At 36.8% G+C, this 116,362-nt stretch overlaps 5 protein-coding genes and 1 pseudogene across 11 annotated transcripts; 4 read left to right on the top strand and 2 right to left on the bottom strand.

The window, feature by feature from the left end:
* The first annotated feature begins 7,887 nt into the window (after window positions 1-7,887).
* Window positions 7,888-28,536, top strand: LOC140139779 (2-Hydroxyacid oxidase 1-like). 2 transcript variants are annotated; one of them, XM_072161491.1, is made up of 9 exons: window positions 7,888-7,920; window positions 18,391-18,513; window positions 20,585-20,736; window positions 22,445-22,703; window positions 23,419-23,594; window positions 24,444-24,535; window positions 26,945-27,106; window positions 27,815-27,884; window positions 28,235-28,536. In XM_072161491.1, the coding sequence occupies exons 2-9, from the start codon at window positions 18,458-18,460 to the stop codon at window positions 28,303-28,305; spliced, it is 1,038 nt and encodes a 345-aa protein (XP_072017592.1). In that variant the 5' UTR covers window positions 7,888-7,920; window positions 18,391-18,457; the 3' UTR covers window positions 28,306-28,536. The 2 variants fall into 2 exon arrangements, with proteins under 2 accessions (XP_072017592.1, XP_072017593.1); XM_072161492.1 differs by lacking the exon at window positions 7,888-7,920 and having other exon boundaries at window positions 20,689-20,736.
* Window positions 28,537-36,267: 7,731 nt separating this feature from the next.
* Window positions 36,268-75,617, top strand: LOC140139777 (2-Hydroxyacid oxidase 1-like). 4 transcript variants are annotated; one of them, XM_072161486.1, is made up of 9 exons: window positions 36,268-36,390; window positions 39,163-39,285; window positions 39,434-39,585; window positions 43,395-43,662; window positions 44,675-44,850; window positions 45,712-45,803; window positions 69,889-70,050; window positions 74,032-74,101; window positions 74,986-75,617. In XM_072161486.1, exons 1-9 carry the CDS (start codon window positions 36,359-36,361, stop codon window positions 75,054-75,056), a joined length of 1,146 nt encoding a protein of 381 aa, XP_072017587.1. In that variant the 5' UTR covers window positions 36,268-36,358; the 3' UTR covers window positions 75,057-75,617. The 4 variants fall into 4 exon arrangements, with proteins under 4 accessions (XP_072017587.1, XP_072017589.1, XP_072017588.1 ...); XM_072161487.1 differs by lacking the exons at window positions 69,889-70,050; window positions 74,032-74,101; window positions 74,986-75,617 and adding exons at window positions 47,411-47,572; window positions 47,979-48,048; window positions 48,362-49,102 and having other exon boundaries at window positions 36,269-36,390; window positions 43,401-43,662; XM_072161485.1 differs by lacking the exons at window positions 69,889-70,050; window positions 74,032-74,101; window positions 74,986-75,617 and adding exons at window positions 47,411-47,572; window positions 47,979-48,048; window positions 48,362-49,101 and having other exon boundaries at window positions 36,269-36,390.
* Window positions 60,681-67,168, top strand: LOC140139780 (2-Hydroxyacid oxidase 1-like). The gene is made up of 5 exons (XM_072161493.1): window positions 60,681-61,017; window positions 63,248-63,370; window positions 63,508-63,659; window positions 65,290-65,547; window positions 67,102-67,168. Exons 1-4 carry the CDS (start codon window positions 60,983-60,985, stop codon window positions 65,520-65,522), a joined length of 543 nt encoding a protein of 180 aa, XP_072017594.1. The 5' UTR covers window positions 60,681-60,982; the 3' UTR covers window positions 65,523-65,547; window positions 67,102-67,168.
* A 12,632-nt stretch (window positions 75,618-88,249) lies between the features above and the next one.
* On the top strand, window positions 88,250-90,712 carry LOC140139776 (coelenterazine h 2-monooxygenase-like; annotated as a pseudogene).
* Window positions 90,713-95,169: 4,457 nt separating this feature from the next.
* On the bottom strand, window positions 95,170-106,831 carry LOC140139775 (uncharacterized). Its single transcript, XM_072161484.1, has 7 exons — window positions 105,571-106,831; window positions 103,769-104,180; window positions 101,051-101,113; window positions 99,486-99,641; window positions 98,952-99,095; window positions 98,110-98,164; window positions 95,170-97,290 (listed from the first exon to the last, which is right to left on the bottom strand). Exons 2-7 carry the CDS (start codon window positions 104,027-104,029, stop codon window positions 97,214-97,216), a joined length of 756 nt encoding a protein of 251 aa, XP_072017585.1. The 5' UTR covers window positions 104,030-104,180; window positions 105,571-106,831; the 3' UTR covers window positions 95,170-97,213.
* Window positions 106,832-108,746: 1,915 nt separating this feature from the next.
* LOC140139772 (uncharacterized) lies at window positions 108,747-115,421 on the bottom strand. 3 transcript variants are annotated; one of them, XM_072161481.1, is made up of 7 exons: window positions 115,145-115,421; window positions 113,576-113,926; window positions 113,067-113,129; window positions 112,687-112,830; window positions 111,393-111,542; window positions 110,463-110,523; window positions 108,747-109,349 (listed from the first exon to the last, which is right to left on the bottom strand). In XM_072161481.1, exons 2-7 carry the CDS (start codon window positions 113,810-113,812, stop codon window positions 109,117-109,119), a joined length of 888 nt encoding a protein of 295 aa, XP_072017582.1. In that variant the 5' UTR covers window positions 113,813-113,926; window positions 115,145-115,421; the 3' UTR covers window positions 108,747-109,116. The 3 variants fall into 3 exon arrangements, with proteins under 3 accessions (XP_072017582.1, XP_072017583.1, XP_072017581.1); XM_072161482.1 differs by lacking the exon at window positions 115,145-115,421 and adding an exon at window positions 114,160-114,264; XM_072161480.1 differs by lacking the exon at window positions 115,145-115,421 and having other exon boundaries at window positions 113,576-114,096.
* Window positions 115,422-116,362: the final 941 nt, after the last annotated feature.

The following is a 116,362-nucleotide window of genomic DNA, read 5'->3' as shown; positions in this document are numbered from 1 at the left end:
ACTGGCAAATAAAATGAAAGTTATGAAAAGTACAGAGAAGTAAAAACTTAAATAAAAACTGCTTTAAATAATGCTTCATTGAAGAAACCGTGTTGTCTCTTTTTTTCGCTAGATAGAATCTTTTTGCGCCTTGTATAGGCCAGTTGTCACTTTTAAAACGGGACCTTCGTCTATTCAATTGCTTGTAACTTTACTTCTTGAGGTCACATTGGATTCAATGTGGTGTCATAATGTGCAGGATTAGATCTATTAAAAAAACAAATTTACTTCAATATTGTTCAGTTTCGAAATTGTGATTATTTTTCCAAGTGTAAGGATACTTTATTGGTGCAGTATAATTATATTACATATCTATTAATTATTTACATTGCATTGTTTGTATTATTATGATATTTGGATAAAATACTTGATCATGTATATTACATATTTATTATAAAAAAAAGGGAAAAAAGGGGAAAAAAAGGAAAAAAAAGGGGGCAAAAAAAGGAAAAAAGGAAAAAAAAAGGAAAAAAAGGGGAAAAAAAAAGGGAAAAAAGGAAAAAAGGGGGAAAAAGGAAAGAAAGGAAAAAAATAGAGAAAAAAAGAAGAAAGAAAGAAAGAAAAATATATATATTAATTAAAGGAAGTAAAAAAGAAAAACAACTGAAACAGCAGGAAGAACTTAATTCTGACTTATTTATGCATGTTATCAATTATCCAGGCAGGGGATTGTCATCCCAATCCTGGGCCTCCAACATTCCCTTGCTTTATATGTGAAAAGGCATGCAAGTGGGGTCAAAAGGCCATCGCCTGTGACCAATGTGATCAGTGGTATCACATCCACTGCATAGGCATGCATTCTGTCATATATGACAATTTTGACAGTAAAGAATCTTGGTATTGCTGCCATTGCGGCATTCCCAACTTTGCCTCTTCTCTGTTCAACAGTGAGATTAGGCTGTCTGATTCTAGCACTTCATGTAGTACAGATTCAAACCTGGATACTAACACCTCCAGATTAGGCTCGGTAGGTTCTGAAGATTCTTTCGAATCTCCACTTGCCTCTTCATCACCTAATAAACCTAGTACCAAAAAGACTAGCAACCATATTAGCCCTTCAGATTTTTTGAAAGTCTTGGTTGTTAACTTTCAAAGTGTAGACCCTAAGAAAGCCGAGCTAGCTGTCTGCATTGAGATTGAACAACCGGATGTTATCATTGGCACCGAAACGTGGCTCAATGATTCGGTGTGTAATAGTTCGTTCCTTCCCAGTGGCTATACAGCGGTGAGGAAGGACCGTCCTATTAATCCAAGAACTGGAGTTGCTCATGGAGGTGTCATGATCGCATTTAAGGATAACCTGGTAGCCAGTCACAGGTGTGACCTCGATACAGAGAGCGAAATCGTTTGGCTCCAAGTAGACCTTATAGGCTCAAAACCACTCGTGATCGGTGCCTTTTACAGGCCACAGACCACAGGCGCTGCGTATCTTGACAAGCTGCGGGAATCTATCAACAAACTTGACATCCAGAAACATAGCAATATTTGGATCGGTGGAGATTTCAACCTCTCGGACATTAATTGGCCTGACCTATGCGTCATTGCAGGAGGTAAATTCTCTGGTCTTTGTCAGTCACTGATCGATATTGTTAATGATTTTGGACTTGAGCAGTTGGTATTGAAACCCACTAGACTTGAAAATATTCTTGATATTTTTATGACATCCAATCCCTCGCTTGTGGAAAAATGTACCTACATACCCGGCATGAGTGACCATGATGCCATTCCTGTGATCACCATCAACACCAGAGCCAAAAAGAACAAATGTAAACCACATAAAATTTTCCTTTATAAGAAAGCGGATGTTGAAGGTCTTCTGAAGGAGATCAAGGAGATGAGTAGTGATTTTGTGAAGAAAAACATCTGTGAGACCACTGAAAACCTCTGGGCTGAATTCAAGGAACGCGTTTTGCTGGCTGTCAACAACAACGTCCCTTCGAAGATGGTCTCTGGGAACAAACGTTCTCCGTGGATAAACCAGAATCTCAAGAGGAAATACAAGCAGAAGCAACGTGCTTTTAACTCCATGAGGAAAAATCCTACCCCTAAAACGGAAGCTGCCTTCAAGGAAATTAGAAGCGAGATCAAGAAAGAAACTAGGAAAAGGAAATTCATACAAGACACTACGTTAGAATCATCAAAGCAATTTTATAGTTACATCAAATCCATGAAAACTGACAACAGTGGTATTCAGGCCTTGAGAGATGGACATCAGCTAGTGTCGGACAACAAAGGGAAGGCACAATTGCTCAACACCTGTTTCCATTCTGTCTTCACCGAGGAACCGCCTGGTGTAGTACCGGAACCACCGTCCTTGGATCACGACATCCCAAGCATCCCTGAGATTGAGATTAAGGAGGAAGGTGTTCAGAAGCTACTAGAAGATCTCAACACCAACAAAGCAGCTGGAAATGATGGAATAACACCATGGATTCTTAAAACAACTGCCGAGGTCATAGCCCCTGCTCTCACCATAATCTTCAGATCATCTTTAGAAACAGGGAAGCTTCCTAAGGACTGGCTCCAGGCCAACATCAGCCCGATCTTCAAGAAAGGAGACAAATCTCATCCCTTGAATTATAGACCGGTTAGCCTTACATCCATATGTTGCAAACTCATGGAACATATCATACATTCTACAGTCATGAATCATCTTGATCACCATAATCTCCTCTGCCAGGAACAACATGGATTCCGGAAACGTCATTCTTGTGAATCACAGCTTATTAACACCATGCATGATTTGACTTCCGCTGCTGATACCAACAAGCAAACAGACATGATTATCATGGATTTCGAAAAAGCTTTCGATAAAGTCCCACATCAACGCCTACTTAATAAGATCTTCAAGTATGGAATTACAGGAAAGCTTTACACCTGGATCAAGTCATTCCTGACAGAGAGAGAACAAAGAGTCATTGTCAACGGAGAGAGTTCAGACTGGATTAAAGTAACATCTGGTGTACCCCAGGGTACTGTGACAGGCCCACTGTGGTTTTTAATTTTCATAAATGACATACCACACGGAATACAGTCATCTATACGTCTTTTCGCTGACGACTGTGTCGTTTATCGTACCATAACAGGACTTCAAGATGCCAATAAGTTACAGGAAGATCTCAACAAACTCACTGAGTGGCAAAATCGCTGGATGATGAGATTTAATGAGAAGAAATGCTATGTCATGAGGATTTCCCAGGCCAGATCACCACATCAGTTTGAGTACTCACTTAACGGCCATCAACTTCAACACACTTCTTGTCACAGCTACCTTGGAGTGGACATCTCTAGTGATCTAAAGTGAACTTGGATTTGTTCGTAGAAACTTGAAACCATGTAGCAGGCGCATTAAGCGATTAGCGTACATAACTCTTATTAGACCTATTCTTGAGTATGGAGCCGCTATATGGGATCCATATACTCAAATTCTCATTGATAAGCTCGAATCTATTCAGAGGAGAGCTGTTAGGTTTATTATGAATGATTATGGCCGTTACAGCAGTGTGACAGATATGATGTCCAATCTTGACATTGAACCCTTGGTTAACCGTAGAAAAATTGCTAGGCTCACTAATTTCCACAAGGCACGGGTGGGTCTCCTTGCAATCCCGGTACAAAAACTACTTCGCCCGGTCACCCGGTTCTCACGCCGCTCTAACATCAACAGCTATATCCCATTACAAGCCAATAAAGACTGTTTCCTGAACTCATTTATACCACTTACGACACGAGACTGGAACGCACTACCTCAACACATCACCAGCATCAACGACAGCAACCTCTTCAAGCAAGCACTAACAGACCTCTACCTCAAATAATTTTCTTCAAAGCGCACCACCTAACCCTACCCGCATTACCCCTTCACCAAGGGGAGTTGGGTAGTACAACTACAAGACAAGAAAGAAAGACAAGGGGGCATTTTCCCCCAAATATTTTTCTTACCCTCCCAGTTTGCCCCCCCCCTGTTTTGAGGCAAAACCCCCCCAAATTGCGTAAATTTCCGCTTTTTGCGGCAATTTTGCGCAAAATGTCGATTTTGCCCCCCCCCCGAAATTCACTTTGCCCCCCATGCCCCCGATAACAAAATTCCTGGTGCCCCCACTGGTCTCTGATCCCTTAGTTACACATGCAACCATTATTCACTCAAAACAACGATTATATTTGAAATGAATTTTGACATGAATAACGTTTTAATCAGTTCAAAATGAATTACTAGGAGAAAAAATTTGACCAAACGCGGTGAACATTTATACCTTTTAAAACAGGACCTTCGTCTATTCAATTGCTTGTAACTTTACTTCTTGAGGTCACATTGGATTCAATGTGGTGTCATAATGTGCAGGATTAGATCTATTAAAAAAACAAATTTACTTCAATATTGTTCAGTTTTGAAATTGTGATTATTTTTCCAAGTGTAAGGATACTTTATTGGTGCAGTATAATTATATTACATATCTATTAATTATTTACATTGCATTGTTTGTATTATTATGATATTTGGATAAAATACTTGATCATGTATATTACATATTTATTATAAAAAAAAGGGAAAAAAAGGAAAAAAAAAAAAGGGGAAAAAGGAAAAAAAAGGGGGAAAAAGGGAAAAAAAGGGGGAAAAAAGGACAAGAAAGGAAAAAAATAGAGAAAAAAAGAAGAAAGAAAGAAAGAAAAATATATATATTAATTAAAGGAAGTAAAAAAGAAAAACAACTGAAACAGCAGGAAGAAAGAAAGACAAGGGGGCATTTCCCCCAAATATTTTTCTTACCCTCCCAGTTCCCCCCCGTTTTGAGGCCCCCCCATGCCCCCCGAAACAAAATTCCTGGTGCCCCCACTGGTCTCTGATCCCTTAGTTACACATGCAACCATTATTCACTCAAAACAACGATTATATTTGAAATGAATTTTGACATGAATAACGTTTTTAATCAGTTCAAAATGAATTACTAGGGAGAAAAAATTTGACCAAACGCGGTGAACATTTATACCTGTAAATCATGTAATCATGGTAATGGGTATGCTGATCTTGATCTAAAGTAATGGCTTTTTTGCATGATATGGCCACATGATATTTTTTGCAGTTAAAAAATAAGAGGCTTGATGCTGACAATCCTACCTCTTAATTCAACCAATCTTCTTTGACTTGTACGCCTTTATCCAAAAGATCCGTCGCTCTAGACCGTAGCAACCATGGCAACTGTTCCAGTTTACAGTTTACCAGTGAATTTCATCACTCTTTGTCAACGAAGAACTAAGCATCACACTACAACCCCCAGTGGCGTAAAAAAGCGTCATTATGGGCACGCGGGCACGTGCCCCCCATCGACTGCAAAATTTAGAAAATCCCATAGGAAAATTGCCAAACAACGGCTTGTGCCCCCACCCCATCATGCCCTGATGATCGAACCACGCAAAGCCACTGCTACAACCATTAGTTTCTCCTCGTTTTGAAACACATGTCCAAATTCATATCAATGAATCTTTGCTTTATACTGCAAGATCGGACACCATAAAATTAAAGAAAACAAGCAACAATTAAATTAATTAAAACATTAATCACGTTGATATCAAGAACATATTTGTACATTATATGTATATGATTTTGAAAATTGCAACTTTTTCTGAAGCATCATTTTTGGAAAACGTGATTATTTTGGACCAAAGTAAAAGGAATCCCCCCCCCCGGTACTGAGTTTAAAGAACTTTGAGAGGGTATGGCAAAAATATTCCGTTATTCACAGGTTTTTACATTTTTCAAATCGACAAAGTATAGGTTTAGTAATGCGAAGAAATGAATTGTTATTTTAGGGGGGGGGTATTTTTTTAACCCTTTAGTACTTAAACATAGGTCCGTACACTGCAAACAAGTGGGTGTCCCTGTGAGCGAGATGATTAGCCATGATCATTATAATTAAATTAAAAGATATGCAATTGATTAATGATCAGAATATCACAAAATGGTGCATCTTCATGAACTTTGTCACAAAGTTGGGCACCCGAAACTAATCCGCGAGCTGGTGTGGTAAGCTATTAGACTATACCATAGTCGAATTTTGATAAAAATAAGTTATTATTATTATTTAATCATGATGAACGCATTCCGTTGAACTCAAAATTATACTGATGTTTATTAAACATGTTAAAATTAAAGCGTTCAATAGTAAAATTGTCATAAAGAGTTTATAATTTAGATGATTAGTGACAATAAAATAATCGAATTCAACATATCTTGCATAAATGGCTCACTTCAATACTAAACAATTCTGATTTTGGAATCTGCCAGTTTATTGATCGCGAAAGCCATAGTAAAAAAGAATCACTTGGGAAGCTAACAAACAGAGGTATTGGTTGGGCCTGTTGTCGTGGTTGGGCAGTATTATTTAAATCTCATACATATTCTGATCTTTGTATCTATCTTGGTTACAGTAATTAAGATGGGGTCTGGTGGACCATGTCTGTATGTTCGTTTTTCCCTTCCACCAGGCCCAAGTACAGGTGAATAAAAATGGAAAAAAAAAACAGAGGGAGAATGGTGACTGAAAATATCAGATGTGAAAATCTATCAATTGCACACAAATTGATACAAATCAGCGTTTTATGCTTAAATGTAATAGCCAGAGTATGCAAAATGGGCAAGTGGACTATCACTACGGAGCTGAGAAGTCTAGGTAAGCTATATGGTAAGGATCGAGGCATTCGTGCAAGCAGACGTGTGGCTCTGTTCAGGTGCCATTAGCTCAAAAGTTTGTCGTTACCTGTTTCAAAAAATCAACTTTTTATTAAACGTCATACTGATACTTTAAGAAATCCAATCGGAACTTTCAAACATTTTGTCACATGGGGTAGAAAAACAAACTTATATTGTACATTTTTATGTGTATTGCAATAGGACGTTTATTTAGTGGTGTGCGCGCTTGAGTTGATGGCTGGCTATGATAACCAGGTAAAGGTCAAGGTACTTCAATTCAATAACAACAAAAACAGCAATCAGTATTGTTATCGTTATTATGCCTAAATTTACTCATTTAGGGTAGGTGCAGGTAATATGGGACAGCAGGTAATATGGGACACCTGTTTTCATTTTAACAAAAAGTAGCTTAGAGAAGGTAAACACTTTAAGTTGATTTGTTAAGTGTTTAGAGACATCAATTGTGCTTCTAGAAATGCAGTTTTGGAGTCTGTGTATCAAACTCTTGGAAATCAATGCCAAAAAAGTGAAATTGCCCAAAAAATTATGTCGTTTTTTGGCCTGATATAAAATCAATGACGTCACATTTTATGATTGTGTATCCAAAAACTCTGGTACTGAGGGGCATTTGTCATTTTTGTGATCTTTAGGTGATGGGTTAAGCTTATCAGCAGGTAAAATTCCACTGACAAGTGGCACTTTCCTTTTATAAATGATTATTTTCTCTGATTTTCAACTGAATGGGTGCAGGTAATATGGGACACATAGGAAATTGTGTGCATTGTCAATGCGAAAAGCAAAACTATTTAGAAAATTGAATTTTCTTGTAGAAATTTGCATTTAACATTCAAAATCATGTAACAAAAATGTTTTTAGAACAAAAGAGTTATTTTCTGAACTTTTTGATTTTCACCATAGAGATAACACAGTGTCCCATATTACCTGCACATGCAGGTAATATGGGACACTTGACGATGACGTCACTTTGACGTCATAGCGTCCAAACAAACATAAAAACAAGGTAACATTGCCTGTTTTATTAATCTTAAAGGACAGGTTGTTCATCATAACAATCTCTTGTGGGCATATCTTCTTTAGTTTTTATGCAAATAAGCTAAACGTCCTTAATGGTCCCATATTACCTGCACCTACCCTACAATGACTACTACGAAAGAATTAGACGGTACTGCTCTGTAAGTATAACCATTTGTATTTGTCTTTGAGCTGAGGCAACCTGACAAGATGTAAAATTGTTAATATTTAGGCCTATATTCACTGTTGCTGCTACAGCTACAGTGCAGTCGCATAGACTACTAATAGGCCCTACTTTAATACCATAGCATAGCTCGTTCACGTAGCGGTTGCGTTGTCCCACTGGCCTACTACATTTATAAACGTAGATTGCCATCGAAGTGTTATCGTCAGAGCACCTCGGACTAACCATACCACTGCGTAATTATGACGTAATTTTGTTATTTATTAATTAATTTTTAGCAGAATTAATAACATAAAAATGGGCTGTGCCCGTTTCATGAAGAATAACGATCGATCTTACCCTTGATTTAACAGGCCTGTCAATTTCTTTGTATTGTTTGATATGAAAGGAGGGTATGATTGTTTTGTATTAGTTTAAGTATTTCCTAGCCTCTCTTAGCCATATGGTTGGCTACAAAAGACACAGAGTATACCTTAGGATAAACTGGCATGAGTGCGCCGACCCCAAGTTTTCAACATTTCAGGATTGTTTCTTGACGGAGGTCGGGTGAAAAACGAAATTACGTTTAGGCCAAGTAAAAATAAAAACGTGTTTCTCGTCCGGGTTTTTAAAAATTATGAGAATGAGGGGCTTTTTATTTTTTATTTTTTATTGGAAAACGACGCTAAATACCTGTATTTGGTACCATGTTTCGGGTATTCGACATACAGATTGATATCTGAGGAAAAACGAGGAGGTCCTTTTTATTTTATTGTTTTGAGAGGTAGACCCCTCTAGTGATCACAAAACTCTTCTTAAATGATGTATTATGTGTTTACAAAGCTGTAAAATAAGTTTCAACTTCTGAAGCATCTTTTTCTACAAGTTATAACTGAAAGTTTACAAAATAAAAAGAAATTTGAAAAAGCTTCAAAAAATGAGAAGGGCGCGGACGAGAAACATGTTTTTTTTTTACTCGGCCTTACATGACTTTGTCGAAATTCGTCGTGTGACAAGAATGAGTGTATAAATGACTAGGGGGAAGCTATCCTAGTATCTAGGAAATTCGACCCCTATCATAATCATTTTATAGATGTTATAAATGTAAATGACAATATAACCAGTAGCGTAGCCAGTGGGGGGGGGGGTCCCCCTGACAAAAAATGAAAGAAAAAAGTGCCCCTCTGACAAAAAATAAAAGAGAAAATCAGAGGGGCAAAAGAAAAGAAAAGGGGCAAGGAGCCCTTTTCTACCGAAATTCAGCCCCATCATGGGCCAAAATAGTGTGAAATGCTAAATTTTTGCGCGCACATTGTAAAGATAAGGCCCATTTCCATCCTGATAAGGCCGTATAAAATTAATATTTTGGTTCTCGTCCAGAGGATTTTCATGAATTGATGAGGGTGGGAGGTGGGTTGTTTTTTTTTCAGTGTAAAATCAGCATTGTCTGTAGTTTTCGGTCTTTTCCAATAGTGCTCTAGTAAACGATGAGGCATTTTTTTTCTCTAATAAACTTATTTATATGTATGAAAATTCATAAATCATTCCAAAGTCTAAAATAATTGAAAAATCTAAAAAAAAAAAAAAATCTGACAAATCCCAGAAATTGAGGAGGGAGGACGAGAACCAAAACATTAATTTTATACGGCCTAATGCACAAAAATAGTGTAAAATACAATATTTTTTTTGCTCTTTTCTCGCACATCGTCCATGTATTGTATGATGTAACTATCATTATTTCGTATGTGCCCAAAAAATTTTATTTTGCCCCCCCCCCCGACCAAAAAAGCTGGCTACGGCCCTGAATATAACGTCCAAATGAAAAATGTCATGGACTCTGGACTCACATAATGTGACTATTGTCTATTGTCTATTGTCACGTACGCTTATGGTGTTTTACACTATTGTAATGTACTTTAGTCAATAAAGATACTCTGCAAAAATCAAGACTTTAGGTGCTGTAGTTTTGTCTAAATCCGAGATTTTGAATACAACGATGGAACAGGCGTTTTATTATTACGATGGAAATATTAGTCGAAAACGTATGCACAGTACGTATACGGCATGCGGGATACACATACACACACACCCCGAGGATCGTACCGTATTACAACCGCGGGAGTAACATGCATGGGCGCTATAGTAGTAAATTCCAACTCGGCTTCGCATTGTTGTTTTACTTTAAAAAATAATGATGTCGCCCGTGTTATATGAGACGATAGGCCTAGATGTACTCCAGTGGCTAAAACCAATACCTTTATTCTCTATCTATAATGTATTACTATACCGGGATTACTCTAGGTCTAGGCCTATATGTAAAGCTTTAAGGGATGGGGTCATTTATTTTTAAATGGAGGAGAAATGGGAGGATTTTGGCATGTTTGCTGTGATTTTTTGCCTAGCAATATTGATCACAGGTACAATTGATGGTGCATATCAAGGACCAAACTCTATAGTTTTATATTTGAGCATGATCACTTCTGTAAGGTCATGGGAAATTATGTAAATCGGCTTTTATATTTGATGTTGCATATCGGCTCACGCACTTTTTTTTGTACCCAGTATTTCACAAAGTCCCTGTACTCTGATGACCCTATGACTTTTTGCTGGTATGTTGAGCACTTTAAACAAATAATTATAGTACTTACCTCCTACTTTAGGAACATGCATATGCCTTAATGTATGTCGACCATGTCAACAACCCAGTGTAGTTTTACATGGTTGGAAAAGTCTATTTCCTTTCGCTATTTTGCCAATCATAATTCATAAATTGTCCAACTTTTTTGACAAAAAAAGAGTTCTGCAACTAAACTATTCCGCCAGCAAGGAAACACAAATTTATGTGTATCCAGTGCGTCCTTTGCGTTTAAATAGTTCAGTTTATCGTCAAGTTGTGCTTCTATACGCCATATTTACGGAATTGATGATACGAGCTGATACGGAATTTTTGAACCCAAATTTCTTGAAATATACATTACCTTTTCAACTTCTCGCCACGAAATTGGATTCATAAGAAGGTCAAATACAAGCCTTCCACTATGGCTGGTATCATCATCTCGATTGGTGTCTTGTGTTAGTATTATTCCATATTTTGCTGGTAGAAGTTCAATGAAACGCTCCATAATTCACGACTACTGTCACTTGTGTTATAAACTCGATGTGTTTACTATATTGTCGCTCGGGTCCGCGACTAATCGCAGGGACCGGTCTATCATTAGCTATTCTATACACTTTTCAATAGCCTTATTGTGATGTGCGGGCGTTTTAAAAGCCGAGCCATGAACAAAATATAATGCGAGCACCCGGGGGCATCAACTTTAGAGGTGACGGTATGTGCCTGTCAATATATGCCCCTCTTTTGAAGCCGACTATACCCGATGACCATGCACCTTCAGTTTTCAAAATATTATACCCAATGACCCCTTTTTCATTTTGATTGTACATAATCACCCTTTTTTTATATAAAAAAACCCCAATGTTTTGTACTGATATGCCCCTACTTCGCGACGCTTGTAGGCACATATACCCATCAATTCTAAAGTTGAGTGCCCCGGGGCGAGCGCATACTGCGGGCCAATGAACAATGAGATAGTGGCTTTTCTGATATCGCTTTGAGGAACTGTTGAAGTATAAATCAGCCAACGAGTAGGAGGAGCAACAAAACAACAGCTAAAAATCATATTCCAGCAGCATGTAATTTTTTTTGAGTTTTTTAATGACGAGTTATTATATGGTAGAATAGGAGTTAGAGCAGAGTGAGGTCTTTGGGATATGGGGAAATGTTTGAAGTCGACATGGTCGATGGCGTGTGGATTTGTGGATGTGGGTGCTACGCGGTGTGTGAGGTGTGGGGTGTGTGTGGGGGGGTGTATTAAGGGTTGCGGGGTGAGGAGTTAGAAGTGGGAGTTAGGATTCAGAGAGTCATGGGTTAAGGTCTGGGGTTATAGGGCTAAGTTTAGGTTTATGATTAAAGCTTAGGTTATAAGTTAGTGAAGTTTAGGGTATAGAACAAAATTACTGGGTTTTGGACTAATGACCTCAAGAATATCGGCGTGTAACCCATAACTTACTGACACTGTCTTGAATATTAATTAAGTTTTATCATAATTGTGAACAAAAAGAAAGACCTTCATATTGCATGAATGTTTAATTCACTGAAACATTTAACCTCAATGACTTTATGAAAATAATTCCACCAGTTAAGGGCAAAAATCATGAAAATGTACATTATTTGGAAGGCATAAAGTGACGACGTTTGAACGTGAAATTTTAACGTTGATATTTCCCAAACCTTTTTTTTTTACATATTTGTGAATTTTACACATGCCCCATGGCACCTTATTGGACTCAAATAAATTTGCTGTTTTTATAGAGGATAACGGATGAATTTTATTTATTTATTTATTTATTTATTTATTTATTTATTTATTTATTTATTTATTTATTTATTTATTATTTATTTATTAATATTAATTAATTAATTAATTAATTATTTTGTTTATTTATTTATTTATTTATTTATTTATTTATTTATTTATTTCATTTACCTCATCATTTCGGCTTTAAATGTTATTACGTATATTATTTCATCATCTTTCAAGATTCAAATTTGACAAGAATTTCACATTATGGTGTTAAATGTTGTACATTCCTGTTATAAATAACTATCATGTGGAAGACCAGTAAATTAAGGTGAAACTGTTTCTGCTATACGTGTCTGTCTATTAGAAAATTAATAATAAATGAAATGTAAGTCCTCAACTTCGCACAGGTGCTATCACACAAAGCACACATCACACCGAACATTTTAAGCCGAAATGATGAGGTAACCACATCCTAACACAAGCCCCCACCCATACATGCATCATCATGTTACGTCTATATAAACTCTGCAAAACTCTGCAAACTAACTCACAACTCCCCAATAAATGATTTCCCAAAATGCAGATTAATGCTGTCCGGTCACTCATGTGTGTCCAAATTGCACATCTTGAATTGAGACCAAGACATGCTGTTATTTCAATTGTTATACCGTTGCGGTTGGTTTATTACCTACCATTGCCTACGAGATGCAGTTCTAAGATGACAGAGGGACAGGTCTGCAATTCGATTCATACCTTTCATCTGTTTTATTGTATTATCGTGCGAATTGCTCCGTGGTACCTTACGGGTACCTGAATTTTATTTGAATGAAGATGACTCTGTCATGCTCGACTTCATATTGCATAATTTCTATACAGTATATGCAATAAACCAAATAGAACAATATAACAATTGAAATAATAGGCAGTTCTAAGATAGGTTCAGTTAGCAACCTGGACAACCGATTCTTTTGTTATGCAAGGCTCACTCAGTCATTTAATGAGGCAATACAAACGATCGAATTTGGTGTTGAAATGAGGTAAATTTTGAGTTACACCTTTTCAATGTAAAATTAATTTTCTCGGCCAAATAAAAAGCAATCATTTTAATTTTTTCAGTAAATGTCAGGTCAAATTGTAGTGCTTGATGCTGTATTTTTTTTTTTCGAATCCTACTGTTAAACTTAGGCGTGAAATTCAGTCATTTCGTGTAAGATTTTCGATTTTGATAGGCTTAAACTCTGCCCGCGAGCTTTTTTTGGATCAACCTTTTAGCTTGTCAAAGTAATGTAGTTCGCTAATGAAGGATTTTTCCCAACTTTCTAACGCACATCACCGTGAGCGATATATCATAGTTTTGTCAGAATTTCCGTTTTGATTTCACCAATTTTTACTCCCGCCTGAAAATTTTTCAAAATCAACGCGTGAAATCTAAGGCTAATACTAGCATTGTGGATCGATATCCCTGGGTTTAACAGGAATACCGCCATGGCAACAGTGTTGCCAGAACTTCAATATAGCAACGAAATTCTCAGGCCTAATAGCGTTCCTACTGATCACAGCGGCGTAGCTGGGATTTTTTCCAAGGGGGGCAAGCCTGTATGGGGCGGGCCCAAATCCACCAAATTCCTCTGCACTTGGGGGGGGGGCCAGGCGTATTGAATATAATCGTATGGTATTGCATATCGTATGGATTCTCCATCTCTCTGCCCGTCTTCTCCCTCTCTCCCCTCTCTCTCCTCTCTTTTTTCTTCTTTCTCCCTCCTTTTTCCTCTTTTTTCCTTGCACTAGGGAGCGGGGCCCAAATAGCCAAATAGGCAAAAATTGCCCCCTGCCCCCCGGCAGCTACGCTACTGACTGATCATGTTTATAGCACGATGAGGATCTTTCATCATCACCGTGATCATCGGACCAATGTGTTGAAATTTGCTTCTCCTCAAAACAACTTTGCCCGACAATCTTACATGCAATTGGGCAATATTTTAAACAAAACTTTCTTTTACAAAACATAATATTACGCTGTATGTTTCATGATCAAGCAAACTGTTTGGAACACACTTCCAAATAACCTTCGTAACTCCCCCAGACTTTCGTTATTTAAACGCCAGCTTAAAACCAATCTTTATAAATTGATTGTGTTTATGTTTGTTTGTAAATTTCGTGCTTTACGCGCTTTGAGTTCCTCATCAGAGATTGTGCCTTATAAGAACCATTCATTATCATTGTTAACTTAAACAGGTTTTTATTTTTAAACAAAAACCTGTTCAATCAATTATTCAAAATTGCTTGCCTAAAAACAGAATAACTTGGATGTTAATACTTGACGTAGTGTTTCAACTGTCACGAAGGTGACTAGGTATGGTGCCTATTGTTTGTGTTTGTTTGAAACTGCTTTTGGAAACCCACCGAAAGTCATAGGCCCTAATGAAGCAGCCAAAACAATACCAGGTTAAACATGGAAGTTTATAAAAACCTATTAAATAACCTTAAGGAAAAAAACATTTGTGGCAACAATAAGGCTTGCATTGGAAGTCATGGTTAAAGTGTGTTGAGTACCACCCCAAAGTTTCCCTACATACACCCCCACTACCCACCTCACACACCTCTGCACCCACCCCACCCCATATAGGCCTACATGTACATGATATTACATAATAATATATAGCATAGCTATACATTCAGGTATACGCCTACATGTCAAATTAAAAACAAACCCGAACACAAGTCTGGAGGGTGTAATGAAAATGGCAACCCGCGATGTGTGGGGGGGGGTAGGTCATACAAAATTCACCTGGAGATAGGAGGGACAGAAGATTAAAATCCCGTATAATAACACGCTAATTTTTCTAGGTTTGGACCGTGGATTTTCCCATGGACCTCAAGCGTGCGTCTCTTAATACGGACTAACCTAGGTAAACCAAACAAACAGACAGACAAAATGGTTTACATAATCATGGAATCCATATAAATTGAAATTGCAGGCTATCACCTCATTTACCAGAAAACCCAATTGGGGATTTGGGCTACTAAATCGCTGGTCGGGCAATATTTGCTTTTCAACATGTTCAATGGAAAATTGCCCTGGATGACAACAATGAAAATATCGACTATTTCTGCTGGTTGCTCACGAGATAAAAGTACTGAGTTTGACATTTTCGGAGCATGAAGGAAAAAGGGTAAAATAAAAACGGAAATTCTGACAAAACTATAATATATAGACCCACACGATGTGCCTTACACAGGTGGGAAATATCTTTCTTTAGCAAACTATATTAGTTTGAGACGCTAAAAATGAATTCCGTAAAAAAGCTCGCGGGCGAACTCAAGGCCTATAAAAATCAAAAATATCACACTAAAAGACACAATTTGATGCTTAATTTTAACACCAGGATTTAAAAAAAATGTATATCCAAGCACCAAGTTTTTAACTGACATTACTGAAGAAAAAAAAATATTGCTTTATATTTGACCGAGAAAATTAATTTCATAGCAAAAGGTGTATCTCTGAATTGTGCTGATTTTAACATGTATCGATCGACTTTTAGCGCGACTAAGCATTTCTAAAGAATCGGTTGTCCAGGTGGCTGACTGGGTTAAGAAGAATATAACGTCACAATTCTGTATTATTATCCAAGGTTGTAACGTGTGTCTATGCTGTCATGTAGGCCTACCTGGCAACAGACACGCCCCGGTACAAACAGATGAAATTTGTAGAAAAGCGTGATTATGACAAAAACATTAAAAATGATACTTTAAGGTATTGTTTTTTAATTTTTTGTATGGCAGATCATACATACACATGTGCTGAGGTCAAAAAGGTAAAAATTTAGTTTTTGACCCCTGACTCACCTGTCATTCCAAACAACCCCTTAAGCTCGTATACATAGACAGCACAATTCAGTCATCACAATGTGATGGTACAGTCATCTGTTGCCGCATGCCGGGCCGTTTTAGCCGAACATTTTTTTTAAATTTCTTTAAAGAACATTTCTTAAAAGAACTTTAGAAGTGTTTTAATACCTAGTAGCAGTTTCATACAAAATGTCATGGAGATTATCTTTTCAATTTCACCCAAATTTAATTTAATTAACAAGTAATATACAAGGCCAAACACACAAATACCCTTGGGGAAAATGACGTGATACCATACGCGGGAAGTAAAAGAAAAACCGTGATCCCGGGACCGTGATACCCGTGAATATGCGCCATGCGGGAAGTAACCTTTAACATCAATTGTCTAGGCCTAGGTGATTCAGAAATACAAAATGTTTGATTTTTTTAATATCATGAAATTTAGATAAACTTTAGATGGCTGGGTGCGCCCAGAGGTTGATTCAATGTAATCCCAGCATGCAGTATGATATTATGTGCAATGTAATAAAGGAACCATTTCAACACCATTTCACATTCAAATTTGTGTACATAATAAGAACCAGTATTGCAGTATAGTTTTGATGGAATATTCATCGCGACTTTTACGTTTTGAATTGATAATTGGGTACGGGTAATGTTTGTGGATACATTGCTACATACCAAGAAAGTTAAAAAGTCATGAAGTCTCGTGTTTTTAAAACAATTTTGGATATTTTAAATGTTTGGGAAAAGAAGGTGGAACCAGCAAAGTTTTCTTGCGCATGCATGCATGCAGACGCATAGCTTATCTTGTTGTATAACAACCTTGACCATGCACAGCAGGAGCCCAGTGTGATGTTTTCTGAAAATAACCATGTGTTTCTCAAACATGCTGTCAGTGGCTGCAATGTATTCTGGGCTTACATTTAAACAACCTCTGGGGTGCGCCGGGTTTTGAAGTTTTGTGTATGAAGTATGTGTATGAGGATTTTTTTGTCATTTCCCTCAACCACCAGAAAGTAATAATATCAACTTATTCAATTATGCCATACAACAGTTAGCATGTAGTCTTGGATACATTCATAAAAATGTAAAACAAATATGCAAGACAAATTAAATAAACATACATGTATTGTCAAGTGGAGACAATTCAAACTTTATCACAATTGTTTCAACGGGTGGGAAACAATAGACAGCACAGCCAAAATATTTGGCCAGTCCTCTTCTAGTATAATTAGGATAGCTATAATTACATTATGAATGATGTAAATATTCGTCAAGATCATGAAGATACACAGATAATGGACCTGTCAATCAAAGTAACCAGTGATTTCACAAAAATTAATCCTGCACATTTCAGAAATTTGCCCCTTGCTCCAAAGTTTGAATGACTTACCCACCCCAACTTACACTTTAGAGCAAGACTGATCCAAATGTCACTCATATAAGATAAGAGCTTGCAAATAAGACCATGCTGTCTACGTTTTGTCAGTGGCGTAACTTTGGGTCAGGGTGCCCGGGGGCGAAAGTAGTTCGGGTGCCCCTGACCAACATGGTGCAGAGCTAATCAATTGTAGCATTGAAAGCCATAGACCTACCGAATAACTTACGAAGTGTTTCAGATTAAATTTATATCATGTTTCAATGCAGTTCATGTTAATAAAACAAAATGTTTTCATATTCTCTAATGTCTATACTTTGGAGACTCGTTACTAGCTGCAGTGACGTAGCATATGGAGCCCAGGGGCAAGAATACAAAATACCCCCCTCTTCCTAAAACAATTGCGTGCGGGCGCGCGAAAATGTGCATAAATACCACTAATTTGGTATTTAATCAAGTTGAATTTAGGTCTTTAAAATGACAATTTATATGTTGCAATGCGCGCGAAGCTAAAAAAATTGTGTTGAAGGGCACCCAAATGAAGAGTAATTCAATGCATGGTGGGTAAAGGTTTCCACTTCTTTCTTATAACAAAGTACTATCGTGTCAAAGGCTATCCAGGCTTGGGTGCCCCTTAGCCCGGGTGCCCGGGGGCACGCCCCCCCCCCCCCCAGAGCCCATAGGAGTTACGCCACTGCGTTTTGTACTCAAAGCAGGAATTATAGCGGGTTCATATAAATATGCTATTCAAGCTCAGACTTTTAAATGGTAAGTAGTACGTACTTGTTTCATCCATATGCATGACTCTCAACTCTGCAAAGCCAAAACATTTGGCCAGTTATGAAAACTATGAATCATTACTTCTTTATTTCAGTGTTTGTATTCAAGACTATGAAGCCAGAGCAAAGGAGGTACTGCGTACTCTGGCATTTAACTGGTACATGGACCATGCGGATGAGGGACAGACAATGAAAAACTGTAAGAATGCTTTTAAAAGGTAGGTTTTCGGAAAGATGTATTGAGATAATTTTGATATATTTGACATTCATAATAACTAAGAAACACAAAGATAACATAACAAAATAAATTAATACTTTTTATGCATACTATACAGGGTGATTGAAAATGAAAGAAACTCATGTTTATGGCGCTTTTGTACGAAATCTGGAAGCAATTTGCTGTAAATGAAAATATCATTGAAAAGAACAGATTCTGAACGTTTAAGTTTAAAAAAGAATTGTTGTGCTTAATAACTGAAAACTCGAGTTATACTCATTTGAATAAAATCACACATTTTTATTATAGCTGCGCACGGTTTCTCTTCTCATGCATGTAATCATAATCACGATAGTGTGTGGAATACATCTCTTTTGATGTGTTTCACAAGTTAATGAAAAATGCGGCTGGAAATTTGATTAATTCGTCGGTCGCAACACATAGTGGCGTAGAGCGATTTTCCAAATTTTCCGTTTCACATAGTGGCGTATAGGTTTAGAGCTAGCTATTATCCAATAATAGTTCTTCCTTGTTAACTAGTAAAGATACAGTTTAATAGTTTGAACCTTAAACTTCAATTTCAAATGGAATTGGGCCACTGAGAGATAACAGTGGAGGAGTATCGACTCCGTTACTAGTAGCATATCCTTCAAAAACGTTTTGCTCGGAGACGTATTTTTTCCTTCGCGTACGCCACTATGTGTTGCGACCGACGAATTATGGGTCTATTACTCAGAAAATCAAAATTGCAAATGAGAAACATGTAAAAATGACTTAGGCAATTAGCGCGTAGCAGGCTGACGAAATGCAAAAGTTCAGTTGCAGGAGTGGTTTCGATCAATAATGCCTAGCTGGCTACATTATGGCCTAAAGACGGGCCTCAAGAGTTCTTTTTTAATTTTTCAATTTCAATATTATCATATTGCACTGCACATACACATGAAGAAACAAGCAAACTATGGCACTTCAATACTCAAGTTTAATGAAACTAGGAGTCCGCGTGAAGTTCATCGTCTCTTTCATCCTCAGTTTCTCAAAGCTAATGGGATATCAAGTACATGTAAGTATGCAATGTAAGATTGTAAGTAAGCTTCGAATCACGTGACTCTAATGACCCGACAGTCTGAAGCTTTAGGGTCCGGTAGACTGCGAATTACTACATCACAAGTAAACATTGCTAGAGTTAGGCATGCGGTGCAAATAGACCCAAAGATCAGCTCAAAACGTAACCCCCTTCGCCACGAACATTTACCAAGCAGTTTCAGTCCTACCATCCGGAAGATATACGAGGACGTGTCCATAATATAGGTATGAGAAGGAAACGTCAGTTAACACATTTGCTAGTCAGCCAAAATGGCCTAAACCGGCAATACAAATTTACATTGAAATTTAAAAGAACCGCTTGCTCAAGGAAACCTACATAAATATGTTGCCTATATTTCACTTGACCCAAATATAAGATTTTTTTGGTGATGAGAGACTCGCACATGGAATTTCAGAGGGATTTTGATAGCAGTTCCATTAAAAAAAGCTGCTATCGTCATGAGACTAAGATCTAGAAACGCCCCGAGATGCTTTTTTGGGGAATTTTGCTAGCTGAATCTTTTTGATGAAAGTCAATCTTTGACTAGACGTAACTTTGTTACGGAAAGTGCTATGACAAAAAGGTTTTCAGTGTTGGCTTTCTTTACTCAAGGGCTTTAATTTGATATATAAAATGATGTAGTTTGATGGCAAATTTGAATTCACCTGGCATACCTACATAATACAAACTGCAGCACCGTCGTGGATTTTGCATTTAAATATAGCACCATTCCAATCAATACACTACACGCATGGTAAGTGAGCCGTGTGCAGCTACAAAAAAATGGTTGATTTTATTCAAGAAGTATAATTCGGGTTTGGTGAAAGCAAATACAATTCTTTTTTTAAGTTAGACGGTCAGGATCTGCTCTTTTCAATGATATTTTCATTTACAGCGGTCCCTTCTAGATTTCGTACAAAAGCGCCAGAAACATGAGTTTACTTAATTTTGATCACCCTGTACACGTATTTGTTTTATCACTGCGAAGATACCGTTTGCGTCCACGTGTGCTGAGAGATGTTTCAAATCGTCAGTTTTCTACCACTATTTTGGGTCACCCTGTAAGTTTTCCTATCTGCATTTCACCAACAGCAGGTCAAGGATTTGCTGATATTGAAGGAGATAAGGCTACTGCCAGAGGTAAGATTAAAGGATTATGTTTTCGATCGACATTACTTTACCGCTGCCTTAGACTAAGTTTGCATTTTCACATCTCAATTTGAGTTCACCCTGAGGGTTTTTGTTATCTGTCACTAGCGATTGTGATACTGGTACTAAGGGTAACCAACTACGAGGCCCATTTTTTAAAGTTCCAAAACGTGTTGTAGTCATTGACACTCTCTAACGATGGGAAACAGGCACTAGCTACATGGCCATGCGTTTTGAACTCGACACCTTTAGTGTCGGTGGGCAAGTTTGATGTTATCTAACTTAAAACAACACACCTCTGCCTCTTACAAAAGTATGCATTTTTGAAAAGTAATGAATATATATTGGAAAATAATTATCCTTCTTGGATGCACAGCATTCAGGTTGATCCATCAATTATACAGGGTGAGGTAAAAAAAAAGTGCACTAGAGCAAAGAATCGATATTTATGTAAGAACCAAGTTGAACTTTTCCATTATTGAAAGTTTTTATAAATGCCACACTCAATAGTCACCTTCTGTGAAAAAATGAGGTGACTCACTACTACTGTTTAATTTTTATGAGTCCTTTTAAATTTGCTGCGATACCCAATTTCATTATTTGTCCACGAGGTACCATGTATTTTGAATGAGAGCACACAATGCACGATAAAAGCACCAGCTCTGAAACTAACTTTAACTTAAATACGGTTGATTGTTGCGTTACTTTAATTTTTTCTGTTCAAACAAACTGTCTAACATTACTTTAAGTCCTTCATACCTCATTCGACTCTAACTCTAGTTTTTTTTAACCCCAATATGTCCAACTTACTGGATATTTTGTAATTCACTCCACTTCAATTTGCGCGCATTTCATTTCGACATTTGAAAAATCCGCCTACAAATTTATATGTTTTTGATAGAGAATAAACATCCTTAAAGTAAAGGGAAAATGAAAATAACAACAAATAATGTTTCTTCTCCTTAAACAAGACCAAGGACAATAACACTTTGGGTGCTCCATTTTTATTTCAGTGCAATGAGGTTAAGAAAATGGCAGTTGTTCCAAATCTACCTTACACCGAGTGGGCTGACATTCAAATTTTAGATGTCTCTTGGACAAACATTAAAACTGGGTATCGCTATAAAATGTGTCATAAAAACAAAACGGTAAATGCTAATTCCTTGATTTTTTCACACATGATCTCTAATGGATATGTTATGTATAAAAAGTTTAAAAACCTAAAAGGTTCAATTCGGTTCTTAAATTTTTTTATTCTTTTCTCTTTAGCACTTTTTTTTACTCACCCTGTATATACCATGTATATACCATGTATACAGGGTGCCAAAGTAAAATTTCATCATAAAAAGCGCAACTTTGATACACTGTAAATTATTCACTCGAACTCCAAACTTAATATAACATATTTATTTGGATGAAGGACAATGTGGGCGTATACAGATAGAGTCACATATTTGAAGTTTTCGTTAGAACTATTCCAAAATGCATTATCTTTACCATTTTAAGACATTATTGAACAATTTTATAATTTTTTCAAACGTTTAGTCGTTTCATGTGAGCACTCGCTCTGTAAAAGAGCAGTTTTAGAGAGCAAGGAAGGAGCATACTACCATAACGAGATAAATTTTCAAAATCTTTTCCTGTCATTTACTATAATGTTCATGCTTTAAACTGAGACCACATTAATTTCTTCCCACAGCTGCAGAAAGCATGAACACCGTTATGATTGTCAGTAGCTGTGCCTTTTTCACATTTAAAGACATCTCATTAGCCGCACCTAATGCCATACTTTGGTTCCAAATGCACCTTTATAAAGATCGGAAGGTGACTAGATTTTATGTAAAACAAGCAGAAAGAGCAGGATTCAAGGCTGTAGTAGTGACAGTCGATACACCGGTAATGGGAAATAGGCGTAATTTGAAGCGAGGCGAAACCATGACTGCCAGAGAGGAATATAGGTGAGAATTGTACTCCCGATGTCAAGAAAATATTAACAGCATTTTGGAATTAAAACTCATAAGCCCACTCTGTTGTCCTGTGGTAGAAAAAAACGTATTTTCCGTACAGTGTAACACGAACAATCAATGGCATTGTCAAATCTAACTTGAGTATTTGTATTCTTATTTTTGGCGAACATATTAGAGGGTGTCACAGGGTGTCCCAATAAAAATTACTGATAAATTTATTTTGTCATATCCAAAAGGACATACAGTGGCGTAGCTTGGGGCATCATATTGGCGGGGGGGAGGCGACCATGATTGGTGGCACCGGGTCTGATGGGGGGGCAGAAGCCGTTTTGGGGCCATTATCGCCACTAAGGGCATATTGGAATCCCAAACTTAATGGAATTCGATTCTTTGTAACCACTCAAACGAATCGAATCTATTTTGCACCAATATAAGAAACCGATTGTATTGTGCTACATGTTTATTTGACTGAAGTTTCAATATGTACTTTTGAAGTTATAACAGAATTTTGATCATATGGTAATTTTTATTGTACTGAAGATTTGATGCCTAGCGAGGCAATGCCTTTTACACTAACCTTGTCCCTAAACTTTAAGATCATTTCTAATCTATTATAAATTGCTCCGCCACATTAGCCACCAAAAGAGTATCTCCTTACCAAACTTTAATTAAGCCAACGTTCATTTTGTGTTTTTCTCATTTTCAGAATGATGAATTGCTATGACCCAAACAACCCTGAAGTGCGAAGTTCAATAGCTAATGGTGATATAGCCTTATGGGATTATTTAACAGAGCAGTTGGTCACCTCTGAAACATGGGAAGGTATTCATTGGCTGAGAAGTATTACTAAGCTACCAATTGTTGTGAAGGGTGTGCTCACGGGTGAGTATTTTGTTTAAAAAAGCACGTTAAAATGTATCAATTGTGGTTAATTGATTTATTGAATACTGTCATGAAACAAAAACATATAATCTAACATATTTACGTGCGCAGGTTTTTCAAACTCGTGGGGGCACAGGTCTCGATTCCCCCAACCGTCCTGATAATTTCAGCTGGTTTCGCTCGCCGTAATAGGTAATTCCCCAATTTGTCAGATTGGGTGCATTCCCCCCCCCCCCCTTGCGCACGCCACTGAGAGAAGAAAGGATAATCAGAATTGATCAAATTAGCTCGATTGATTTGTAAATGGAAAAGCCCAATACTGATAAAGAGTGAGCAGGCGAGTATCCCGCTAGTTTTTAATACTTTTCTTTGCTTGATATTTATTATTGCACTCACAAAATCGCGTCCAAATATTTAAAACAATAAGAAACACTTAAGATTAACATGGATAACAAGAGCATACAATTTCAGAATACATAATACAGGAAAAATATGATATCATTTCAAAAAAATTTTAAAAAGTCAAAAATTTCAGAAATGTGAATTTTCATGACCATATTTGAAATCAGCATGAAAAATGCATTAAAATCAGTACAAACAAGCCTACTATTGGTTCAGTGGTTCTTAAGATAGCTTTTGATATTTTGAGAAAATACCTGAAAACTTGGACTTTTTATGTTGAAGCCTATGGCTAGCATGCAGAGCATTAACATCAAAACGAATATATAATTAATATAAAATTAATATGGATACTCAAATGGGGCATCAAAAATGTTAATAGGTAAAACTGATTTTTTTATACTCGAAATAAAATATTACACAATGATTATGTATTGATTGATTATGCAGGAGACAGTGCAATAGAAGCCGTGCAAGCTGGGGTTGATGCCATTCTTGTATCCGCACATGGCGGCAGACAACTTGATGGAGTCCCTGCTACTGTAAGTCTGGTCTGAGTGTTTTTGTCTTTTGATTAGGCAAAAAAGTTTGTTTCCGTTAGCAAGTCTTTTTTTTTATACAAAAAAAACTGCAATGCGCAATGCGGTATTTAAAAAAAAAAAAATAATAATAATAATAAATAAGAAAAACACACACCATTGGTATCCTTTATTAAGAAAATAAAACGGAACGAATTCCCACTGTTCACTCAAACTATCCATGCATCAAGCATAATTTTTAAGTTCAAATTAAAGCTGAAATGTCAAAACATTTTCTGGTTTTAATGATTTTTGAACACAATTATCATTAAAAAATAAAACAACAACAACAATAACAAACAAAAACAGTGCGCAAAAACGGGGGCCAGAAAACTATGTGCGCTAATTGGAAACAAACTTTTTAAAAAAGATTGTTTGTTTGTTTGTTTTGTCTTTACTCTTGAATGCAATAATTTTCTGCACAAGCATGTATGGGATTCACGATCCTTGGTGCAAGAAGGTACTATAATTAAAGACAGATATAAAAAGAATTTATCGCGTCTGATGTCACTGTCAATTACGATCTTTGATTGGTTTACACAGGTTAATAGCGCGTAAGACCGATCTATCTGGTGCTGATCGGAGAAAAGGAATAGCAGCAAATGGCGAAAAATACGTACTTTTACAAGGCATTGTTGACATGGTGCCTTCGCCAAAGAAAATTTCCTACTATCGAGACCTAACTTTTGAGATGGTTTGCATGTTTGAAGGTGCAAAATTAACAATAAGGCGCCGGTTATACCGCCGCGTTCAGCAAGTCATCATCATCACGACACTTGTAAACAAACCGTGCTCGAATTTGATTGACAGATGACGTCAGACGCGATAAATTCTTTTTATCTCTGTCTTTAATTATAATTGCATTGGATATTCGATATTCTTACTATACCTGCTGTAGAAGAAAACAAAAGTCATTACTTGTTTGTGTGTGAACATCTTGATCAGTTGTTTATTGCTCTGCGTGCTAGCCATGCGCTTCAATGGAAAAAGTTCAAGTTTTGAAATATTTTCTCAAAATATCAAGAGCTATCTTAAGAACTGCTGAATCAATACTAGGCTTGTTTGTACTCATTTTTACTGCATTTTTCATGCTGATTCCAAATATGGTCATGAAAATTTACATTTCTGAAATGTTTTATTTTTTTTAAATTTGTCGTCTGCAGTCGACACCCGCGTGAGTTTTATGTTAATGTTCCTGGCCATAAATAATGTAGTTATAGGTTGAAATATAACAATCTAGGTTATGTTTTTGGATTAGGTGTATTGTATTCTACAGTTGGACGATGAAAGCCATATTGGAACAATTTGCTTCGGAGGAAGCACTTAATGTTTGTTTTTTTTCAAAATTCACAGTTTTATTCAATTGTAATGTGCTTGAATATACTAACATACCCTGCCCATTTCAAGGCTTTAGTTGCTGTATATGTGACACAATGTGAGATTTTTTTTTTTTTTTTTTAGTGTCCCGTCGGTTTATTCATACGATCGAAATATTAGTCGAACGTATACGCGATGTTCATAACACTGTAAGTATATGGCGTATGTGATGGTCATAACACATCAGCAGGACCGACCTAAGCACGATCGAAGGAGTGACACGCGTGCTTGAATTAAATAGCAATTTCTTTGTTTTGCCTCATTTGTTCGACTCACGGGGACATTTCTGAGCTTGAAAACAAAACATTTTGTGGAAAAGAAATACAAATCTATTTCTGATGGAAATCTTACAACATGACTTTAACATGCCTGAGCCACTCCCTCCTGCTTGCTATAAACCTTTTCATACTGAGTAATTCCGATGAAATCCGAAGCATAAAATAATTTCCCATATCGGGCGCGCATAAAAGCACCTCTTCAGCATCATACACAGTGCGAAGTTCCAATGTATAACAGGCATCATAACTACGATGACCTTTCGACGGTCAATTTAGGGACGAGAGAGGTACTTTTGCCAAGGATACTCAACGTGCAATCAAGCGTGTAGTGGTAGCGTTGTGTAAGAGACTGACTGTGGAAGAGGTGATGCACGTAAACAAAACGTTATGTAAAAAATTAACTGACGAAAAATTACGGACATTTGTCCATCTCTTTCCATTAGTATCTTATTGTGAAAAACTAAGTAGCTGAGGTGTTAGCTTAATATGCTAAGAAATATTTCTCGCGATGACCCCATGTTCACATTGGCTTAATAAGCTGTATTTTCGCGCAAGGGGTGTCGTAATTCATGACATTTCTTGTCCGCCAGTTTGGGTACAATTTGACCCCCTAGCTTACTGAATAAATAGCGCGGTTTTCCGAACTTTTCCGATCTTGATTTGAAAAGGTCTATACACCCAAATATATTACGTTGTTTTCTTCTTAATTTTCCTTTAGATTGAAGCTCTTCCAGAAGTAGTTAACGCAGTAAAGGGTTCAGGAGTAGAGGTTTATATGGATGGTGGCGTCAGGCAAGGAACAGATGTATTTAAAGCTCTCGCTTTAGGAGCCAGAGCTGTATTCTTAGGAAGACCAATAATATGGGGGTTGGCTAATGATGTAAGTATTGTAGAGCTATATGGATTTATGTAGATGGTGGTATAAAGCAAGAGATAGGTACGTTGAAAGTTGCACTACGCTGTTTAGGTAATAGCTGCTAATGATGCATAAGTACTTAGGTAGTTAGTATAAGATGAAATGAAATATCTCATCAAACGTTGACTCCAGTCAAAAGGAATCCCTATCAGAATGAGCTTTTGCTTGTCATTCCATTGAAAACCATGCAAAGTTTAAAACTTTACAAACCATAAATACCATTGCTTAAGGGGGTACTACACCCCTGGCCAATTTTGTGCCTATTTTTGCATTATTCTCAAAAATTATAGTGCATTGATGACAAGTAAGATATGTATATTATAGGGGCAAGGACTGCAACTACTGCACTGAAAATTCAGCAACTCAAGTCAAGTAGTTATTGATTTATTGATCAAATATTGGTTTTCCCTCATTTTTGACTGTAACTCCACAACTGTTGTCTGTGCTGAAATAAAATTTCCAGTGCAGTAGTTGTAGTCCTTGCCCCTATAATATACATATCTTACTTATCACCGATGCGCTATAATTTTTGAGAAAATGCAAAAAATAGGCACAAAATTGAGCAGGGGTGTAGTACCCCCTTAACCTTTCATCAACGTACGTAACACACACAATGTATGTCAAATTTAATAATTATGTATTTATTCCATTCTTTTTGTTTTTCGTATTCAGGGTAAAAACGGGGTAAAGAAGGTGTTGGAAATTGTGCGCGATGAATTCAGTTTAACAATGGCCCTTACAGGTATGTCAAGACGCTTTCCTTACTTAGGGGGCTATTTAAATTCCAGGTAGGCCTATGTCATGTAGCCAGTGACAGTTAAATGGCTGTAGAGGAATGGGTTACGCAAAAGGAAGTTACATACAATCAGCAAGTTGATATTGAGCATTGATTTAATCATTATTGGTGGTCAAATGTTTACAGTCAATGTGATTTTCAAGTACGTATCTGAAGCGTGAATTTACTATGTTTAATGAATATAGTATTTTTTTCAGTTCTTTTAGAATGTAAGCTAAGATGGTAGACATATTAAAAAACATTAACGATGCTAACAAGTAATTTCCCGTGATTGTATATTTATTTCATTTTTACAGGATGTTCCAAACTGGATGATATCAAAGCGTCCATGGTCGTTCATGAATCACAGTATCTATCTAAACTGTGACGTGGCACAGAGAGACACAAGAATAGGGTAATGAGTTTGAACACTTATGAAGAGATTGTGGGATAGGCTTTTACGACGGGAATTCATCTGCTAGCTCTCTGTAGACAAGGGGGCAGTCTTCAGTGAACGGCTCTTTTCAGAGCCACCAAAACCTTTATATTAGCAGATAGGCGAGATCTGCTTGTTCTCTGTTGACAAGGGGCAGTCTTCAGTGAACGACTCTTGTCAGAGTCATCAGTAGACAAGGGGCGGTCTACATGTCTCATTCTTAGGTACTTTGTCCTGAAGAGGTCAGAGCTACTCCTGACGAAAGCTTGACAGTTCTAAACTAGTCCGACGGCGAAACCGCTAAAAACCCTCTAATACTTATGAAGAGTTTGAATAACACAGAAGTCAAGGGACCGATTGAAAGAAGAATAATCTATGTCGACCTTAATGTGTACATGTTAGAGTACTGTTAGGGAGCACGGTGGCCGAGCGGAACGGGATGCGACTCATAATCGGAAGGTTGCGGGTTCGAACCCCGGCGACGTCATCGCATTGTGCCCTTGAGTAAGGCACTTTATTTCGATTACTCCGCTCCACTCAGGTGTATAAATGGGTAGCGGCATTCTTAAATGCTGGGAAGATAACAGACTCGCTCTGGAGGAGGGTAGCGATCCCCGATAGCAACATTACATGGAGGAGTCTGGCCCAATCGCCAATGAAAGAGAAATGGGCACTTTTGACCACATGATGCGCAAACCCAAAACCATTGCACAACTCCGTATACCTTCAACCAGGAAGAACCCGCGGACATGGACATCATTGGAACAATTTTAATTAAACTTCTTTAAGGAAACCGATGCGACTCGGCATGTTTACGCCATGATGTAACAAATTAATTTTACACTGGTTTAATTACCTTTTGATTAGGATAAACCAGTTCCCAGAATTGATTAAGGGTGGTCCAGAGGGTGGTCTTAACCCTGGAATTATGGAAACTTTCGGGCTTCATAACTGCTTAATTATTAGTCTAAAGAATATAAAAGTATACATTTTAGACTGGAAATGACTTGCTGAATTCATCTGTGAGATCCAATTTGGGCCAAAATGCTCATTTTTGGAGAAAAACACAAAAAAACGGTTTTTGGCCCAAATTTTTTCGTGCAACGTAACAAAAAAATAGTTTGGCAAAAAAAAATGTTTTATTAATTTTTAAAAACTAGATAAAAATATCTAGGGACCGTTATTTTATTTTTTTGAATTTTGACCAACTTTGAGAAATTTGCACAAAAAATGGTCAAAAAATGCAAAATTTTCAAAAAAAATCATAAAAAAGCCTGATTTTCGCCCAAATTTCAAATATTTTTGGTGAAGTTGGTCAAAATCCAAAAAAATGGAAAAACGGTCCCTCTAGTTTTTAAAAATTAATAAAAAAAATATGTATACTTTTATATTCTTTAGACTAATAATTTAGCAGTTATGAGGCCCGAAAGTTTTCATAATTCCAGGGTTCAGACCAACCTTAATCATTAAAATGATTAATTTTGATTTCATGTCCTTTGCCATTTTCTTCGAAATCAAACTTTTTTTTTGCTTAGATGAATAGATGATCTGAGATGATCACATTCAAGTACGTTGGAATGCTATAGAAGATTCTAAGTGAAGACCTGATCACATGAAGACCGTAAGTCCACTTGGCCCCTCAACATGTATACACTAAAGTTAAGTTGCGTATAGACGAATCCAAATCCACGCATTCCTACACCTGACTAGCAGCCTTTAGTTGGGTAGCCGTCGGCTACAATGCACCCAAAATGTGAAATGAAATTTTAAACTGCATTCCATCACCCGTTTTACATCTTCCGCGAAAACACAGGTAGACAAAAGAATGATTAAAATTTACAACACAATAGGCCCTACAGTTCCCTTCGGCAAAACACACAGCTTCTACATGGTCTATTCGCTGTTGAAGTGACATAATAATCGGATTAACTACACGCGGTATCAAACGCTACAAATACATAATATCGATTTTGACTGTATCGTGCATGGTATCGGTCCGTGCAATGTATAGGCCTATAGTCCCCGGAGAAATGGATGTACTTGCGAACAAAAGGACTATGTATGAATAGATGCGACGGGATTACCTGCGGAATCATCTCTATTGTATTATTATATTAACCCTCCTCGTCCTTGCATCTTCTCTAGGGGTTAGGCGGCTCAAAACACCAGGTTGGTGCTAGCGGCTACCCAAAGATGGCTGACCAAATCCTGACCATGACTTGGCTCGTTGGATTCGTCTATAGTTTCGTATAGTTTGGTAATGTCTTATACATGTTCAGGGGCCAAAACAAATCTTTCACAACCTTTCATCAGGCGGCATAGGACACGCGACACGTGACGTTCGAGGCTGGCGAAAATACAAATACAAGGCTGACAGCCCCATTCAAAATACACGGTTAGCCGTTATAAATTGAAAAACAACATACTTACAGTGTGGTACATTGTCGTACCCCAACGGTTTTAGAGTAAGATAATTTTGTTTTGACACCACATAACAAATTTAGAATTGTTTGTGAAGATTTCATGATTATGTGTTAAATCAATGGCGACGTTAAAAATTATGAAATCGCATCCCGCACCGCCTGCCTTTCATGATGTTTTCACCCTGGAAAATGTATTAAACACTATAAAACCCTGGTCCCTAAGAAACTATACGTAGCTTTAGTGTATACATGTTGAGGGGCCAAGTGGACTTACGGTCTTTTTGCGCTCAGGTCTTCAAGTAGACTTCTGTTAGGAAAGACTATTTTAACTCAAATAAATAATAATAACACGCGTAGTGCAGACATCTGGTTTGAGAGTGGTGAATGGCTAATTTATGCGTTTGGCTTTAATTTAAAACAAAAGGAAGAAAAGAAAGCTGAAACAAAAGAACTGGCAAATAAAATGAAAGTTATGAAAAGTACAGAGAAGTAAAACTGAAATAAAACTGCTTTAAATAATGCTTCATTGAAGAAACTGTGTTGTCTCTTGGTTGCGGCTTGTTGGAATCTTTTTGCGCCTTGTATAGGCCAGTTTGTCACTTTTAAAACGGAACCTTCGTCTATTCAATTGCTTGTAACTTTACTTCTTGAGGTCACATTGGATTCAATGTGGTGTCATAATGTGCAGGATTAGATAGTGCATCTATTAAAAAACAAATTTACCTCAATATTGTTCAGTTTTGAAATTGTGATTATTTTAAGTGTAAGGATACTTTATTGGTGCAGTATATATATTACATATCTATTAATTATTTACATCGCATTGTTTGTATTATTATGATATTTGATGAAAGAAAACTATATTAATAAGAGATCGAATGGAAGAAAGGAGGTTAAGGAAGGAAAGAAAGAAAGAAAGAAAGAATATATATATACTATTTAATGGAAGTAAAAAGAAAAACAACTGAAACAGCAGGAAGAAAGAATGACATATTTGTTACTGCTTTTGCTCTTTGTTTTGGGTTTGTTTTTAAAGGAGTGCGTTAAGCACAGAGTTAAGCATCACATACACAATACGCCATTTCCACATCCTCTTCAAAATTATTTTGTAAAAGACATGGAATCGCTGCACAGTAACAACAAATGACTTGCCTTGAACATTGAGGCAGCATACCACTAAATCCTTCCGCATTGGCCTACGTGTAACCCTTGATACAGGGTTCAAGAGAAACAACTGCCCTATAATTACAAAACATTTCTTTGCATAACTTGACATAGATTTTGTCGATTTGAAAAATTTATAAATCTGTGGATAGAGGAATCGTTTTGCTACCCTTTGAATGTCGTCCCATTTCCAACAACATTTTCTTTGATCAAAAATAATCACATTTTCCAAAAATGCCGCTTTCAAAAAAAGTTGCACTTTTCAAAATGTTATGGAAAAACGTTTTCAATATCAACGTTATGAGCTGTTATGATTAATTGTTTTTCCCTTAACCTTCCTGTCTCTGACAGTGGCGGCGCTACGGAGGGGGGGGCAAGGGGCATTTTCCCCAAATATTTTTCTTGACCTCCCAGTTTGCCCCCCCCCCCATGTTTTGAGGCAAAACCCCTCAAATTGCGTAAATTTCCGCTTTTTGCGGCAATTTTGCGCAAATGTGACGACCCCCCAGAAATTCACTTTGCCCCCCCCCATGCCCCCGAAACTAAATTCCTGGTGCTACCACTGGTCTCTGATCCCTCACTTACCAACGCTCTGCAGGGTCTATTGTTCTATTGTTTCCGTTTAGAGCGCTGACATATTGGAAAATGTTGCCAATCAATATTCATGAGAGTGTACATTCAACGTCCAGTTTGCGAAATTGGGTGAGTTGTGTTTGGTAGGTGTGAAATACATCTGACTGGGCGTTTTAATTACGTAACGAATAAAGGCATTGACATCAGCGAATGGCTGCCCAGTGCTGTTATGTGTTTAGTTATTATATAGGCCTAATAATTATTATTAAAATGTATTCATCATTCCTTTCTTTTCCCTTCTCTGTACTTATTCTTTCCTAGGCCTACACTTTATCACTCCCTCGCTCACATTGTCCCCTCTCACCATCCCTCTCTCATTCCCATCATTTTCCTTATATTTCTATTTATCTACTTGTCTTTATTATATCTTTTATTTCTCCTTCCTCCAGCCCTCTCTCATTCTCCATATCCCTCCTGCCCCTCCCAACCCCTCCCTCTTTGGGTACGCCACTAATTCTATACCAATCTCCTTCTTAAAATAAAATTAAATGGAAATTTCTTTAAAACAACCTTTATAGGCCTATACTTATACTTACATGTATACGTATAGCGATTACCATTATAGTGTAATATAGATATATGGACTGGACATGGCAGCCTTCATACATTCTAATGATCAGCAAAGAGCATTCAATTTATTTAAATGAAACGCCTAACGTCAGGTGGGTGGTAAAGATGATTGCATCGACAGCTAAAGCCTCCTTATAAACTTCAGACCCACACAAGCACACATTTGGGATACGTGAGTACAATGGTACCACTTTACACATGACTGCCATTACACACGACTGTAGTGTGGTCACTTATTGATACTCGCCTGTTGTGTAGAGCGTTAATATGATGCCGGATCAGTGACCAATTTAATGGCGGAACCCCATTATTCGAAACAATGGTACCACTTTTATGAATAGCCTGTCGCAACTTCTAATCGGCATCAAACGGACAAAAGATTATATAATCCATTGCGACTCTATTTCTATTTAAAAGCTCTTTGTCACTTACACATGCAACCATTATTCACTCAAAACAACGATTATATTTGAAATGAATTTTGACATGAATAACGTTTTCATTAAGTTTTAATCAGTTCAAAATGAATTACTAGGGAGGAAAAATTTGACCAAACGCGGTGAACATTTATACCTGTAATCATGGTAATGGGTATGCTGAGGCATCTTGCATCTTGATCTAAAGTAATGGCTTTTTTTGCATGATATGGCCACATGAGATTTTTGCAGTTAAAAAATAAGAGGCTTGATGCTGACAATCCTACCTCTTAATTCAACCAATCTTCTTTGACTTGTGAGAGCCGTCGCTCTAGACCGTAGCAACCATGGCAACTGTTCCAGTTTACAGTTTACCAGTAAATTTCATCACTCTTTGTCAACGAAGAACTAAGCATCACACTACAACCCCCAGTGGCGTAAAAGAGCGTCATTATGGGTACGCGGGCACGTGCCCCCCCATCGACTGCAAAATTTAGAAAATCCCATAGGAAAATTGCCAAACAAGCCTGTGCCCCCACCCCATCATGCCCCCAATATGATGATCGAACCACGCAACGCCACTGCTACAACCATTAGTTTCTCCTTGTTTTGAAACACATGTTCAAATTCATGTCAATGAATCTTTGTTTTATACTGCAAGATCGGACAACATAAAATTACAGAAAACAAGCAACAATTAAATTAATTAAAACATTAATCACGTTGATATCAAGAACATATTTGTACATTATATGTATATGATTTTGAAAATTGCAACTTTTTCTGAAGCATCATTTTTGGAAAACGTGATTATTTCGGACCAAAGTAAAAGGATACCCCCGGTACTGAGTTTAAAGAACTTTGAGAGGATATGGCAAAAAGATTCCGCTATTCACAGGTTTTTACCTTTTTCAAATCGACAAAGTATAGGTCAAGTAATGCGAAGAAATGTATTGTTATTTTAGGGGGGGGGGTATTTTTTGAACCCTTTAGTACTTAAACATAGGTCCGTACACTGCAAACAAGTGGGTGTCCCTGTGAGCGAGATGATTAGCCATGATTATTATAATTAAATTAAAAGATATGCAATTGATTAATGATCAGAATATCACAAAATGGTGCATCTTCATGAACTTACTCCCCATTCTAGATAAATACAGCACTAATTTTTTGGGATTAAAAAAATATGATCAAGTTCTGCAAAATAAAACATAGTTAAATCCTAATCCTTTAGTTAGTCCTAACTGGCAATAAAAGTAAAATTTTAATATTTGGCCAATTTCTTGAAAAAAGAGCCAAAAACATGCATTTTTGTCATGTTTTCTGACAATCGAGTCACAAAAATCAAAGACTTGGAACAAGTCTAAGCATTCAAAATCTTGAGTAGATGCCGCAATTTTGCTCTAATTCCCACTTTTTTGTGTTACTATAATTAAATAATGGGTTATAAAAATGAAATATGTCTTTTCCAATAACGAGAATGCATAAACCGAAATTAGTCTTAGTACAAGTCCTTGAGCTTGATTGTCACAGCATACGAAAAACACCCTAAAACTGCATGTTTTTGGCCCTTATTTCCAAAAATTGGCCAAATATTAAAATTTTACTTTTATTGCCAGTTAGGACTAACTAAAGGATTAGGATTTAGCTATGTTTCATTTGGCAAAACAGGATAATATTTTTTTTATCCCAAAAAATTAGTGCTGTATTTTTCTGGAATAGGGAGTAGTAACAAAGTTGGGCACCCGAAACTAATCCGCGAGCTGGTGTGGTAAGCTATTAGACTATACCATAGTCGAATTTTGATAAAAATAAGTTATTATTATTATTTAATCATGATGAACGCATTCCGTTGAACTCAAAATTATACTGATGTTTATTAAACATGTTAAAATTAAAGTGTTCAATAGTAAAATTGTCATAAAGAGTTTATATAATTTAGATGATTAGTGACAATAAAATAATCGAATTTAACATATCTTGCATAAATGGCTCACTTCAATACTAAACAATTCTGATTTTGGAATCTACCAGTTTATTGATCGCGAAAGCCCGAGTAAAAAAGAATCACTTGGGAAGCTTACAAACAGAGGTGAGTTGGTTGGGTCTTGTGGGGCAGTATTATTTAAATCTCATACATATTCTGATCTTTGTATCTATCTTGGTTACAGTAATTAAGATGGGGTCCCGGGGATGGGGTCTGGTGGACCATGTCTGTATGTTCTTTTTTCCTTTCCACCAGGCCCAAGTACAGGTGAATAAAAATGGAAAAACAAAAAACAAAAACAAAAAACAAACAAAAAAAAACAGAGGGAGAATGGTGACTGAAAATTGCACACATTTTTATGCTTAAATGTAATAGCCAGAGTATGCAAAATGGGCAAGTGAACTATCACTACGGAGCTGAGAAGTCTAGGTAAGCTATATGGTAAGGATCGAGGCATTCGTGTAAGCTGACGTGTGGTTCTGTCCAGGTGCCATTAGCTCAAATGTTTGTCATTACCTGTTTCAAAAAATCAACTTTTTATTAAACGTCATACTGATACTTTAAGAAATTCAATCGGAACTTTCAAACATTTTGTCACGTCATCACATGGGGTAGAAAAACAAACTTATATTGGCCCCCTTATATTGTACATTTTTATGTGTATTGCAATAGGACGTTTATTTAGTGGTGTGCGCGCTTGAGTTGTGGGCTATGGGCTGGCTGTACGTAACCAGGAAATGGTCAGCAACAAAAACAGCATCAATCAGTATTGTTATCGTTATTAGGCCTATACCTAAATTTACTCATTTACAATGACTACTACGAAAGAATTTGTCGGCACTCTGTAAGTATAACCATTTGTATTTGATTTTGAGCTGAGGCAAGTTGACAACTCGGCAAGTTGTGTAAATTTAAATTTAAATATGGGATTATGACTGCTAAATACACGGTGCTGGCGCATAGACTAATATTTTACCATAGCATTGCGGTTTTTTTTATTAGGCGATCAATGCGTCCCGGCAATGCGTTCGCACTTAATCACGTAAGGGGATGTGCAATAATTATGAGCCCCGGGCTGGGAGGGTAAAATTGGGGGGGCGGTGTTGGGGACAAGAAATTTTTGGCAAGCCGAAAGGGGGGGGCAAGCAATTTTGGCAAGCCGAGAGGGGGGGGCAAGCGATTTTTGGCACGCATTCACGGGGCACCATTTTAATAAAACGCTCTAAAATGGCCTAGGAAAACGGTACGGAAACACTTAAATATGCAAATTTTCCTGCTCGCTGCGCTCGCACACCGACATCGCCCGGTTAATAATTACATTATACAACCAGAGACACTGAAATGAATACATGGGATCGATACACGTAAATGTGCTATGCACGATTGATATTCAGACGATAAATCTTTGGATACCGGGGTGGAAAATGATGAATATCTCCCGTAAATGATTTCGTATAAAGAAACCAGGTGTGGTTCCTTGCACTTGAATATATATTTTGAGCAGATATGATAGTCGTTAGTTTGCGTCTTGAGAGAGTAGCTTGCGTCTTGAGCTGAAAAAGTGACCAAAATTCAAGATTTTAAATAGCGCAGCGTTATTAGCGTAGACCCTCGTGGAGGTAGTCTCGGGCCAGACTGTATGTGGCTATCACGAACATACAGGATCGACGAGTGTCAGACCGACTGACACAAACTGGCTGTGTAGGAGACTATGTAGAGGCAGTCTGTAAGCAGATGACAATGGCGAATATGTATGCTCGCTGACCGTACAGAGGTCAGTCACAGGCTAATGTCATTAGCCTTAGTCGGATGTCCTTCAGCCCACTATGCATTTAAAAACTATTAAACAGGTGGCCATGCGTGGCTGTGGATTCAACCTACCATGGCATTTTCTGCCATGAAGATATCGGGGCGATGACACTGTGGCTCGCAACATACATCGAGACCATTTAAAGTTTGGAATTTGGGATCCCAAAAATTTGGCATGTTCAAGGGGGGGGGCAAAGAAATTTTGGCGGGCCGGGAGAGGGGGGGGGTCAAGCGATTTTTGGCGAGCCATTCGGAAATTTTACCCCCTCCCGGGGGGCTCATAACTATTGCACAGCCCCTAAGTCATAGTAGTAACTTGAAAATTCGACCCGAATGTTATAGATAATACCCAATCCTTAAATTGGCCAACTTAATACGGTAATTATGTAAACCAAAAACCCCGGCCAAAAACCCACTCACAAATTACCCACCCAACTTACTTCAGAGCAAGACTGATGCAAGTATCACTCAAATAAAAGTATCACTTAAATAAGAGCTTATAAGATAGGAACTTAATACAAATATTAAAGACCATGCGTCCGGCGTTATTTCTTTCTGCAACCATAATGGGCCGCAATGCGATAATACATAGTACATACATGTAATTATAGGCCTATGAGGCTAGATATAACACGAGTTTATTACCATTATTATTTCCTCTTACTTAATAAAATAAAAAGCAATCAATAGAATTAAAATTCTACAACGGTTTACCTAGGGGTTCGAACCCACAATCTATGTATCCATAGTCTAATGCCTACACGACTGTGCTATGATTCGTTGTGCCAGAAAGGTGTTTGTTTATGATACTTATTGATTACGGAATAAAGTGCATACACACAATATACTATTACTAGTATATTAGTACTAATAAATACGTATATAATCCTAACCCTAACCCTAATCCCTAACCCTAAACCTAACCCTAACCCTTACCCTAACCCTAACCCTTACCCTAAACCCTAACCCTAACCCTAACCCTAACCCTAAACCCTAACCCTAAACCCTAACCCTAACTCTAACCCTAACCCTAACCCTAACCCTAACCCTAAACCCTAACCCTAACCCCTAACCCGTACCCTAACCCTAACCATAAGACCATAACCCTGACAATAATGAACCTTGCCTCGGACTATGCGGTTAGTGATATATTGCGGCCCATTATGGTTGCAGAAAGAAATTAAGCGTCCGGCAAGGCCCGCAGAGCTGGCATAGTATTTGCTCGCGGGCAACTCAACCCAAACCTCCACGTGGTGTCGGATGGGTAACGCAAACTTGGGCACTGGGGCTTGGATGCGAGAAAGTCAAGCTAGCGGTGGATCATGTAAAGTTTTGACCTCGTTCTAGCCCTTCCTCGGCTGACTCAGCCTGGTGTAGCTCTGAAGAGATACCGTTTGGTTTTTTACCACGTCTGCAAATAAATAAATTTGGATTCATCGTACGAGTATACACATACAGCAAGAGACATACAACGTGGCATAAAGAAGATAGGAAATAACTACGATGCAGTGAACCATACAACGTTTTGTGACTGAATGAAGATATACAGGTGCAATTTGACAAAAGAGTGAGTACTGACGCAAATAACCACAGTAGTTGACAGCGCCATACAAATCTACAAAAAAAAAAAAAGACCATGCTGTCTACGTTTGGTACTCTAAGCGGGTAAAAACATGCTATATAAGCTCGGATTTTTAAATGTTAAGTAGTACTTACTTGTTTCGTCCATATGCATGACTCTCAACCCTGCAAAGCCAAAACATTTGGTCAGTTATGAAAACTATGAATCATTACTTCTTTTTATCAGTGTGTGTATACAAGACTATGAAGACAGAGCAAAGGAGGTATTGCCTGCCCCGGTATTTAACTTTTACATTGACCATGCAGATGAGGGACAGACAATGAAAGACTGTAAGAAAGCTTTTAAAAGGTATGTAATCGGGAAAATGTAATGGGATAATTTTGATCTATATTAGACATTCATAGTATCTATAATAGACACAAAATTAAATAATTTTTGGCAATTAATCACACTACTACTTTTTTATGCATAATTTGTTTGTTTTATCACTACGAAGATATCGTTTACGTCCACGTGTACTGAAAGATGTTTCAAATCGTCAATTTTCTACCACTGTCTTGGGCCACCCTGTAAGTTTTCCTATCTGCATTTCACCAACAGCACTTCAAGGATTTGCTGATATTGAAGGAGATAAGGCTACTGCCAGAGGTAAGATTAAAGGATTATTTTCTGATTGACACTACTTTACCTCTGCCTTGCATAAAATGCATTTTCACATCTTAGCTTGAGTCAATGGGGTGACCACATAAACTGGTTATTGTTTTACCAGAGGCAGTACATTTATTTCTCCTGAAAAAAGAAAAATTGTGTCGGTAAAATGCTGGCTCATACGGTCCTCCCCCCGTTCGAAGCGAACTTGATTTCCAATGCAGCAGACTGATGACGTACAGTAAATGAAGAGTAGTCTCCTCCGCAGCAAGTTTGGTTACACGTAACCAAACTGGCTGTGTATGACACTATTCTATATGTGGCTTTACACTACGAATGAGCCGTAAAGTCGGCAAATTGTATTCTGAGTTACAGTGTAAAATGTGCGTGAAGGTCGTATTCATAGGTACCTCAATTAGGTGCGACATGTATCTCATTTACACCATTTAAACCAATCAATAATCATACTTGCTGAAGAGGATATTAAGCTTCTACCTATTTCTATAGAATCCTTAAATAGCTCTAGTCTTTGTTTGCTTTGGCTAAATCCTGTTCAAGTGGTGGGTTACAAAGCATTGTATTTTGTCCAGGTATGCATAACCAACAATTAACAATCAGAGAACATTCCTGAACCTCGTTGACTTGGGGATGATTTGAAATGACTGCCAAAAAATAGGCGCCAATTATGACTGTTTGATATTTGTGACGTGTCATGTCAAAAGGAGACACTTTTGGGCAGGTTATCAATTTTAAGGTTTTTACATTATCTGAAATATAAAGATATTTTAAGAAAGGTTTTAACACAAGTCAACACATACATAAATGGCAGCCAGTACAAAAATTTCACTGAATAACTAAAGGTACCCCGTTCAAAACCTGGATATTCCGTGAAATTTGTTCACTGGCTGTCATTTATGTATGTGTTGACTTGTGTTAAAAACCTTTCTCATATTTAATTTACCACATAGATTAAACTTTATTTCTCCGTCATAAAGATATTTTGCTCCACAACGCCGTTCTCCACAATGAAATCGGACATTCATAAGCGAAGATATTGAGTTCGTAAGTTATGGTATTATAAAGTTGGAAATTGAGATATCGGCCTTTAAAATATTATTGACAATATTAAGAGTAGTAATTACCTTGAAAAATGTCTCAAAAATACAAGATGCCAATTATATTCCGGTCTGAAACTTATAGACAACATTTTGAACATTATTAACGCCACAAATTCGCAACAAACCTAAATTGTGAAAAAATCACCCCCGGGCAGATTTTTGGCTTTTTCTCCATTTACGATCCTGCCCAAAAGTGTCTCCTTTTGACATGACACGTCACATTTATTACCAGCAATGTGAAAAAAGAGACACATGAAGAACCGAAAAAGGTACCATTTGTTGAAGGAGCAGAGTTCAACAAACCATAACCCCGCTTCTTGATATCGTTTGAAGTCAAATGATAAACCATTTTAAAGTTTATGGTATATATTTTCTAAACACGAAATAAAACAAAATTGACCGGGGCCGACTAGGAGAGCTCTTTTGATATTCGGTGATGCGCGACCTTGTACGACGAGAAATTGGGAAGGGAAAACAAAGGTTAGTTCCGGTGCCATAGTAGAAATTGGTTATTTTCATAATAAATGCAATATGTCATGTATGTCATGCTCAAATTCTAAACTCGTACTGTGAACTTGATCTAAATTATTATTTCTATTTTTTAGTCCAAGTATTTCTCATCATGTTGATATACATATGAATTATAATATCACAATTTACTAATATATAATAAAGAAGCGGCCTGATATTAACCGTATGTGTAAAAACCATTACATTTGTAATACGTGATTCAGAGTTTTTTTCTGATAACAAAAACAGTATACGTTCTGTGCATTGAGAGTGTTGACAGTCAATTCTTTCAAAGCTGGCAATATTCATTTCATGACATCGCTGTAGTTTCTAGGTCAAATCTGTCGAAGGAACTCATCGCTTACAGTTGGTTTTTGCGGAATATCAATTTTAAACGACTTATTTTGTCAAAAAAGGAGTCATTTTTGTTGTCCGCATAATATTAGGTTTTTTTTCTTTTAATCATTTTGTTTTTAAACAGGACAAAAGACAAAAAACTTGAGAAAAGAGAAAATAAAAGATAGAAAGAATAAAAGCAACACACACAGCACAAATACAAAAGCATGTCTTACAATATAATTAATTATTATTCAAGGTTTATTAAAATGCAATATTGTGCATATTTCTAAATTCGTTTAAATACTTTTTCTCATAATATTAGCTTGCCACTGATATGATGTTGTCCGAGCAATCCATATGCCCTTTAAGGCAGCTGTGTACTCTCAGACATGCATGTAGTAAAAGTGCCATAACTTTGTAATTATTCACGCAAAACATATAAAAGTATACATTTTTATAAAGGCAAGACATCAATGAATCTTAATATAAATACAGATTTGGTGTAAAAGCAACAATTACGAAGAAAATCACAAAAAAGTGAGTTTTTGGCAATTTTTGTTCGGTACATCATAAAAAAAACACTCTTTCCAAAAATTTTTGTTTTGTTTTTTTCTTAATCTTGAGACACCATTCCAAAAACGGTTTTCTTAGTTTTTGATATTGGCCTTATTTTTGAGATATTGACCATATAAGGCATCAAAATGAACTTTTTAAATTCACAAACGCCTATTGCGCATAAAATCGGAAATAGACCAAAATATAAAAAATGAGAAAACCGTTTCTTGAGTCGATCATGCTTTTTATGATGAGCATAATTGCTTACCTATAGATGCTGTATTTATTGAGTTATCGTGTACCTAAATCGTCATTTTACCGAGAAAATGAACATTGAAATAATGGCCGTTGAAGTTTAAAGTGGTCATATTTTGCACTTTGATCGAAGCTCACAGGATAATGCGGCAGTTCTCGTTTTTCTACCTTACATTACGTGAACATCGGGTAAATCCACAGCCCCTTGAGAAGTTTGGGCGAAATCTATTCATATCTTGATGTTTAAATCGGGGAAAAGAACTTGAAAAAATTCACATTTTATCAGCTAAAACGGAGCCATTTGACCGCTAGGTATTTATGAAATCAGTGCTTCCGTGGTGCTTCCATAAGATGCGCCGCGCATGCAGATAAGCGTTGCGTATGCGTAGCGTATCTGTGCGTTAACAAATTGCGCGTCTACAAAACGCGATGCGTTGTTGCGCGCGTATACCCCGATGGTACAACAAAGATTTTCTTTTTAAATTGCGGAAACGAGTGAAATAGTGAAATAAAATCCATAAAATAGAGCAGTTGGAGTTAACAAATCTGGATTTTCTTTCCTTGTATTTATAAACATAACAAAGTACATACATTTCAAAAAAGCTCAATTTCGCGAAAGAAACAATGTCTAGAGTACACAGCCGCGTTAAAATGTTTCGTTTCATAGACGCGCTCTGTTTAGTAACAGTTGTAAAAGGAAAGGCAATTTTCAGAGTAAGGAAGGAACACAACACCATAACGAGATCAATTTTTTAAATATTTTCCTGTTATTGACTATAATATTCATGCTTTAAAATAAGACCATATCTTTTAATACAATATGGAGTTCTTTGAAATTGAATATTATCATATTCCTACAATAGGTTTTATATGTACAGCACGCTTTAATATTATGTTAAAACTGTTAATAAATCTTTCTTTCTTCCTACAGCTGCCGAAAGCCTGAAAACAAAAAAGATTGTCAGTCACTCTGCCTTTTCTCCGCCTTTTTCACATTCAACGACATCTCATTCTCATTCTTTCTTCCCTCAGCTGCAGAAAGCCTCAACACAATTATGATTGTCAGTCACTGCGCCTTTTTCACATTTGAAGACATCTCATTAGCTGCACCTAGTGCCACGATTTGGTTCCAAATACACCTTTATAAAGATCGGAACTTGACTAGATTTTTTATAAAACATGCAGAAAGAGCAGGATTCAAGGCTGTAGTAGTAACAGTTGATTCACCTATAATGGGAAATAGGCGTAATATGAAGAGAGGTGATGAAACCATGACTGCCAGAAAAGAATATAGGCCTAGGTAAGAATTCTACTCCCGTTTTTCACGAAAATATATCAAGGCACTAAATTGTGGAATTAAAACAAATTTATAAGGCCAACTCTGTTGTGCTTTGTCTTGTGGTAGCAACATATTTTCCGTACAGTAGAACATAAACAATAGAACATGAACAATCAAGCTCAATAACATTGTCAAATCTAACTATATAGGCCTATTTATATTCTGATTTTTGACGAACATGTTTCTTCTTTAAAGGGGTTCTTATTACCCTACATACGCGTCACCTCCAAAGTTGGAGTGCCCCCCCAGATTTCAGCACATCACGTCAAAGCTCCCATTGGGCGCCCCATTCCTTTTCTAAAGGAATTTTTATTTAACAGATGATAGAGATGAAAAGATATAACATTTAGCCTACATACAGCAGTGCGTCCCAATTAAAAATTACCGGATGATTTTATTTGGTCATAACTCCAAAAGGGCATATTAATTGACCTTTTCGGTAAATCCCATAAGCCTTTGCGAGTTTTGAGATGTCGTCATTTGACGTCACACCGCCTTGCAATGCGCAGTAAATATGTTCGCTAAACGATGTGCGAATTAATTTTTTGCTTTCCCCAATCGCAAACCGGAACAATTACTGTTTCCTACATATCAGCGCAAATTGCATTCAATTCGATTCTTTGTAACTATGTACCGAATTGAATGAAAAATTTGCACTGATATTTAAGAAACAGGTCGTATTGTGCTGCATGTTCATGTGACTACGAAGATGTTAAATTCAGTGAGTACTTTTGAAGTTACGACAGAATTTAATTATATGGTAATTTTTATTGGGATACACTGCACTAAAATTTTTGATTACCTAGCGAGGTCTATACTATAAATCTTGTCCCTAACCTTCGAGATCAGTTAAAATATATTATGCTCCGTCATATATCATGTATATATTAGCTAGCAAACAGAATCTCTTTACCTAAAATAACATTAAATTCTTTATAATCAAACATTATTTTTTTGCTTTCCCCATTTTCAGAATGATGAATTGTTATGACCCAAACAACCCTGAAGTAAGAAGTGCAATAGCTAATGGTGATATAGCCTTATGGGATTATTTGCAAGAGCAGTTGGTCACCTCGGAAACATGGGATGGTATAAAATGGCTGAGAAGTATTACAAAACTACCAATTGTTGTGAAGGGTATACTTACTGGTGAGTAGTTTGTACGAAAAAGCACGTTAGGCCAAGTAAAATAAAAAAAACATGTTTTACGTCCGGGTTTTTGAAAAATAGGAGGAAGAGGGGGCTTTTTATTTTTTATTTTCTATCGCAAAATCAGTGTAAATACCCATAATTAGAGCTGTTTTACCGTATACAATAATGCCTGGAAAAAGGAGGAGGCCTCATTTTATTTGTTCTGAGAGATAGGCCCCCTCTAACTATCACAAAACCTTATAAAAGTGTTTCTTGTATTATTAGCAAAGCTATAGAAAGCATCTCTACTTCCTAGACATATTTTTTGAAAAGTTATAACTGAATTTCAAAAAATAAAAATAAAATTGAAACCTCAAAAAAGGAAGCGGGAGGGGACGTGAAACATGTTTATTTTTTTATTTGGCCTTTATGTTTTTATTATTAATTATTATTATGGTTTAATTAATGGATTTATTGAATACCGGCATGAAAGAAAATCATAATTATTACATCCTATGACCTAACATATTTTCCCATTTGTTAAAGAAATAACACATGTAAGAGAAGAAATGTCAGAATTGAGCAAATTAGCCGAAACAGACATTGTCTAATCGTATAATTGAAGACCGAATTAAAAATACTAGTTTGCCTATGACGTCAGGGCAAAGGCGCGACGTGATTGGTTGCTGATCTGGCCAGTACGGCATTTTTGGTCTGGTTGACAGGACGTCATACGCAAACTAGTCTTTTGATTTCGGTCTTCAATCATAATAGTTCGATTGCTTTGCAAATGGAATAGCCCAATACTGATAAAGAATAAACAGGCGAGTATCCTGCTAGTTTTTAATATATGTTTTTCTTTGCTTGGTATTTATGTAGGTGACAGTGCAAGAGAAGCCATCCAAGCTGGGGTTGATGCAATTCTCGTATCCGCACATGGCGGCAGACAACTTGACGGAGTCCTTGCTACTGTAAGTCTGTCTGTGTGTTTTGTCTGTCTGTGTGTAACGTTTGCATTGTATTTTTTTGTGGGACATGAGAGCACATCAGACATATCGAATTGCATTCTGAATACGAGGGATGTCCTTCTGATATCAAATAATTTTGATTTTTTTGAAATTCGCGATAAAACAAATTTTATGGCAAATTATTAAAAATTGATATTTCTGATATTTAACAGTCCTCGAATTAAACTTTATAAATCTAATGTATGTAGCTGGGAGGAAAAGCTGACGTTCAATTCAAAATTTTGACCTTTCGTATTGAAGATATTGATATTGAAGATACACATTTTTGTTCTCAAAAAGACCTAAAATTGTTAGGTCTTGAATGTGTATATGTACCTTCAATACGAAAATTTTTAAATGATCGTCGGCTTTTCCTCCCAGCTACCTATACTTTAAGTGCATATCATTAGATTAATTAAGTTTACTCCGAGGACTGTTAAATATCAAAAGTAAAACAAATATCAAATTTTAATAATGTGCCATAAAATTTGTATTATATGACGAATTTAAAAAAAAATCAAAATTCAGAATGCAATTCCATTATGTCTGATGTGCTCTCATGTCCCCGAAAAAAATACTGTGTAAACGTTGGTATAAAATGTCCAAAAAAAAGTATGGTTTTAATGATTTTTGAACACAAATATTAAAAAAAGAAAAAAAAGCAGTGCCCAAAAAACGGCCGCCAGAAAGCAATTCCCGCTACTGGAAATTTCTTTGTTTTGGCTTTACTCTTCAGTCGGCACCTTGGTGCAAGAAGTCCCTAACTGCAATTGATGCAATATCGGTAACATATTACACCAGACAGCAATTGCAGATGAGACCTTTTTACACTAAACCTTCGATATTCTTATACGTGGTATAGAAGAAAACGCAACCGAAGTTACCACTACTTAACACTTTTAAAACATCTTTATCAGTTGTTTATGTTAATTTTCCTGGTCTTAAAGAATGTAGTTATAATTATGTTAAGAGATAACAACTTAGGTTAGGTTTTTGGATTAGGTGTATTGTATTCTATAGTTGGCCGATTATATTTAAGCCACATTGGAACATTTTGCTGAGTAGGGTACTCTTAATGTTTGTCAAATTTTGACTCGATTGTAATGTACTTGAATAAACTAACATACCCTGCCAAAATCAAGGCTCTAGGTGCTGTATTTGTGGCAGATATCTAAGATATTTTAATATAACGAAGAGACCGTCGTTTTATTCATACAATCAAAATATTAATCGAAAGCATACGCGATGTCCATAACAATAGATAACACTGTAAGTATGTATGGCATATGGGATGGTCATAACACATCAACAGGACCGTCCTCAGTCTCAATCGACGGAGTGACACGCATAGATGAAGGAATTAAATAGCGATTTCTTTATTTGGTTCATTTGTTCGGCTCAAAGTTAAAGAGGGACTTCTTTGAGAGTGAAAATAAACATAAGAAATACAAGTATATTTCTTTTGGGAATCTTAAAACATGAGTTTAACATGTATGTCATATCCCCCACCAACCCCCAAAAAGAATATATATTAAAGCACATAAGTTATTTCTTTCTTAATTTTGCTTTAGATTGATGCTCTCCCAGAAGTAGTTAAAGCAGTAAAGGGCTCAGCAGTAGAGGTTTATATAGATGGTGGCGTCAGGCAAGGAACAGATGTCTTTAAAGCTCTCGCATTAGGAGCCAGAGCTGTATTCTTAGGAAGACCAATAATATGGGGTTTGGCTAATGATGTAAGTACTGTACAGGTGTATGGGTTTATGTACATAGTGGTGTATAACAAGGGACAGGTGTGTTGAAAGCTGCACTCCGGTGTTCGTAATAGCTGCTAATGATGTTCCGACTGATTTTACTTGATCGCATCACATTTGAGTTTTTGCTTGTCCTTCCATTGATAACCATGCAAATTTCCAAATCTTTTCAAACCATCAATACTGTTGATAAACCTTTCATCAACATAAACACAATGTATGTCAGCCATTGATAAATATGCATTTGTTCCATTACGGATGGAAAACCTTAAGATGTTAAATGACTATGAATATCTTTGATAAATATTTCAACAAAATAACAAACACAATGTATATCAAATATCAATAATTATGCATTTATTCCATTCTTTTTGTTTTTCCTTATCAGGGTGAAAATGGGGTAAAGAAGGTGTTGGAAATTGTCCGGGATGAATTCAGTTTAACGATGGCCCTTACAGGTATGTCAAGAAGCTTCCGTACAAAAGGGGGCTATTTGAATTTCAAGTATGTCATATAGCTAGGGACAGTTACACAGAATGACTTTTTGTACTGTCCGAGAATTGACCTTTGCCTGAGCATTAATTTAATCATTATTGGTGGTCAAATGTTTACAGTCTATGTTATTTTCAAGTGTGTATCTAGAGCATGGACTATGGAAATTTGACATTTCTTCAGTTCTTTCAGAATGTAAACTTCGTCGGTAACTTGTTAAAACATTAATGATGCTGACAAGTAATTTCATGTGATTGTTTATTTATTTCATTTTTACAGGATGTTCCAAACTGGATGATATCAAAGCGTCCATGGTCGTTCATGAATCACAGTATCTATCTAAATTTTGAAGTGGCACACAAGAGACAGGAATAAGGTCATATTGAGCCAAATGAGCTAGTCTGAACACTTATGAAGAGTTTGAATGACACAGAAGTTAAGGGACTTAAGAATGATCTATGTCGACCTTAATGAGTACCTGGAAGAGTATTCTAAACCAAAGGCTGGCCCAACAAAACTGTTGTGTTTAAAAAAAAAATTAAAGCCGTAATGTGTGATTTGCTCCACAGCAATATATTTCGAATTTCTACTTTTTGCACCATTGCAATGGCCATTGGTGTACATAAATGCCCTAAAGACTAAGCCTGAAGTGCTTTAATTACAGTAAAAGTTAACATTTATAATTTTTAAAAAACGGGTATCCCGGTTCAGTTTTATTCTGAGCTCACTGATCGAGTGCTGAATAAACGTACAGTGTTCGTACATCACATCAGCTGCGTGTAGCTCTGCCAACTAGTAATTATGATAATCGTACGATTTGCGAGATTATACATTGTAAGCGCTGTCCGTCTTGACGTATAATCTGTGTGCATATCGGAGTTCGTCTTAGTCTTGTTTGTGCAGAATAAATGCAGATTTATAATACAATAACCGGTTTTGGAATCATTGTCATTATTTAAGGGGGTTAATTACTTCTGTGAGATGTTTACTATACGTCACTATAAGACACACATACATGGACATCGTTCAGTCAGAATTAATAGGTAAATTTTCACGGGAAAATTTTCTGGACACGTGACACCCATGGGCGCAGACATATTAGCATTATGGAATGTGACCCCGAGCACAGCGGGTGTTCTACCAATGTATTTGAATAGGAAGAATTCTTCCTTTGAGGCAAAATAAGTTACTTGTCGGAAGTTAATAATGTTATGGTAAGAGTTTCCGTAGATAAATATTTTTTTCCGTAGATAGATATTTTTGAAATTACGTTTTGATGATATTGTGAAAAAATTAAGATAACATAATATTCAATAAATTTGCAATGTACAAATTTCTATCAAAATTGCGGTCAAAAATACTATTCCAATTCAAAATTACTAAGACTTGAATAGCGAGGTCACCGCCGGGGGTCAGAGATCAGGCTCGAGGTTACACTCACATTGATACGCATTGGTCACGTGTCCAGAAAATTTTCCCGTGAAAATTTACCTATTAATGTTGACTGTCGTTGGAATAATTTTGATTAAACTTATTGAAGGAACCTGAAGCGACGTGTGCAATAATTATGTGTACCCCGGGGTGGTGAATTATAGGTGGGAGGCAAAGATTTTTTGGCAGGACAAAACGGGGTGGGGTAATCATTTTGTGGCAGGTCGAAAGTGGGGAGTCAAGCGATTTTTGGCACAGATATTTTGGGTACCATTTCTATATTACGCCTTAAAAAGGTGTAGGAAAACATTAGGAACACGTTCAAATATGCAAAATTTCCTGCTCGCTGCGCTCGCATCATACGATCAGACAATTAAAGGTTTAAATTCCCCAAAATCTTAGTGTGTAAAAGGGGGGGGGGGAGATTTTTTGGCACGTCAAAAAGGGGGGAGGCAAAGGTTTATGGCGCGTCAAAAGGAGGGGGTGTGGCGTATATTTTTTTGGCACGGCCAAAGGGGGAGGCAAGCGATTTTTGGCAGACCACTTCGAGAATTCACCACCACGGGGTATACATAATTATTGATTGACTTTTTGTGCATCTGTTTTGACTGAATCATTCTTGTCTAGACTCTGTTTTAACGCACATGATTTGAAGGATAGGAGTTTATAACGTAAGATGCGATTTAAAAGATGCCGGGTTCAGGGTAATATGGTGATGTCAGCAGTCCTGAATGCAAAATATTTAACAGAAACCATTGTAAGATATGTTCTCAGAACATAAAAAACATGTAGTATTGCAAAATATACTATTATTTCTTGAAAAGTGTTCATTTTGATGAAAAACATCAACTGTGCGTTACTTTTTCATCTACATGAAGAAACCGTTATTTTGGTTGTAAAAATATTGATTTGGAAAGAAAATATGATGGCAAACATATCTCAGCAGTTTAATTCCATTTAAATTTCAAATAGTGCCATTTCAAGGGGGATGCACCAAGTATACGTTACTTTTATGCAATTCTTTGTTTTCGTTCTATATCTTCGTAAGGAGCAACTTTTTGCATGGGGCAACAACTTGCAATGTTGAGTACACACCTCAAGCTATATGCTGGCAAAGTATTACTTCCTCCCTAAATGTGGACCACGGAACTTAAAAAGTAGAGACATTTTCCACCCTTGCCCTACAGTCTAATGATGTAATACATCATGATGTAATAGATTTTGTTTACTGATAATTCGAGACCGAAAAAAGAACGAAAATATAAAGAAATGGTGGTCATAGACCACAAACCTAGCTGGGACGTGTTGGTGTTGTGGAGGTATCTGACCCTTGCATAATGTTCAAAAATGTTCCCCTGGTCATGAGGTTTGTTGTCACCGAGTTTGAGACCCGTACTCCTTACAGATGTCCAGAAAATGCAATTTTAAGACCCCAGATGATCTTTGACCTGACCCCTGCAAAATGTTTTAAAATGTTTCCCTGGTCATAAAGTTTGTTGTCACCGAGTTGAACCCCGTAAGGTCACACAGAGGTCAAATCTTAGAAATGCATTTTCTGGATATTTGTAAAGGGTACGGGGCTCAAATTCGGTGATAATAAACTTGATGACCAGGGTAACATTTCGGAACATTTTGCAGGGGTCAGGTCAAAGGTCAGCTGGGGTCAAATCTTAGAATTTCAATATCTGAACATCTGTAAGGGGTACGGGGCTCAATCTCGGTGACAACAAACCTCGTGAGGAGGAGAATATGTTGCAACATTTTGCAGGGGTCAGGTCAAAGGTCATCTGGGGTCAAATCTTACAATTGCGTTATCTGGACATCTGTAAGGGATACAAGGCTCAAACTCGGTGACAACAAACCTTGTGACCAGGGGAATAGTTTGGAACATTCTGCAGGGGTCAGGTCAAAGGTCGTCTGGGGTCAAATCTTAGAATTGCATTTTCTGGACATCTGTAAGGAGTATGGGACTCAAACACGGTGATAACAAACCTCATGACCAGGGAAACAGTTTTGAGCAGTTTGCAGGGTCAGGTCAAAGGTTATCTGGGGTCAAATCTTAGAATTGCGTTATCTGGACATCTGTAAGGGGTACGAGGCTCAAACTCGGTGACAACAAACCTTGTGACCAGGGGAATAGTTTGGAACATTCTGCAGGGGTAAGGTCAAGGGTCGTCTGGGGTCAAATCTTAGAATTGCATTTTCAGTTTAACAATGGCCCTTGCAGGTATGTGAAGATACTTTTTTTTTTAAAAAAACAAAAAAAGGGGCTGTTTGAATTTCAAATATATGTGATATAGCCAGAGCCAGTTCACAGCTGTAGGGGAATGAGTTATACAGAATGACTTCCAGTCCGAGAATTGACAGTTGCCTGAGGATAAATTTAATCATTATTGGTGGTCAAATGTTTACAGTAAATGCAAGTACGTATCTAAAGCGTGTATTTACTATGTTTAATAAAAATTGAAATTTCTTCAGTTATTTTAGAATGTAAGCTAATGTTGCTGACAAGTAATTTCATATGATCGTTTATTTGTTTCTCTTTTACAGGATGTTCCAAACTGGATGATATCAAAGCGTCCATGGTCGTTCATGAATCACAGTATCTATCTAAACTAATCTAAACTGATCTAAACTAATCTAAACTGATCTATGTCGACCTTAATAGACCTTTTTATACTGAGTAATAATTCCGACAAAACCCGAAGCATGAAATAATTTCCCCTATCGCGCGCGCATAAAAGTACCTCTTCAGCATCATGTACACTGCAGTTCTAATGTGTAACAGGCATCATAAACTACGATGAACTTTCGGCGGTCAATTATGGATGAGAGAGGTACTTTTGCCAAGGATACTCAATGTGCAATCAAGCGTGTGGTGGTATGTCTTGTGTAAGCGACTGACCTGTGGAAGAGATGATGCATAAACAAAACTGACGAAATATGGCGAACATTTTATTATTTCTTTCCATTAGTATCAATATTGTGAAAAACCAAGTAGCTAAGGTGTTAACTCTATATGCTAGGACAAAATATAAACCGATGACCCCGTGTTCACATTGGCTAAATAAGCAGTATTTTGGCGCAAAAGGGTACCGTAATTCATGACATATCTTGTACGTTAGTTTGGGAACTTTTTCCGATCTTGATATGAAATGGTCTATGAGTACATGTAAGAGTATTCTAAACAAAAGGACCGGTCCAACAAAACTGATGTTTCTTTTAAGTGACTAGGGATATAATTGAATACATGAATACAAAACCCACCCAAGTCCATGGGAAGTGATTTTGAGAGAAAAACCTGTGTATCATTTTAATTCCTTCATGTTAGATTTACCTGGTCAATATGGTAAGTTTTACGTGCAAATGAGTGGATTAAACTGTATTAAGTATGACGATTAGCATTTCAGGGACTTCGTGGGGTTCATTTTAAATTCTGGACTTGGGTGGTTTTTTTAATCATATACAAAGACAACAATGTTAGAATGAGATTACCACTAGTAAGATAATACAAAATAAAGCACACAGGTATGTATAATGTTGATAAGCATTCTGCCATGTAATATAAACCACACACTTTCATTTATTAAACCCATTTTTTTTTCAAAAGTCACTCTCCAGCAATGAATGTGTTACAAGTGGACTTTTATGCATACTGGATTTCAATCAATGTGTTACAAGACTCAGATCATGGAATTAAGTGGTTCTGTCATACATGCTATTTTTCACATGCTCAATAGACACAGAGGATGAATTTGAGTTGTTCTTTCTTACATATGACAGGCCTATGTATAGCAACAATTTCCCATGCTTAACTCAATTTGGCCAAAGTATGGACTTGGGTGAATTTTGTATTCATATATTCAATTATATCATGAGCTTTGTTTTCAAAACCAGTGTGCCCAATCCAATAAAACTATCACACAATGTAGAACAATAAACGGGCTCAACAATTCTGTAAACAATTTTCATATTTTCTTCATAATTATTTTGATAATAATATTTTTTGTGGTACAACCCCTCAGAGGGACATTTTTATATTGGGACACCCTGTATAATGAGAAAATAATAATTCACCCATGTCATTCAATTACCCAACTTTTAATCTATTAGATTGAATATTTCTAATAAATTGCAATTCCATCTGAGTTTTAATCTAAGGAAATAAAATCCCTTATTTTCTAATCTAATAGATTGTAATTAAATCTTAATTTTATTTAAATGTTTAAACATTTTTTTGGATCTGTCCATGATCGCAATCGCTGTTGATATTTTTATCTAAGGAATTGAACCAAAATGCATAACATTATTTTTATTAAAATTATAAACTGATGGGTGAATTGTAGTTATACCAATTCAGTGACAATTAAAACAATAAGTAAACAAGCAGAAAAATAAAATATTGTTTATATTTTTATTCTTATTAATCTTTAATTTCAAGCTTTCATGACATACATTATCTGTACCAATACTCACCCATGTTGGTAGAAAAAAGTATAATAATAAAAAAAATCATTACATAAAAATTTCACTTTAGAAACACGTTAAAAAGACATACGTGCAAGATATTATCATGTGCTAAGGGCAAGGCCACAAAAAGAAAATTGTTTGATTGGCGTAACATAAAAAAATTGTTTATTTTATTTAATTTTTAAAGCTGTAAATTGCGGTTTTTTTAAAACTTAATTAACTAATTATAATTTTTTCAATTTTGTTTAATTTTCAGGGCAACAAAATCTTCAAAAGTTCAAAATTTAAAAGTAAACAAAGGGACCACGCGTTAATTTAAACTGTTCAAAATAGAGCCAAACGTCCGTATACGGGTAGTATCTTCTATACTGTGATATTTAAAATGCCCCTTCTAAGTTTTAGTACATTAACGTGTCTGACCTTGGTTCAACCTATGCTGGGAAGTACAGAAATCAAACTACTGGAAGCGAAATTGCGTATTACAAAAACGTCAATTTCTTGGAACATATGAGTCTCACCAAATTTTGCACATATATGTGAGAAAGGTCGTTGCAAACATAAATATCATAATGTTAAAGGGGCATTTCGTGATCCATAGCCTCATCCCCCACTTTTCTCAAAAAAAGTTGAGATTTTTATATCACTGGAAACCTCTGGCTACATAATGTTTATGTACAAAATATTTCTTGCAGATTAATTCGTTTAGCAAAGATATCGTGAAATTTGAATTTCGTTCTGGTGCACCAGAACGAAATAACAACGCATTGTCTATGGAGCAGTGTAATACACATAATCATGCATAACTCGTAAACGCAATATCGGAATCAACTGAAATTTTGGGAATAGGTTTTTTTTTTTTTTTTTTACTGAAAAATGTCATAAAAAGAGGATGCTAGGATCACGAAATCCTCCTTTAAGGTTTAAAATTACTGTATCCGTATTTTTCCCGGGGTATTTTTGCCCGAATTGTTAGTCGTGACTGTAAAAATCGGAAAAATTACTAAGATATACGATGATATATTGAAATTTTAATATCATTTTTGAACTCCCGGCCGGAACAACTTCCGCATATCAAATCCCTTGTCAACCTTTAGACAAGAACTCTCCAGCACGAAATGTCCCATTGCAATTCATCCACAAAAGTTGCCAAAATGGGGTCATTTTTGTATAATTCAACACAGCATGAACATTTTGGAATGTATAGGCCTCACCAGGTATCAAAATGGAGCTGAGAATATTCTCCATGCTGCTAGACTATTTATTAGTCCAAAGGTTATTTTGTTAAGTCGCGTGAAATTTTTAAGTGCCAAGTTTTGTACTTCTTTTCAGTGAGTTTACTGTGTGAGTGCACTTTTTGGGACAAAAGTTGACTCTTTCTTCTATCCGTATGTGGTCTAGCGCCATCAATTCCACCTCACCAGGCTCATGGGAATTCCTGAATCATTTCTGAAACTAACAATGCCAAATATAGCATGATAGGTCAAATATCAGGGTCGCGTTGCTAAAAATAGTAAAAGTTTTGATGAAACCACCAGACAACTAAAGCCGCTTGCTGAAATCTTAGTGACTAGTCTCCAACACAGGCATTTGCAACGCGCATGCGTTGTATGTGGAAACAAGTTTACAAGTTTACAAGTTTATTTTATTAACTCGATTCTTAAACCCACCAGGGGTGTACAAGAAAAGGAGAGCAAAGCGCCCTCAACAAACATATAAGTCATGTAAGGCACAATTAAAATAACATGTGGATATGAAGTCAAAGGTCACTACATTACTAATATAATACTACACAGTGTTTGAAAAAGTTTGTATAATGTTTTTACAAAATATAGCTAAGTTTCTTAATGTCTGTTTATTTGCATTGAAGAGCTTATTCATTTTAAAAGTATTTATCCCTTTAAGATAAAACGATGGAATGTATTTATTTCTGAGAGTACTAAATGTGGGGCAGATGAAAATATAATGGAATTCATCACCGATGTCTGAATGACATAAATTACATATTCTATCTACTCTATCAATGTTGTTAAACCTTCCTGAGACAATTGGAATTTTGTTTGAGCCTGTTCGAAATTTGCATAGTGCGATAGCATCTTTACGTGGAAGGTTGATTAGGTAATTTTCAAAATTAAGATCAGTTTTGAATATGCGATAATTAATACAAGTGTTTGAATGCCAGGTATCAGAGAGCCAGGATTGCTTGAATTGATCTTTTAGTCTTTGGAGGATGAAATTATGTGGATTTTTGCATTTAGGATCTTGTGAGTTCCAAATGTAAGAGAATCCACATGAATTAAGTGTATCTTTAACTTTAACTATCCAATTAGAATTTAATTCATTCTTTTGGTCAAGTGAATATAATAGTTTATACATAATACTGGAAGTTCTACGTAAATCACTAGTTGCTAGTCTACTCCAAAAGTTAATAATTCTACAATTAATGTATACATTTATTGAAAAACGTCCTAGTTCACCTAAAACCATAGACGACGGAGTTGATTTATTAATGTGAAGAATCATTTTACAAAACTTTAAGTGGACCTTTTCAAGAATATAATTTTCTCTAAGATCTGTGTTATTCTTTTTCCTATTTACATAGTTATCATCTACACCAATAACTTCACAACCATAAAGGAGAATTGGTATCACTAGGGTGTCAAACAGATGGAGCTGGATATCAATAGGCAAATTTTGTTTTCTAGCATTTGTAATTATTGCGAACATAGCTTTTGTGGCAAGTTTCTTTCTGGCTTTGTTAAAAGAACCATTATAATTGAAGATGATACCAAGGTAATTATATACAATAAACAACATCAACATTACTATCACCATATGTGAATGAAGGAATATTTCTAATTTTTCCCTTTGAAAAAAATAAAACTTTGGTTTTACCAGCATTTACTTCAAGGTCCCAGTCAGAACAAAACGTGTGCAAGGTGTTCAAGGCACGTTGGAGATCATTGGCAGTTTCGGCTAGAATAATTGTGCCATCAGCATACAGTAGTGAATAAATGCTAAGGTAAATAACAATATCATTGAATTCAATGTCTTTTTCGATACTCTTAGACAAGCTTTTAAGACCACTATATTTTTTTGACAATTCTGAATCAAGATCATTCAAATAAATGGAGAATAATAGTGGAGAGAGATTGTCTCCCTGCCGCACCCCTATCATTGATTGAAAAGGGATGGAGATATTACCACTTGAATGTTTAATACATGATTTTGCCTTACTATACATGTTCTTAATTACTGTAAGAATTTTACCATTAATTTCACATGCTAGGACCTTACGCCAAAGTTTGTTTCTATTGATAGTATCGAATGCCTTTTTGTAATCTACAAATGTACAAAAGAGTTTTTTATTATTTTTAAGGTAGTAGTCGATGATACTTTTAAATGAAAAGATTTGATCAAGAGTTGAGTAATTTTTCCTGAAACCAGCTTGGTTTTCACCAATTGTGCCCATGTCGTCAAGATACAGGGTTAATCTTTCATTGATTGATAATGTGAAGAGTTTACTAAGGCAGCTTAGTATAGATATTCCTCTGTAATTTTCCGGATTTTCTGCGGAACCCTTTTTCTTGAAGATTGGAGTGATTATGCCGATACACCAGTCTTTTGGAATTAGTCCGGTGTTCAAGATAATATTGAAGATTTTTGTGATAACAGGAGTGATTAACTCACAAGAATCAATAATGTATTCATTAGCAATATTGTCAATACCACAAGCTTTGTTACATTTCAATTTCTTAATTGCCTTCATAATTTCGTCATCTGTAAAATCACTATTAATAACCTTATTTTCGTTATCAGCATCAATATAAGGCATTGAAGGATCATTTTTATCAGATGAATTGAGGTTTTTGAAATGCTCAAGGAGGTCATTGAAATCTGGACTAATATTGCTGGATTTGTTTTTGTTGTTTATCAACTTCCAGAATTGCTTAGAATTAGTATTTTTCATGGAACGGAGCTTTTGACCCAACTTTTTATAATAGTCACAGCGAGCTTTCTTAATACAAAGTTTGTAGTTTCTAGCATGATTAACCATTTTATGTTTGTTGCCCTGGGTTTGCTTGTGAGCAAAATTATTTTTTGCATTGCGAAATTTTTTTCGCAGCGTGTCACATTTGTTATTGAACCAAGGTTGTTTGAATTTTTGGTGATTACAATTATTTCTGTTAGAGTTAGCTGGTTTACAAAAACCTGCATTTGTTGCAGAGTCAATTAATATGTTGTTTAGCGAAGATACAATGGAATCAATATCAACATCAATATCAATATCATAAGCATTGTTGGCAGCGGTATCTGGATTTAAATCATTACAGATCTTGTCAATTTCAATAGTGAGTTCATTCAACTGCTCAATCTGAAAGTGTTCAAGAAAGACCTTTTTTTTATTGTCACTGAGTTTAGGTCTAATAATCTTGCTGTTTGGCATAACATTGTCATCAAAATTGTTATTATCACCTTTCAAATTATGACAGTTTGAATCATTACTACGTGTACATGTTAGGCATACATGGATAGGATTATGAACATCAGATAAGGTAGGATCAAAAGGACATATAACAAATTTCTTTGTTTTGGCAAGAATTTCGGGAGACATTATACAATAATCTATCACACTAGAATCTTTACAAGTAAAGTTACCAATTTCATCTCCATCAAGTCTACCATTAGCAATGAATATATTCATATTTTTACAAAGTTGAAGTAATCTGTACCCGTAGTTATTATTTTTCTTATGTAAGCTATTCCTATCTAATTTGATACCAAGGGAATCCAGTGAAGCTATACTCTGTAGGTTATCATTGATCTCATTGCTTAAATGGTTAAAAGTGTCATCAGTACAGTCAACATGATCATTTAGTTCACCAGTCCAAGCAATAAAATCACCACATACAAAAATAGGAAGCTTATCCCGATTAAATGGTGAAGAAAAATCTAAAAGTTCATCTTCTAGTTGATCAAACATATCAATATTGGAGAATCTTGAGGATTCGGGTGGAATATAAACCGAGCATAGAAGGAACTTGAAGCCAACAATAGAATCATCACATTGTAGAAAAATAGAGTTATCGTATTTGCTTTCTATCAGCTTCATGTGGTTTGCGAGATTGTTTTTTATATATATAGCGATACCTCCTGACTTGCGTTTAAATTTAGCACGAGTCTTCGAGTGTAGCACGAATCCAGGAATTTGGAGATTAGGTAAATCACAAGTGTCAGCTTTGGTTTCAGTTGCAACGAAAATGTCTTTTGAATTAATAGTTTGAAGAAAGTCAGGATCACTAATCTTTGAGGAAATCCGCAGACGTTTAGCACCATTATGTTAATAAATGATGTTGCATTATATATATGATCGTTGTTTACATTATTTACATTATTTACATTTGTAGGGTGTTCTCTATTCGAGAGAGTTCTTTGGTCTTTACTCCCCGCGTTGTCCTATTTCTTTTGCTGGAAGCCTGGTCTGTTGAGACCTAAACGTGTGTAGTCAATCTCATCCATGTTTAGGTGAAAAAGGTCATCAGGTGATTCTAGAATAACCAGCTTGTCATCTGTAGTATTTTGCCATTATTTGTGTTGACTCGTTTCACGTTTGGGAGGGATTTAGCATAACCCATTAGCTTAGCCCTGAGGCTTGTTAAAGCCATATTATAACATTTGCTGTTGAGGACGCCCTCGCTGATTTTTTAAAATTCATTTTTTTACACAATTATATTGTACTTTATTAAACCAATATACCCTGCAAAAATCAAGACTCTAGGTGCTGTAGTTTTGTCAAAATCCGATATTTTGAATAAAGCGCCGGAACCGGCGTCTTATTATTACGATGGAATTATTAGTCGAACGCATACACGATGTTCATAACACACAGTGCGGGACGGTGATCTACACAACAAAGGGTCGTACCATAACATGACCGAAGGAGTGGTACGTATTGGCGACATACGCGCTGGTAGTAAATTCCAATTTTCTTTGCTTTGACGTAGTTGTTTGGCTCAAATATAAAAGGGGATATATCTGACAGTAAAAACTAACATTTTATGTCAAAGAAATGCTAATCTATTTTGTATGATAATGTTATAATATTGCTTTAAGTCATCGTTTATGTAAATTTTTCCTTTATAATCCTGGAGCTCTTTGAACCGCTTCTTGTTTTGTATTAATTCATCACGCTTGTGGCGAGCAACAAAACGACAGATAATTGGTCTGATAGAGCCAACCTTACTCTTACCAAGTCTGTGCGCAGTCGAGATGTCACTGGTGACTAGATTTACACCAATATCCGAAGCAATCTTTATGATAATTTGCGGAATGTCTTCTTTATCATTTTCTGGGACACCAGAAATTCTTACGTTTTCCCGTCTTGTGTATTGTTCCAACTTGTCTAGGTCATATTTTTGCTCTAACCGCTGGGCATCTAAACACATACGCACTTCTGTTGTAATTTCTATCTTCATTGAGAAGAGATCGTTGACCTTAGTCTCAACTTGCTCCATCTTATCATATACTTTTGCGAATGAGTCCTTGATAGAAATATCCAAGGCCTTAATCTGCTCCTCAATCCCAATAGACATGGTATTTTCTTCGTTGTGGTATGACTGCACTATACATTGTATATGCATTTTGCTAAATAACTTTTGTTGACATTTTCAATAAAAGGATTTAATATAAGTTGATACATTTTGTGTGACTTCTTGTGTGACGGGCTCATTAATTGAAAGGTCTCCACGCTTTATTGAATAGCAAGGTCACTGAATGGCAAAGTCACTGATATTTGTATGTGTAAAAGACAGGAAATTCATGTAGCAGTTTGTAGTCCTTGGCAAAACCTTCCTGAAACGTTGAATTGACGGTCGACAATTTTGACCCCGGCCCGGATCGGACTTTATCGCTAATTGCTGTATGACCCGGATGTATGACCACCTGCAATTTAATATTGTGGCTAAAATTCCCGGCTAAAATTAGTATTTACTCATTTTTACAATGACTACTTCGAAGGAATTTGGCGGTACTACTCTGTAAGTATAACCATCTATTTTTGTTTTTTAAACAAACAAGTTGTGCGTACCACCGTGCAGTGGCGTAGGCTATCCAGAGGGGAATAGAGGGTATGCAATACGACTTCACTCATGACAGTAGCCCTACTATAGGGCCTTTTAAACACATTATTTCCGAGAACCGCTAAAACCCAGTGATTGCGCCACCCGAAAAAATGGGGAATTAGCAGTCACTGGGTTTAGCAGTTGATATAGCCAGGTTTTATGATTCCCACTATGTTTCCAGTAAATGCTTAAGGGATCTAGAATGAGCGTTTATGGCGTTTCGACAGCATGTCTTTCTGATATCAAATAATTTTCATTTTTGAAATTCACGATATAATACAAATTTTATGACAAATTATTAAAATTTGATATTTTTCAAATTTTTGATATATAACAGTCCTCGAAATAAATTTTATAAATCTAATGATATATTCTTAAAGTGTATATAGTTGGGAGGAAAAGCCGACGATCAATTGAAAATGTTGACCTTTTATATTGAAGATATGGATTTTTTCCCCACAAGACCTTTTTTTTTGTGTTTTTGTATAATAAATTCATATCTTTAATTCGAAAGGTCCAAATTTTCAATTGATCGTCGGCTTTTCATCCCACCTACATACACTTTTAAGTATAAATCATCAGATTTATAAAGTTTACTTCAAGTACTGTTAAATATCAAAAATATCAATTTTAATGATTTGCAATAAAATGTGTATTACATTGCGAATTGATATCAGAAGGACATTCTTCGTATTCAGAATGCAATTCGATGTCTGATGTGCTCTAATGTCCCACAATAAATACTGTCCAAACGTTCATACCCCTTTCCTTAACTTGTAAAGAATTTTTGGTGACGTAAAATCGATAATACAGACATCCGACATAACATGTAATCGATTTTCACGTCGACACACATATAAAACATGTTTATTGTTTGAAATATCCTTAATCAATTTGTTGAACCGTGTAACATATTCTTAGAAGCAACAAATTGTCCTTACGATGATATTATGCCAACATTTGGAAAGAGTGCAGTCGATGATAATAATTGTTAAATCAATAGTTAAAGTTACAATATAAGTTGGGGTGTACTTCAAGGGTGAATTCTTGGACCCCTATTATTTATATTGTATATAAATGATAATAAATACATCAAGGATGTTCTAATTTATTCTTTCTGCTGATTACACGGCAATATTATACTCAAATAAGAATACAATTAGTAAGGTACTCTTAAAGTAGGAAATAAGGGTTACACATAGATGATCATTTAGTGATACAAGAGGAAACGCCTGAGCCCACCCACTTCCGTGTCCACGCGCAGCCTGCTTGTGCATTGAGGCAAAACTAACTAATTTTGTATTATGCTTCAGATACATTTCATTATGTACCTACTTAATTAAATTAATTTTGTTGTTAATGCTTAAATTTTGTATATGATTTTGTATGTTTTGTTGTTAATGCTTAAATTTTGATATGATTTTGGAAATATTGTAATTATATTTATGTACAATCATGTGTGAATAAATGAATTGAATGAATGAATGAACTAACATAATAGTTTAGCCGAAGTGCAGTGTCTTTCGCAACTTTCATTGTACACTAGTATCAGAGGCAATTTTCGGTGGAGGGGTTGGTAAGATTGCAGAAAGCGAGGGTTGAGAGCCAGAAAGCCACAACTTACAATCACCTGCTCCCACAGGAGACCATTTGAGCATTTTGTGAGAGCTGGTCATAGTGAAAACAAATTTAACCTTTGGTTTATCAATTTCTTTGAGCCCCGTCCTTGTCTTGTTCCGTAGTTGTACTATTTGGCTGTTTTTGTTTTTGTTTTGTTTTTAAACTATTTTTGTTTCTTTTTGTTTCAACCCCTATAGTGGAAGGCATTTTACAGGCCTATTTGGCCTTCCAGCCTTCTCCTCTATAACATGTCTTGTTAATTGTTGTAATTAAGTTATTTTTTTTATTTTGATGTATTTTGATATTTTAATATTGTCTGATTTTGATGTATGTAATTATGTATTTTTTTGATATGGAATTAAATAAATTATGATGAAATGATGAATGAGTTACGGCTTTCTGGTTCTGAACCCTCGAAATTCTAGTAGGTATTATTTTAGCCCTGTAACCTGTTGTACTGCGACAATAGATATTAAGTAGAACTTCCCCCGAGTTATTACACTATTTCATTAATTCTTTTTATCAGTGTATGCATTCAAGATTGTGAAGACAGAGCAAAAGAGGTATTGCCTGCCCAGGAATTTAACTGGTACATGGACTGTGCCGATGAGGGACAGACAATGGAGGACTGTAAGAAAGCTTTTAAAAGGTAGGAAGATAATCTGAAGTTGAGATGTTCGACGAACGACATCAATAGTATAAACAAATGGTACAAATGAAATAAATCAAATGTAATCCTGATAATACTTTCCATGCATTCTATTATTTTGTTTTATCATTATAAAGATATCGCTTACGTCCACGTGTGCTGATAGATGTTTCAAATCGTCAGTTTTCTACCACTATTTTGGGCCACCCTGTAAGTTTTCCTATCTGCATTTCACCTACAGCAGGTCAAGGATTTGCTGATATTGAAGGAGATAAGGCTACTGCCAGAGGTAAGATTAAGGGATTATGTTCTGATTGACATTACTGTACCTCCGCTCTTAGGGGGGAAGTACCGTCAACTTTATTTTCTCTTTAGAAAAGGAGGTTTTGATTTCCAGAGAAAGTATAAGATTTGCTGCAAATTTGATTGAAATCGGACATTCCTTTCTAAAGTTATGGATATTTTCACTCGCACTTTCGCCATTATGTGTTTCTTTATATTTTCTTTATTTTCAAAGGCCGATATCTCAAAATGTACTTTTCGCACTTATAAAAACTTAGTTTTGAAAGTTCAGAAGGTTCCTAACATGCTAGGAGTATAAAAAAATTGATACTTTTGTGTGTGGGGGTGTGTGTGTGTGTGTGATTTTTTTGCGCTTTGCAAACAAATGAAGCCGGAATTTTTAATTTCTCTTTGGTTTTTGAGATATTCTTGATTTTATCCCCATCCAGCAAACTAAAACATGTGTCGTTTTCTTGCGCAGTTGCCATGGCAATCACGAACAAAAATTTGAAGAGAAAAATACGAATTAGGTTGCACTAAAAGTGCCTGAAAGTGTTTATAGACATGAACAATTCCATAACAACTCATAAAGTAGTGTAATTTCAAACTAAGTTTTCATTATTTGAATTACCCAATTTTTGGATTTTTGACCTTTGGCCTCAGCTCATTTGCATACGGTGACTGACATATTGTTTTTTTTATTATTTTCTGAAACTTTGGTTCATACTGCAAACATTGATATACAACGTGCCCATATTCATATGAAAACTAGCCTTGCTATATTCAAAAGAATATGGGGCTCCATTTTGACGGTACCCCTTAAATTAAGTTTTTTAGTTTAGTTTTTTCGCAATTAGTTCAAGTTCCCAATAACATTTTTTAATGTCAAGACAAATCGCGGCATTATAGCTCGCTCCGAACATTCGATGGAACAAAGTAGTGGCACCAACATTCGATGGAACAAAGTAGTGGCACCAACTGCTCTACGGTGGGCTAAAGGGTGAATTTGGAGGGAGAAAGGTTTTTCCCCAGGGAGATCTACGTATAGTTCGCATCTATGATGCGAATGGCACGCCTCTGGATTGTGTGTCTGGACATTAGCTAAACATTCGACCGAGTTTGGCACCCCCGAGGAGGCACTCGAATATGAAAGTGACATACCTGTGCCCACAAGCGTACGAAACTAGGGGTTTATCAGTGTAGACATTTTCAGAAAAAAGGGGGTCATTCGGTGTTGGCAATGTCAAAAATGGGGTGATTTTGTATAGGAGCGCCCAAAATTTCACATCATTAACAATCAAAAATAGCATTTTACCCAATTTTACAGTACAATACAGACTAAACCTCATTTATTTTTTTCAAAATGCATACGAAGCGCGCCGAAATTTCAATTTTGAGGACTAATTGTTCAAAAGAGGGGGTCATTCAGTGAAAAAACGGGGTCATTGGGTGTATGATTTGCCAAAAATACCGGGGTCTTTTCATGGGCACATGACGTATGTCAATATATGGGAGTGCCCCCCCCAGGTTGGCACCTGGACTCATGAAGAAACTGCATGCAGGCCAAATATTGAGTGTTTGCGCTAATCTTTTGTACAAATTATATCTTAATATCTCTTTGTGTTCTCTTCCCACAGCTGCAGAAAGTCTCAACACAGTTATGATTGTCAGCCACTGCGCCTTCTTCACATTTAAAGACATTTCATTAGCAGCCCCTAATGCCATGGTTTGGTTGCAAATACACCTTTATAAAAATCGGAAGGTGACTAGATATTTCGTAAAGCAAGCAGAAAGAGCAGGATTCAAGGCTGTAGTAGTGACAATTGATTCCCCTGTACTTGAAAATAGGCGTGGCATGAAACGAAGGTAAAGATGCCTCCCAGAGAAGAATATAGGTAATAGAGAATAACCACGTGGGCTATTCCAGTTAAAATCCACACACCCCCTAATGGAAGACATGACCTTAATATCCCATACAGGGGGTGTAGATTTCAAATGGAGTCACTTATTCAGGTTACCCCATTTTAAGTTCATACTTCCTGTGATGTCTTCCATAGACATGATAGAGGGTGTATCTACCGTAAAACCTAGTCTACAAGCATATAGAATGCTTTTGATGAAAGCTAAATTAATCCATTCACCCTTCATCGACACAATGATAACATTGTGCAGTTTAAGCAAATAATATTACCGATACAAGCATATACAAACAAGTACTTTTGGAAGACCAATCTATTTTATTGGTATATTTACGGCTGATTTGTATAAATTAAGCTTTCATCAAAACACTCTATTATGCTTGTAGACGAGGTTTTACGGTATTTCAACTGGAATAGCTCAATGCACCGGTATCCACTACTTAAAATATTCATTTGAACTTGCCTATCATCTATGGCACAATCGAGGATATAAATGGTAAAAACAACAATTCCTTTTCTTGGTCAGCAAAAATAAATAAATAAATGCTCTCTTACATCACTCCGGGTCGACCGTTGCAACGGTGTGGCACTTGCTAGTGTAGCTAGCCCTACTATTCATAGGTTTAAGTACAAGCTGATTTTCAGTGGCGTAGCGTGGGTCATCATATGGGGGGGGGGAGGGCGCACCGACCATGATGGAGGGTGGGGCTACCGGGTCTGAATGGAAGGGGGGGGGCACAAGACGTTTTTCGGTAATTTTCATATGGGATTTTCTAAATTTTGCAATCAATTGGGGGGCACGTACCGATTTTGTATGGTTATTAGTAAGCAAAGAGAAGAAACAAAGTTGAAGGAACTATTCCCAAGCCATCTTCACAAGAGGAAACTGAAATGGTGAAATAAGGCTCCGAAGGTGACAGCGCTGCTGTTACTTCTCAGTAAGTAAATAAATAAAAAAATAGGTTACCGTCATGAGAACTCTCCTTATTTATAAAATGAATGAAACTTGTTTTACAACTTCAGATGCCGTAAATCGCTTGCGAGTAAATGTTCACTGGGCGCTACATACGTCAGTGAGATGGTAATGTCCTAAGTTACCAAGCGCTTTATTCGTTATGGTTTTGCCATATTCATATCGTTATTTCAAATTGTGCACAATGTAATGTTGACATGCCAGACTTTTCTTGAATTCACACCGGTCTGTTGCCGGAGAGATTAGTTATGCTTTGAGCATGTTTATTAAAACTAACCAATTTAGAGCAATAAAGGAAGGGTAGAAATTCGTGTAAGGTGCAAATTTCCAATTTTATTCTGTGGACGTATCTCTTTGGGCATCAATATTTACACCAAAGAAAAAGAACAGACAACCTTTAGTTGTATCACCTTTTGCATATGAACGCTACATTTTGACTTTCAACCAATTATTTTTCAGAATAGTAATCAGTGTTGACTCAAACAATAAGTTGTGAATTAAAACGACAAAGGTGTTGAAGGCAGAGATAACGTAATAATTTGCCATGTTCTTGTCAGAATAATGAATTGTTATGACCCCAACAACCCGGAAGTAATACGTGCAATAGCTAATGGTGATATAGCCAAGCTACCAATTGTTGTGAAAGGGGTGGTCACGGGTGAGTATTTTCTATTTTGTATCAAAACAATCAAAAATATAATTGCAGAATAGATGTTTTAATATGCATTCATAACCTCATTAATAAACGCGATGCGTGCGATCCAATCATATTTTATTATTTGTGAAAACGCGAACGCAAATCGAGGTCATTAATATCTCACAATTGACCGCAAAATGCGTAATTGTTCCAATGTCGCACACAATTGACTTCTGCGTGCGCCGTATTGTGCGTCCAACGAACTGCGCGCGCGCTGGCTGCCGTATTTGGATTGCGCGCTACCATATTTGCACAGATTCTGATACGCACTTTTGTTATTGGTCGTTTTGTTTTAGCCTGATCGATTTTGGGAAAGGGAATGATGTAAAAACTTTTGAGGAAAATTTTGTGTTATTTTGTAAAGTTAAAAGATCAAAGTGACGAAAGTTATGAATGAGGTTAATAACTTTGCATCGGTTATATGTCGGGCATTGTGAAAATCTAAACATTTTGCTTTGGACCTCGGAATATCCCTCGGTTCCAAAGGCAAAATGTTTAGATTTTTCACAATGCCCTCCAAATAACCGATGCGCAGTTATTAACCTCTAATTCATTACATGGAAGAAAAACATAATTATATTGCATCCATATATATTTTCGCAGAAGAAGAATAGAAAATCAGAATTGATCAAATTAGTCAAAACAGGCAACTTTGGAGATCATAATCACCCATAGTGGGTAGGAGAACATGAAAACTAATATGAGATACTGTATTAGGATCACATATTAAGTATCATGTGAGAGTATACTCTTGTACTCCAGAAGACAGGATCACATATTAAATATTTGACACCATAGAATATAAAAACTAGTAATTTGATAAGTTAAAATAAGATTTTTAACGGAATAAATCTAAATAATATGATTATGCAGTTTATTCCGTAAAATATTTACCCCATAATTTCCCTCATTCTTCAGGCCCTGCCCTCTATCGGGTGCTAATTTAAAGTTTAAGCTTGATTGCTATTGTTTCTTTGTAAGCCTGCGGCGCAACCTTGAACAATATTGTCTCTTTGTAAGCCTGCGGCGCAACCTTGAAAAATATTGTCCTTGAGCGCCTTTTTAATAAAACGCTCTAAAAAGGCTTAGGAAAACAGTACGGAAACGCTTAAATATGCAAATTTTCCTGCTCGCTGCGCTCGCAACATACATCTAGACCATTTAAGGTTTGCAATTTGGGATCCTAAAATTTGGCATGTTCAAGGGGGTGGGGGCAAAGAATTTTGGCGAGCCGAGAGGGGGGGGGGCAAGCGATGTTTGGCGGGCTGAGAGGGGGGCAAGCGATTTTTGGCGAGCCGTTTGAAATTTTACCCCGGGGGCTCATAATTATTGCACAGCCCCTAACCCGTCAGAAATCTAAACCTGCTCATGTTTTTATGGCAATTTGATTGACACGGTCGTGCCAGCATCTGGTTATAATTAAAAAAGTTTCCTACTATAAAGACATAACTTTTGAGATGGTTTGCATGCCGAAAAGTGCAAAATTAACAATAAGACGCCCGGATATAAATCCGTGTTCAGCAAGTCATCATCACAACACTTGTAAACAAACCGTGCTCGAGTTTGATTGACAGATGACGTCAGACGCGATAAATTGTCTTTATCTTTGTCTTTTATTATAGCTCCAATTTGACTACCAAAAGCTCTAAATTGACAAAGATTGATACCAGTATATACTAGTATATGAAATTTGGTGCATTTTCAAAAGTTGCAAATCAGAAATATAATCATTATGCTTGATATTTATACAGGTGACAATGCAAGAGAAGCTGTGCAAGCTGGGGCCGATGCAATTCTTGTATCCGCACATGGTGGCAGACAACTTGATGGGGTCCCGGCAGTACTGTGAGTGTCTCTATATGTCTGTCTGTCGGTGTGACTGGGGTGGATGGGTGTGTTCCATGGGTGTGTTACGTGTGGGTGGGATTGGTCTGTTCACAGATACCGCAATCCTAACGTATCGAGTGGATAGTGCACCAGTAGCCCCCATCTGCAATATAGCTGCCAGGTGTCATATGTTTGATATACTATATGCAGAAAATGTCTATAAGGAGCTACAACATGTGCAGGGCAGCTATTATAGATCTTGCCCACCTTGCAAAACCATTCGATCTTCTTTCTATAGGAGACAACTTCAAAGATTAAAAAGTTTGTATGAGCATCTTCCTGTTTTTTCTGACCATATTCAAAGTGATTAATTTTTGAACTATACTCAGGACAACTGACACACTTTTATGAGTGGTGGATAGTTCAGATGTTCTGATTATAGTTCAAGAATCAATGTCATTTACTACTTGGATGAATTATCATCTTCAAAAACGCATAATATTATAAAATGGTCTATTCCAGTGGAAATCCTTACACCCTCCCTATGGAAGATCTCCCACACTGGGGTGTATTATTTAAAATGGAGTCATCCATTCAAGTATCCCCATAAGAAATTTACACTCCCTGTGTGGAAGACAGACCATGTCTACCGTAGGGGGTTTATTGATTTCACTTGAACTGGAATAGCCCAGTGTATTATAGGTTAATGTGTGTTGTATTCTGCTGTTCAGTGATAAACATATTTGAAGCCGCACCCTCCTAGCTGTTTGATAACTTCCGCTACATAATAAAGCTGCTTTTCTTGTTAATTTTGCTTTAGATTGATGCTCTCCCAGAAGTAGTTAAAGCAGTAAAGGGCTCAGGAGTAGAGGTTTATATAGATGGTGGCGTCAGGCAAGGAACAGATGTATTTAAAGCTCTCGCATTAGGAGCCAGAACTGTATTCCTAGGGAGGCCAATAATATGGGGTTTGGCTAATGATGTAAGAACTGGTACCCCGGGACTGTTATATGTATATCGTCGGCCGCAACACATAGTGGCGTACGTGAAGGAAAAAATACGTCTCCGAGCAAAACGTTTTTGAAGGATATGCCACTAGTAAAGGAGTCAATACTCCTCCACTGTTAACTCTCAATGGCCCAATTCCATTTGAAATTGAAGTTTAAGGTTCAAACTATTAAACTGTGTCTTTACTAGTTAACAAGGAAGAACTATTATTGGATAATAGCTAGCTCTAAACCTATACGCCACTATGTGAAACGGAAAATTTGGAAAATCGCTCTACGCCACTATGTGTTGCGACCGACGATATGTTTATATAGATCCTGGGATGTAGATGGGGGTATATATATACTCAGCAAACACACATCGTTTTACAGAAAAGGTTTAAAACATGTTTGAAAATGTAATGCAAAACATTCTAACAAAATGTTATTTAACTGTTGACAAAATATTTTGCAAAAATGTTTGCCCAAGATATTTTACAGTAACGTTTTAAAAGAAGTATTCATTATCTTTATACAACCCGACATTTAAATGTATTAAAATATTTAAATAAACGTTTTAACAACATGCAACATGTTTGTGTTTGCTAGGTAACAAGGAGCAGGTGTTTTTAGAATTAGAGAAGGAGAACCGGGACTCGATTGCCATCTTGATACATGGAGCAAAAATTGGGGGTATTCGGTTTCCCTCAAAATGCTCTCGATGCATTTGTTGTCATACAAGCCCGGCATCACATATTAAGCGTAATGTGACACGCTTCGTGAATCGCGTCGATTGCAAGACGCTAAAGATCAGACGCAGAATTGTTTTCGTTCGTCTCCGCGCAGCGTCGGCAAGGACCCGAATACCCCCCCCCCCCTCGATTGTACGTGGCGGTATAGGGAGTCCCCGTTCTCCTTCTCTAATTATGTGGCTTCAACATATACTTTAGAGTGTCGCCTATAGTTTAAAACCCTCACACGCATTAGGAGCCAGATCTGTACTTCTTTTACAGAACTGCGGGGGGTTTGGTGATCAGCAATCCCGTTTTGTAACATTTGCCTCATTTTTTTTCTTCAAAATTGTGATTTTTACAATGTAATGTAATGCACTGGAATTAAATAACATAATGTGAATAAATTTAAGGCCGTTTGTGCTGTATTTGTGATAAAAATTACAGAACACGCGATTTAATTCATTATCATCGAAATATTAGCCGAACCATGCGTATGGCGGAAATGTTTCGTTGCGCAAGTGAATCTTAAAAAAGAAAAGAAGGTTAAGAACAAAAAAAAAGCGCAGTGATTAATAATAGTGCGCTATACACAGGCACAACGCCTAGACGTTGAATCGTTGATTCACAATCCAAAAGTGCATACAGGTTGTCGTTGATCACTACGGCCCATATCATTCCATAAACCATTAAACAACTTACTTACATATCCTCTTCATCCCATAAGGCCACAACCAAGTTCCTCCATCCAGTTCTGTCTTTAGCCATCTTCCCTGCCTCAGCCTATGATAACTTTAGGGATGTTGTTTTGAGTTATTCTGAACACATGACCCAACCACATGAAACGTCTTCGAGTTATTTCTTGAACAATGTGTTTGGAGTTTGTCTTTCTGTGAAGAATTTCATTTGATATGACGATGGGCCAGAAGATGTTACGATTTTTTTCTTAAACATCCATTGTGAAATGCTGAGAGTTTCTCATGTCTGCCTTTGTGACGCGCCAACATTCTGAGCCATAAAGAAGTAGTGATTTAACATTGCTGTTGTAAAGTTTGATTTTGGTTTTTAAACTGTATTGTTTTGAATTCCAAATTGGACGGAATTTACAGAAAGCATTTATTGCCTTGCTGAGTCTTGATTTAATGTATATATTTGGTTATGACTTCTTCTGTACTGATTACACTTCCCAAATACGTGAATCCCCCCCCCCCCAACTTCTTCCAGGTTTGCATTGGCCAATTTGATTGGCCCTTAGCGGGTGCTGTTGATTTTCGTAACTTGGGTTTTCTTGGTATTTACAGATAAACCAATTTGTTTTCCAAAACAACAAAGTCTATCAGTTTTCTCTTGAATTTTTGACGACAGCAAAGCAAGGTCATCAGCAAAGTCTAAATCCTCTAGAAAGGAAAACAGAGTCCATTGAATGGCTCTTGGTTTATCATGTGTTGTATTGCTCTTGATCCAGTATGTTAAACCATGGAGGTATATAAATAAATGGAGAATGATCTAGCCAAGTATCTTTTGTACTACGTTGGTTATGACCAATTATTGTTGAATAGGCAATTTCAGGGATATTGATTATGCTAAGCTGATTACATTGTTAAGTCTGTTTCACTGGTCATTTATTTCAATGGGGTGCGGGTGCTAAATGCAGTTACTTATAATGTTTATTGGAAAGTGCTCATGTTTCAGAAAATTTGATATCAAAATGTCATTTTCGCCAAAAAATTGCATTGAAATCAGTCTTTTGAATAAAATAAACACCCTATCTGTAGGCCTATATCTGTGGTCATATTGTGACCCCCTACATTTTGGTCATGATTCTTGAAAAATTAAATTAGGCTATGACCCCTATTTTTCTTTCCAAAAATTATGACCCCCCCCGGTATAGGCCTATTTGGAACCCCCTCCAAAGAAAATGATGGCCCCTAATAATATTAATAATCATTTAGGCCTAAATACTGATAATTATTTATTATAAAATGAGAAGTTTAATGATGATGAAAAGATTTTAACTGAATTCGAAGTACTTCCGGTAAATTTTACTCGCTCTTAACTCAATTGGCCCAAATTGGCCCAACATAATTTTTTCACAATCGGAAGGTAAAAACGTTTTGCTTTCATTTGCACTATATTTGAACTCCCTCAGACCCCCTTAAAAGCTTAGTATATGAACATGAAAACTAAGTATATTTGTCAAGTTACGGCACAACTAGTGTAGAAAACAGTTTCATAACTTGAGAACAGAACATCCAAATTTCATCGGGTTTTCGCACAATCATACATTGAAAGTATAAGCTATCAAAACTAGCGACTTTGAACAGATAATTGACTAGCTGACGTCATTATACAGTCTCTTTTACAAGCCTTCCGGTACGGGTCAATGTAGGGTCAATTCCTATGAGGAAATTTTTGGAGTGACGATCAATGAACCATGGCAGAGTCTCATAACCATCGTGGAGATCAATAGCTTGGCTGAAGTGGCTAGTCATTCAAGTTTGGTGACTCATTGAATAGAGGTAATAGGATAATCTCCACTTAAGAGATTAGAATTCTGGCGATCATTCTCCATTTATTTATATACCTCCATGGTTAAACAGCCCTAGACATTCCACAATAGGCCTTCACAGCCAGGATCATCTCCCCGAGTTTCGTACGGGTTACAACGAGACAATTAGCAGTAAGTGCCTTGCACAGGGGAATAGCAAGCTAACTCAATTTTGCACGAGAACATACTAACCACCGCCAAGGTTCGAAACCACAACCTTAATCTACTTAATATTCATAACACATTGAGCCGATCGACCCCATAACGACCGACTAACTGACACGCATTAGCGATAAGCTTTTTTGATAATCTAACGATTTTGTTTCATTTTACCTCATTTGTTCGGCTCAAAATTAAGGGCACATACTATATTTGACAGTGAAAGATAACATTTTGTGGAAAAATAAAATGTATTTTTATGGAAATGTTACAATATTGCTCATTATGTATGAAAGTATTAAATCCAGGTATTTGCTATAAAAGTACGTATCAAAATTATCGCTCCCGTCAAAAGGAATCCCTATATACATAATGACAATAGATCTTTTTGTAATGCCCCTCCATTGACGATCATGCAAATAATAATAAATTACTATGAATATCTGTGATAAACTTCTCATCAACATAACAAACGGAAGGTGATATGTCAACCATTAATTATTACACATTATTCCATCAATTTTGTTTTTTATTATCAGGGTGAAAATGGGGTAAAGAAGGTGTTGGAAATTGTCCGGGATGAATTCAGTTTAACAATGGCTCTTGCAGGTATGTCAAGACTTTTCCTTACAAAAAATCCAATAGCGCTCACAAACAATATTTTTCAAGGATATGCCGTACTTAGGGCTACAAAGAAACAATGGCGCTCAAAAACAATAACAATCAAGCTGAAACTATAAATTAGCCCCGATGCAGGGCAGGGCTTGAAGAATGAGGGAAATTAAGGGGTAAAAATAAAATTCTCCTTGCTTTCTTGCCCTGCGGTCATTATATTGAACTCCATTAGTTGCACGTCCTTACTATAGCCTTTGCATCGGGGCCTGAGATTGGAATTCCAGTTTCCTTTCTCACGAAGTAAGGGCTAAGAGTAAAATTGTACAATTGTGTTTGGGAGTGGCCTTCTCTTCTTTTCTCGTTTTCCTAGCTATTTTCTTCCATTTCGTGCTTTGTTTATCAAGCTATCTACGCCAGCATGCATATATTAGCCTACACTGGCTATCCAGGCTTGTGCATTTGTATGAGCTTGGAACGGTCCATGGTTTTCCATGGATTAGCATGTGTTCCTCACGGACCAACCTGGGTAAACAAACAAACAAACTATGGAAGTGTCCGGCCTAAGCCCTGTTGGGATTGTGGCCTTGATTGTTTTTGTTGATACTGTGACCCCAGCCCGTCAGAGCTTAGAACATCAAAGACGCAAGCCTGATAGGGCTTAGGCCGGAAACATCCATAGCGAGGACCAGCAACTAAAATAGTTCCAATATATAATAGCCCCGCAGGGCACGAAAGCAAGAGTTAATGTAACGTTGGCCAACAGAGAACGTCAATATAGTCGTGCTAAACTGACTATATACAGCAGTTTAGATAGGAGACCAGGTTGGACACGTAATTTTGTATTATCGTGCTGTTTTTCTCTTTCTCTCAATCTACAGGATGTTCCAAACTAGATGATATCAAAGCGTCCATGGTCGTTCATGAATCACAGTATCTATCAAAACTATAAGGTGGCACAAAAAAGACAAGAGTAGGGAGAGTTTAATGACACATAGAAAGGACCGATTGAAAAAGAATGGTCTTTGTCGAGATCATGTTATATTGCAACGTTAAGGGATCGGTCACTCACCTTTGTGGGAACTGAGAGCACATCAGAGACACCAAATTGCATTCTGAACATGATTTATTACATTTGAACAAGTTTCAATAATATAATGTATATTGCATTGTACAGCACGAATTAACGATTTGTCATAGTGTAATGACACATGAACCAACTATAATTCTGAAGGTTTACCATGATTTCTGCCTTCTATGGAAACATTTGTAAAGAAATAATTAACACTAGAAACCGATTACTGCATGCAAATGCAACAGTTCTTTCAACAAAAGAGGTAAAAACAATAAATAATTATTAAGGGATCGGTCACTAACGTTTCCACAGTATTTATGTGGGACATGAGAGCACATCAGGCATATCAAATTGCATTCTGAATACGAATAATGTCCTTCTTGAGCTACTCAAAGAATAATACATAAAAGACGATCTTCATTGTAGCAAGTATAGTAATGACACTGTGTACATCAGCATGAATTCATTTCTACATTAAACCCTGTTAGTAATCATTTACAATACATACATACTATTGGATAGCCTATTACACATTTGTTTAGCCCTTTCCTTTTAAAAAAAATTTCTTTTACGAGTATAATATCAGACCATGTATGGTCCCACTCAAACTGTACTTTTCCACCAGCACAAAATTACTTTAGAATAATGCATGAACTCTAAATCTGACAAGCAATTTCGAAAACTGACCTGCTTCCATTGGGCTATTCCATTTAAAATCCACACTACCCCTGTGGAAGATTTATGAAATATCTTCCACAGAGGGAGTATGTTTTTCAAATGTAATTAGTCAAGGTGAATCATTTTGAATCCCATACTCCCCCTGTATTATGGCTTTACATATATCTTCAACAACTGGAGCGAGTATTTCAAATGGAAGTTACAAATATTTATATAGCGCCTTAGCATAAGTATGAACAAAGCGCTTTACAATGATCTTAAAAGTACAACTTACACTACATCTCAGGCTACAATAAAACCCAATTGTCTATTGTATTAAAAACTCATACTCCCTCTATGGAAGCTAAAACTATGGAAACTTAAACGGTAGTGCGGATTTTAAATAGAATAGCCCATTGTTTAGTAAGTCGGGTATGGTGTGAACCAGTATTCGCTACTTGCACGGTTCCGCCATTATGCACTATGTGCGGGAGAGCCTCGAACTGGCAGCATACATGAATGGGAATTGAACTAGTCATAACGTTCTGTGTAAGGTTACATAATTCTTCCTTTCATGTATGCTGCCAGTTCGAGGCTCTCCCGCACATAGTGCATAATGGCGGAACCGTGCAAGTAGCGAATTACCCGGAAACAAGAATAAACAAACGCTGTATGGCTCCAAGGTAAAGGTCCTTTCAGCGACTTGCTCATTCAGAAAATCCCGGCAGAAAAGCTCAGAAAATCGTACATATCAGTTATTTTTAAAATTTGGCACCTATGTTAGTAGCATAGAGTTACTAACATAGCCTGCAAGTTGTTATCATTGGTTATAGGCATATCATACAAGGCGTCCCATAAAAAGTTTACATGTAGAAAATGAACCGTGTTTAGCGATGGTACAACAAAACAATGTCATTTTTTCAGGTATTGTTTATTCATCCTTCTTTAAATTGTTTGCTAAGTTTCAACTCCGTATCTTAAGAGCAACTTAACTTATGAGCGCAAGATGACAAGGGTATCAAGAGTGACTAATCATCAAAATATCGTACAAAGAAAGTTGAACACAAGCACATCTTTGTTTTAACCTTTTTTCTTAATAATTATTATTTTTCTCTTATTTTTTTCATGGTTGAAAAGCTAATTGCACTAAAGAACCATATTGACAAATTAAATATTGCACATTTTAGAGCTTCTTGAATCTTGGTGGTCAAAAAAAGGAAGATTGTCATTAGAGAGGAACAGTTCTTGGGTGAAGGCATTTCTGCCATGAACATAATGAAATTAATAAAAATTTGCATTTTGGCTTTGTTAATTGGGTTTAGTTGAGTTCAAATCGCTGCTGTGTTATGTACTGTAAAAATGTTAATCATTTTCTAACTGAACTCTCGAAATAAAACTGAACACGTTTAATTATCTGTTCAATAGAATAATATACTGCGTCTGCCATGCCATGGCTGGACCTACTCAAATGACCCGCCAAATGCACTGTGCGCCGTGTGCGGGCAGTGAAGCTCGTGTTGCATTATGTCACGTAAATTTGGTAAACAGCTTGTTCAGGAATGCGTGGAATGCGGGCAAAATTGACCTTCACATGAGGTTACATAGATTATATCATGAAAAGGACATTAAGATTTGTTAACATTAACTAATATTACTTTCAGAAATCTACATGTAACCTTTTTTGGGACACCCAGTATTTTCACTGATTTTCATTAATATTCAACGTATTTTCACCGTTAAAACGGAAACTTGGTATTTAAGGGTAGACGAGGTATTGTTGGTCGAAGCGACCTAAAAATCGATTTTCATTATCTAGATCAATATATTATTGAAAATTAACACCTTGATGTTTAGCAAAAGTTCATTCTACAAATCGTATACTTTGCAAACTTGCTTAATTTATTGTTGTTAAATAGTTATGTACGTTTTACAAAAGTGTTGTTGTTTCAGCCCTCTTTACAACTCAAGAACCGCAGCACCTATAAAAGTATTATGTGATATTTTAATTCTTCTACACGCTCGCTATGAATTGAGCAATGCAGTTTTTGCCAAAGCTCACTATTATTCGTAAGATGCTGTGAACTACCAAATCACAACAGTTTAAAATAATTAATAACCTTAACCTACATATATGTTACTCTGAGCTTTGGATAAATAAACAAATAAACAATAAATAAATAAATAAACCATCAAAAGTAACATTTATGATGATAGTCACTATTATACTCAGTATGATATACATGTATGTACTGATAAGTACACCAACAGTGGTCACTCACACCCTAAGATCCAATAACATTAAGGGTAGACTAGGTATTATTGGCCGAAGCAGTCGAAAATCGATTTCCATTATCTTAATCAATATATTATTGAAAAATAACACTTTGATGTTTTGCACAAATTCATTCTACAAATCATATACTTTAAAAACTTGCTTGATTTATAACTGTGAATGAGTTATGTACGTTTTACAAAAGTGTTGTTGTTTCAGCCCTCTTTACAACATAACTCAAGAACCACAGGACCTACAAAAGTATATCTGTGATATTTTAATTTTTCTACACGCTCGCTACGGATTGAGCAATGCAATTTTTGGCTGCTTCGACCAGCAATACATCGCATACCCTTAAGAAGGGTCAATATTCCGAATAAAATAAATATAAATAAATACAGGCATAACGCGAGATCTCAAGGCGCTAACAAGGCACCAAAGTATATCTGTGATATTTGAATTCTTCTACACGCTCGCTATGAATTGAGCAATGCAATTGTTGGCAAAGCTCACTACCATTCGCAAGCAAGATGCTGTGAACTACCAAATCGCAACAGCTTAAAATAGTTGCTAACCTTAATACAGATAAGAGTCAATGAACTCAGCCATTGTGATGTCAAGCAGCAGGACCAATGAGATGCCTTGTTTCATTCTAATCAGAGGGTAAAAATTGATGTCTTTCCTACATCTCCTGGGCTAAATAAATACACTTTCACCCAGTGTCATCGCCCAGATGTCTTCACGGCAGAAATCCCCATGATGGTAGGTCGGATCCACTAGTTCTTCAACAGCCACGCATCGCATATCACTTGCAGATTACTGTTCGCATTATATAACACATAGCATCATTTTTAAGTTACACAGCATTCTCAATTTTACACAATAATCTGAGCAATAATAGTGACAAAACGGTCTAAATGGCTTCAATTGGTTGTTCATTTTCCAAACGTTTCTCATTTCTGAGCGGGCAACATCCCCCTCAGACACCCCCTGCGTCGCGGTCATTTCTTAAATTTTATAATTCTTTCTCAAATTGAGCCCCCCCTATTGAACATTCCTGGATCCGACCCTGTTTTGTGATGACCTTCAAGACATGGCTCTTATCAGAAATAGAGATAAGGTTGTTTATTCTACTAGAATATTAGGCAGATATGAAGTATGCTGGATATATTGGGTTTTTGGGCGGGTGCGGCGTGCCGCACCCGCCCTATATTTCTCTGACTATTGACCTACTTTTTCACATGCCGCAGAGTTGAGAAAATATTTGTGCCGGTTATATACCCAAACACCCACAGAGGTGATAGTTTACGGCGAGTTTTGTAATTATTACTTAAATAATACGATAAAGTCGTCATAGGCAGTAATGTGTTTGTATTAAAAGAAATAACAAAAATAATATTTAAGTAATAGAAATACTATTTGGAAATTGCAGCAAGATTTGCAGATGTTTTTATTTGAACAGTACCAGTTCACCAGTTTTGCTAGTTTTCCTAATCTTTGGGCTAAATTAATAGCATCATGAAGGTCATATATATCATTTTATACTGACAGCTTCGGTAGGCCTATATGTAGGCCTACTTTACAGCTTTTATGTGCATTGTGTTCAGTGTGTACATAGGCTATTTACTTTTCAAATCTTGTGACAACTTGTGCTTGCTCATGCTTGTATAAGGTATTATAGACAAATTATTAGAATGCATGTGCACCAGTAGAAATGGCCCAGGTTGAATAAAATAAATAAACATATGAATGAATATTTTATATTTGTTGGGACAAAATGATAATAGTTTGACGCTTTGAAATACTGTTATGTTAATCATAATAAAGTTACAAGGTTAAAAAATAATATCGAAATATTGTAAAATCAAACTTTTCAAAAGTTGTATCAAAACAACATATTGAGGAAATTGATATGACAGATTTTTAAACTTTGATATGGAAAGATACCCCAGCCCTGTTGTCTCACCAGAGAAGATGAGCAGAAGTCTTTCTATCTGATGATAAAAAAAACCTCTAGGTATGATTACGAAAATGTTTTAAATAACTTTTATCTACAAAAGATATAACAATGTTTTATATAAAATGTTATAACATAAAACGTCTTCCGTTATGATGTGAAGGGTTAATATAAAAACAAGGAAAATCTGTCCGGGGGGGGTCAGTCGCTGACAGTCGGCTACATTGGTGTACACCCCTGTACACATGCGTGAACAAAAAAACGCGTAAAAGGGGGTCTTTTTTCGACGAACGCGTAACGCGCGTTCCGTGTTTAGGGGTCTAAAAACGCCGTTTTTCAACAAAAAGGGGTGTTTTTTTGTAACCAGCAAAACGCAAATTTTCCCAATTAAGAATTAGCATCGTACCAATCGTTATGATAATACAGCGCCCCGTTCCGGCCCTCCATGTATGCTATACCCAATACAGTGTATTGATGACCGTCCCCCATACTAGCTATAGCGTTCATTTCTGCATGAAACGAGATGAATTTTCCACCCATTGCCGTGTGCATTGCTCGATCTTTCTATTTGAGTCCGGGATATTATTAGTGTTCATAATTTGGCCAAACAAAATTAGATATTGGTTTCCGGTAACATAGCCATAGGTCGGAAGGTAGGAAAACAATCCCATGAATGATAGATCATAGGCCTATGATTACTGTGTATATAAAAGCCATTTGGAAGTTCATAGTTTGATATTGCTTAGTTATATTGTTTCCTATTTGAAATAAATTCTTACCTGATGAATTTTAAAAGAATATGTCCATTGTAATTCCTTTTTTAGCCATTTTGTGACCCTCTCCATTAAAGTGTATATTGTTGATATTAATAAAAAAAAAACCTGCTTAGGGGTCCAATTTTGACCAGAACCTGTTTAGGGGGTACTTTTTTGGGGAAAGCACGCTGAGTGGTCCCCCCGGGAAATCTGTTCCAACTGACCAGCAGGGAACCAAAGGATAAGCAATAGATAAGATTAAAATCAGGCGGGAAAATATGACACAACCTCCAATGGGGGAATAACAAACGTATAAACGTATAAAGTTAAAAACTCTTTTAACTTTGTTTATACGTTTTGTGTTATTCCCCCATTGGAAATCGATGTTGTGTCATATTTTCCCTGTTTTTATTTGTGAAGAGTTACTCATTCTTTCATTTCTCTTGACAATTTTTCATTTGCCCGCCCTATTCCTTTTAAAGGAATTTTTATTTAAAATTAAGTTTGTGAATGTATTTTGCTGTAATCAACGAAATCTGGTAAATGATTCAATTTCATTCCAGATATTTGGTTCATTTTGATGAAAATATGATATTTTATTTTGAATTAATGCTGGGACCATTTTTCTTCTTACCTACAAGACAGCAATGAAATCATCCCCACTGTTCAACAAGTTTTATAATATTAATAGTCAATACATCCATCCTTGTTAGTGTTCCAATGGTTAACATTTGCAGACCTGCTGGGTATATACCAGCACATCATGGGTATTTGTTTGATTGATAACAGATCCATGGACCATAGAGAAGTCATAGATAATATTCTATCCTTTATTGTTTTATGAATACAAATGACTGAAAATGTTTATGAATGATATAATTTATATCTAAATATCAATATTGTCTTTTCAACAGAAACAAGAACTGTCTTTAAAAAGACAATGCCATGGATATAGATCATGTTTCATAATTTTGTAATTTTAAGATATTAAATTATATCATTCATCATTGCAATCTTGAAATGTTAGTAACTTTTTGTGTGTAGCACAACTAACTGGGTGGGAAATATCGGTATTATTGGTTTATATTCAGGAATTTTGTTTTCTAGGGTCTGTGATATTACTCATATAATGTTTACTGAAGTCTGCGATAACAGTGGTGCAATGTCCTTTCTCGTGTCCTTTTCCAGCTCTACTGACTTAACAATGGCTATTCTACTCACTGCTTTACACCCAGATGATACCATTTTTGTGACATTAAAGCACTTTGCAATTCAGCACAGCATTGTTATTTTTATTTTGCCATTATTTATGAACAATAGAAAGCACCTATATACGAATTTGTGACAAAATAGTTTGAGCAGAATTTTACTTTTCAGAATCATGCCTGAGATTGAAATGTCGCGGCCCCAAGGCCCAACAAATATATGATTATGAAGAAATTAGATTTTTTTTACCCTGGCCATGATCAGCTGAAATTACATAAACTCAGTCTCTTCAGACTCCATATTGTACGTACAATATTGTATGTACAATACTTTTCGTGACGTCAAAAAGTATTGCACGTGCAATAAATAGTATGTACCGGGAAAATATATATTGTGCTACAATCGTTGGTTGCTTAATTGATACGTAGTTGCCAAATTTCTAAGAGTGGTAAATTTAGTGAGTGTTCGTGCACGGAATGATGAACATTTTTTATGTCTTTTTGTATTCAACTGTACTTAATATTAAAAGGCCTATTAATACTAACGATATCAGTAATATTAAAATTGTAATAATAATATAAATGGCGCATTCAGTTCTTATTTATTTATTTATAGATTTATTTATTTAGGCCTATTTGTTTTATTTATTTATTTGTTTATTTATTTATTGATTGATTGGTTGATTGATTGATATTAATATTAAAAGGCCTATTAATACTAACGATATTAATAATACTAAAATTGTAATAATAATATAAATGGCACATTCATTTCTTATTTATTTATTTATAGATTTATTTATTTAGGCCTATTTGTTTATTTATTTATTTGTTTATTTATTTATGTATTTATTTATTGATTGATTACTGATTGATTAATTGATTTAGCGATTCATTTATACTGACATTTAGTCATATATTGATTTAGTCAGTTTCTTAAGTATTATTTGTAGGCCTATGTATTTATTCTGGTTTTGATTTGATTGATACTGATATTTTTATTGTTTTTAAAGTTTTGGCATATAACATTATACATTATAACACGTTGTGTTATGAATTTGCAACAGCTTTTTACATGTTGATATCGTTGAGGCATGTTATGATGGTGTATGTTATAGACCTACTTATGATCATCCCAATACATCCATAAACGTGTTAATGTGAAACGAGATTCCTTGAAATATATATTTCAGAGTTGAAAGAGTTTCAACTACGAACATAATTCTAAAATATGTCTCTCTGATTGGTTGATTGTCAAGAGGATTACGGCATCCTCAAAGCCTCTTGCTGTAATTCTCTAATCGATATCTATTATAGGACCGATCTTTTGAAATCCATACAACCGTGTCAAATGAAATAGTCTCGGATCATAGTTTGTGGACGATACAACATTGATACGTCAGATTTCGGAATTGTATTAAAAATAGGCACAAATCACATTGAAAACAGGTTGAATGCTGGCATCAGTAGATAAAATAACTATGGGTCGAATTTACATTAATCAGTGTCCTGGGCCAGGATAACATTTAGGACTCCTTCGCATTCTAAAACAATACTTTGAACACCAAATGTCCTTGCTTTTATTTTCTCATTTAATTTGTTTTAATTGTAATTAATTTCTTTGTCCACTGGCTCTGTGGTAAATCCGGTATTGCCCAATATTTATCGCCCATTACCCGTGTTAATCTATTTATTTATTAAAATGCACCATCTATTAAATTCCTGTAATACAATGTATAGGCCTAGTGTATTTGATAACAAATTTGTTTTTATTTTTATTGGAATTTGGGTGCCATTACACGATTTCATATATATAAAATATGTTTGGGCATGGCGGAATTAGTATATGATTAAAGATAGACATACTCTTAGGCCCCTTTTTTAATGTTTGTACATTATTAATATTAATATTTATGTACAAAATGCAAACGAATGTATATATATTTGATTGTTTTGTAAACATTAAATTTGATGTTTACTCATAATTATGTCTGGAAAGTCAGGGAAAAACTAAGCAGCATCGGTATTTAGTTTCCTGGGAAAGTGGATCAGATGAGCAGTGAGTAAAAGCATTCGCCCTAAATCTTTATTTGATTTTTATCTTTTTATGAATTTATTAGGCCTACTGGTAAAGTGCAGAAAAAACCTCAAAACGCACTCTAGGATTTTTCATCAGCAGCAGTAGAAATTTATCTTGCATAGATTTTCTGGTGTCCTCGCTTGGATTTAGCAAACAATGAACCGTCAGGGTTATAGCGCGGGATTTAATCTGATTCAACTAGTCGTGGCACGTATATTTATTGCACGTGTAATACTTTTTGACGTCACGAAAAGTATTGTACATACAATATTGTACGTACAATGCGGAGTCTGAAGCTAGCCTTAGTATTGGTATTCATAGTCATGGTACATAATTATAGTTGCATGTTTACTGAAGCCTGCCATATCAGTGGTGCAATGTCCTTTCTTGTGTCCTTTTGCAGCTCTACTGACTTAATAATGGCTATTCTACTCACTGCTTTGCACCCAAATGATACCATTTTTGTGACATTAAAGCACTTTGCAATTCAGCACAGTATTGTTATTTTTATTTTGCCATTATTTATGAACAATAGAAAGCACCTATATACGAATTTGTGACAAAATAGTTTGAGCAGAATTTTACTTTTCAGAATCATGCCTGAGATTGAAATGTCGCGGCCCCAAGGCCCAACAAATATATGATTATGAAGAAATTTGATTTTTTTTTTACCCTGGCCATGATCAGCTGAAATTACATAAACTCAGTCTCTTAGTATTGGTATTCATAGTCATGGTACATATAATTGCATGTTTACTGAAGCCTGCCATAGCAGTGGTGCAATGTCCTTTCTTGTGTCCTTTTGCAGCTCTACTGACTTAACAATGGCTATTCTACTCACTGCTTTACACCCAGATGATACCATTTTTGTGACATTAGAGCACTTTGCAATTCAGCACAGTATGATGTTATTTTTCCGTCGCCATTATTTGTGGACCATAAATAGGCACCTGTATGTGAATTTCTGACAAAATAGTTTGAGCAGAATCATGCCTAGAATTGGCGAAATTCACCAATGACTTTACATGCCAAACTTAAGAATCCACTTTACCCGGTCAAAAACTGAGACCAAAACACTTGCAGAATGGCCTTATAATTTACTAGTTTTGAATTGTGTTTGTTATTTGCCCACCCTAGCTATATATAAAACCTCATCAGTGTTGGTGCTGGGAACAAGTGTTTAATTTTTAAGCCGAAAGCCGTGTATGTATTAAGAAAAAATAAGACATTTTACATTTTACCTTTCTAGTGCTTCTTCTTGTTTTTACTATTTGTGTCGATGTATCCGGCGATAAAGTACTTTAATGTAATTCTATATAGAATATCCTTTAATAATCTTCTCTAATACAACTTTTTACATTTTCTCGTGGAATCACTAAAAATCCCTTTAACTTCTAACTTCATGGGCTGCTAAATGACCCGCAATACTGTCGATAATGTAGTTCTCTATGACTATGCAAAAAGTATTATGTATTGTGCAAAGTACAAACTTCTGCTATGGGGTGAAAACCTCGACGTCTTTCGTAGTGGCGAGTTATAAGTTACTTTGCAGAGTTACATAGTTTGGTTTAAAATTCGTTTCAACTATACGTATTAATAAATACACACGTGAAATTGGGGAAAATGGTAATTTGCAAGTACAAGACGTACTTCCATGCACCAAGTGAAAGTTTAACTTTCGGGCCAACACAAAGCGCATCAAATTCCACAGATAGTTGCTTACGCTGTAGTTTGTGATAATGGCACGAGCCCGGAGGATTTAATCGGTCCCAGCCGATTTTTGCTCCGTCGTCACTAAACAAACCACCTGGCGACAACCTCATAGTAGACCTACGTCTTTTCTGATTGGCTGAACATCAACTCAGTAAAATACGGAGTTGCCAAATAATGACTGGACTGTGATGCAGCAGTTGATGGACAGCCATGCGGTGATATAAATCAACATAACGTTCGTGCAGGCCGTTGCAACTCATATGCTAGCACAATACAAAAAGGTGGCGACAGCGTCGGCTTTCCCTGTGTATTACCCTGCACTAACATGGCGTCCAATGGCGTCTCCCGGGCGGGGCCATTTTGGAAAAGTAAAGAAAAATGCTGCTGCCACCACGATAGTACTAAACGTTTCGTAAAAAAATACGCGTAGTGCTGTGGAGACTTACTTTAACATGACGTCACGAATATGCTAATTAAAGAAAATGCTGCTGCCATCTACGTCCACATGTTGCAAGCGTGACGATCGCCTGGCCTCACGTCGACGAACGGAGTTTCAAGTCCATCGCACTACGTGCTCTATATACTTAAGCCATACTTAATCACTAACATGAAAGGCGATATCAGACGATTGGCGGCAAGCTAGCGTCCCGGGGCTAGCGTACACTTCGCGTTTGCGGTATCTACAAAATACGATGTTTAGTGTCACTTACAGAAGTCACGCCCTAATCCAGCAGCCATACGGTTCGATATAGCCAATTGAAAACCTTTTATTTGGGAATTTATTAACCAATTAGCAATTGTCATTTCACGGGTTGTCGCCAGACGGTTTGTTTAGTGACGGAGGAACACAAACCGACTGGGACCAAGGAGACCAGATCCATTTAAAGGAGTATTTCGTGATCCTAGCATCCTCTATTTATGTCATTTTTCATTAGATATCCACACAAAAAACCTATTCCCAAAATTTCAGTTGATTCCGATTTTGCGTTCGCGAGTCATGCATTTCACGATATCTTTGCTAAACGAATTAATCTGCAAGAAATATTTTGTACATAAGCATTATGTAGCCAGATGTTTCCAGTGATATAAAAATCTCAACTTGTTTTTGAGAAAAGTGGGGGGATGAGGCTGTGGATCACGAAATGCCCTTTTAAAGAGGCATTACATGGCTAATTATAGACCAGAAAATCGGCCGGTATTCCATAGACACCCGTATTAAAGTAAATACCAGTTGTAGTCCTAATAATTCATAGCACATTGGATGACCCAGGGAAAGTTCGCCCATATTTGCAAGACTATCCATGCCTTCAAGGTGAAATAAACTTACTCATGTTACCATGGTTACCGTCTGGTCATGATATGGCCTGCTGTCTGATCATTCCTTGGGAATGATGAACGCCCCTTTAAGCATTTTAGCTGTATCAAAGTAAACCTGGTTTATAGAAGACACCCAGGCTGTGGTCAGTATGGTCAGTTTCGAGATGGACCTTCACTTTGGTTATAAGGTTCATGATTCATGAACCACTACCTTATTTATTGTGCTGACTGTAATACTATCGGAAAGAAAAAAGCAAGGTACACCAACTTGACGTGGGGGAACAAGTGAAACACAGACTAGACAGTACGTAGTGGGGGAACAAAATAGGCATTAGAAGAAAAAGTGTACTAGAACAAGTGATGAAAATATTTTAAGTAATACTATCATTTTGTGTAATACATGAGTATCATTTAATGAGTATTTTACAAAACGTTCTGACATCCAGACAAGACGAAATAATGATCTCCAGTTAACAAAAAATAGAGAGTTTTTTCCGACCATTCCATTCGAACGAGCGGGCCCATGCTTTGGGACTCTCTAGATAAAAAATATTAAAAACTCAAAGTCCATAAAGCATTTCCGCAAACAGCTTAAACAAAATCTTATCTCTATATGTACAATTGGGCCATTCTCGAGCATTATAATTTGTCATGTCTGTTAGTCATTTTTATTTATATTTGTTGATTTCATAATCTTTGTTTTGTTTTTTCGTCAGGGAAAGGCAATTCTTAGGCCTTATTGGCCTTCCTGCCATTTCCGCCATATTGAGTTTCTTTTGTACTTAATTGTAATTGATATATTTTTGATGTAGTTGTATATTTTGTATATATATGTGGAAATAAACGAATGAATGAATGCATGAAGTATTACTTTATATGGAGTGATCTGAACTGCATATTATTATATTTAATCTAGGATACTCATTTGGTGTGCTAAACCAATGTTGCATATATGTTCAGCACATGAATGGATAATATACATATGACCCCATACATAAGGCTACTCTACACTGCTGGACCTCCATTTAAATGAACTCGCCACTAAGTAACTCTATACATAAAACAGTATGCAAGTATAATGCAAACATAACCTGCTGCCCCCGCGCTGCCGCTCATACTATTACCATTGAATACACTGCATGAAATTGTTCAGTATACTGCGGACTCCCAACAAGACAACAACAGAAAACCTTCGGCAGAAAATGGCTGATTCAGCTTTCACAACGAAGACTGCAGCAGATTGGTGGGGAAAATGTCGTCGAGTTAAAGTGTTGGATGGCGAAATGAGTTACTATGACTCGGACCCGGAGCAAAAACACTCACACGCTGTTGTATTCTTGCATGGGGACCCAACTTCATCATTCCTATGGCGGAATGTCATTCCTCATGTTGCGCCTGTAGCCAGATGTCTTGCACCAGATCTTATTGGCATGGGGAGATCCAGCAAGCGTGCAAATCACTCCTATCGCGCTGAGGACCACTATCGATATCTCTCCGAATGGTTTGACTCAGTAAAACTCCCTGCTAAGGTGAACCTTGTCATCCATGATTGGGGGTCTATATTAGGTTTCCACTGGGGTCACATGCATAATGACCGTGTGGATTCCATCACCTACATGGAGGCCCTTCTTCGCCCATGGGTTATGGACGATACTATTCCAGAAGAAGTCAGGAATCTAACCGTAGCTCTACGCAGTGAAGCTGGGGATGAGATGGTCTTGAAGAATAATTACATGATCGAAAAGTTCATACCAGGACTTGTCATGAGAAAACTAAGCGAAGATGAAATGAATGCATATCGGGAGCCATATGTCAACCCTGAGAAGATCGTAGACCAACGCTGACTTTTACTCGCGAGATCCCAATTGAAGGAGATGGTCCAGAATATATGGTCAAGATTGCGAACGATTACTTCGACTACTTCCGTGAAGCTAAGCACATACCGAAGTTATGTATCACTGGTGACCCTGGATGTATTGCTATTCTCAAGTTTATAGATATGTGGCCCAACCAGCAGAAGGTGAGTGTCAAAGGAACTCACTTTTTGCAGGAAGATTCACCCAAAGAAATTGGAGAAGCTGTCAAAGAATTCTTGACAAATACGGTTTATAAGAAGTAATTTCACGTCGGCAAATATAAGAAGTGAATTGACGTCGCGTCGGCATATATAAGAAGTATATAAATGAATGTCGGCATGTCATTGTGTAGATTAATGTACTTCGGCATAAAGAAGTAAATGAACGTCGGCATATATAGTAAATAAATGAACGTCGGCATATAAGAAATAAATTAACGTCGGCTTAATTATAAGAAGTAAACGAACATCGGCATTTAAGAAATAAACGAACGTCAGCATATAAGAAGTAAATGAACGTCGGCATATATAAGAACAAAATTATACAAAATGAACATCGGCGTGTAACAATATGCCTCCTATTGAATTAATCATTGGATCTACAGATATTCTTCCTTCAGACAACACTCGTAACCTTGGGGTCATTTTTGATTCGCCAGTGCGTTTATTATTGAATATTGATTCTTGTCATCATGCTCTGAGAGCCTTATTGTAATTCCTTGTTAACACAACATTCTGCCAAAGATCTTCAGAAACTACAGCATCTCCAAAACAGTGTTATTTTCACGATTGATCGCAAAGTAGAAACTCCTCTCCAGGACTCCTCTACTTCTTGAAACATTGCATTTCAAAAATGGTTTGGTCTCATATTTGTGTATAAAGCTTTACATGATAAAGCCTCTGAATATATTTGTTATTTGCTTCTATATTATGTTCCAAACCGTAATCTCCGCTAGTCAAATGACTCTTCACGACATATCGTTCCAAGAAGCAACTCATCAGTAACTAATTACAGAATGTTTTTGCCTCACAGTCCTGGAACTTTTTACCTGAACACTCAGATATTCACACAGCACCAACATTAAAAAAATTTGAAAACGATCTGTGTAACTAAGATTTATATTGGTTTTAAATAAATTATAAATTAAACAATAAATATTATATATATATATTTATTTTATTATTTATTTATTCATTCATTCATTTATTTATAAAAGTAAATGAACGTTAACATTTAAGTGACGGTGTTGTGACCTATATATATATACATGGGGTCAGTTCAATTCTTTTTCTTATAAGAAATTGTTTTGTCATTCATTGGGCTATTCCATTTCAACTGGAATAGTTGGCCGGATTCGAACGGGCGACCTTCGTAAATCCGTCCGCGGATGCACTGGGTTTTTTTTCAACGTTTATGTGCACTGACCTACTCTGAGGCAAGATTAAAATTGTTCATCCTATTAAGGGATCTAAAATGAGCGTTTATTGGGTTTCGACAGTATTTTTTGTGGGACCTGAGAGCATCCCAGACCTATCGAATTGCATTCTGAATACGGCACATGTCTTTCTGATATCAAATAATTTTCATTTTTTGAAAATCACAATATAATACAAATTTTATGACAAATTATAAAAATTTGATATTTTTCAAATTTTTGATATAATACAGTCCTCGAAGTAAATTATATAAATCTAATGATATATTCTTAAAGTGTATGTAGCAGGGAGGAGGAAAAGCCGACAGTCAATTGAAAATTTTGACCTTTCATATTGAAGATATGGATTTTTTCCCCAAAAGACCTAATTTTTTTTGGTGTTTTGGGAAAAATCCATATCTTCAATACCAAAGGTCAAAATTTTCAATTGATCGTCGGCTTTTCATCCCACCTAAATACACTTTAAGTATAAATCATCAGATTTATAAAGTTTACTTCAAGTACTGTTAAATATCAAAAATATAAATTTTTAATGATTTGCCATAAAATGTGTATTAAATTGCGAATTTCAAAAAATCAAAATTATTTGATATCAAAATGACATTCATCGTATTCAGAATGCAATTCGATATGTCTGATGTGCTCTAATGTCCCGAAATAAATACTGTCCAAACGTTCATACCCCAGCCCTTAACCCCGAGAACTAAGTATAATAATGTTCATACTTATGTGACTTCGCGTATTTGTTAGATATATGCAGTTCTGATGCCTTCCGCTGGAATGTGACGAACACCATTCGAACCTAATACCTATATAGATTTATATCGTCTGCTCTTCTCCAACGTGCCTCTTTAGCTCAGTTGGTTAGAGCGTCGTGCTAGTTTACGAAGGTCGTCGGTTCGAATCCGGCCGGATGCACTGGATTTTTTTCAACGTTTATGTGCACTGGCACATAATATTGTTGACATCCTCAGACAGGAAAGACCTCTCTTTAGACATAAAAGGAATGGTGGCCATGTGAAAGACTATTAGACTGTCAATTACTGTAAAGAAAGGGGTATATGTGATTTTCATGTTGTTTTAATTTTAATTGACTTTGCGCAACTGCATTTTTACTCGGCTCAAAAAATAGCCACTGAGTCCTTATTAATGGTCACACGTCAGTGATTTTACAGTTGTGGGAGGACAAGATGTTGATTCAGTTATCAACATGATCAACTATATAGAACATTTTGATCAAGTACAGGGTGTCCCAAAGAAAACACCATGACCCTCTTTGTGTCGTCCTTTTCTCCTATTTCAGAACAGTTGATCAAATATATTGGTATATTGGTATGTAAACATGTTTTGGTAAAGAAACCTTTAATCGTTAGCTTTAATAGCTTTAATAAACTGGAATAAATATTTCATTTGGCTCAAAACTTTTGAAGATATCCTCTTTTAAAGAAAGGTACCCGTTTTTCACTCTGTCCAGAGAGGAGGTTTGGCTACTTCAAAGATTGAAAAGGAGTACATGTAAGGTAAAGGAAAAGGAGACCCTGTATAAGATCCTGTATAAACAATGATCGGAGTGCCCATCTCTCTTTCATTGGGGAATAGGCCAGACTGCTCCATGTAATGTTGCTATAGGGGATCGCTACACCTCCTCTACAGTGAGTCTATTATCTTCCCAGCATTTACGAATGCCGGTGCCCATTTATACACCTGGGTGGAGAGGAATAATCGAGATAAAGTGCCTTACTCAAGGGCACAACACGATTAGTCGTGGGGCTCGAACCGCAACCTTCCGATTATGGGTCGGAGCCTATTCCGCTTGGCCACAATGCTCCCTACAATACGTACACGTATTATACATGAATATCAAACATTCCTCAATGACAACTTTTTTGGGGGAATAGGCTTTATCGGTGGGCTTATGGGCTATGGATTTTGTTAAGTGTCATTAATTTGTGGGCAAAATGGATGTGTTCCGAAGCCTTATGTTATTATCGTTCCATGTCATTAATAAATCATATTTACCGCGTGTTTCATTTTAATCTGTAGCGAAAACTCATCTGTGGACACGAATTAGAGGTTAATGACTGCGCATCAGTTGTTTTGAGGGTATTGTGAAATATCTAAACATTGTGCTTTGGAACCGAGGAATATCCCGAGGTCCAAAGCACAATGTTTAGATATTTCACAATACCCGAAAAATAACTGATGCAAAGTCATTAACCTCATTCATAACCGTCACTTTTCACTTTTTAAAATTCAATTTATGTCAAATTTTCTTCTTTTAATTTGAAAACAGAACACAATTTTAACTTTATCTGTCGTTTTCCCTATAGAAAATCGAATAGCCCATTAAGGAAATACCGCTAGCGACCAATCATACTAGCAAGCAATCATGCGATGTCCAAATACGGCAGTCAGTGTCCGCGTAAATTGTTCGAACACGTAACACGTCACGTAACGCGGTCATTGTAGAGCGTACTTATAGCTACGTCACGAGACGCGGTCATTATACTTTTTCAATGACCTGCATTTGCGTCCGCGTATTTAAAAGTTAATTATCTGTGATTGGATCGCACTTGCTGCGTATATTAATGAGGTTATGAATACATTTCAAACACATTTTGATTTATTTAAAGCTAACGATTAAAGGTTTCTTTACATACCAAAATACATTTGATCAACTTTTCAGAAACATGAGAAAAAGAGGGCGCAATGAGGATTCTGTTTTATGATCAGGCGGTGATGGAAGCGATATCGCCAATTTTGAGGTCGCCATTGGATTAACACATAATCATGAAATCGTCACAAACAATTCTAAATTTGTTATGTGGTGTCAAAGCAAAATTATCTTACTCTAAAAACGTCGGGGTTCGACAAAGTACCCCACTGCAAGTATGTTAATTTTCCATTTGTAATTGCTAACCGTGTATTTTGAATGGGGCTGTCAGCCCTGTATATTCGCCAGCCTCGTACGTCACGTGTTGCGCTTCCTACGCCGCCTGTTTATGACATCATGTACATCAAACTTTTTATTTAAAGACCAACCCACTTTTTTCCTTGTTTCGAAAACCTCTATTCATCGTTTGAACTGAATGAACAATGATCACAGTGTCGTGTGCAATGCACTTTCCCAGGAGTTTTCCACACTCATTGTTGACTATGCATGTTTTACCAGCGCCGTAACCTTTGTATTTACTCCTTGTACACATCGCCAATATCGGTAATTTGATTGACAGTTGCTATGCACTTGAGGGCAATATTCCGTATTTGATTGACATTTTCTGGGCATTTGAGTGCATTTATCATACTTAGTGCCAGATCTGCGAGTACATTTTTACCCGTTTTCATTATATTTCGTTATAAGAGGGAAAATATAAGACCCATGTGTATTTTTTTCAGTTACCTTAGGGTATTAAATAAAAGGCCTAAATTTAATGCCCACGTGACCCATGGGCACTGCCATACCAAGACCACCAAGTGATCAGTAGATGTGCTACAGTGCTAAGAGATAGGAATTGTTCAGACAAATATCATCAAAATTGCTGAAAATTTAAAAGGCAACTTAATTATACATTGGGGATTCTGTTTTTTAGTATGTTTTCAAGAACTAAATTTTGAAAGTTTTGACCGACTTTGAACGACGGAAAAAAGTTATCGACGGAAACTCTTACAATAATACTACAAAGTTGCAAAACAATGATAAATTTGCTAAATACCAATTGAAATACACAGGAAGACCACCCGCTGTGCCAAAGGTCACTTTTCCAGACATCCTGTCTAGACGCTGTAATGTCAGCGCCCATCTCGTCACGTGGGGATTTAATTAAATGCCTTTATTTAAATGCCCTAAGACGACTGTTTTAGCTAATTTGTGTTTGAAAATTTTTGACCACTACGCTACCACTAGTATTGACCCAAGTTTAGCGTCATCGGGCTAAATACAACCCAATGTTGAACGACTGAAAAGGGAGTTAATTCCCGGAGATGGTGGTAAATAAATGTCATTAATTTTTACCCTTTTGTGCGAAAATACAGCTTATTTAGTCAATATCAACATGAGTCACCACCAGAAATATTTCCCTAACATATTGAACTAACACCTCATGCAGCTACTTGGTACTTCACAGTGATGGAAAGAAAGTGCAATGTTCGGCATTTAGATTTTTTCAAGCATAATGGCCACGTATGTATCACCTCTTACACTAGTCAATCTCTTACACAAGACATACCACATTGCTCATTGAGTATGTGTAATTGACTTCATTTGTTGCGTAAACGAGTGGCTTATTATGTAGTAGAAAGGTTGCGATTTCCAAACGCCGCGATCATGCGCCTGTTTATTCAATCACAATCACTCTCATGTAACGGAGCGAGGTCGCGTATTCAGATAGTATCATACTGCAGTTACTGTCCGTTTTCCTATACACAATACACAGTGCTCTTACCATTGACGCGTAACCTCTACAAATAGCGTATGTTAGAAGTATGGGTAATTGCCTAGTTAACGTCGCTGTGTGAAAAATAACCGGCCAATATTAAAAGTACTCTTCTAAAATTCTAGAAAATATAGTTTTGTAACATGTCCTAAATTTTTAGCTAATTTAGATGTTTGGAAATATTCGTACTTTGGTGTTTTAGTGTATGTTATAGGTAATAGTACATTGCCTAGTTAACTTTGGTGTTTTAGGAAGGATATGTAAACGACAGATAACACCAAAAAATATGAAGAAATTATTTCCAAACCGTGTTAAGTCTGCAAATCACCATGCTTCTCATTTTCAAGAACGCTTGTTAACAATAAGCAGAGTATTGTCTCATTTCGTAAACAAAAGCCCACACAGAATTGTTCTCTAGCGTTCGCTTTATAATCGTTCACCCAACTGAAACTATAATACCAGCTCATTGCTCCATTGTACATGTAAAGCAGAAACATATGTTGTGTGGATTTAACCAGAGAAGATATGATTTAATCAGTTGAGCTGTTTTCAATGAGTGTTATCTTGGTTTAATAGCTTTTAATGGGGTTTAAGTCCTGCAAAGGTCGTGGTGAATTCTACTGTAGACATGACTGCATCATGTTGAAGATTCCGCACGAACGAAATGAACGTCCGAACAACCTGGAAAACGCATAAAATGTGTCTTTTATACAATATGTTAAAGACAGTCAAGCATATTAGGCCCCATGTCACGGGAAGTTGCTCAAATTCGTCCAAAATAATTGTCAAATATGACCAAAGTTGCACAAAGTTACATTAAGTTGCCTAAATATTTTGCAAAGTTGCGCAAAGTTGCCTAAATATTTTGCAAAGTTGTCCAAAATTGCATTATGTTGCCTAAACATTTTGCAAAGTTGCGGAAAGTTGCCTAAACATTTTGCAAAGTTGCGCAAAGCTGCCCATAGTTATGCAAAGTTGCCCAAAGTTGTGTAAACTTCTCATAAAATTACGTTAAATTGCGCAAAGTTCCTCAATGTTAATGCAAAGTTGCATAAAGTTGCACAAAGTTACTCAATGTTAATGCAAAGTTGCACAAAATTTTGCAAAGTCAAATGACAACTTTGAGCAGTTTTGCACAATTTTGGTCATTTTTGACAATTTTGGACGAATTTGGGCAACTTCCCTGTGACATGGGGCCTTTTATACAATATGTTAAAGACAGTCAAGCATATTGAATATACGAAAGAAAGTCTATCTATTCATATGATCCATTTTGTAAGTGAGTATCAAACAACAGCGAGCCTGAAATTTTGACCTCATTCATGTGGCTCATACATAGAGATTATCCATTGAAATGCGTGTGAGATCAGCCGTATATAAAAGAGTTTGTGATTTACATCTTAGATACAAACGCACGGAGTAAACGCACGGCGGACGACGAATTGACAGTTTTGTACGGCGAATGTAAAGCGAATGGTGAAGACAGTTTGGACTTTAAAATACTCTCAAGTCCTGTGCTGTGGTGTTAAAAGTTTAGGCGATATCTGTATTAAAATGATTCCTATTCGTTATTCCGTTGGGTCATTATTCCAAAGGACAGTTATTCTGAATGGTCGTTATTTCGAATAATGGTCTTGCGGATAAACAATGACTGTCTTCATTTTTTCATTTCAACTCTTGAGTATAACAACCATTCGGGGAATGAGTTGGTGTTGTGATCGCAACACTCGCCTGTCATCGTTGCGGCCAAGGTTCGATTCTCTGCAGTGCCGTAAGGGATCGAGCATGGTTGCCGATCCATGGCCGTCCTCGCAGGTTTATCTCCGTTTTCTCCTTTTGCGTTAAAAAAAATCGGACCTATTCTCACATTCCTGCCCCACTGCTTATCCGGTTCATCTTGTTTTGTTATACCAGCTGCATTAATTATTGCGCTTCACATTTAGCGCCTTGAGATTTCGCGTTATCTCTGGTTTCTCCTTGTTATATTAACTACAGAGGGCGATCCAGTCCTTACAGTACAAAGCCATTTGTGCATTGGTCGCTCCCAGCGATCGGTAAATCGCCCAATACAAGTACAACGCGTTTCATTGGTTATTCCCCGCATTCCCCAAGTCGCCTATTATAGGACATTCCACGTGTTATATATAGGGCCGGTTTATATTAATCAGGGATACGTACGTATGCGAAATTAAGACAATTAATTATCCAAATATCTGCTTGACCCTATTCTGGAATGTTCCATTTATTTATTTGTATAGTCGGGTTTTTTCAAGCAATTATGTTTCAAATGTTTCCCAATGTTGGCGTTTGGCTCCCTTTTAGTATATAGATGATTTTGTCTGGTGCTAAGTTAGCTATAGTTTCTCGTATGGTTGTATGTCGGTGGTCAATACAAATGCCTCTTGATCCGAAACGTCGGACATCGTCGTTACTGGAAAAACAATTAAAAACCAATAATTGCTGTAAAATTACTTATTGCTGTAGAACAAATCAATTTTGTTATGTCATTGCACATACTGTCGACCATCAAGGCTGACTCCTCGGATTAAAAAAATTCAGGTTCGATATCACCTACCTGTAAATCAAGGCAATACGTTAACATTTTATCCTCTGCATGTGAGCATTTGCGCCCTATTTTTGTTTATTGAAAATTGAAGCCTCAAAAGTGCTTTAATTAATCGCTAAACTCGGTCATCATCAGATCATAGCGGCTAGATGTAGATGCAGAATGGGGGGCACTCGAGTATAGACTCATGGGCGTAGCTAGTGGTTAGATGGAACGCACACGGACGCCGGTTTGGAGGGTCGTCGACTCATCCGATTTATATTATGGCCATACATCCGGGCCATATTCCGTAATGATTCGTCTAATGGCGCTGATGGCCTCTCTTGACATAACCAGTGATAACTGGAATTTAAGGCAAAAACTAAAGTAAATAAGGCCATGGACCCTTTAATTCTTATTGGAATTTTCAGAGAGGGGCTCTCTTTTTGTACGTGACAGTTACTCTGAGGCAAAGGAGCTCATGTGCGACATTAGGCGAATCTTTACGGTATACACAGTTTGTTTTAGATGGGAGCGTCATTACATATTCTTGCCCTGGGTGACATAAGCCCAAGATACGCCTCTGTAGGCAGATGTTTTATTGTGGAGGCAAAGTGATTCAAAAAGAAGTAAAAGGGTATTATCTACTAGTTTATTTATGTTAAGATACTGCTGTTTTACCTTACATACATAGCCCTTACATACCTTGGTCAGGGTGCACAGGTAACATCATAATGTCAGAATGGTGAGAATATTGAACCTGAAGACAAATTACATAACAATTCGAGGGTTAGTGCAAGAAACCCCTTTCTGCAATAGCTGCCAGGTGTTTTTTTAGATGTGTACAATATTAGAATGCATACATTTTGAAATCTCTACAGTAAGCCAAATAATTAAGGTACCGGTTATGTTCATCCCTGTATATCCTGAACAAAGATAAATATGTCAAAATTAAAACCAGCAGCCAATGCCTGCATCCGTTAGCTCTTAATTTAAGACCTCACTTGTTGAAATTGGTTAAATTAAAGAAACGGCGACCTAAAACCCAAAGAAGTAACGAAATCCAAAGTTGCACTTTCATGTTCTTTATAAATGGAAAGCACGTCGCTAGTTTTAATGTGCTAACTCTCTTGTTCGAGACCGCTTGTGTACAAATCAATAGGGCATGCAATGGATCAAACTGCAGCTTTTTAATTTACATCTTCCTTGGGTTTTGAGATCGTCGTGTCTTTATTTCTTGAACGATTTCAACGAATGAGATCTTAAATTCGAGCTAAAAGATGCAGCTATTGGCTGCTGGTTCCAATTATGACATATCTGTCTATGTTTAGGATAATCAGGGGGTGAACATAACTGGTAAATTAATTCATTGTCGCACTGTATATAGCAGCTATTGCAGATAGGGCCTTCTTGTACTAGCCCCCTTGTGTGGATACAATCACTCCAAACTGTTACATGTAGCACACTAGGTAATCTATTATAATTTTAGTATAATTATTCAAAATATTCGTTATGATGATTTCTTGATGTTTTTTTGAAATAAATACCGTAACATTGGAATTCTCAGCTTCTCTGCAGCAAGAACAGCATTCACATGTCACGTAAATGGTAAGTGAACCGGATACAATCAACATTACTAGCCCAGAGAATGCTAACAATCCTAAGATGATCCCGACTAGTGATCTCGACCACTGAAGGAGAGAAAGCATGTACAGACCTATTATTAGTTGCGAAATGCCGATAAGTTAAGTTAGTATGTCATATCATAATGTGATTCATCTTATTAAAATAACAATTTGTATTTAAAATTCGAACCAGAACAAAATCAATATTGGTGTGAAAACTAATTCACGTTGCTTGGTTCCCTTTCAATGGTGGAGAACCGAAGAAGCCGGTGGTACAGTGTCACTGCCGTGTTGCGTAACCGGGCGCTTTCTGAAGATTATAATTAAACTGCAATGTTATCACCAGATTATCTGAACGTTGGGATTCGCGCGAATTATTATAGTAACACTCCTGAGCAAGTTTTAACAGATGCAAACAAACAAACAGACAGACAAATAAAAATATCAATATCTTACAGCTGCCGTAGGGCATATGTCGTGGTTGTAGTTTAATATGAAGGCATTGCTTGGTAAACAGCCCTGATACTCTGTTGCTGACCCCATCCACATAAACAACATCAGTTGCCAGGCAAATACTGACGAAAGTATTGACATCACCAGGAATGCAATACTCTGCAAATAGAAACAAGATTTGTATGATGTATAATTTATTTACATCCGCAACCACGTGACCACCCCACCACCTCCGTCGACGCCGCCACTAACACCGCCAACTCATATCATATCAATTTGTAAGCGCTCTTTAGCAAAGTCATAGTTCATTGAATTTACAACCGTATGACAAAACAGGCGAAAATAGTAACTTTTTGCACAAGATTTGCAATTTAAAGAGAATTGACCGTTGCTCATTGAAATGAAGATGGTATATAGATAATATAAGTGTGCTCTTTCATTTAAAGACATAAAATCTGAAAAATATTGTAAGGATCACTTGAGGTTCTGATCAAAAATTGTGCTTGGATATGTCGTTTTCAACAGATTACCACATACGCCTTGCTATTGAACATTGAATTGCGTTATCTGTTGACGTACTGAAAAAAAGTGTTGGCTTTCGTTCGATACAAAATATTTTATGATTGGATGAAGGGAACACTTGAGGTTTTGACAAAAACCAATCACAGATGCCTAGCTAGAAGCTCACAAAGCTCTTATGATGCTACGCACTCAACCGTGTAGTGTATTCAAAGACTGTGTAGAGACAATTCACTGCTTATCTGATTATGCTGAAAAGTACTAACAGGGGTGACTTTTACCCAGAAAAACAGAATCTAGCCTCCGAAACAGTGTATCTTATCTACTTAAGAAGTTATGGGTCTCTCAAAACCTTGTTTCGTTTTGTCAAAATTTCATTTGTCAAAAACGAAACGAAAAGAGGTTTTGAGAGACCCATAACTTCTTCAGTAGATAAGATATAATGTTTCTGAGGCAAGATCCTGCTTCTCTGGGTAAAAGTCACCCTAGGTGATACTTTTCAGCTTAATATCTTTTTCGCAAAGTCAACATATGAGTGTCCCAAAACGTGACTAATTCAACGATGCGACTCGAGAGAGCAAAAAGTGGGGATTTGCGTCAAATTTTGACAAGCCATATCTCCAAAACCGCTTGGAGTTGAGCATTCATTTTTTCCATGTGTTCATTATGCTCATAGTTTTGTAGGTATTGATCAGCGATCAGCTCATCATTTGTGCCAATGTGCATCTTAATCGGATATTGCGTTACTGAGTTACGTTTACACCCGTGTTTAACCAATCAGAGACCTTGCTACGTATGTGGCAACCAGAGCGTAATATATACACGTATTTCAGAACAGGCGTTATGGACTACAATATGGTATACGTATATTGTCTATATATTTGTTCAAAAGTTGTGGAAAACGTTATTCAAAATGACCTCAAAATGCCTTGACCTACCCCAGTAAGTTGACTTGAACAGTAATCTCACATCGTTCAGCCGTTTCTATAGTGTTGATATGCTGTTGGTTGCTGAAAATGTTGCATTGTAAGAAAATTTCAAGGTCTTACCATTTTGCTGCCGTTTCTTCTCTTGCTCGCAGATGTACCAAGTACCCCCGTTGTAACGAACAACTGAAAATAATGAAAAGATGCAACAAAAAAATGCATTTATTTGTTTGAAGTCTGTCAATAATTTTACCAATCTTTGTATTTGGTGATGTCATATTCATTAATGTTCACAAGGTACTACAACCACTTACAGTATGTCCAGCACCTCCTGGGAGATACTGAAGGGATGCTGCAGCCAAACAAAATTGTTTCGCTTGCCCAAGATCGCATTAGTTGGAGAAAGCTTGTAGTCGCCTGCTCCGCAGCCGACTGATGATGACTACAACCAAAATGTGTTTTATTATTGGAATTGACCGTCGATGTTGCATCAATACTCGGCCTATACAAATATTGAATGTTTATGAGTACAATCAATGGGAAGAATATTTTTATGAGGTGAGATATGGACTATTCCATTAAACGAGGCTTTGTTCATATTTCACCGAATGAAATATTCTTTCAATATTTGTTTTATATAACTCATATACGAATTCGTTTTCTTCCACCTTATGTATATAAAGTGTATTTATTTTAGAAGCGACACCCACACCTATAATCGGCGAGTCGGAGCGCGTTATACACTCGCGTTTGTCAGCGTTGCCAAGGTAGCTGCGAGTGAGTGCAATGGAAAATGGACTATTGCACTCGCGCGGAGTGCAATAGTCTTTTTCTAAGAATGGCAAAAATAATCAATAGCAATTGACCAATCAAATGATAAGAATATTTGTATGAGTTACATAATACTTCTTCTTCTTCTTGCGTATGTCAGGAAGAAACAAGATATAAAAGCCAAAACAATAAATTTCATTAAATTTCAAGCCCAGTACGCATCAACCAGTCCCTGGTGGCTTCGTCGACTTCAATCAGGCCGGAGATACCATTCGGTGGTCTATGGAGATGACAGGATGAGATGATGTGGTCGGCTGTTTGTTCCTCACTACCACACTCGCATGCTGGGCTTTCCTTTAAGCCCCATTGGAACAGGTTGGCATTGAAGCGTCCAACTCCACTTCTCAGGTGGTTTAATTTTGTCCAAGCAGACCTGGGTAGGTTGAAGCCTGGGATGGTGTCTGTTGGGTCTGTGACAAAGCGCTGGAGTGGTGAGGAAGTCTGAAGCCATTGGTCTTTCCATGTCTTAGCTGTCCAGTCCTTGGCTGTCTGGTTAGGCTGTGTTGTCTTCATCAAGTCTATTGCTTGTTGAGCAAACGGCTTCCTAGATACCAATCTCCTGCTTTCACCCTCACTGTTCCTAGCTCTTGACAGGGTGTCGTGAAGGAGGTGTCCTGGTTCATAATACTTATTATTAATAAACTGTCGACTAACGAATGGTAAAATTGTATTTGGTCATTGCATACTAAGATTAAATTGTATTACAATTATTAACCAGTGTATTAATTGGTAATTCAGGTCAAGTCATTGATAATTCATCAATTAATTATATGTATAAGCAATAAATTGCAGCAGTGAATTATGTAATTTATTTTTTTAAAGGAAAAGATTCGACCCACATCTTTGGCTCCATTGCCTGACAGAGAGATATCCTAATGACATAATGTGCGATTCCAGAAAATAAGAGGAGTAAATAGAGGAGTAAATTTTAAATTAAAGAAATGTCCGGATTGCCAAGTATACTTTCTGAAAAAGACTGGAATTCCAGTTGCCATTGTCACTTGAAAAAGCTTGGAAATCCAATTAAATGAAGGAAAAATCACGGAAATGTCCAAAATGAGCTCTCAAATTGAGGATTTCTGATTTTGGAATATTTTTCTGTCGGATATTTTACCTTTGGACACTTTAAAAGTCTGGATTTCCAACAGTCACGATTGGACAAAAGTCTGGAAATCCGAACTCCTCTATAGGGGCTGTGCATCTATTTTCTGGAATAGCCCAATGCCTGCCTAACGCCATCATCCTTCATCTTAGGCTATTTAAATAAATTTAGTGCCCAAGTGACCATATGGGCGCTGACATTACTCCCTGTAGACCATGTAGATAGGGCGTCTTGGAAAAATGACCTTTGGCACGACATGCATATCCAGATTTTCTAGCAAATTTGTCGGGTTATTTATGTAACTTTGAGGGGTATTATTGTTTAGAGTTTCCGTCGATGATATTTTTTCGGTAAAAACTTACCGTCGTAGCATATCTACTGATCACTTGGTGGTCTTATTATGGCGGCGCCCATGGGTCACGTTGGCAATAAATTAAGTGCCCTTTATTAAATAGCCTTAGATGACTGATCATGCAAAGATTGGGGATATTGGTAATTCTTATCTTTCTTTATAATGCTACACATCGTCCCCTTTTGGAACTAGACGAGCAGCAAAACCGCTCCTAAAATGAAAGTAGGAAAACGTTATTCACCACACAATGCTTGACTAATTATACGAAATATCTCACCCAGAATATATTTTCTAAACCAATTTACACAAACACTGTACTTTCATCCGAGTGAATGCAAAAGTATTTTCTAAGGCGACGAAAAAAACCTCTACAAGCCCGACCTTTTTGTGAATAAGAAGTCGGATGTTGAATTTGCCACCAAGTCACAAAAGGAAATACAATACATATTCACACATTGGTTACAAGACAGGACGTAACCCATCACGTGACTGTTAGAAAACAGGTATTTATGAATAATTATTGTTACTTGACATTTCCAATAATGTTCCCACTTACCACTAATCCGGTCCAAACTGGATTTAAATAGTACGAATGATGAGTCTTCAAAGCTATTGCAATAAGCCCAAAGATTGTCAGTAATGCACCGACAACTATCAATGAAATGGACAGGCATTTGATCCGAGATTTGATCCTGGAATCTGATTGAGTAACGTGTGAATTTCTTCCGTGCTCAACAGGCATTACATAGACAGTCTGTGTTGGTATACCTGTATTATCTGATGACGACGGTGTATCAACAAGAAAAGCCGTAGCCATGTTGTTAACCTTGGTTGTAGCCACGTGGTGATGTGTAAGGTAAATTCAACTGAGGTATATGTTGGATAATTACGTCGAACGTGTTTTTTGAAGCTGAGTTAAGATATTGCGTGAGGCTGATGTTGGATGATGATTTCGCAGCTCAATTACCCTTATTTTATGGAGATTTAAAAGAAAAAAGAAAATAATATAACATAACATAAATTACATTAATTTATAAAAAAAATAATTCAGTTCAGTTACATAAATAAGCAAACAGCAAAATATATTTGGAATAGTAGTGCTTCATTTAGGTACACCTTTTCTGACTCTCTACATGTTTTCTAATTAATCCCTTATGCAGTCTAATTCTCTGAGTTTTAAATTATCCGATTAGGAGTGCAAAGTACCTAGGGTGATGATTATAGCGGTTTGGCAATCTTCGTGGGGGGCGATCATTTCATTGAATAAGGGGAAAACCATTTTTGGCACATCTTTTGGGTACATTTTCGATATTAGAGTAGAATAACGTTGTAATACGCAAAATATCCTGCTCATGTGAATGGGAGGGGCAAATTTTTGGCAAAGGCGTGAGGGGCAAATATATTTTTGGCATGTAGAAAACCCGGTAGAAAAGGAGTCGAGGCATTTTTGAAAGACCATTTTGAGAATTCACTCTCCAGCAATCCCGTCTGGGAGATACCGTATACATTACTATTCATCACCTTATAATAATGTGGTTTATGTAAGCTCTCAAAGAACGATATCGTCGGCAGAGTGCTACACTATCGTAAGTGCATTAGAATACAATAGCTGCCATTTGCAACATTTCAATAAATGTACTTACTTTTAACCAATAACACTAGAAAAACACCCAACTACATGTACTACATGTAAGGCTGATATCTTGGGTTAGCTTAGTGGCCATCAGGCAAGTAATACAGAACATCAACACTTTACAATGAGGGGATTGTGCTGCAAACAATATGTGTTTTACAAAAGGCAGCTATTACATTCTATTGCACTTACGATAGTGTAGCACTCTGCCGACGATATATTATTCCAGCAACACAGTCGTTTAACATGTTCAAACGACATAACATATTATATATAGACGTTATTTGCATTTTAATTACTGTTTTACTTATTTGAACAAAAATCCAAACATATTTTATTCTAACTTAATTTAAATTTTGTATCTTCAATAATTATTCTATATAACTGCTTTGTGTAGATCTCGATTGTTTGCCCCCCCCTTGATCTTAAAGTCATATATACTAAAACATATAAATATATATGTAGGTATGTTCTATAATATCAGTAATATGAAACAAAACTCATGAAATTGTAATTGCTGTGACAAAAAGATAACTACGCGACTAATGAAGATTAGACCATAGATTTTAAATCTATGATTAGACCTGGTCCATGTTTATGATTGTGAAGTAGGCCGCCCTACAACTGTACAAAATATTAGTCTCCATAATTATGAAACATGATTCTATTTTACTTATAATATTATGCATGGTTATAGTATCATAATACAATCTGTGATGACTTACCTCGAGATGATGGTTCGTGAATCTATATATCTATCTATATATTATATGTACCAGATTTGCTCCGTATTGCGATACATTTCCATACTAATATCAGACATTTACGCCAGGCCTATATGATATGCAGTAGTGGAGAGTGGAGACCCATTATAACACTACATGATTAATATTCACAATATTAATAATGTGTGTTTTAATACTTAACAGCATCGCGGGGTAACCCGCGGTTCTTGGGTAACTAGTTTTCATTCCCAAAAAGGTTTCGTTATAAAGGCCCTTTAAGAGAATATGAAAACAAGTGGCAATCTTATCCTTTCTCATGATTTATATCAATATTTCTTATTATTCACAATTTATTGTTTTATAAATTCATTATTTTCAGAGGCAAGTGTAATTCATCTTTCCGGTATTTCCCAGAATCCTTTGCAAAGACACGAAGACTACGTCATCTTTGATGCGCATATCTTCACTGCTCATGTTGAACTGATGGATCATGCGCAGTAACGATCGTGGTGCTCATCAATGATTACGTATTTGCGGTTTCATTTGCAAAGGCTTTCGGGATATACCGAGAATGGTTAATTTATTATACCCTTTAAGTAAAAAAATGACAAGATGAGAAAATGTTTATACAATTACAACTTCCGGTATTTAGTACTGTTCCTCATTTCACAGGAAACTCCCGCATTTGTCCACTAATGGGTTTGCCCAATTGAATAATCGAGAACCAACCCCGAATGAAAATTGGTCCCCTTTCATGTGGGCGTTATAGTTGCAGAGGACAGTAAGAAATGACCGCGAATCTGTGGCAAGAACAAATATGCCGAGTATTGGTTCATTGTGAGCTTAAAATACAGGCCAGGAAATTGCATGTAACATTGTATCAGATTTCTTTGCACTGAACATGCAGAAAACATAATATGCATTTACGACGCGCAATTAAAACTGAATAAATGTATTTAACACATGTCATATCGGGGATATTATTAGCTTGCAAAATTGTAATGACTTTCCGGGTTGTTTTCAAGATTGTATTAGCCGAAGTCTACCTCAAGGGCTCTGATAGAAACGTTTGCAGACTTTGCACAGTATTTTTCTTGGGCATGAGAGCACATCAGACATATCGAATTGAATTCTGAAAACGAATAATGTCTTTCTGATATCAAATAATTTTGATTTTTTTTTAATGCGCGATATAATACAAATTTTATGTCAGATTATTAAAAATTGATATTTTTGACATTTAACATTCTTCGAAGAAAAATTTATAAATCTAATGATATTTACTTAAAGTGTATGTTGCTTGGAGGAAAAGCCGACGATAATTGAAAAAAAATTACCTTTCTTAGATACATATTTTTTTCCCAAAAGACCTATATTTTTTTTTGATAAGTTGACATAAAATGTGTATTATATTGCGAATTTCAAAAAATCTAAATTATTTGATATCAGGAGAACATCCCTCGTATTCAGAGTTCGATTCGATATGTCTGATATGTGCTCTCATCAGTCTCATGTCCCAGAAAATATATTGTGCAAACCTTGCTATCCGAGCCCTTAAAGGAACATCTGAAAATCGATTAACAAATATTTTCTGTCTGGCACACAGCGAAAATACGTTATTGACGGAATCCCGTCAAAACATCACGTCGAGGTGCCAGACAAACGTAAATAATTCAGTGATGATACGCTGGCGAAGTTACGTAATAATCGGATTAACTACCATAGCAATAGGTCAAAACAATTTTTGAATTCGCTGTCGTAGTGCACGTTAGTAACAATTGGTTACTGCTCCAAGCCTGGGCTCAAGCACCTGTTCCGAATTTTGATATGCCATATAGGCTTTGTGTTGTGATCATTTCGATCAGTGGTTCGTAACAAGGAAAGCGTGATCCAGTTGACCTGGCAACGGTCATATTCTAACGTGCACTACGACAGCGAATATACCGCGCTGCACTGATACTGATACCAGGCCTCGAAATAAGAAAAAAAATCTAAGGGTCATCCGGGATACGTTCACGCGGTTCCTCTGCATTGAACCACATCATGCTGATCACTTGCACCTGTAAGATTAGTATCTTTGAAAAGAACAGTATTGTATTCAATCTATGATTGCAGACATACACAGGTGATTAGTTCAACCTGCTTGTAGTGCAGCGCGATATGTTCAAAATTGTTTTGACCTATTGCTATGGTAGTTAATCCGAATAATTACGTAACTTCGCCAGCGTATAACGCCACAATTACAGACCCATCAAGTTGACCAGGCAAACTTACAAAGGCAACCTAATTCAGTAGGCTTAAAATATAATCAAGTCAATGTTCATTGTTCACCTGAATAAATGTATTTAACACATGTCATATCGGGGTTATTATTGTTCATAATCTGAGCGCTTGCTCGACGTGCGTGGGTTCGATTCCCCGTCCTACCACCGTGTGGCGCCCTTGGGCAAGGCGCTTTGCCTCGCTTGCCTCACCCCACCCAGGTGCAATGGGAAGCTGTTAGGGGTGGTCACAGTCGTTGTACTGATGGACCCTGGGCCACTTGTAGGCTACAAACGTCGTTCCGACACATTCTAATGACGGCGGAATAAACGTAAAGCGCTTTGAGGCTGTTTACGGCATAAAGCGCTACATAAATATCTACATTTATTTTATTTTTAAATATCACAAAAAAGGTTCTGGTCAATATACGTATGGGGTTGGCATTTAGTCCCATGCAATTGTGTCAATAACGAAGCATATAAGACAGTGTAAACGATTCCTTCTTTGACTTGTTTTTACATAACGAGCAATTTGAGACCATATGCGTTGAATTTGGAGCATTTTTAACTTTGGGCCCCTGTGTGGCAAAAGAACGAACCACGCCTATCGTTATTTGAGCAGAGATTCGCGCAGCTGGAACGCATAAATGATACGTATAACTAAAAACGAATACCGATATAAACACGGTTTATGTCAATGATACACATGCATGAGACATTCCAGCCATTTTGCAAGAATTTGCACCTTTTCTCCAAAATATTTGCAAATGTGAAAAATTGGCTAATATTTTATTTATTTTTTATATTACCGAATGAATATATTCTTTCCATTGAAACAAATAGATATTTGTATTACATAACTTAAATATTTTTTTTTTCGTCCACTTAATTTAATAAATCGCCAGGAAATCAAAATAATTGTTAAAATATCTGAACTTATTTTATTTTTGAAGTAATACCCACACCTATAATTGCCGAGTCAAGGTGGTAAACCGAACTCTCAGTATCCACTCGCGTTTATCAGCGTTGCCATGATAGCTCCGCTTGAGTACTCGCGCGAAGTGCAATTATAGCTAAAAATGGCAAAAAAATGTCATTAGAAACTGGCAAATCAAATGTCACGAATCTTTGTTTGAGCCAAGGTTTGAGCTATATAAATCATCATTAGATTAGATACTATAGAGACTAAATCCTTCGTCGTCTACCAACAGGGCATGCATATTGTGTGAAGCTTGTTAGTAAACTTTTGCCGACTGAGGGCGTGAGTCTAAACGCTAATTAAGATTTATGAAAATGTTTCCCAATTCTGACGTTCATCAGCTGGTTTATCATCCAGAGTATTTTCGATCTCAACCAGTCCTTGTTTTTCTGATGTTTGTTGCTCATTCGTTATTGATGGCGACATAGTGGATGACACCGGGGCAACTGTGGAGGAAGCCATATTTGACGGTGGAGCATTCTGGGATACTAAGATCGTCTGCTGTGAGGCTGGTGGTACTATCTGAGGAGTGGACATGACTGAAGAATACAAGAAAAAACATATTTTCAATGCTAAAGAAAAAAAAATGAAAAGAAAAAGAAAAACATTACAGGAGAGGCATTTGAGATGTGATTATTTCTTCCGCTTTGGTGCTTAAGTGGAATAGATGTCAAAATGCACCAAATTTCATATACTGGTATCAATCTTTGTCAATTTCAGTTTCAAGTTCAAGTAGAATACGTCTCAACGCCTGAGAAGGATTATGGTGTGCGCTGCGTGAAGCGATGACAATGCTATGTTGAGTGTGGAGTATTGTAGTGATTTGTGACTTCTTTCTTGAATTGCTTGACTCGATGATGGTTATGATTTCGTTGAGGAGTTGGTTCCAATCCTTAATTGTTTTTGGGAAATACGAATGTACCCATCAGTCTTTGGTTCCGGTTGGGCGTTTGTATACCTTACTGTGATGATGTTTAGTACGGCGGTTTACAGACTGCAGAAACGTACATTCCGGCATGGCAACCTGTCCATTGGAGATCTTATGCATCACGGTGACCCTTGCTACCGCCGAATGTTGAGATCATGCTGCTTGGACTACTCTCTGTGCTGTAATCATTCAACGAAACGTGCTGTTCTTCTTTGAACAGACTAAGTTTTCTTCTTTTTCTTTTTTTTTTTTTTGCTCCAAAACACGTGTGTCCCAAACCACGGAGGAGTATTCTAAACGGTCTGACCATGCAGTGGCCATGCAGTAGCTTTCATGTCTTGAAACAAGGTTTCTTCGTATGAAACCCAAGGACCTGTTGGCCTTGGCTGTGATGTTCTTAATATGTTTGACCCACTTAAGAGCATTTGTGATCTCTATCCCAAGGTAGGTGTGGCTTTTTGTTTCTTGCAAAGTAGAGTCTCCCAATGGGTATTTTTTCTATTTCTATGGGTTTCTTTTTGTGGGCGATTCTTACCAAGAAATACTTCTTGGCGTTGATTGACATTTGCCAATTTAAAGTGTTTGGTAGCAAATTTATTTAGTATCAAATAGGAGCTTATAAGATTCTGCACACGACCTTATCAATCAAATTGTCATAACACGATCGGGTTACATAAGTGCGGACTTTCTTTATGCGAGTAGTTTATATGAAATATCAACCTACCTTGCATTCCTTGGCCATCGACTGGTACTACTACAACACCAGAGTGTGTGGAGTATTGCACCTTTTGAATCAAAGAAAACACAACGAATAGGGCGTGTCAGAGTAGCCATGGTCGTTCAACTTCAACAAGTCAATTTTCATTGTCTAAATTAGTAGATTAATGAAATGTTACACCTGGAAGATTTGAATAGGTACGGAATGCAAAACATGCACATCAAATATTGCTCTTATATAATTATTGTGGTTCTTGCGATATGTGTCGTTTTATGAAGAGGTTTCGTTTCGACACTCTTTAAATCCATGACATCATAACTCAAGAAACACAAAATATATTCACAGTAAACATGTACTACTCCCTATTCCAGAAAAATACAGAGCTAATTTTTTGGGATTAAAAAAATATTATCCTGTTTTGCCAATTTGCCTAATTTTTTGATTAGTCCTAACTAGCAATAAAAGTACAATTTTAATATTTGGCCAATTTTTGGAGATAAGGGCCAAAAACGTGCGTTTTTAGGGTGTTTTTCGTATGCTGTGTCAATCAAGCCCAAAGACTAATTTCAGCTTATGCATTCTAATTTTTGGAAAAGATATGTTTCTTTCTTATAAGCAACCATTTAATTAAAGTAACACAAAAAATTACAGCAAAATTTCGGCATATTCTCAAGATTTTGAATGCTTAGACTTGTTCCAAGTCTTTGATTTTTTTTAGCTTGATTGTCAGAAAACATGCCGAAAATGCATGTTTTTGGCTCTTTTTTAAAGAAATTAGTAAAAACTTTTTCTTTTATCTCCAGTTGGGACTAAATCAATGATTAGGATTGAGCTATGTTTCATTTGGTAGAACTTAGATACGTCTTGGAGGAAATGACATGATTCTCATATTTACTATATTAAAACGCTATACAAATCGAACAAATGATATCATACCATAACAGGAGAGCCTGTAGCAGCACCTCCACAGCATTCGTAACAGCATCTGCATGTCCCATATATAGTCACAGAACACGAAACAATACAGAGTACAAACGCGGCCAATGCCAAAAACCCAATGATGACTCCAAAGAGTATTCGAGTCCACTAAAAGATAAGTAAGGACATGTCGCAAGTTATAACTTGGACCAGTGGCGTAGCGTACACCCCCCTTCAAACGAATAATATTGAAGGTTCAGAACCAGAAAGCTGTAACTCACAAAGGATTCCTTTGTGGGTTAACTTTCTGGCTCTCAACCCTCGATATGATTAAAAATTGTAACAATAAACATTCGACCGGTGCTCCACCCCACCAATCAGGAGCTTGGTGGTCCTTGGACATGTCGCAAGTTATAACTTGGACCAGTGGCGTAGCGTACACCCCCCTTCAAACGAATAATATCGAAGGTTCAGAACCAGAAAGCTGTAACTCGCAAAGGATTCCTTTGTGGGTTAACTTTCTGGCTCTCAATCCTCGATATGATTAAAAATTGCAACAAAACAAATCGACTGGTGCTCCATCCCACCAATCAGGAGCTTGGTGGTCCCAAATCGAATGACTCACGCTAGTACCCTTCCGACTTAGACGCTGTCACACTTGGGTCCTGATGGGAGAAGGCTCCAATAAAATCAGCCAGACTAATAAAACCTAGTTAAAAATTACTTAAAAGTTCTTTAGGCTTACATTTCATATAAATTCAAACTGATTTTCAGTAGAGGCATCGAACATTTAACTAAACATAAAATTTGACTGCTCAGTGCCAGAAGAGAGTAAGTGCAATAACTGCCCTGTGAAAACTTGGCAATGTACACACAGTACATTGTACTCATCTACACATGGCAGCTACACATGGCAGCTATTGCACTTACCCACTTCTGGCACTGAGCAGTCGAATTGTTTTCATCGATTTTTTTTTATTTGGTGTGTGTTTGGTGTGGAGTAGGGGTTGGGTGCGTAGGTATGGAGTGTATGTGGGGTGTGTGGGGGTGTATGTAGGTGTGGGGTGTGTCGACGGGGTGGGGTATGTTTGATGTGGATGTGGGGTGTGGGCGTACGTGTATGGCGATGGTGTGTGCAGGGGCGTAGCAAGAGCCTCGGGGACTCATGGACAAGGATTAGTGCGGGGCCCTTTTAATATCTCCTTTCCCCTTATTTCATTTTCAATTTTGCTCGGGGCCCCTTCCACCCGCTTGCTACGCCCCTTGGGGTGGGTGTGTATGTGTGTTTCAAATTAATAATTATTGCACTTACAGTTGGGCTTATGCAAGGTGCATCCCAATGATTACTAGACGGTATACAGCCCCAGCGCTCTAACCCCGCCCCATCCCATGCATTCAACATGAGTTGGAAGGCACACACTGAAGAAATGATGCACATCACCAAGAACGCTATCCTCTGAAACAAACAATAAGGCCTAGTATTAGATATATATATTTGCAATGTATAATGTTTTTTACATGTACATTCATATGTATGAGTCTGAATATGTAGAAATATATAGGTGATAGGCACACACTAAAGAAACTTACGGCTTTACATCCCGATTCCAACGAAGCTACTTTTAAAAATAATGTGCTTTCAGCATTACCCAAATGTTGGAAACCGAAATCATTGGTATATCAAGTACTTACTATTTTTTGATTGTCTCTTTGCTGATACACAAACAGTCCAATTACTCCGGTTATAGCCAGAAACTGAAAATAAAAAGCGGAATTTCAAACCCATCAAACATACCACTACGATACGGATAATTAATTGATTGCAGTGCATTCGTCAGGATAATCGCCTGCGCCATGGACACATGACAAGTGCAATTATCTTAACGATTACATTTGCACGAGTTTATTATCCATCATACTTCAAGTGCATCAGTAATAATAAAACAATACGTAATTAGGCCTATTGATTATCTTAGTTAGCACATTTAATGAAAACACCTCTTTCCACGTAGGTGTCGACTGCAGATGACAGGTTTCAATTTTTTCTAAAATTCAAAACATTTTACCATTTCATGACTTCAGCATAAAAAATGCATTAAATTAAGATATCTCAAAACTTGGCCTTTTAATGATGAAGCCTATGAATAGCCCGCATAGCATTAATTTAAAACGTTGCAAACAAAATTACTTCTGCTGCTTACCAGTAATCCACTCCACACCGGGTTTGCAACATATGACATATGTGTCTTCAAAACAATACAAATTATTCCCAAAACTGCTATTATAACACCGATGACAAGAATTGAAATGGAAAGGCATTTGACTCCAGGGACCAATCGCCCGCCGATTTGCGATGTACCTGCCTGTTGTGCGGGCATCATATAGACAGTTTGAGCAGGTACTGGAGTGGCATTGTCTAATCCAACTTTTCCATCCATATTCTCCGCACGATGAAAGCTCTATTGTCAGTACCGTACGTGGTTTATGATGGATAATCACTTTGTAGGATTTTCGTGTTTTTGTGAAGACACCGTCTCGAGGGTATACAAAGCCTGTAAAATCAAGATATCAATTTCAATAAGGTATTTGTTCAATAATAATTATTGACTGCGTTGACTATTTTCATTTATACGTCTATGTCATATGACAATGCTAAAGTACACCAAGTACAGTGTATGAGGGTACAAAAACCCTGTTTGTGTTCCGCCGCTTCGGGACCACCGGAAACCATAAACTCATAACCAGATTTCATAGTTCTAGTCAAATCCTATAAGACAGTACTCACTGTGGACGTTTCGAAATCTATCACTGTTTTGACGACCTTCTGTTTACCGCAGAGGATGCTGGTTGCTCATCAACGCTGTTGCCAGAATCAACAAACTTGATCTTTAACATAGGGTTCTGGAACATGAGTTTTTGCACCCAACCACTAGCAGAAATTTATAATGAGAATTCTTTCAAAGCGATGTGAATTGACAATTTTCTAATTTCTTTGAAACTTTCTCATCCAAATGAATGTGAAATACTAATTAACATGTCAACAACCTGTCACGAATGGTTGTTGTCACGTTAATTTCACATTCATTTGGATGAGAACGTTTCATAAAAATGAGTACATTTTCAATTCCCAATTCTTCAATTCTTGTCCAATTCTTACTCGGCCAGGAACCCTGTTTCCAGATGAAAATGTGGATGTTGTACAATGAATTCAAAGTAACTATATCGGCAATAGACCCACGTAGAGGAATACGACATCATCTATTGTGAGCCACTCTGTATTCTGTTGCCTTCAAAGGCCGACGATTTGACATACATTCTAAAAGGAGCATGTCCAGATATCAGCGTTAATTACATGGTAATCTTAAGGGGTGGTGCATTGATTATGTGTACCCCTGGTCTGGTGAATTATAGGAGGGGCAAAGGTTTTATGGCACGTCAAAAGGGGGCAAAGATTTTGGCACGGCCAAAGGGGGGGAGGCAAGCGATTTTTGGCAGACCATTTTGAAAATTCACCACCCCGGGGTACACATAATTACTGCACAGCCCCTAAAACGCATTGAAAACGCCAAATTGCAGTCACAAAATATATAATCAGTGATAATATTAGTAAATCATCAAAGCCAAACATATCAAATTTTGGACAACTTTAAAAACCCAAAATTTAAAGGAAACGCGAACCTTCCAAAATAAATATATATTCGCACTCGGTGGCCCAGTCACTACCTGCCGCTGTGATTTAGGGCAACTCGTCGCCTTCCCTCTCCAATTACCTGTATTTTATGTTTGCCCATACCGCAGCCCTTAATTACGATAACAATTTCTACACAGTATCGTTGGTGCGATGCAAATATTTGACTATAAAATACAATAATATATGTTTTCTGACAGCAAAAATCCAAGAAACTTCAAAATTTCTCAAAGCTTCAATTCCGATAGCGTATCGTTCGTTTCAATGTTTTGCTGGGCATGAAAATGTAAACATACCGGCACGGCGGTGCAGTGCGTATGCTCCATGGTATGCTCATTCATGCATGTACGATTAACTTTCACATCTGACCTGCGCTACACCTGACCTCATCCAGACTACTGCATTTGTTCATATAGGTGTGACATCGGCAACATATATTGCGACTGTTTATAAGGCAATTCGTTGGGGCTGTGCAATAATTATGTGTACCGCCAGGGTGGTGAACTTTTAGAGCGTTTTATTTAAAAGGTGCCCCATGAATGTGTGCCAAAAATCGATTACCCCGTCTCGGCTTGCCAAAAATTGCTTGCACCCCTTTCGCCTCGCCGAAACTTTCTTACCAAGAAAGGGCCCCCCTGCTTTTTTTTTTTTTTGCTTTAATTGTTTTCTGCAAGGTTCAAAGGTGCGATGGGTAGAATAGTACTGAAAAGGTTATATAATTATCATGCCCGTGTTGGACACTTTTTATGCCAGCATTTATGAGTTTTGAAAAGTTTCGTTTCAGTAAGAGGTCAAAGGTCAAGGGCCCTTTAATATTTCGGAATACAATTTTTTTAATAGAAACAGGACTACGAATTCATTATTGGTACCTAGAGCATTATACATTCTCAAAATACAAGTAGGTAATCTAGTATGGGCCCAGGGCCCCCAATGCTAGATACAAGGGTATCATCAAAGCTAGCTGGCTCTAAAACTACAAAGGACCCCGTATGTGGACCGTGATACACTTAGGCCTAAAGGTCTTTCCCCTTATAGATAGGATATAGGAATGTTGCCAATTTTGGCCCAGATATCCAAGATCAAGAGTTCCCGGGAGCCCAATTGCCAATACAAAGGGCCATTCGTTTCTCAATAACTATTCATGGGTACATGAGCTCCAAAAGGTCAATAATTATAGCCCCCCCCCCAAATGTGGGGCCCCAAAAATTGCCTTGTGCATCTTCCTTTTTAGACCTAAACACCATGTTTTGGGCCAAAATAGGGTAAAATTTTGCCCGCGCGAGGCGCACTCTGGCCCTGT

The sequence above is a fragment of the Amphiura filiformis genome, chromosome 18 (genome assembly GCF_039555335.1).
Source record: "Amphiura filiformis chromosome 18, Afil_fr2py, whole genome shotgun sequence".
Classification (NCBI taxonomy): domain Eukaryota; kingdom Metazoa; phylum Echinodermata; class Ophiuroidea; order Amphilepidida; family Amphiuridae; genus Amphiura; species Amphiura filiformis.
Note: the sequence above shows the minus strand (reverse complement) of the source record. Positions and strands in the feature narration are given on the sequence as shown.

Bases quoted from the DNA above. Each gene is read 5' to 3' on its own strand.
- LOC140139779 (XM_072161491.1), top strand. From the start codon at position 18,458: ATGGACCATGCGGATGAGGGACAGACAATGAAAAACTGTAAGAATGCT. The intron at 20,737-22,444 runs GTAAGATTAAAG...TTCTTCCCACAG, and splicing joins AGATAAGGCTACTGCCAGAG to CTGCAGAAAGCATGAACACC. The intron at 27,885-28,234 runs GTATGTCAAGAC...TCATTTTTACAG, and splicing joins TTTAACAATGGCCCTTACAG to GATGTTCCAAACTGGATGAT.
- LOC140139777 (XM_072161486.1), top strand. From the start codon at position 36,359: ATGACTACTACGAAAGAATTTGTCGGCACTCT. The intron at 36,391-39,162 runs GTAAGTATAACC...TCTTTTTATCAG, and splicing joins AAAGAATTTGTCGGCACTCT to TGTGTGTATACAAGACTATG. The intron at 43,663-44,674 runs GTAAGAATTCTA...CCCCATTTTCAG, and splicing joins AGAAAAGAATATAGGCCTAG to AATGATGAATTGTTATGACC.
- LOC140139780 (XM_072161493.1), top strand. From the start codon at position 60,983: ATGACTACTTCGAAGGAATTTGGCGGTACTACTCT. The intron at 61,018-63,247 runs GTAAGTATAACC...TCTTTTTATCAG, and splicing joins GAATTTGGCGGTACTACTCT to TGTATGCATTCAAGATTGTG. The intron at 63,660-65,289 runs GTAAGATTAAGG...CTCTTCCCACAG, and splicing joins AGATAAGGCTACTGCCAGAG to CTGCAGAAAGTCTCAACACA.
- LOC140139775 (XM_072161484.1), bottom strand. From the start codon at position 104,029: ATGGCTACGGCTTTTCTTGTTGATACACCGTCGTCATCAGATAATACA. The intron at 101,114-103,768 runs GTAAGTGGGAAC...CATTATTTTCAG, and splicing joins CAGTTTGGACCGGATTAGTG to TTGTTCGTTACAACGGGGGT. The intron at 98,165-98,951 runs GTATTTATTTCA...ATTTGTCTTCAG, and splicing joins CTGAGAATTCCAATGTTACG to GTTCAATATTCTCACCATTC.
- LOC140139772 (XM_072161481.1), bottom strand. From the start codon at position 113,812: ATGGATGGAAAAGTTGGATTAGACAATGCCACTCCAGTACCTGCTCAA. The intron at 112,831-113,066 runs GTAAGTACTTGA...TGTTTGTTTCAG, and splicing joins AAAGAGACAATCAAAAAATA to AGGATAGCGTTCTTGGTGAT. The intron at 109,350-110,462 runs GTAGGTTGATAT...TGTATTCTTCAG, and splicing joins CGATGGCCAAGGAATGCAAG to TCATGTCCACTCCTCAGATA.